The sequence below is a fragment of the Triturus cristatus genome, chromosome 11 (assembly GCF_964204655.1).
Source record: "Triturus cristatus chromosome 11, aTriCri1.1, whole genome shotgun sequence".
NCBI lineage: Eukaryota > Metazoa > Chordata > Amphibia > Caudata > Salamandridae > Triturus > Triturus cristatus.
This window is the reverse complement of record NC_140594.1, coordinates 510,947,440-511,091,618: the sequence shown is the minus strand read 5'-3', so window position 1 is coordinate 511,091,618 and position 144,179 is coordinate 510,947,440.

Sequence of the window (144,179 nt, the reverse complement as noted above, 5' to 3'; positions counted from 1 at the left end):
GTTCAATATTTTTCAATACACATCAACCCTCAAGAGCTGATGAGGAAGGTGAGAAACATCGGGGGTTATTGAGAGTTGAGAAGTTAGCAAAATCCTCCAATTTCCTGATAAAAATCTGATTCTGAATATCCCTGTGGTGGAGGAAAATAAAGTGTTCTCGTGGACAAGCATTAACAGAAATTGGAGGAATTTTTATTAGCATCTACTCCACTCCAGAAGTCAAGGTCCAGAAAGGTTATGAATTGCATCGCATTCTGAGCCTTAATGTGTTTACTCTGCTCCCAAGAAACTAAAATATGCACAATCAATTTAGAATATAACAGAAATCTTCAGAAAATTGAAAGTTTACAAAACTGAAATCTGAGTGTCTGAGAGTAGGCATATAGGTCACAAAAGAAGGGCTGCTGAGTAGCATGTGGGCGCTGTGTGATCTAAGAATCATGATTTACTGAGTGATTTAACCCATGCTCAAAATAAGGTGGAAAATCCCTTTGTGGCAATTATATTTACAATGGGGCCTTCATTTACAGGATTTTGGCATAGGGCAGTGCAGCAAGTCACTATGCTGCACTGCTCTACGCCAAAGTGAAAGGGTAGGAATGCACCACATTTATGCAATACAGTGCATTCCTGTCCTTTTCCCGGGGCTGGTGCAGTTTCAGCAGCCTAGCGCCAACCTAAGAACCCTTGCACCATGGTGCAAGGGTGCCTCTGTTGCATGCAGGATTGTTTTTGTGCAGGAAGGGGACCCTTCCTGCACAGAAACAATCCTAATAGGCATTTTTCCTCTTTCTGCAGCACACGTAGGAAGAGTAAAAAATGAGGGGAAATAAAGATATTTCTCCTTCTTACACCACACCTTGGGAGATGTACGAATTTCATGCTTCCTCAGCTTTACATGATTTTGTAAATCTGGGGCAGCATCAAATTCCTTGGTTGTTGCTTGGAAACACCCACCACAACACCCATGGAATGCCTATCGAGCGCAGCAATTTTGCTGTGTCACCTTACTCAAGATTTATGAGGCCACTCAAAGCCACGCAGGGAGGACTTTGCGTGTCTTCATAAATCTGATTCAGAGCCCTGCTTCACACATGACCTTCTTTATGTGGTGCAAAGGTGTTGCCAGGCTCTCAAAAATAACCTCCTGCGTTTCCTGTGAGTTTTTGCACCCAGTTTATACATAGATCACCGCCAGCAGGATGCCAGAAACCGACACCCGTGGGAAGTACCACAGCCCCACCATTCTGTCCTGGAGACCTCACCCACCTCACACTCTTAAACACAGCGTGGCCCAGGGGTCAGTGTTACCGCCAGAAGGACGCCAGGAACTGCCAGCCGTGGGGAGGACCAGCACCCTCAGCATTCTGTCCTGGAGGCCACGCCCACCTCACGCTCTTAAGAGCAGCGTGGCCCAGGGGTCAGTGTTACCAGCAGCTAGTCACCAGGAACCGGCAGCTGTGGGGCGGACCACGGCCCCCAGCATTCTCTCCTGGAGGCCACGCCTCCTCACGCTCTTCAGCATGCGTGGCCCTGCAGTCAGTGTTACCGCCACCTCCAGCAGGATGCCAGGAACTGGCAGCCATAGGGAGGACCACAGCCCCCAGCATCCTCTCCTTGAGGCCACCTCCACATCTCGCTCCCTGCGGTGCGGGACGTGCCCAGGCCGCGCTCAGGCCAAAGGCTTGCCCATTCACTTCCGTCGGAGTTCAGAGGAGGCTGGGCTGGGCCAACCCCCCTTGGTTTTTGGGCTCAAGATGATGTGATTATAAAGCGGATATCACTTCAACCACCAATCCAGGTACTGTTGTCCTTGACTTTCTTCCTTTAAATAACATAACAGGCAAAACAGCCAAAAAGCAGTAGGACTGACACATTCCATTTGAAGGGATTACTTCTGATAGGCCTGCCTACTGCCTTTCGCAGTTTTGGGTGATACTTCTTACCATTGTAGAAGAGGCAAATGGAAGGCCAAAGACAGTCCAAATGGGGCTTCTAAGCTAGTTAAAAGGTCCGTAGTGAGCGCTGCAGCGAACTGTGTGGTGGATGATATAGATACTCTAATTGATGAAGTTGAATGCCTACTAAGTGGCTGGAATAAGCCATCTAATGTGGGGCCGAAAGTGGCAGACATTTTTTTGCAAAGGATTCCCCTGAAAAGATACCGCTCAAGCTTCCAGCCCCTAGCGATACTGCTATGTCCTCAGTGCATTCCAGCAACACAAGTAACAGGAAGCAGGTGGAGCACATCCCCTCACCTGTACCCTCGGGAACTGGTCACACCAACCCTAAAGCCGAGGAAACAGTAGCCCCGGATATTGCATGCACAAATCGGTTTGACCCTCTTGTTGCTACCACTGATACTACTGTCAGGAGGAAGCTCAGTGAGATTGTAATTGCTCCCACAGCCCATGAGGCAGAGGCCAAGAGGAGGAAGGGGAATAATTTAACAAAAGTAGACACCAGTACTCTTCATAGTGAATTGAGTGAATTTAAAAGAACTGTTAAGGAATTAACTCTAGAGGTACTTGCGCTGAGAACGACTGTGGGGTCTCTCATAGATCATCTTAGCAGGATAAGCTCAAGCACAAATAGCGGGATGGGAAAGGGCAATATTACTCACCAGCAGAGAAAAGATTGGGTGGACAAGGGTGATGAAAATAGTAGCACAGGGATTGTTAAACAATCTATGATCTTAGCTCTCTCGAAAACACCAGAAATTTTCCACATCCGCCAGCAGCATTAAAAAAAAACAAATGCACCAATGCCCTTATCGAGGAGTGGTTGAAGGGAAGAGAACCACATTCTTTAATCCATACGAAGTTTAACGGGACCAGGGTATACTTCGCGATCAATGTGGAGTACAAGGGAAAATCAATTTGGAGGTAGGACTCCCCACTCCAAAGGCTCAGAGAGGGGTGCCAGGTTCGAATCAATTGCACAAAAGTTTGTGCACTGACGGGGAGATTCTCAGGTAGGTCCTGGAAAGGGGACCACTTACTGCAGCCCCCTGGAATTGTCTAGAGGGGGTAGAAATAGAGTTTTCATGACAAATGTACCTAAACTAAGATGTGCTTCAGGAGAAATAAATGAAGCCTTGATTCATAAAACATAGTAACTGTAAAACACTGCTCAATAGATAAGGGATTGGCTCACATCATACTTCATCTGGCTGGCCGGGATATTACGGATGATCTAATCAACCTGAAACCGATCTAAAGCATGGGAGATAAAACAGATAATACCCACAATAAAACCCTCAAGGGTCAGCAAAATCTTGCAAACAAAATCACTTGATATGCTCAGGAACTGCTTCCCGACTGTGTCACAAAGATTTCACCAAATGAAGGCTATTATTTTCTTATACCAACTGAGTTGGTACAGCCAGCTGGGGTCAATATGAATAGTGATGCGAAGGGGCAGTCCCATACCTTAATGATCATATTACCAACTACCACGACTTGTTTGACTAGCCAAGAGGAAAGGCAAACTCCCTCAAACCCTGAGCTTACTAAGAAACTTAGACTATTGTTCTGGAATCTAGCAGGTCACAATCTAAGATTGTCTGTGAAGAGTGGAGGAAGTTTGGGGATATTCATGACATATGCCTTTTTCAGGAGACTTGAGCCACTCATGACGTTCTTAGAGTGGGTTTTATTCATTATAGTGTTGAAGCTGTACCGTCATAGAAGGGTGGTTCACCTGGTGGTATTATCATTTGGACCAAAATTAACCTAAAGGTCCGCATTAAAAAGTATGATGCAAAATCCACTGATTTATTGGCCTTGAGCAGGCAAGGAATCACTCTCAAAAGATCAGTGCTCCTGGTTAACATCTATAACAGATTTCTCTCCCAAAATCATGACTCCCTCGCAATTCTTGTTCTGGATGAGTTCTTGGACCGGGAGGGGGCATCACATAACATCGTTCTTGTGAGGGTAACACAACCTTTGAGCCTCTTAAGGTAAGACCATGAAGGTAGCCTTTCAAGTCACCTCTCTAACCCTTAAATACAGGCTGAGGGCCAGTAATGGGAATTCTAACTCTGACCAAAAGCTCGGCCACACATACAAACGAGCCCATTGCCAAACAAGAATCGACTATATCCTGCTTGATGTACTCCTTTGGTGCAAGCTGGTGGACATAAGGGTAACCAAGCAATTAGATAGTGATCATCATGCCCTAACTTTAGAATTATTTGATGTGTTCAGTTCCTATCAGCTACGCCCAGATAGCATTTTACCCACCCCAACTGCCCTTAGCAATAACACAAGTCGTGTTAAATGGCCAGCGATTGAGAGCAGCGCTGGCACTGTAGCACAAATTTACAACTTTGTAGCCTTCTCTTTGGTTGAACAGGGATCGGAGCTGCAATCTCTGGTGGATACATTTACGAACCTATTAAGTAATCTTAAAAAGGATTTTTTATAATGGAAAAAAATAAAAATTATTTTATAAGGAAGTCAGGGGCAAAAAATGTCCAGAAACAAGAATAAGTGGTTTGACGAGTCCTGTAAGCAAGCTCGACAATCTTTGATGGGGGCCATCAAAACTGGCCTAAGAACTATGGTATCCACAAAAAGGAAAGAATACAAAATTGCCCAAATTGCGGCAAAATGGAACTGGCACAAAGGTTCCGGGAGAGATTTATTAGTTGCGGCGCAAGTCAAAAATTGCAAACAATTCTGCCACTTAATAACCAAAGGTTCAGTTTTTTACTGATCCTATGGAAATATGTCACACTCAAAAAGGATCACTTATATGTGGTGTTTGTTGACCTCCATGCTGCATTTGATCTAGTCCCCCACAAAAAACTTTGGGCAGCCCTAAGCAAAATGGGGATCCCAAGCAATCTATTGCAGATCATCATGAGACTCCACAAGGACGACTACGCACAAGTCAAGTGGGGGATTGAGGGGAGGGTGGGGGGTTTGACCGACCGGATCAGGGTGAGCAGAGGAGTGTGCCAAGGTTGTGTTCTTGTGTCGACTCCGTTTATCCTCTATATCAACGGCCTGATTAAATCACTAGCAAACTGCAGAGATGATCCCCCCAAGCTTGCAGGACAAGCAGTGCCCACACTGTTATTTGCTGATGACACCCTGCTCATTTCCAGAACACCAACGGGAATATAAAATATAGTGGATCGGTTTAGTACAGCCTGCGAGGAATTTGGACTTGAAATCAATACCTTGGAAAACCAATTTTATGGCATTCAATTGACACAAGTCTTTTAGGGGGAGTATACGTGTGGGCTCCACCTTATTAGAGGAGGTGAGTCAATTTGACTACCTGGGGGTAAGGCTGACCAGTACACAATCATGGGCCCCTCAAATTGTAAAAAGTCAACTCTCACTTCAAAATGTAGGCACTGCCCTAGATAAAAGTAAATTTGCAGAGCACTGGCACCAGTAACTCTAGTTTATCAAGCTCAGGGCATCTGAGTAGCACTTTATGAAGCAGAGCTTTGGGGCCACAACAATGTGGGTGCTATAGAAAAAACTGAAAGCTCATTCATGAGATCAGTTCTCGAGTTCCCTCAGAATGCCCATTTAACACTAGTGCGTCTGGACCTGGGACTAAAGAATGTCACTCACGTGATTGCCTTTAGACCCCTTGCTTATTGGATCCGTAACAACACACCACTACCCATGAAAGACTCCCTACTCGATTTACTATCACTTGACAACAGAGGGACCATATGTGGATTTACTTCATTAAGGGCTGGTTGGATAGACTGGGTATGAGTGATCTCTTGTCTAATCCCAGCACTATTCAAAAAAGGATTCTGCCCAGCCTCAAAAAGAGATCCATGTTACTGATTCATGACTAAATAAAAGAACTGTTGGAGTTGACAAGCAGATTTTTGAGTTTCAAAGACAACATGCATCAAGAAGAATTTCTAGATCGCATAAAACCCTGTTAGCTATACCTGAAATTCAGGTATAGCATCCTACCTGTTAACAGTTTTTGCAGTAACTGGAGGAGTGTCAGCTGTCCAGCATGCAAGGGTGAACTTGAAACTGAAGAACATTTCTTATTCTTTCGTCCCAAGTACACACACATTGGATTGAACAAGGTTAATACAGATTTGTCGGATTCTTGCCGCAAATCGAATGATAGAAATCATTAGGATCTTAAAAAACGATTGCACATAGTACTTAACTTTCACTGGGTCTAGATACCTGTTATATGCTTGGAGACTAAGAACTAGGATTCAAAAATCTTTGAGTAACAACGGAATTAAGTATGAAGCATCTCATGTGTCTGTGTTTGATGTTTACCCATTGATCTGGAATCGTTAGAGCAATTCTATTACCTTTCATGTTTGGGGAGTTTCAGGAGATTTCAATCATTGAATGAACTAAATCCATCCTTGTAAGGAAACTCCCATGCAGTAACTAGAATGATACATCATTGCACTCGACACTTTCTTAAGCACATTATTGACATTAATAGCTGTGACATTAATTTTGAACATAGCTCCCAATGAGGATTGCTTGAGGGGACAGGTGTATTATTCTTTTTAACTGAACTGTATGAGGAAGTATTTATGTTTTTAAAACGTTGTTAATACTACCTGCAGATTGGATGCTATTAGAATCATTTGTCGAATTATATCCATCCATGTATTAAAACTTCTACACAGTAATCACAATGATGAAATACTGCATACAACACTTTATGCAGCATTCCAGTGTGTATAATATACCATTGACACTTATAACAGCTGTGATTAAATCCTGGACATAGCCCTATACCAAGCAGAGTCTCAAAAGACAGTTTACATTTTTAATTGAACTGTATGCGGGCGCATTTTTAGAACAGGAATTTGGAATATTCTGAACTGTACTTGTATGATTTGATGTACTTTTATGCTTTTTATAAAATCAAAGATATTTCTACCACTACTACATAGACCAAATATGGGTAAAAATGCAACACTATTTGCACCTGTTTTGAGCACATTTCATGCATATTTATTTAGAGTTTTCTTCACATCAAAGGCGATGGTAAGCGTGAGCGCAAACTGAAAGAACAATTTGTGCATGTCCCAAGTGGCAAAAGGGGAAACAATGCCGTTTGCACCAATTTGTGCACTACCTTTAGGGTCTAATAACTACATTTGTCTTAATCATCATTCAAATGTAATGTAAATGTGAAACAGAGTCAATGATCTTGAGTCCTTGAGCAATGATATATTTGCTGTCCCCCATAAGCCTTGGTTCATGTATGGGTCTAATTAATGGGCCTAATTCAGTGCAGTATGGCACACTGCCGTAATGTAATTGCCACAAATTGGAGGCATAGAAACACCCATTAATTCAAAGATCATTTTAACAGCAACATTGGAAAATGTGGTAAAAGGATTAAAAAAAACAAGTGCAAATAAGCGTCCTGTTCAGTAAATATTGTGGCATTATTCATCCCAATAACTTGTACAGGGATGACATTGAAAAGACTTTCTCTTCCGAATTTCGTGAATGTCTAAGTATCACTTAGCAAATTTCAAAAAGTTTAGCAAGGTTTTTGCTTCTGGACTTCTTCATGAAAATTCCCACTCTTTCTACAATTTTGTCTGTGTTAATCTAGATTTGCTGCTTAATAAATGTTCTGAGGAAGATACAATTTAAAAGAAAAAGTTTGGATGGCATACTCCTCCAAACAATATTTTGCAAAGAAATTTTCTGCAAAACATAAAGTTGTAAAGGAAAAAAATGCATTTTCAGCAGAGTAGATTATCCATTAATGGATGCTTGGGCACGTGCCCTCCATTTTAAATAGTTGTAATTCAGTGCTATAGACACATTCTAAGATGCATGGACATTTATTAGGTGAGGATGTTTATTTTTAGAACTTCGTAAATGCTTTTGAGGCATTGGAGATTACTGAGTAATGTAGGGGGTGTTCCACTTAAAGTAAGTTTAACAAACTTGTGTTGTAAGCATGGCTGTAAGGCTGTTTGACAATATGCCACTCTCAGGAATGTGTGTGTGCTTTATTTTACTAAACATTTTAAGGTCGTTCATAGGGGCCTAGCAAAAGATGTCTTCTCAGTGGCAAATACATACCTGTCTTCCTCTTGACTTAAAATTTCAGGTTATGTTAAATCTTTAAGAGGGTAATCCCATTAAGCGAAGAGAAAGTTGACCACAGATGTATGGCCTCATTCGCAAAGGTAAACTTACACTTTTATGCAAGTTTCCAATTGTTTGCTATTCACAAAGTTCTTTCACGACTAGTATCTTTATGACTGTGCAGTCTCTGCACATAAAAAGATAAAACTGTCCTATGTTTTTGTGTGTGGAGACTCTGCAGTCATAAAGATACTACTTGTAAAATATATTTGTGGCTAGCAATCAATCATAAACCAACACAGAAGTGTAAGTTTAGATTTGTGAATCAGGCCCATAGTGTGTTGAATTGTTTCAGGTCCACAAACCCTACAGGACGCTGTCGCAATAACTGGGTGATGTAGTCAGTCATGCCATTAATGATATTATAAGTGATGTCATTGATTAAGTCATTTAACATGCCATGAGTAATGCAATATGTGAAGTCAGTAGCAGTGCATGGCTGGGGCACAACCCATAGTTAGCTCAGCAAAGTATAACTGGTGAATTCCACATTTAAAAAAAATAAAAATTCATGTGAATTATTGCAGTGGGGGTTCGGTACCGGGCCTGCTTGAAGACCAACCTCTGCTGCGCATTCTGGATGCATGGGTCGGATGCAGGGCTGGGCCAAAGAATAGGCCTGTGGCCAATACCCACTGAGCACAGCCTTGTAGATTGGCTGCATGTGAGGGTTGGGTGTACAGCACTTGTGGCGAAACCTGGCTTCGCACGGCACTTGGCTGTTGCTCATTTTGGGTTGCCTGCATATAAAGGGATGACTGTTGGTCCAATTTAGAATATGATTAACAAACCCTGGAGAGTCACAAAAAAACCTAGGGATTATGTTTTAAGACCTCAAATTTGAATTTTTTTGTATTTTACAGAGTTTTATATAGCGCGAACCTGACCCAAATTGGGTATCGGAGCGCTTTACATAGCACCAGTTGCATTACATGAGGACACATTCATTTTTTTGGTTATGCACGGGGAGATTAAGTGAATTGCCCAAAATCACAGGATGTTTAGCGTCATTGCCCAGACTCAAAACCAGTTCCCCAGATTCGAGGTCGACCGCTCTAGCCCTATTTACTTTTTTTTTTTAAACAGAAATTCACAGAAAAAAACAAAGGTTACATTTATAGTTAGGTATTGAAATGAATATTAAAAAATAAAACCACACAAGTAATAGTATTGTCAAAATACATCATTTTTGCCCCTATCGTGCACTGCTGATAATTTCACATATACGCCACCTAAGACATGTCAAAATAAATAAAAAGACTAGAATGTGTATTGGGAGTTTGCTCGCGGATGGATGCAGGGCTTCGCCAAAGGCTAAACAATGACAGGGCCAAAAGGTATAGTTTTTTGACTAAACTATTATTGGTGTATTTCAGTGCTTTTTGGTTTTCTCAACGTTAACTTATTGCTCATTCCAACACTTAACGAAAACTTTACTTTAACCTTTTTTTAGTGAATGTATGTTTCTTTTTAACATAACTTAAGGTATTAGAACATAATCTAACTATAACATCACATAAACTTTTTTTTTCTTTGGTTAATACATATATACATATGAGTGTGAGTGTGTGTGTGTGTGTGTGTGTATTTTTTACCTCACCAAGGCATCTCTCCTTCTTTCATATATTGGTGGCCTACCAAAAATACTACACGGGAAGCCTAAGGCAGGGAGAAGGCTGATGTGATATTAAGCCTCTTCTTCTAGCATTTACATTTTCAAATTGCTGAAAAATATAAGTCAACAACCATTTAGGAGACATTGTAATTAATGGCGAAAGCATAAAGTATCATTACTGCCTCAAATATTGCCACTGTCAGATGTGATCATTTTAGTTCCTAATTGAAAAACAGAAAATGTAATGAAGCCTATTTATTTTACTTGCCAGCATGCTTATTAACACATTTTTACAATGGGGTACTATAATAGTGTTTCTTTTTTTTCTTCTTACAGACAGCGATAAGCAGCAGGATTAGTCCTAGCAGCCACTCTTGAGGAGGAGGAAGAGAGTGGGACAGTGAAGATGGCACAAGGCTCTCGGCCTGAGAAAGGAGGACTCTGCTAGTCTATGCAGGATTTCAACTTGGCCAGTATCAAGATCCGCCATTGGCAGTTAGTCAACAAGGCCACGGTGCAAACATTTCACCACCAGTGAGCACAGTGAGGGCAGGAGGAGGACCTTACCCTGACAGAAGCATGTCACTGATGCTGCCAAGTGATATATAGAATGCTCCTGGCAATTGTGGACAACCATTTGGAATGGTCTACCAATAAACCCTTGTGTGCTGGATGGATGAGTAGAATGATCTTTTCTTGCAGTAGGAAGTGGTGGCTGGCATCTGCGCAGAGGGGTGCGAGCGTGCGTGTGCAAAAAAATATTAAAATAAATGCAAAGTTATCTAAACGCACCATCCTCCGCTCCGGTCATCTTATCACCACCGAAACTGGATGCAGCAACTCCCTTGATCAATCAGGGTGCTGCTCTCATGCTCTCATGCAGCATGAGAGCAGCACCTTGATTGGAGGGAGCGGCCTCACTCGGCAAGTGCATTAGACAGTCCACCATTCTACCATCCTGATGGATTTGACGTGGGGGTAACCCTCCTCTGCTCCAATGGAGGAGCCACCCCTAACTGTGGGGTAATTAAGTTTCCACCTCTCCTTTTTGGATATTATTTAATTTATTTTGGTACGTCCTCTTTGTTTTTTCCACATTTTCTGTTTTAAATGTATAATCTTTACCCTGTTGTGAAGTACAAAAGTTTTAATGTCCCCCACAGAAACCATCTTATTACATTTTCTGATACATTGCAAAATGTTCTTGTTTCTGATTTGATTCTTTAATGGCCTGGATATTCAAAATTATCAGTCAAATTATCACTTTTTTTCATTTGAATCACAGGACAAGGAATAATAATCTAAAACAAAATCATGCGCACAGAAGTGCAAGAATACTAAATCCCCAGCACATGTCCTGACCAGATGCAGGGTAGGGCAGGCCGAGAACAGAAACGTTTTCTTGATGCCTACCAGACCCAGTACTTCACCGTTCCAATATAAGCCACCACAACGAGCAACAATACAACACATTACACTTACCACGCCTCAGTGATGCATACATTTACCATTAAAATGCACACCACCAGCACACATTACTTTACAACCCCATAACACACATCTATGCACACACACATATATATTCACTGAAAAAACAAAGATTAACACAACCACTGAAATTCACCAGCTATAGTTATCCCAAGTAACTATAGCTTGTACCCCGAAGTAACTGTAACTCACGCTCCTGCCAAGCACAGTCATCAATTGTCATTTGAAATGCTGTAGTGATTTCATAGACATGCCATGAGTAATGTAATATGTGAGGTAACTAGCAGTTATGGCAAGGGCACGAGCCATAGTTACTATAGGGAAAGAGTTATAGTTACTTGAGATGGGGAATTGTAGTGGTTTCATTTGTTTAAAACAGCATGTTTTAACTGACATGTTCATTTAATATAATGTCCCTTTAAACTTTGATATTTTCAGTAAATATCTAAGGTTTTTTTACTGTAAAGTAAGAAAATTTCACAATTTCTTATTATAATGTCACTTTCATCTTGAATTTATAAGTTATTTTTTAAATTAAAGTAAGATATTCATCACTGTGTGTGGCGGAGGGGTGTTGGGTGCACACGGCTGACTTTGTCATTTTAACAACATTAAGGGTGTCATGTTAAGTAAGGCAGACCAACTGGCTTTGTCAAAGGGTCAGAGAACCAAAATATAAAAAGGAGTGGACCTGTTGGCTTTATCAAGGGGTCAGTGCATCAACATATATAAAGCAGAGCAATTGGCTCTGCCAAGAAGTCACCAATAACTATGATCAAATGTATATTTTATAAATTCACATATCACAATGTTTAATAATAATGATTTTCACTAAATAATTTCAGTGAAACATAAAATAAAACACAAAATATGTCCTTGAGTTCTCTTAAACATTCTTCAGGCTACAACTGCAGAAACAGAACTAACCGCAAAGGGTCACTTCACTCCAGTTGAAGAGCATACAGCTCCAGCTTGGAGTGCTATACAAAAGTATTGTAAGCTCTCCTGGGGTCATGGATTCAATGACCTAGAAGGCTTGCTATGCTTTTTTTTAATGTTACTATGGAGATGCCGTCAGTAGCGGCTACTCCTCTATGGCGGAGGAGCATAGCCCCATTGCTTTTAAGCAGTGCAAATAAAGGAAACATAAAATGATAATAACTTTCAGTTATTATCTTTTTATGTTTCTGTGCTGCTTTGCGGGTGGGTGGGGCTGCTCTGCTCTCGGAGCAGGGCAGGAGAGGAGTGGTTTGCCCACTCCTAAGTGCACATGACTGTTTGGCCAGGCCTCTGGGCCCTTAGGGACGCAGTGACACCATCGCTGAAGACTGCTAGAAGTATATGAATGGAAAGGGCAAAAAATATATAGAATTCGTTGTAAAAGCATAAAACTTCCCCTGATCAAACATAGAGAATTCCCATGGTGAAGATGACCTTAAGTGGATTGTAATTGAAGTGGTAGCCAATGACCCAAAAGGACGCAGTAAACAAACCCAAACTGGTCTTCGTTTGTCTGTATTCTGGTTTGGAGAGGTTTTTGCTTGGTACGTCGCTTTACAATATCTATTGGAGCAGCAGCAAGTCTGATCTGCATATGGATGAGTCTAACCTGATGTGCCATAGTGGGCAGAGACACTATAGCTTGGAATGCTAAGCTGAGTGATTGCCAGCGGTAAGACTCTTTGCATGCACTCCTTCCAAATACCCTTGTGTTTCTGATATTTCATGAGCACATTTTTTTAACTGCTTGTAAAGCCTGCAGGTTTGTGGCTGAAGTTTTCCAAATGTGATCTTGCTTGCTTGGTGCCCACATATTTCAAAGTGCAACCACTGCCACTGTGGAGTATTGAAGCTTCTATCGTACTTTTTCCAGCAAAGGTGGCAACCCTGTCTCCCACAGGTGACAAATGATCCGCTCTCTGCTGTTCTCTTCCAAGTCTTCTCATACTCTGCTTACCAGGATTCAGGATCTTTTAGATATGGCAGTTTAATTACCAGTGGTGGGAGGGGGATCATCAGCCTTTCACTATCATTGGTTCCTCTCGTGTTTTCAGCAGTTTCCATAATCATGGTAAAAACAACCCCAAAGGGCAATATTCCTAGGATCTTCTAAGATGGCAGGAGTCCTCTTCCTTTGGATGGAGCTCTCTTTGTCCTGCCTTGGGACGGTCTATTTTCATGCAACCAATTACCTGGCAGTCCCGTGTGGATCTTAACTGAACTGGGTCAGATCCCCTCCTGCATGAAAGAATGCACATTTACTGAACTCGGCTTTCCAGAAAAACCATCTACACCATAGCCTACATTTTCAAAATTGTCACATAACGCAGCACAGCACTCAAAGTTGCTGAACTGCGTTGCGTGACAGGGAATGACCAGAAAAGCTATGGCACTATCCCGCTCTCTCCCTAGCGGTGCTGCACAATTAGCCTGCCGAACTACATGCACACAACTTTGCACCATTGTGCAAAGCTGTCTGTGTAAGTCTACCATAGATTCTGTACTGGAAGTGTACTGATCCAGTGCAAAATACTCAACTGCGGCTCCACCTCTGACGCGTCGGAGTGTCGCCACACTTGGAAAAAGGAAAAATAAATGATAACGCAATATTGTTATAATTTGTTTCTCCGTACTGTGCCAGTTTGGTTTTTAGTACTGGGCAGGGCGAGTCTGGGCTGGGTCATGGGGAGGAGTGGATGATGCATCATAAGTGGCATGACTGTTTTACCGATTGTCTTGGGCTGGGCAAACCATCATGCGCACTCTAGCATTTCTCCACCCGACTGTGTTGTACAGCCGGGTGGAGAACTGTCTCAGGCTCCCAGTACCTGTCTAAGCGGCAAACCAGGCCGTCCAGACCAATCACGACACTGCTGTCATGCTGGTGACAGCAGCGTCATGATAAACTAAGGAAGTCTCGGAACCTGTGTGCTTCCTGCTTTTGTGCGTCCTGGACAGAAGGGCTGCCCCGCTTCAAGACCAAAGAAGCCATAAGAGACCGGCGCCAGTTACAACTTTTTTGTCTCTAGCGGGCAGCACTTTGGCTGTCTCCCTGCAGTGCCTATGAAAAGGGTACCACAATGGGAGCATCAAAGGCAGTTCCTGTGGGGCATGGACTGTTAAGGCCCTATGTCTAGACTAACTATAAAACTTTTCCCATGTCCGATGTGTACTGTAAAGAGCAACACACGTGCAAATTGGGAAAGGTTAGGAGAACTTAAAGCTTTCCTCCTATTTAATGCCTGCTTTCAAGTGGTGTTATTTTTTGGTGCAAAACTATGCTACTATATAGGGTTTTGCAGCAAAAACCATGGGTAGTTGCACAGGTACTCCCATGTATCACCCTTGGAATGCCCCCTTGAAGCATAGTAATGCAAACCGGTGCTTTGTGCTGCTTTGTGTTACTTTCTGAACACTTTCAGCGCAAAACCAGTTTTACCATTGGAAAGTACATTTAAAAAAACATTTTGCACAGGGTCTGCATCAATTTTGCATGGCAACCCCCACTTACAATGTTTGTAAATCCTTCCCTGACCCTCCCCAAACTGTCTAACTAGCCGAAGCATTCTGCCACAGGTACTCCACTATGACGGAGAAGCATTGCCCCCCCAAAAACGTCAGGAAAGGAAAGAAAAATGACACTTGTGTCATTTTATTTCTCCTTTCCTGACGAGTGTTGGGGGCAGGGCCTGGGGGTGCGATGGCACTGAGGGGAGTGGTAGTGCACTCCCTTCACTTCACATAATGGTTTGGCCGCCTGTCTTAGCACCGCTACTGTTGGCGATGCTGGTGCAATCACTTGACGTGCTCTACCCCAGAGCATTACATTTCTGAATGACTGTGATGTTCTAGTTAGTGTGATGACCCTTACGATTACTGAGTGACATACCAAAGTGAGTGTTAGTGTTTCACTTTCTGTGAGCTATATAACATATTATGACGTCTGTGCGTTGAGGATATTAGGATTTTGAGAAGACAGCTACTCTTATGATTTTTTTACATTAATGAACTTTTTGAGAGTGAGAACATCCTTCTGATATGAGGTGCCTGAAGAGAGTAATGCAATCTATAGATGTTCTCTGCAAAGGTTGCTGCCTTTTTTTTATTAGTGGCTGTTTAAACTGCCTCACACAGCTGTGAGTCATGTAAGTTCATGGAGAGGAGTGAAAGGTGCAAATGTAGGAGTACTAGATTAGAAGTTGGCACGGCAGCTGCCAAGTACAGGTAATACAATTACTCAAATAAACTGCTGTAATTATCAAGGGCAAGTCTGAGAGATGTCCGGGGTAGTCAATCATTTACCTGGGCTGATGGTGACAAATGTCTTAGGAACCTGACCAGACTGGTATGGATCAATCTCAATCCAAGGTTTTCAGTGAGTAGGGTATTGAAGCGCTCCTAGACTGGACGGTAATTGGAAGGAGTAGTATTAAAAACTCTCTAGAAAAGGAAGTCTTTTTTCAGTTTTGTTTGACCAGAGAGGTTGTTCCAAAGCCACTATTATTGTGTGTGGAGAAATCTTCCTGGGAGGCATTTGTTAACATGCTGGTTTCACTGTCTTATATTATAAAGAAGGTAAACCTGCATAAGATGAAAGACATGACTCTGGCATATGTGACCATGTGGTCAAGCAATATCTTGGACCTGGTTGTTTTGAGAGCTTAGTTTCAAGGCCCAGACGAGTCGCTAAACTATTTTTTCTGGCATAGTAGGAGGGATGTGAATGTGTTTGCCCCTCCCAAACAGACCAATCACTGCATAGGATGCTGACTGAGGTGAGTGAATTTGAGTGCATGACAGTTAAGAGAGACTTACTGTGATATAAAGGCCTGGTGTCATAAGGGCTTTTTTGGCTTGGCATCACTGAGAATGGGTTAGTTTAAACCAGAGTGATCCAACCAAGCTTTATTTGGAATGAGAAGCACAAGTGGTGTAGTGGTGTCAGGAATCCCCTCCCGCACATGGATTCCCTCCCACGATGCCACTTCCGTGAACCTGGTGCGCTTGGAGGAGAGCGGACTACAACTCCCAGAATGCCCTCCGGCAACAATTGCCTTATGCAACTCAAGAGTTCTGGTTACATAACACCAAGGGTAACGCCTAGTTTTCATGTTATGCAACTCAAGAGTTCTGGTTGCATAACACCAAGGGGAACGCCTAGTTTTCATGTTATGCAACTCAAGAGTTGAGCGGCGGAAGGAACATTCTAAGGAGCGGAGGAGAGGTGCTGGCATGTGCTTCCTGCCCGTGTCCTGTCCCGTTCTGAGAGCCGTATTCAACGTCATTGGGCACAAGTCCCGTTGGTAGAGCCGAAGCTCCCAACGGCCTGACAATTTGGAGAAAACGAGGTTGGTGCGAGCCGAAGCTCCCAACCCTCGTTCCTTGGGTAAACACACGCTTATAGCTAAGACGCTATCCAGGAGGTGTTTTCGCGTCTTAGCCATCGGCACTCGTAGGAGAACTGGGATAGGTAGAGCGGCTGCTCCCATCCATTCTCTGTGCCACCTTGGGTATCATCACTTAAACCCGGATACAAGAGACGCACACTAGGAGGTGTTCCCAGCGTCTTTGTGTTGTGACAGTACTCTGGGGGATACTGGTAGAGCGGCTGTTCCCAGGTGGTAGAGAGCCCGGCGGGGTGACTCCCACGTGCCCCCCCATAGATTCCACAACCTTGGAACTACCCTTCACAGCGGTCGAGTGGCATTGTCGGCCACTGCTTAGCACTGTGCCCTCCGTTGGAGCATACCGGGTCCGGTGTGCATGCGGAGGACGGTTAGACGAGCTGTGAATGGGTATCGTACTTTAACTGGTGATTCCAGTACCGGTATTCTTTGTTGTCTGTAGTTGTTTATCTGTTTATTAAATCATCCTTAAACCTCCATTTCTCTGGTCCGTCGTCTGTTTGTCCCAACCCAGAGAAAGCCAGGACGTTACATAAAATCCGACCTCTTCCATAACTATCTCCTGGTTGGGCGAACGACATGGCCACGATTGAGGATGTGTTGGCCGTCTTAGCCGCGATGCAAATCGAGCTCACCGCTTCCAGACAGGAAACAGCAGACGTTAAGGCTAGAATGGACGCTCTGCGGAACGATCCGCTACAGGCGGGTGCCTCTCACACGGCCACGGCTCCTGCGGTTGTGGTTGAGATGCCCGTAGCCATTCCTTTGGCGACACCAGAGAGGTACAGCAGAGACCCCAACACAGTGCAGGTATTCCTCACTCAAGTAGCACTGCATCTGTCCTGCAAACCAAAGGCCTTTCCTACCAGCCAAGCCAGAGTGGCCTTTCTGATCTCGTATCTTGCTGGGAACGCGGCGCAATGGGCAGTCCCACTGGTGAGCAGGGACGACCCTATCCTATGTGATTGGGGAGCCTTCCGCGAGGAATTCTTGAAGGTGTTTGATCGAAGGGCGGACTCGTATACTGCCGATCGAGAGATGTTGGAGCTGAGGCAAGGCAACAATGATCTGGTGCAGTACCTTGATGCTTTTCGAAGGTTAGTGGCCGAAACCAAGTGGCCCATAGCCAAACAAACCGCGCTGTTTCACCAGGGCTTGAGCGAAGAGCTCAAAGATGTGGTAGCACAAATCGACCCCCAACCCAAGACATGTGAAGGCTTGATCAACCTGGTGCTACGGCTGGACCATAGATTGAACGAAAGAAAGGGCGATCACAGGAGGAAAGGGAAAGCGCTGCCATCGTATGTTTCGATGGGTGTCCCTGAGACCAACTCCTCCACCAGGACGGAACCCATGGACATAGGAGCTATAAGGGCGAGCCTTACAGCCACTGAAAAAGAATCACGCCGCAAGCAAGGCCTCTGCCTTTACTGCGGGAAAAAGGGGCACTATGTACGCGAGTGTCCAGCCAAGCCAAAAACCTCACGATACCGAGCGAACAAAACGGTGACAGCAGTGGTGGAAGCACCGGCGGAAAACTGAGGGACTCCGGGTCTAGGGAAGGGGCATCTTGGAGTCACACCCACATCCCTTCCATGTTGAGCCCGAATCAAAAAGGGCGAAGACATTTGTTTATTACCTTACACGTAGGAGTGCAGGACCAGTGGATACCTGTGGTAGCCATGATTGATTCAGGAGCCACGGGCATGTTCATGGACTACAATGAAGCACGAGACTGGGTCTCACTCTCCTTCCCAAACAGATACCAGAGGAGGTGTATGCAGTGGATGGGAGAAGTCTGGTGACCGGACCTATCGGACAGCACACAGGAGAAATACCGGTGAGGTTCGGAAAACTGCATGACAAACGTATCGATTTTAGCATAATCAGAGCCCCACAGTACGGGGTCTTATTGGGTCTACCCTGGCTCCAAAAACATAACCCAACGGTGGATTGGCCTACGCATCACATTGAGATGACTTCCCCGTTTTGTGAACAATGGTGCGGCATGCGGCAGGACCCCCACGAAGGTGAGGTAGGCGAAGGTCACACGGTCGCCACGGCAGCAGAAAAGGACGTAAAGCTGCCCAGAGTGTATCACAGTTTCGGGGACGTCTTCGATGAAATCCAAGCGGAGGTGCTCCCTCCACATAGACCGTTCGACTGCCAAATCGACCTGGTTCCGGGGGCTAGCGTTCCCAGCGGCAGACTGTATGCGCTCACTGAACCCGAAAACGTACATCTACGGGGATATTTGGATAAGTTACTAGGGCTGGGGTTCATCAGGCCATCGAAATCCCCTGCCGCATCGCCTCTCTTTTTCATTCCAAAAGCGAATGGCGTATTGAGGGCCTGCGTGGACTTTAGGGCCTTGAACGCGATAACCATAAAAAACCGGTACCCCCTGCCTCTCATAAGCGTTCTCCTGGAACAGGTAAAAAAGGCCCAAATATACACAAAGCTTGATCTCAAGGGGGCATACCATCTTGTGCGCATGAGGGACGGCGACGAATGGAAAACCGCCTTTAAGACCAGGTTCGGGCTCTTTGAGTACCTCGTCATGCCGTTTGGACTATGCAATGCCCCTGCCGCCTTCCAATACTTCCTCAATGAGGTGTTCCGGGAGGTATTGGATATCTACGTGGTCGTTTACATAGACGACATACTCATCTACTCCAACTCAGAGGAAGAACACGTACAGCACGTATCCGCGGTTCTCAAAAAACTGAGGGAAAACATGCTATACTGCAAACTCAGCAAATGTGACTTCCACGTCACATCAGTGGAATTCCTTGGGGTGATGCTGAGCCCCAACGGACAGGAGATGGCAGAACGCAAGATTAGAGCGGTGGAGGAGTGGCCGGTGCCCCGAGGAGTAAAGGAAGTCCAGAGCTTCATAGGCTTCGCCAACTTTTATAGGCGTTTTATTTAGGGGTTTTCTGGCTTGGTTGCCCCGATCACGCAACTACTAAGGAAGTCTCAGGAGTTCGTGTGGGGACCGGAAGCACAAAAAGCATTTGTGGCCCTCAAGAAGGCCTTCAGCACCGCCCCGGTGCTAGCTCACTCGAATCCGGAATTACCCTATGTGGTAGAAGTGGACGCCTCTGATGTGGCGCTGGGTGCCATTCTATCTCAGAGGAATGAGGTGTCGGGTTTGCTCCATCCTGTGGCGTACATGTCTCGTAAATTGAACGACGCGGAACGCAATTACCATATTGCGGAGAAGGAACTACTCGCAATAAAGGACGCATTTGCTGAGTGGAGGCATTTGTTAATGGGGACCAGACACGTGGTTACAGTGTATACGGACCACAGAAACCTCCAGTTTCTGACGGCGGCGTGGCATTTGTCTCCCCGTCAAATGAGGTGGATGATCTTTTTCTCCGGTTTCAATTTCCACATCACATACCGACCCGGTACGGAGAACAGGAAAGTGGACGCGCTTTCGAGGCAATCGAATGCCAGGGATCCGCAGCCGGTTGCCGAACATTCCATCATCCCTCCAGGAGTTGTGATAGGGGTGATTCAACCACAGACGTTCCTCAGGGGGGTCCAGAAGGGGACCCATACCTTCATGTGGCGGAGGTGGCTTCGCAGTCACAAGGAGTGGCAGATGAAGGACGGGATTCCGGTGAAAGGACGATGTATGTTGTTACCCACGCCTAGTCTTCGAAAACAGGCCTTCACCTGGTGCCACGTGTCTCCCTGTGCCAGCCATCTGGGTGTCGAAAAGACGGTAGCGAGCCTAGGACGGCAGTTCTGGTGGCCTGCCATGAGAACAGACGTCTGGAATTGGTGTTCATCATGTACCGTTTGCGCATCCATGAAATCGGACCACAGAAGATCGCAAGGACTCCTCCAGCCCCTTCCTACACCGACCAAACCCTGGGAAAACATATCCTTAGACTTCATTGTCGGGCTACCAAAGGATCAAGGAAAGACGGCCATACTGGTGGTGGTGGACTATCTCACAAAGATGGGGCACTTCCTCGCTTGCAAACAGGTACCTTCGGCAGGAGAGCTGGCGTCGTTGTTATTGAAGAATGTAGTGAGACTACATGGCCTACCCAACGTGATCATGTCGGACAGGGGGTCTCAGTTCACGTCGCACTTCTGGAAAACTTGGTGTTCGGTGTTACACGTCAAGTCTGCCATGTCCACGAGTTATCACCCGCAGACGGACGGCCAGACGGAGCGCCTGAACCAGTCGCTCAAACAATATCTACGTTGTTTTGTAGAGCAAGGGAAGGATGAGTGGGTGGATCTACTTTGGATCGCGGAAATCGCGTACTACAACGCCACACATTGTTCCACCAAGGCCTCCCCTTTTTATAGTAACTACGGCCATCATCCCCGGTTCTTGCCGTTTCTGCACCCGGTCAGGGAAGACAGATTGCCGACAACAGCCAAGAGGGTGGCCCGCATCAAGGAGGCCTTGATGAGTTCTTGAGTTGCCCTGGAGGGGGCTAAGGCCACGTATAAAGCCTTTTCTGATAGGTGGAGAAGGCCTGGACTGGTCTACAAACCTGGAGATTACGTCTGGGTCTCTACTCGGCACATGAGATTCAAGAAAAGTAGCGTGTTCCATCCCCGCTTCATGGGCCCATATTGGATCCTTCGGTGCATCAGCCCGGTGAACGTGTAAGTGTGCCTGCCCCAGTCCTTGCGGATCCATCCCGTGTTCCACATTTCTCTCTTGAAACCCACGAACGCGGTGAGGCCTCGTACGCCGGTGTCGGTGACTGTGGATTCGGAGGTGGAGTACGAGGTGGCTGGTATCTTGGATTCCAAGTGGCGCAGGGGCAAACTATGGTATCTGGTGGCATGGAAGGGGTACGGACCCGAGGAGCAGTCATGGGAACCTGCGGCGGGGGTTCACGCTCCTCGTCTGGTATCGTCGTTCCATCGTCGATATCCTTCCTATGCTGGTCCTGAAGGGGGGCGCTGATGGGAGGGGGATGTACTGTCAGGAATCCCCTCCCGCACATGGATTCCCTCCCACGATGCCACTTCTGTGAACCTGGTGCGCTTGGAGGAGAGCGGACTACAACTCCCAGAATGCCCTCCGGCAACAATTGCCTTATGCAACTCAAGAGTTCTGGTTACATAACACCAAGGGTAACGCCTAGTTTTCATGTTATGCAACTCAAGAGTTCTGGTTGCATAACACCAAGGGGAACGCCTAGTTTTCATGTTATGCAACTCAAGAGTTCTGGTTACATAACACCAAGGGTAACGCCTAGTTTTCATGTTATGCAACTCAAGAGTCATGGTTATACAACGCAGAGAGTACTACTTAAGGAGAAGATCACTGGGACTCGGCGTTGGATATTCTGATCTTTGCCGGAGTACCTGGTTGAGGTACATGGACCCGTTGGTGAGTTGAGCGGCGGAAGGAACATTCTAAGGAGCGGAGGAGAGGTGCTGGCGTGTGCTTCCTGCCCGTGTCCTCTCCCGTTCTGAGAGCCGTATTCAACGTCATTGGGCACAAGTCCCGTTGGTAGAGCCGAAGCTCCCAACGGCCTGACAATTTGGAGAAAGCGAGGTTGGTGCGAGCCGAAGCTCCCAACCCTCGTTCCTTGGGTAAACACACGCTTATAGCTAAGACGCTATCCAGGAGGTGTTTCCGCGTCTTAGCCATCGGCACTCGTAGGAGAACTGAGATAGGTAGAGCGGCTGCTCCCATCCATTCTCTGCGCCACCTTGGGTATCATCACTTAAACCCGGATACAAGAGACGCACACTAGGAGGTGTTCCCAGCGTCTTTGTGTTGTGACAGTACTCTGGGGGATACTGGTAGAGCGGCTGTTCCCAGGTGGTAGAGAGCCTGGCGGGGTGACTCCCACGTGCCCCCCCCATAGATTCCACAACCTTGGAACTACCCTTCACAGCGGTCGAGTGGCATTGTCGGCCACTGCTTAGCACTGTGCCCTCCGTTGGAGCATACCGGGTCCGGTGTGCATGCGGAGGACAGTTAGACGAGCTGTGAATGGGTATCGTACTTTAACTGGTGATTCCAGTACTGGTATTCTTTGTTGTCTGTAGTTGTTTATCTGTTTAATAAATCATCCTTAAACCTCCATTTCTCTGGTCCGTCGTCTGTTTGTCCCAACCCCGAGAAAGCCAGGACGTTACAAGTGGAAAACAAAGGGTTCATAATATGTAACTCACACTATGGCCTTTTGATTCATAATTTACATACACCTATCTCCAGAGACCTGCTATAAGGCAACCTTCAAGAGACAAATGGTCTCAGAGCATCCTCGATCAAAGCATGTTGGGTCCTGCGAGCTAGTATTTGTCACAGGTGCCTTTAGTAGTTCTGATAACTTCTGAGCAATGCATGCAAATGCAGACAAGATACCCTCCTCAAAGACTTCATATCCAAGCTAGTGGATATCTCTTGCCAGCACTCAGTAAAGAGCAACACTCCTGTATCCTACCAGAGACCACCGAAATCTTCTACCTAGGTCAGAAAGAGTGGGCCCACCTTGTATCTCAGCCAATGGCCTAACACACCACCCCTTACTCCACCAATGGCTATAGACAAAGTATTGTGGTTACTGAAAGGACTGAGAACTGTATTAAAATGAGAAATAAGCCAAAACATAGGGGCTAATACAAAAATAAAGTATATAATGGACACACACACTTTCCCTATAAACATGGTGCCTTTAGTAGTGCTGACAACTTCTGAGCAATGCATGCAAATGCAGACAAGATACCCTCCTCAAAGACTTCATATCAAAGCTAGTGGATACCTCCTGCCAGCACTCAGTAAAGACCAACACTCCTGTATCCTACCAGAGACCACCGAAATCTTCTACCTAGGTCAGAAAGAGTGTGCCCACCTTATATCTCAGTCAATGGCCTAACACAACCCCTTACTCCACCAATGGCTAAAGACAAAGTATTGTGGTTACTGAAAGGACTGTGAACTGTATTAAAATGAGAAATAAGCAAAAACATAGGGGCTGATAAAAAAATAAAGTATATAATGGACACACACACTCTCCCTATAAACATGGGGAAAATGTGTGGCTTGGCTGAGTTTACTTACTTCTTCAAAGCAAAGACAAGATTGTGAGTGCTTAGAAATGTATTTAGCTCCATACCTTTCTTTGTGTGATCCATATGGAGCCCTTCTACCAACATACATCTGGGCCTGGTGTTATCCAGATCTAAGGGGACGACAAACAAATGGCAATTAAAGTCACCCACTAGTATAAGCTTATCCAGACCAGAACCATGCCTCTCCAAAGATTCAATAATGGAGCATACGCTGGAAAGTTTGGATAACACAGTTGGCCCTGCTTTTTCATCATAAAAAGTAATCAATACTAGCGGTGTGGTCACAGAGAGGACAACTTGAATGTCTGGAACAAATTTGAAACCCACTTAAGAGCCTTAACCTGCCCACATAACTCTACTGACAGAAAAAATATCAGTTCCCCTTTAGCTCTTCCTGCCTCTGACACCAATGCAGGGGAGAAATAGTTTTTTATATCCTTCTAGGAACAAAAGAGGTTATTTACTACCCATGTTTCATGCAAGTAGATGAGCTGATATGTCCTAACAAACTGCACCCAATTACTGTAAATAAACTTGGCAGACAGTCCTGCAATATTCCAGGATAGCAACCTCAGATCGTTCATATTGCCAAATGAGGTATCCAAGGGCTGGGTTGTGGACAAGATACGTTGGAGGGGTAACACAAGGACGGCGAGTTAATCACAGGACGCAAGGTTACTCAAAGGCACAAATCTGTTCCAGAGGCGCAGAGTAGGAGACAGCAGCGGGCCAATATGGGACACTGAGCTGGAATCCACTGAGATTGACAGACAATGTCATGCTTGTAGAAGAAGTCAAGTGGGAGCGCTTGAATGTTGATTGTTCTGGAGGATTTGAGTGAGCCTAGGGTTGTCAGAACAAGTGCTGTGATGGTGGGTTTATTAAAGTTAACCACAACACAGTCCCCCGCCAATGTCTTGACATCATAGCCCAGCCATTTTACCCTCCTGACCATATTAATTGAGCCATAAATCTCCAAGTTAGAGTGCAAGTTAAACCAGTGTATCACTTTGTTTTTTTAGCTCCACAAAGGATGTAGGTGTCAAATTATTGTGAGGGGGTACATTCCTAAGACTATCACTTGGAGTTGCTTCCAGGGCAGGTTGATCACCACCCATGCTTGGAAGAAGGAAGATGAGTTACTACAGGGGGACGGGCCCAGCCAAAGGAACAGAGGGGCCCGGGGGAGCAGGAGAAACATCAGTTGAAACCAGGTCCCCTGAAGGGCTTGAGGTAAGGGTACTAACTCACTGGAATGCACTTACAATCCCTGTGGCAAAGCAGGGCTGGTGTTGATAGGTACCTCCCCAGAGAAGGGACTCAGACCCAATTGTGGGGCAACAGAAGTTTTCAATTGGTCCAAGATCTGAGATACTCAGGCTTCAATCAGTGCTAGCCTTAACATAATTGGGTCTAATCTAGTATTCAGGATGCCATTGAGATTACAGAGGTGAGCATGTAGCAGGTGAACAGGCGGACCTGTTTGCTGGGAGTGGTGTGACTTTGGTTCTGTCTGTATGTCCGCATTAACTGAGATGCTGTTCTGCTTTGGGGCAGCAACATGTCTCCTACGCATACAACTTGGGCTTACTATGGGGCTTGTCTGTGCATTTTCCTCCTGGGTTTGTCCCGCTGAGGTGCATCCACTCAGCAATGAGGTTAAGGCCTCTGGGGCACCGTGTTGGATGGCCTCCGATAGGCTCATTCCAAGCAAATCACAGGGCTCCGGAAATGTAATGGAAACCTCAGAGAGATTAGAGACACAAGACGCAGCAAGGAGAGAACAATCCCTGGTTAGGGTTAGCCTTCTTTCTGACAGCTCAGTCTCCTTTGATACAACACCAACAGTCCAGGACAAAAAACCCTCAATGGTGGTAATTCGAAAGGCAACCTAGGGGGACATTATGTTTCGTGCGGTTGCCTTTCTTTTCCCCCATACTTTTTATATTCTAACTTTATATTTAAAAAAGAAGCCAAGTTAAAATGTATTATGGGTAGCAAAACAGGAAAATATTTCACAGGAATGGATCTAGTTAGTAGTGTATTATTTATGCAGTGTTTTCCAGGTAGGCTGCAGCCCAGAGAAATGAAAATTCTTGTAATTTAGATGACAATCTTTGAGAATTGTTTTAGTTATTTCAGATATTTGAGGCTTCAGTCTACCAGTTAAAGATTGTACTAGTCTAATTTCTTGAAACCTTTGCTCCTTTTCCACAATTTTCAAGTAATGTTACAAATTGGGGTGACTTTTGCCAATTGCATTATTGAAAGAGTTATGCCAACCCTTAGTGGCATTATATATTGTTTTACCTCCTTCCAAACAGGTTGTGTAGCAATTCCACCACTGTATGGGAAAGTGTGGTTTACTTCTATGACTAGACCTGTACAGATACCCAATCCATGATGAAGATTACTTCACTGTTTTTGTCTCTGAATCATCCTTCTTAAATTAGGTATAGCATGCATGCTACTTGCAATGTGCAGAGGGTCATTCTGAGAAAACTCCCTCAGAACGGGGCCACAGGGTTCACTGGAGGTGGCCCCTAGTTCTTTTATGTGTTGTACATTTTCTCTAAGCTCACCTTTCCTTGCAGAATCAGAGTGGCTATGTTCTGTGGTGCTTAGAACAAATTCTCCTACAGTAACCACTCTGCCTTTACAACAGGTTTGAAAGTAATCAACACACCTCCAGTGTCTCCTGGACTCAGTTCCTCTCTCCTTGCAGTATATGTAACCTCTCCATTTTAAAAGTCTGACCCTGCTGTTTGAAAGAACATATGCTGGTTGTCTTATGTTCTCCATTGTCAGAAAAGCTGTTAAAAATGTAAAAAATATGTTTTCATTATTTGATAAACATGATTGTTTTGAAATGTATGTTTGGCTTGCTGAAGATCATTTTTCCATTTTTCAAACAGACAGGAGTTAGAATTGTAAATCTTCCCCTCACTCAATGTCCCTCTTCTTTCCTGGGTTAACTCTTGACTGTTGTTAGAATATTAAAGTAGCCCCCCTCCCACTGTCTAGCACCTTCCATGAAGTCAGCCTTCACTGCATTTAGAACAGTAACTGTGCATCTGCTCTCAGAAACCTTTAACTGTCATTTCAAGATTGTTATTCAATTCTATGAGGGCAAAAATAGTTATTTGCTGAAGATGCTTCCTTTTTGGGAAAACTTGTAAGAGAAAATTACCTTTGGTTTTTGTCTGTCTAGTGGCTTAATGAAATGACTTTGATTCCAGTGCGAGTTGCAGCCTTGGTATCTGTTCTTTGGCAATGTGAGCAATGAGTTTAGCCGCAAATTGAATTTCAAACAATAAGGGTTACTACTATGCTTTATGCTTTAAAACAATTTTGATTGCTAATTTTGTTTTTTCTGTCCAGCTCCTTCTCTGCATTCGACTGGTGTTAGAATTCTAATTGTACTCGCCTGTCCACTGTCCAGCACCTTCCTTGAGTGCATCCCTGACTGGAGGTAGAATAATAAATCTGGCCCCTGCCCCCTGTCCTGCACCTTTGCTGAGGTCAGCCATGACTGGAGTTAAAATAGTAAATGAGCATCTACTCTCAGAAACCATTAAATGTTATTTCAAGGTTGTGATTGAATTTTATTGTAGAAAAAAGATTTTCATTTGCTACAGATGCTTTCTTTTTTAGAAAGTTTGTAAGAGAAGATTACCTTATTTTTTTCTGTCTGATGGCCTGATGAGATTACTTTGATTCTGGTGTTGGCTGGAGCCTTGGTTTCTGTTCTCTGGCAATGTGTATAACTGCAAAGATTACAAGAAATGTTCACATGTTTACTGTTCTTAAGCAATATACCACTTGTCAGTGAATTCCGAACAATGTTGTTAACTTCTGTGCTTTCTGCTTTAAAAACAATGTTGGCCCTAACTTTGTTCTATCTGTCCAGCTCCTTCCCTGTGTTCAGTCCTGACTGGAGTTAGAATGGCAAATCTCCTACCTCACACTGGCCAACACTTTCCCTTTGGACAGTCCTGACTGGTATTTGAATAGTAAATGTACCCCCTGCCGACTTCCAGCACTTTCCTAGAGGTCAGCCCTCTCTAAAAGTACAATAGTAAATCTGCCCCCCTCGCACTGTCCAGCACCTTCCTTGAGGTAAGCCCTGATAGGAATTATAGTAGTAAATCTGCCCAATGTCCAGCACTCCTTGAAGTCAGCCCTGACTGGAGTTAGAATAGTAATCTGCACCCTGCCCACTGTCTAGCACCTGCCCTGAGGACAGTCCTGACCAGAGGTAGGAAAGTAAATCTGCCCCACCCCCCTGCCCCCTTGCCCACTGTCCAGCCCTTTTTTGCGGTCAACCCCGACTGGATATTGAATAGTAAATATGTCACCCATTCAGTGTTTAATCATTTTATATCACAAATAATTGAATTTAAAATAATATCTACCTTATACTTACGTACACTAAGTCATATAAGTAAATACTTGTTTTTGATTTTATTTAAATTAAAAAGTATTTTTAAAGAAAAATACCTAATGCAATGACTCTTGCAGTGAGGTTTTTAAAATGTACTACATTGCCGCTTCCATTTTCTTTAGTTTCCGTTTTTGTTTGAAACCTATCTGTGAATTAAATTGAAATTAGCTCAAACTAAATAATTTTAAGAAACAAAAGCTTCCTACTTTATTCTACTAATTTATTATACTATTGATCTCAGTACTTACTGTTGAAGGTAGATGGCAGTGCTTGGTAACTGATTGCATTGACCCTCCTGTACTTGCAAGCACATCTGGTCACTTCAGAGAGCAGCGTATCACTGTTCACAAAATGGCGGATGGCCCTATTTATAGACTTTGTGAGATTACATCACATTTTTAAATAAATTATGATTCAGATTCCTCTTTTTTATAGGTTCAAAACATGAGTTAACCATTAATTTTAATGTTGGGCATTTATTTTCAATTAGAAGTGTCCTCCTATGTCTGTGCTGTCCAACATTTTGGTGGTGGCACTTTTAATTAATGCAAATCTAATATCTTTTTATCATTAATATCTGTTTAAAAATGTAATGATAGTGTAAGTGGTTGCTTTACTATGTTTTTGACATTTTAGCTATATATTTAAAAATCGCGTAGTAAATGTATTTTTCTTAAAGGCATGCATGATAATGGTTTGCGAGCTAAAGGTGTTTGTAATGATACTCTATGTACTCGTGCGGTACAGGTATGCGTGGTAAAACCTGCGTGGCAATTGCATGTGTTGTAAAGGCACACATGGTCATGTCATACAACAGCTATGTGTTATTGCAACTGGAGTCATAGCACTTTAGTTTGAGTTAAGTCCTTTTGCATTCTGGCATGCAATGTAGCCCTTTTACGTTCCAAATAAAATGTCATGTCTGGGTTAGTACACAGTATTACATCATTCTAGAGTGAGTTCCAAATGCATTCCATCATGCACTGGGTTGGTGCCACTTTTCCTTTGTAGAGTGGGCAGAACAGGGTAGTAATATGGTATGTTTTTGTAGGAAATAGGGATATTAGTTGAGAGGCTCGGGGCACACTGAAATACCAACCACAATCCTTGGCAGGGTGAACCACCAAAGCCACTAGATAAACATGTGCTTAACCCTTTGGTATATTGGCACAAACGTCAGGCTTAACTTAGAGGCAATGTGTAAAGTATTTATGCAGCACTCAAAAATAAATAAACATAAGAAAAATCCCAAATGAATTTAGAAAACTAGAGTAAAATGTATTAAATAAACTGACACCAAAACAGCAAAAATCCACTCAAGAGAACCAGAGGTCTGAATTTTTAAAATTAGCCCCTAAAAGCACAAAGCACCACTCGCCGTTGACTAGGGCAAAGCCACAAGCTCAGGCTGACCGCAGTGGTGCGCAGGTCAGATACAGAGCATAATTTGTCCTGCTGAAGAGTTTACCTTCTTCAGTCAAAGTTCCCACGAGGAGGTGCAGGTGGAGTTTCATGTTGGCTGGGCTGCAGGGAGTTTGCTGTCGTCAGGGAAGTTCTCTGCTTGCGTCCCTGTAGCTCAAACTGGAGGTAAACTACCTGACCATAGACTCACTTCTGGGGAGCGTGGGTTTAAGGCCAGCAGGACCAGTCTTCTTTCATTGGAAAGCAGGGTAGTCCTTCTTATCAATTTTCCACAGGTCCAGGAGTGTTATGATGAGAATTCCTGACGGTGCTATTCCTCTACCCAGTTCCAAGCTGTGGTTGGAGCATGCCCCCTTTATCTAACCTTCCCCTTTTCCTGTTTTTGGTTTCCATCTGTCTTGACTTATAATGGCAAGCAGGTCTAAGGTTTAAGCTGCATTTGTAAGTGGCTGGGGATACAGAACTAGAAGTCAGGAAGTTGGCAGGCATAGCCCTGAGGCTACCCTTTAACCCCTTCGCTGCTGCGGACATTCCGCTGCAGCGCTGGGGGGGGGCAGGGGGGCAGCGCGGTGGGCCTGTGCTCATGACGGAGCCGCTCCGTCATGAGCCACAGTTGAGCTGTGCTCATGACGGAACGGTTCCGTCATGACTCCGCCCATTTGCGTTGTCCCCTCGCACAGGCGGGGAAACAGCGCAGGCGGAGCGGCCGCCAACAGGATTGTCATGACGGAACCGTTCCGTCATGAGCACACGCCAACCGTGGCTCATGACGGAACGGTTCCGTCATGAGCAGGGAAGGGGTTAAAGCACATGAAGGACTGAGAACAACCCCCAGGACGTCATGCTTGGGAGAGAAACACCCTGCCCAACTCCTAAATGCCCTTTTGTCTACATGTCTGTAAGGAATGTACAACATGCCACAAGTGAGCCAGTCAATTGAACCCGGTACTGGCAGAAAGGCACATTTGGTTTAGACAGAAAAACGGCAACTTTCTAGAACTGTAATTTTCAGAAAAGTAACATAAAATCCGACTTTACCATTAAAGAGATTGTTAAATAGCAATCCAAACTGAAGTAGTCACTCATTAAGTGTAATAAGGTTATCCAGTGTTAGTCTATGAGAGAGATATCCTCACAACAATGGAAAATTACTTTATGAATGTTTCACTGTCAGGACATGCATTACTTAAATACACATGTGCTACTTTTTAAATACCATGCACCAAGCCCTGTAAGCCTTCAGGGCCTAAGTTAGGGATGACTTGTAATTATGAAAAAGAATGTGTTTTTGCCAGGTCCAAATGCAGTTTAAAACTGCACTTCAGGAAGCAGTGGCAGGCCTGAAACTTATTTCACAGGGCTACTTTGGTGGGTGGCACAATGAGTGCTGTAGGCTCACTAGCGTCATTTAATTTTCAGGCCGTGAGTGTATGTACTACCGTTTACTAAGGATTTATAAGTAATTTAATGTAACAATCAGGTGTAGGTTAATTTTACCACGTTTAAACGGGACAGTTTAAGCACTTTGCCACTAGCTAAAAGCTGAAAAAGGAAGGTAAAAAACTGGGATGACCCTGCAGAAAGGGCCTGGTTGAAAGGGTTTGATAATGGGCCATGCTATTATTTTGTGGGATCTCTTTGTTTTGGTTTTCAGAATTGATGATGATATGAGGGATGCTGTGATAAGGAAGCTAAGACCAGCTATGTTGGGAGACCAGTTTGTGTTCTAACACTGCCTCTGTCTGTTTTGAAAGCTGAGACATCGATATGGGATGGGTAGACCTGGAACATACTTTATGATCTAATGTGATTTGCTGTCTAGAAGTAGGGCCATTACACTTGCTTGTATATACATTTATGTTATTCTCTGTTAGGTTCCGGCTTTGGTTTTTGTGCAGATTTCATCTTTATATAGAAATGTTCCAGTACGTGGTCTAACCATAAGAGGAGGATAGCCTGGGCTTTGAAGTGCAAGAATCAGTTAAAACATTAATCCAAATCTATGGCCAAGGATGTCTCCTGTTTCTTTCTGAAAGTTCTCATCATCAATAATTCTTTATGCATAGAGGTTGGTCTGTCGAAATCTTAAGTCACATAGGGGCATATCAACAACAAACGGCGATAATTATCTCTAAGCGCACTTAGCGCTAGGATAATTATCGCTGGCTAGCGTGAATTTTTATCGCTGAGATAGCGTGCTATTAGCAACGCTTATCTCAATAGCGATAAAAATCCTCACGCTAACAGGCTAACGTGAGATTATCGCTGGAAACCCAGCGATAATCTCACGTTACCTTGTTGATAGGGACAGGCAAACTTAGCCATGATATCCTCCTTCCATAGGATATCATGGCTAAGTCAGAAAAATACCAGACGTAAAAAAGCAGCGTTAACCGCGGTTAGAGCTGCTTTTTTTGTCTCTAACAGGGTTAGCGACATTCTTGATAATAGGAGAAATGTCGCTTAGCGACATTTCTCCTATTATTTTACTCTGGAACGCCCCCTTTGCATCTCATTAGAGATGCAAGGGGAAGCGTAGAGTAAAAGGGTGCTAACATGCAAATTTGCATGTTAGCACCCTGTTGTTGATAGGGCGCTAGTTTTATCTCTCCTTTTTTGGCTTTTAAAGCCAAAAAAGCAGAGATAAAGCCCTTGTTGATATGCCCCATGGTTTGCATAGTGGTAGAGATGATAGGTTGGGTGAGGTCGAGTAAGACACTATTGAACAAAGCAAGAGCTGGAAATGAGTGCAAAAATGAGGATCAATACGCTACTGTCTAAGCATTTTACTAAAAGATATTCAAATCAGTGATAATAAGGGCCTCCTTGCGGGTAATTGAAGTCTAAGGTTTGACGGCTTCCCAACCCCGTCCCTGCTTTTTTCTAAATATTCTATAATGTCTGGTACAATGTCCATAGTGAACGACATGGATGCATCTGTAAATGCAGTCCCACCGAGGCAGAGGGGTTTGTTTGAAGTCAGCTTGTGGATCATTGTAGAACCTCTTATAAATCCTTTGTGTTTTGGATTGACCCCAGTGGGCCGGCTCTGTAAGTGTGCCAGTGATAACCTGAGCAGGCAATATATTACTATGGAATAGTTTGACTGTAGCACGCATGGCCATAATTGGCTTTGGGGTATTCATGCTCGTTCACTAGCGTCAGTATTAGGTCTTTGCTTGTTGGGATGTAATGTGCAACTGACTCAGAAATTAAGCATATGAAAGGTGAGTTACAGTGAACTGATTAGAGGTTCCATGTTTACCTTAAATCTAGCGGGGGATAGGTGTTACCTCTCATTGATGCCATTAGTTTCAAGCTAAGCCCCTATCACTGTTTTTACAGATAGCCAATGAAATTTTGAGCAAAGGTTCCTGCCCAGGTCGATGTGTCTAATGTGGAGAAAACCAATTCAGTATTCATCCAATAGATGTAGTCACTTTAGCCTCAGTCCACAATCTTTGATTTTTGGCCTCGCACTTAGGATATTCGTCATTAGGTTTGAAGAAATAGGTGGGGACTCCCCGGCATCTCTTCAGAGAAGATGAGGTTCCCACCCTTGTGGATGGGTTGGTGTTGATGTGGTGTGAGCTGCTTGCAATGAAGATGATGCAACATCTGCAATGCTTCATTGGACAGCGATCAGCAGAGGTGTGACTGGATGACAACGTTCTGGAAGAGAGGCTCTTGGTGTTGCTGTCTTCTGGGAAACACAATGCACCACTTTACCACATCAACAGCACCCTCGCTGCAAAACTGCCACATTTCAATAGCTGGATGTTATTCGCTTGCCTTCTTTCTGCTTCCTTGTTTGTTGCCAGAGGTGTGTCACCTCTACCCTGTAGCCACCATATAACCTTGCAGAAGGATTCTTGCAAGGATGAGTGGTACCTTCAAGGATGGTCACAGTTGAGAGGAAAAATCCAATGATACACAAAAAACATCAAAGCAAGTAGGAAATGTAAAGAAGAGAATAGTAGTGGAAACTGGCTCTCACAAATCCCAGATTGGTGCCAATATGGCCAGACCCAGGTGGAGCAGGTGGATGAAGCAAGATTCTAGGAGCAGGATTCTAGGAGATAGTGCAAGATTTAAGGATCTGATGCAGGGTTCCAGGAGATGATATATTCCAGGGGTGAAACAGGATTCTAGCAGTAAATAATCAGGAGAGTGGAGAACAGCCATAGTTACTGAAGCTTGTGTGATAAAGTGAGTGCAGTACCAGGCCCCTTATATAGTGCACACACAGGAAAGAACGACAAAGGAACAGAAAGTGACCAAAGAGACCAAAGTGGAAGAAAGGTAACCAGATGGCTTGGTTAGTCTTAGTACAGCTCACTGGACGGAAGCCCCCCTGGATTGGAAAGCCTACTTCACCGCAGTCAGGTGATCCTTGTAGAAAGGGGAACATCGATATGGAGCAAGCAGAACGAAAGTTCTAGAATACCAGAAAAATAAAGAGAGAAAAGAAAACTTTCTGCTTACTTTTTCTAGAGCTTTTAAGTAATTTACCTTTGATGTGAGTGTTTTATACGTGATACCAAAGGGGATGATGGACGGAGCGTTTGAGCAAATCAAACACTCACCCCCAGTCAACTGATCTGAGTTTAATCCATCATCATTCTTTAGCTCACTCCACCACCCTACTTCAGACATGGCCATATGCAAATCAGTCTGACCCTGTGCCTCATGGGAACAGTCCAGCCCGAACTGCCAAGCCATGTCTTCCCTGGACCGGAAACAAGCATCCTGGGACCAGTTTCAGGTTCATAACCCTCATCAGTCAGGCTAATATTGAATCCAGTGGCAAAGTGAGCAGTGGGACCTACGTCTGGGCATACCCTGCAAACTTAGGGCGAACAAAGCGATACCAAAGGGAATGATGGACGGAGCGTTTGAGCAAATCAAACACTCACCCCCAGTCAACTGATCTGGGTTTAATCCATCATCATTCTTTAGCTCACTCCACCACCCCAGTTCAGACATGGCCATATGCAAATCAGTCTGACCCTGTGCCTCATGGGAACAGTCCAGCCCGAACTGCCAAGCCATGTCTTCCCTGGACCGGAAACAAGCATCCTGGGACCGGTTTCAGGTTCATAACCCTCATCAGTCAGGCTATTATTGAATCCAGTGGCAAAGTGAGCAAGGGACCCACGTCTGGGCATACCCTGCCAACTTAGGGTGAACAAAGCGATACCAAAGGGAATGATGGACGGAGCGTTTGAGCATATCAAACACTCACCCCCAGTCAACTGATCTGGGTTTAATCCATCATCATTCAGATGGCTTGGTTAGTCTTAGTACAGCTCACTGGACAGAAGCCACCCTGGATTGGAAAGCCTACTTCACCCCAGTCAGGTGATCCCAGTAGAAAGGGGAACATCGATATGGAGCAAGCAGAACAAAAGTTCTAGAATACCAGAAAAATAAAGAGAGAAAAGAAAACTTTCTGCTTACTTTGTCTAGGGCCTTTAAGGAATTTACCTTTGATGTGAGTGTTTTAAACGTGCCTGCCATCAGGGGCCGTATTACATAAATTGTGCATTTTCCTTGTTTGCTACAAGCGCAACTTTTAGAATGTGCGAACAATGAAAATGCAGCATATTACGATGAATGTGCTGCCCGCAGGGCAGCCGCAAACTCGCGCTGCTCTGGGGGCAGTGCATTCAGGTGAAAAATGGAGCGGCTGTTTTGAAGCCGCTCTGTTTTTTCACAGTGCAGGCGGCATAGGCCTGCACTTTTAAAGGGGAATGGAGATCCTCTTGCCGGAAAGGTGCAATATGTAACTGCACCCACCTGCAAGGGAATGCCTGGGGATTCCATGGGACCCCTTTACCCCCTCCAGAGGGCTGGTCTCAGGGGGCAGGTGGTGCACTGACAGTGCGTCCCCTGAGTGCTTCTTTGCCTCTGCGCCCATGTCTGTGAATCGGTGCGGGTGCAGAGGCAAAGGGGTTGCCTCATTTGAATAGGGCACGCCCCAATGCAATGAGGGAATGCCCTCTCATGATAGCGCTGGTGCTTTATGTGCTATCGCTATTACCAAAGGGGATGAACAAGTGTCTGCAGCCCCTTCTGTAATACCAAAGTGCCTAGGGCGCATGTATAGCGGGCACAAACGCCCGTTGCACCCCCGGGGCACTTCTATAATACGATCTCAGGTGTGCCTACTTTCAAACCAGGTCAAATGCCAGTAATTCTTCCCTGCTGCGAATCCAGGAGGAACAAAGTAGGAGGCGACCAGAGGGTCCTGTTTCTCTAGAATACTCTGAGCAGAAGTTGAAGTAAGAAGAGGGTGGACGTGCTCGAGTGGGGTATCTTGCACACCACAGTGCTTGGTCTTGACTCTAGATTTGCGCCACCCAGAGCAATCTTAAGTCCATTAACTGGTGACCACTTGCACAAATGTGCATCTTATACAGTCAAAGGAAACCACAGGTCGCAGCAGTGCCTTCCGTCTCCTACATACTGGTATGCATCAATCAAGCCCCTGATCTATTAATATAGTTGAGAGCACAATTCCTCCTTATGACATCATTTTCGTCTTGTTTCAGACTGTAAATGCATATTGTAATTAATGCATTGTTATTGGTGTTTGTGTCCAGTTTTAGCAACAGAAGGTATCTTGCCCACCCAGATGTTTTGTCAACCACCAATCTCTCTTCATATGACAATAAATTAACATGAACTGCTGAACATAGTCGCTAGCCTCCTGGGCACAATCAATTGACCTATTGGTGGCAAATCCAATGAGGTACACACTGCACAAGCGATTATTTATTTTAAATGTTTGAATAATTTACGCTTGTCTCACTGTTCAAATTCTATTAAGACATATTGCTAATTCCTTACTTAAACTTTAATATATTCCCTAACAAAAAGAAAAAACAGAATATCGTTTTACGCTATAGTTGGTGCTTTTAAGACAGCAGGCGGATTCATCTTTCCCCATCTTGAGTATTCTGCTTTTCCTAGCACAAATGTCTGTGTTCAGCTACTGGGAACTCATTAATGGATAGAGTTAATCAATCGTCTAATTACTGAAAGATAATAGAAGTTTGTTCTCGCAGATGAGATTAGCCCTTGTTCCCTGAGGACCAGGCAGTGAAAATGTGCATTACATGTGAGTTTGTGATCAACATTTTTCAAATATGCAATCCGAGCAGCCAGAAGGGACTAGACAAGCTATGTTCTTACCTGTGGCTGCCCTGTGAAGGTGGTGCCAGGCAGAAGGAGAATCAGCAGAGATGACTGTTGTAAATTCGACCAACGCCAGAAGGTAGGTGGTACGTTTTATGATCAACAGCATTCATTTGCCTATCTCGCAGGATGTGCAAGCAATAACTGTCATTCACAACTGTCACAGTTGAGCACCACGAGGTTCCAACGAACATTTTGCTGAGCAGAAAGTAAGGAAAAAGGGGTGGAGGGCAGGAGGGAGAAACCAAAGGAAGCGAAAGGAATAACTAGTACAGGATACAACAATGACCAAAAATCCCAATGCTTTTAGAATTTTTAAAACCAGTACATCGAGCCCTATTGTTTTTGCACTTTCTAAATTTTTGCTAGCTATGTGGTGCAAGAGGCGTAAATTAATCGATATCGACTGCTAGCCCTAATGTTTTTGAAATGAGTGTTTGGAATCTGATGCATATTTAAATATTTTACAGATGAGAGGGTATTTTTGCCTGTACGAAAATATTGCCATGTGTATACAAATGAATTTTAAATGCTACTTGCCTTCCCTTCCCCCTTCTTCCCTTTTCTGTTTTACTCTGCACTCTTTTATGGCCAAACCGGCCGAAATAAAGAATTTTTGAATTGAATTGATATGTAAACTGAAGGGTGCAGGGCCAATGCAGTTAGGGCTTTCATTCCAGCAGGTCGTCCTGTATTGGAGGTGTGCCCAACTCATTTATTAAGAGATATGATGAGAAATATTTTGATCAGGCAGTAAGAGATGTGTAAGAGAAGTGTTGCATCATCATTGGCTAAATTTATTCCATAAGTGTAATACATGAGTAGTATAGGCATGTGCAGGATAACGAGTCAAAAAGTATCCCCTTTGGACAAGCAGGGGAGCAGAGAACACTGTAGGTTGCGGGCCGGGACTCGACCTTTGATGAATGTTTGAGTACGAGTCCTCCCTCTAATGCCCACGTTGGGAGCAGGTGCCTTGTTAATGTGGGTAATTCCTCTTGGAAACAGCGGCAAGTACGTTCCTTGTCTAATTAATTTCTTTCACATGCAAGTTGCATGCTCACATCATTCACGTTTTCGGGGGATGTGACTTCATTGCTACCCACCCTTACGAAAGCCCAGGACCTCATAGACGCCAATAGGGAGGACTGAAAAATGTTGGTGTTTTAGGGTCATAGGACCATCACATCCTCAAGCCCTACATTTGTTTTTAACCTTCCTTCTCACACCGCTAAGGATACTTTAGGAGTGAGAGAGGAATTTTATCTTTAAAGTTATGCCCCCATACACACAGTCTGCATAGGTGCTTCCTGAAACATGGTTGAGCCCACCCCGACCTTTAGGAGTTGGGGTGAACCCAGTGATGAAGCATGTCACTATTAGAGTGAGTGAGGGTTATATTAGGAAAAGGGTCTCTTTCCCTTCTCACCCACAATAAGTGGTCAGCTATCAACTGGCCTGCTGTCCAAAACCATCCCCTGTTTTTGCACTTTACCTCTTCTTTAGGAACCATCTTGGTTCCGGAGGGGATACTTTTTGGTTTGTTGAGTATATGATAGGGAAGACGTATCCCTTCCATCCTCTTCTGTGAGGACCTCTCCACCCTCATAGGGCCCCCACCCAGGATCCCTAATTTTGTTGAATAAGCAAAATAACAAGCAGACATTCATTTACATTTAGCCATTCAGCCACATTGCCTAATTCTCCTATGGAATCTGAATGGACACATTAGGCAAATGGAATAATTGGAGATATCTTAGTTTCTCTGAATTTCACCGACTAGATTGTAGTAGACCTAGTTGTGGTTCTTGCCATGTATTTTCCCTGTTGCCCAGCAAAAGAGTGTCCTTGTTGAGCATTTTATTTCTTTTCTCACAGTCTTGGCTCCTCCAGTCTTGGACACTAGTGATGGGCGGCACAGGTAAGAGCAGCGGGCGGGTTGGGGGGCTGTAAGTCAACAGACAACTGGATAGATAATATTATAATTTTGACTTCCACCCCCCAACCTGCCCTGGCCCTGCATCACTGCTCTTACCTGTGCCGGCCGCCACTGCTTGACACAGCACAAAGCTGGGTCAATGCTATCTTCCGGTGGTGTCACTCATCTTGACACGAAATAAACCTGCACCTCCCTTGCACCCGGCCCGTTTTTCCGAAGATAAGATGACTTTTATCTTCTCTTTGAGCGTTTTAGGTTGTCAGAGGGTTCATGATAATCTGGAATGCATGATGTGTTCATCTTGAAATGTGTACACCACTGTGGTTCTAGGTGCACCTTAGTCATCCAAGCATTATGTTGAGTTCGCCTGAGCAGGTGTGCTGGACCCACTGAGTTTTGGGAAATTAGGCATATTTTGTGACTGAGCAGTAGATAGAGTTCACTGCTTCACTTGACTTAATTAATGAGCATGCTGGTAAATCTAGTGCTAATCTTTCAGATTGTCAATTGGTTTACCAGAAGCCCATCAACAGAGGTTACCTTGAAAATGTTGCTATGCCATCTCATATCAGAATATTCTTTCATCAACTTATTTGACTTTTTATCTGCTCACATTATTGAGTTATGTTTCTATAGTGTCTCAATGCTTGCTTGTAGGAGACATTTCATGTCCAAACTTCAGTTGTGAGTTGCATCTACCTGTTTAGCTGATGGTTCCGCTACACTTGGCAAACTGTCTTAAGTATAGAAAATTTGTTGAAGTTGCTCTTTGGATCATCCTTTTTTACTTTTGACAGAATCATGCAACAGTTCTTCTGGGGTAAACTGTGACTACATTCCACCTTTGGTGATTCATGTGATCCGCAGGCAAATTTCCTGCATGTAAAAATAAATCAGACAGTATTATTTTGCAGTATCCCTACAACGTTTGACTGCAACCACACACATCCCCTTACATCCATTACCTCGACCACCTTCCCTGGAGAATCGAAACATGCAGTAATCAAAATCCTTTTCAAGAAATCATCTGCCAATCCCTGCGAACTCAAGAACTATCATCACATCTCTCTGCTCTCCTTTCCCACCAAAGTCCTTGAAAAGGCCATCAACTCACGGAACACCTGGACTGGGGAGAAACGGCGGCCCTGATCCTTCTCGACCTCTCAGCAGTGTTTGACACCATGTCCCACCATACCCTCAGGAAGCTTCACCCCATTGAAATCCAAGTTGACTCCCTAAAATGGATTGCCTCCTTTCTCACCAGAAGAACCCAGAGAATCTACCTTTCTTCCTTCACTTCAGAATCTATGAACATCATTTGAGGCATCTCTCAAGGCTCATCACTCAGCCCTATATGGTTCAACACCTACAGGACTCCTTTGGCCAACATCGTCAGAACCCATGGACTAAACATCATACCCTACACCGATGACACCCAGTTCATTCTCTCGTTATCAGAAGACCCCTCCACCACGATGGACAACTTCCCTCAAGAGCATGATGACCGTCGCCAACCCCCTCCATCTCTAAATGGCGTAAATCATTGTCATAAATAACTTTCCTTCCCAAATAATACATTTGGTAAATGTAATTCATTTGATTGGTCAGGAAGCAACGTTGTTTTACTTATTTATTTAGGTGTTTATTTTCTTCCATGTTTTAGTAATTTCTTAGGTGCCACCCTCTGCTTGTCAGAGCCTCATGGTGCCAGTTGGTGAAAGGTGGAAGTGGAGAATGAAAAGGAGAACATCACATTGCCAAAGGATGAACAGACCCTTTCAGGATGTGAAAGCAAGAAATGGAGGAGGAATGAATCAGGAATAGGGATAACAGTTTGTTACATAGTTACAATAATGCTGCATTTCAGTTCTGTCTAATACAGAAGGCGTGGCAGAGGAGGACAGTCTTCCTCTGCTTTTTGAATTATCGAGGGCCTATTGATTTATTAGTGCTGCTCTAAGTTTGCCCACTATCTTTGGGCCTATTGTAACCAATGTCATGCCTTTCTAGGTCGATTACAGATGGGGTGATTTTGCCTTCTGGGTTAGTTTGTAGTAAGAACTTATTTTTCTCATGTGTTCCACTGTTCTTTTATTTTCATCCAAATAATTTGAAGCATTTCTTGGTTGACTTTTGCTGAGATTACATTTTTCTATTTTTGTGCAGGGTAATTATTTCAAGGGGTCATTTTTCCAATGTGGAATGTGTTCAGTGGTCATTGGAAAGTGGGAGCACATTAGTTGAAATGTGGGTGGACAAGAGCTGATTTATGTAATGTGTTGGTGGAAAGACAGGCAGACAGACAGACAGATAGATAGATAGATAGATAGATAGATAGATAGATAGATAGATAGATAGATAGATAGATAGATAGATAGATAGATAGATAGATAGATAGATAGATAGATATTTTTTTAGATTTTTTGTAATGCACTGCTAACCACCCAATGTGGCCACAGAGTGTTCGGTGTGTGTGCATTTAAGAGGGAGTGGTAAGTGTCATTATAATCAAAATGGTACAACTTGCTGTGGGGATTCAGGTAATCTTCCAGTAGTGATAAACAGTGTCTGGAGATAATTCTCTGTCAAAATCATCCCTAAATGGTAAACACCCATTACAACGAATCTTTTACCACGACTACCATCACCCCGCATACTATCCCAACGCAGCTACCATTACTTCGCAATGCCATTACAACGCATAGCATTACATTTTATATGCTTTTACCACACATGCTTTTACAACTAAATTCATTGTAAATACATGAATGGTAAAAGCATATGTTTTCTATATGTAAGTAGAAGGTAAGTATATGGTTTCGGTTTTGGGGTGTAGGGGTATATGTTTTGGGGTTCAGGGGTAATTTTAGGGTTAAGGGTATGTTTGGGTTTGGGGTGCTGGGGTATTTTAAGGGTTCAGGTTGTGTTTGGGTTTTGGGGTTAACAGGGTATTTTTAGGGTTCAGGGTGGGTTAGGGGTGCACAGGGTAATTTTAGGGTACAGGCTGGGTTTAGGTTTTGGGGTGCAGGGGTATTTTTAGGGTTCAGGGTGGGTTAGGGTTTTGGGGGTGCACAGGGTAATTTGAGGGTTCAGGGTGGGTTTAGGTTTTGGGGTGCTGGGGTATTTTTAGGGGTCAGGGTGGGTTAGGGTTTTGGGGTGCAGGGGTGATTTTTAGGGTTCAGGGTGGGTTTGGGTTTTGGGTTGCAGAGGGTAATTTTCAGGTACAGGGTGGGTTTAGGTTTTGGGGTGCAGGGGTATTTTTAGGGTTCAGGGTTTGTTTGAGTTTTGGGATGCAGGGGTATTTTATAGGGGTCAGGGTTGGTTAGGGTTTTGGTGTGCACAGGGTAATTTTAGTGTACAGGGTGGTTTTGGGGTGCCAAGGGTAATGTAAGATTTTAGTGGGTATGGGTATTGGGATGGTATGGGTAAATTAACAATTTTGGGGGAGTTTAGTCATTGGGATACAAATGTACATTTATGGGTTTGAGGGGGTATTTAAAAAAAAAAATATATATATATATATATATATATATATATATATATATATATATGTATACATATATATATATATATATATATATATATATATATATATATATATTTAGATTTATATATTTCGCTTAGCCACTTTTACAGAATTTATGCCTTCACCATGCATGCCTTTGCGTTGTAATGGCATGCGTGGTAAAGGCATATGCGGAGTGAAAGTGTGCGGGGTGATTGTATCACGTTGTAACATCACATGTGTTGTAAAAAATGCGGGGGATGGTATGCGGGGTGATGACTTGCGGGAAAACGACATATATTCTCCCTAAATTAATGACAAAGCTTTTGAAAGTAAGTATCTTGGAAGTTTGGGTGGAGAGATTGGCTGATCTTCGGTGTCTGACTGGGATGGGCTTACAAGACAGCTGAAATACGCTCTCATGAACTATAATCCAAGTTCCAGGGTGAGGAGATAAGTCTTTTGGGATCTTTTAAATCTGAGATTGTTTTTTCAGTCTCAGATGATGGGGCACAGTTTTCCACAGGGAGGAGTCCTGGATGAGGAGATCTTGGCATTCATACTTCCTGCACCTGAGGGGTGGGATCCACAATATGCACGGGTTGACAAAGCAGAGGCTTCTAGTCAGTTGTTAAGGGATAGTTTTACAATGCAGTTCAGTGGGAAGCCATGGAATGCTTTGTATCTAAAGAAAAGTGATTTAGTATATGCTCTTCCTTTTACTGGAGACCGGGCAGGAGTATTGAGGTTGTGTCATTTAGGAAAACCCCAAGTCAATCTGCATAGTTTTGTTAAGGATTAGGACCATAGTCTGGGAGCAGAGTAGCACTGGCAGAACTCTTACAGCAGACTAAGGGGTATATTCACAAGAACGTGTGATAACTACCGCAAGAGTAGCTTAACGCAACTCTAAACATCGCAGCTTATCGCGGGAAAATAACCCCGTGTTAACGTGGAATTCACAACACGGCAGTAGCATGAGATAGTCTGCTGAAAACGCGGCCAATTTCCGCGATACAACCATCCCGACGGCGATACAAACACAAACCACAACACCAGAAAATGTGCGATGAGCCCATTCGTGATGAGGAAAGCAGGGATAAGCACCGCCAGGACCGCGAAACATTCGGCAGGCGGGAATAAGCACAACAAAAGCCTGAAAAAGTAAGACAGACCAAAAAACAAATAACAGCCAACCACAATGGAGGCAACCCGAGCCAGCAGACAACCCTACCAAACCCATTGGCAACAAAATATTGTACCTGGCAGGCCAACTTGGACAAGATGAATGCAGCCTGAGAGCAGAGGAGGACAATGGCTGAAAACCAAAACTCCAGCAATGATGCGAAAGGCATACAACAAGCAGAAACACGCCAACAACAAGAAGGCAGCATTGCACACCGGAGGTGGGAGTCCAGCGCCACACCAGGAGCTGGATGACATGGAAGAAATGGTGTCCACCACATCAGTCTGGAGATGGTGGCAGGACTCAGGGACCAGAAACTGCACCAAACAACATACACAACAGCAACAAGGAGAGGAACCAGCAGGGACTGGGGGACGGAGGGGGAGATGGGCACAATGGCACACATGCACAACTAAGCACAGCACAACTGCAGACAAACTATGCCCAAGAGTAACAACACCAACCAGGAGCACAAGTCACACAACCCAGCAATGTCACACCACTGAACAAGCAGAGAAGTGAAGACAACACCACCTGAAAGGGAGAAGGGTGTGCCAAATTAGAGCTGAAGGGACATCTCACACACAATGCAGCACGCACACATAGGAAGCAAGGCACCCCAACATCCAACACAATGTGTTACAAACACAAACTTGTGCACAACCAAACACAGGACACAAGTGCACCCACCTGTGGCCGGTAAACGGCCATACGCATCTGGCAAAGCACGAAACAGGGACATGATAATGCACAAGTACAAACACACAGTCCTGATGGGGTAGCAATGCACGTATGGCAGGGAGCTAGAGAGTCTGTGACACACACATTGGCATACAAATCAAGACATAACACAGTTGGAGACAAGTGAAAGTGCGGAAACTTTATCAACAAGTGCGAGTCAGTACGGCCAAGAGAAGTGCCACGATATGCAGACAAATGCAGCAGCATGTCTGAATGAGAAATGTAGGAAAGCGCCCGTGTCCACTTTGGGGGAGTCCATCACTAACACAAGTCAGTGCCAACCCGCGTTGGTTGTCCACGCCTGGAACATGAGTCCTGGCCAATGCAGCCATGTCCACTGTCTTGGGACATGTGACCATAGCCACAACATGCAACCATATGTTGGAACATGTGCAATGGCTCACATCCAGTTGTGGCTGCAGGTACCTTGTCACTTGTCCATGAACGTAAGTGCAGCTGCGTAGGCCAACATCTCCAAAGAGCGATCATCGTCCACCACATCTGACATGTCGTCGACGTAATCCATGAGCTGACCCGGACAGATGTGCTGACTCCAACCACTGGACCCAATGTGCACCAAAGCCCAATCGGGTAGTGGCTCAATGTGCTCGCTGCACACGATGACTCGTGCAATCTCCCAGGTCCAGTTTCCAGCCTGCATGCCAAACATCCATGCATGCCATAAGCGGTCATCCTGGTGACACTCCTGGTCGTGGGTCAACAGGGGGCGCACACACACTTCGTAATCCAGGTCAGCTACCGTTATGTTGGAGAGGCAGACATCCATGGACCACTCGAATATGCATGAGCGACAATGCAACACAGGCTGCACGCAGGTGACTTGCGCATGGCAGAAGCTCAGCCAGTATCTGATCCGCAGCACTCCCAACGGCAGTGCCCCCAGTACATGCAGCAGACGTGCCGGTACAGCTCCACGTGACTGGAGTCGAGCATGTGTCTGGGATGGTCTGCAATTGTGTCAGTGGCACTGCTTGAAACGGCACTGGCTTGCCCTGAGACAGTCCTGTGGATGAAATGGCACAGCTCGGTGCAATGAGCAGTGTCTGTGTGCAACAGGTGCAGAAAAAATAAATGAGAAAAAACAATAAAGTAAACAAATTACACAATATCTACGACAATAAGAAGACCAAGGAAGACGGAAAAAATATGTTCAAATTTGTTACTATTTTAATAATTTCTTCTCATATTATTTAAACAAATGCTATTCATACAAAACATCTAAAAAATGAAATAATATTTAACACATTACATTTAATCAATATGTATAAATAAAAAGTTAAAAAGTGGCAATTTCTTTATTAACTGCAACAGGTGCAAGCCTTGGGTGGGGTGGGAGTACGTGTGAAGGACATTTCACCCACGCCAAATACGACCAAGGACTACTGCGTGTGGGATGTGTACACGTTGGTCTCACGTCGAGAAGTGTGTTGTGTCGGAGTCGCAAGTAAATGCTATCGTACCTGTAAGGGAGTGCTGGGCACATGCAAGTTCCTGCTCGGAGCTGCAGATGTGCTACCGCCTGATAGTACAGACAAAGGACCTTTCATCCCTACAGTAACTTCACCAGTTGCATGCATACAGGAGAAGTACAGAGGCCGGTCGTGGGAGTGGTGGGACATCTGCGACCCTGGGAATCATGGATGATATGCCCAGCACGATGCACATGAGCGGACTCACTGTGTGTCACGTTACCACATAGCTGCTCCTCCCTGCCACGGGCACCCACACTTGTGTGCGCTGCACAGTTGCATCATGTGCCCTCCTAGGGGACACCATTCTAATTCCCATCCAAGCATGTCCAGCGCCATGCCAACAACACCGCGATGCTGGCCTTCGAAGGTGTGCGCCCACTTGCGTGTAGGCCAATGGTCCGGACAGGGCAGACACAGGTGTCAGCCCATGGCTGGCTGGGATCGCGCTGCGAATGAGGCCAGGCAACAGACCATTGCATCCGCAAGACTGATACACATCACACCTGACATGCATGTGCCAAGACCCCGATCGTTCTTGCGCTCCTACATGTCCTCCTTCCTGCGTGCCCGCCCGCCAGGTCTGGACAACGCCCTGCCCCCCCTGCTGAACCAGCACCCGCAGCCTATGCATGCAGGGGTTAGGTGCGGGGCTACATGTCCAGGGTCACTCCCAATGCTGAGGTGACATGGCAACGTCCACAGAAGACAGCACACTGTGATGTTGCAGGGCCTGTGCCCATCATGCTGACACAATGAACACACGGACACACTTGCTCAGATGGTGTGAATGGCTACGGGCACATGCCCACAGCCACATTTATTATCAGGCACACTTACTGAGTGACACCTGTGTTGGATGTGTGTGGGGTGTGTGTACACCAGCCGACAAGGGCTGCCTGGTGCAGTCAGAAATCGACAACAGTGTACATTGTAAAGGACACAACCATTCAACCTTAAAGGCCCCATGATTTATGCTGCACAGAGTTAGTAGCCCTGGATGCCCAGCGTCCTGCACGGGCCTGCCGGCACAGGCCGCTGACTTGCGGTGCACTGGGGCAGGGTCACGGGTGAAGAGCAGGTTCACAGGATGACAAGGGGCCTTGTCACAGAGTGTCTCGATGGACAGTGGAAGATGTACCCCCAGGGCAGGATGCAGAGGGCAGGCCCAAACTGACACAGTCACTATGGTGGAGATAAATGGAACGGACACATGTCGGACACCAAGTCTGGTCCAGCCAGAAGAAGAAGCAGAAAACCAACAGGCCATGGGCTCTGACACCACCAAGGTCCAACCAGATGTTGCTCATGTCTCATTGCCCACAGAGTTAGTGGCACCAGTGATGTTAGGGGATGCCCCCTGCGATGAGGTGTGTCCAATGGTGTGGATTCCTCCACATCTTACCCAAGACACAGTTCCACATGTGTGACCTACTGGACCGCAGTGTAGGCCTGAGGCAGCGGTCAGCACGGGCCAGTCACCGAGTGTCACCGGCAGAGGTTAGATGGCCCCAACGGCTTGTGTAGTTTAGATTCAGTGGCACCACATGACGCTGACTTGCGATGAACAAGTTTGATGACACCAGGTCAGTTATTGATAGTGTTCGGTCATCTCCGTGGCTGTGACCCGGCTTTCGTCCGGACTGAGCTGCATCTTCCTCTTACTCCTCTCCGTGCGACCACTGGTGTGGACTCTGCCATTCGTGATTCACGACTAGGTGCTGGATGTGGGACCTACTGGTCCGCAGGGTAGTCCTGGTCCCTCATCCACGTGCCGCCGGCTGTCGTTGAACAAGGTTAGTGGCACCACGTGTCGCCGGCTGGCATTGAACAGGGTTAGTGGCACCATGTGTCACCGGCTGTTGTTGAACAGGGTTAGTGGCACCACGTGTCACAAGATTCCCATATGGAACTATGCCTCACTGATCGAGGGTTCTGTTGCTGTGGCCGCAGCCCCGGCTTTGGGGTCACTGCCATTCAGGACTCAGGACACAGTTTCACATATGGGACCTACTGGGCCGAAGAGGGCGCCGGTGTAGTATGTGAATGAGGAAGGAGTTATATGGGCCAGCGTCGTGGGGACAGCAGTGGTCTGCAGAGGCTGCAGAGGTTACGGAACTGGTGCTTGGAGCTTGCACCGGCACATGGTCGGCCCTCCTTGACACAAGCTGGTGTCAGCAGGTGATCAGCGTGGCCTGGCTGTGCAGGGGCGGGCCTGATGGGTTCGGGTTCCAGCGGGCCGGGGCACGGCAGGCGCACGGGATCGCAGGCAACCCCGCTCACGAGGACGGCGTCGGCCTCATGGCATGGTGAGAGGCGCCACTCTGGCAGCGACATTGGGCTTTCCGGAAGAGGACCACGCCCAGGGCTACGTGCTTTTTATTCACACCCCTACCCTGGCCTGGCGTACGCCGGGCCATCCCACTCCACACATGCTTACGGGCGGGACTTAACAGGCAACATTTCCACGAACTCCCCCACTGGCCGGGGTGACATGGTTGCATCCTCTGTCCACTACACTCCATACACCAGAGGTGTATGTCGCAATGGATGTGGGTGTGTTCTGCATACTGCAGTCTGTCCATCACATCTCCGCCACTCTTGGCATTGTGTACTTTTCCAGTCATGGTTCTCCTGCCTCCTTCACACATGTCTGGTTACCACCTCTCCCCACATTCAGCTAGTGTGTGGGTGAGGTGCCATGCCGTTGATGGCTCATGTTCACGGCTTGCCCAAGTTACCATTGTGAGTTGTTCTGTCGTGTCTGGTGGGTTGGCATGTTGTTTTGCATGTTGTATGTGATTTTGTGACGTGTGCATTGCCAGAGTTGTGAGTTGCATGGTTGTGGAGTTGAGGTGAGTGGGGTGTTCATTTGGAACTTGCCAAGGGGCTGTGAATTTACCTTGGTGCCATCCTGGGAACGGTGTTTTCTGATGGACTGTCGGAGGATGGAGGAATCATGCACACTGGCTGGGTATTTGGAGGCGAGATTGGTGGAGGTTCACGGTGTTCAGTTGTTGCCTGCACATTGATGTGAGATGTGTGCTTTCCGTTGTGGTGATTGTGTGCTGTGTCACCAGGGGGAACAGGTATGACGTGTGCTGTGGATTGCCCCCAACATGCGCGTGCATCCAGCTATGGCGTATGGTCCTTGCTTGGTTTTCCAGAGGATCCTGCTCATTGTGTTGGACGTATAGGGACTGGGGTACCATGCTGAAGGTGATGTCCAGGACAGGTGTGAGGGACTTGGATGTGAATGGCTGTGAGACTCCTCCAACTCCGGCGGGTGTTGGTTGGGGGGTACCAGGGACCAACAGGTGCAGCACAGCCAGCAGCTTTGTGTGGGGTGGGTTGTTGGTTGTCTGCTGTGTTGTTGCCATCAGCCTGTTGGGAGTTGTTGGTCAGGATGCGTAGGATGGTTGTCCTTTTGTGCCTCTAGTGTAAATTGACATTGTCAGGTGTTGAGTCTGTGATGCTGTTGCATTTCCTGGGGATCCGCTGTCTTTGTCTGCGCAGCCTCTGTGGTGGTCCGGGGGGGGTTCCGTGTGGGTGTTGGCGGTGGGTGTTGTGGCTCTCTTGGGTGTCTGGGCCGCATGTCCAGTTGCTCCGTGGCATCTGTTGCCCTTCTGATGTGGCTGTTGGCTGGGCTCCCTTTTGTGGTGCAGGCTGTGGTCTGACTTTGCACCAGGTCGGAGCAGGTGTTATTTTCCTGCTGCTAACGTGCCTTATTGCCAGTTTTGTGTTCTTATCGTAGTTCTGGCTTGTCATTGTGAAAGTTGTGGAGTGGTGTTGACGCGGCTTTTTGCAGGGGAACACCTACTCTGCATTTCATTAGCGATAGTTGCGGGGGTCATCTGTGGCGATGATTTTTGCAGCTGCTATCGCGGGTAAACTGGTGCTGTGGGCTGTTAACACCAGCTTGTGATTGGGGTGATAAATGTATCGCAACTTTGGCTACGATAAAGTGCAGTCAACTCGACAATATCTCCTTGTTAATATCCCCCTAAGAGTGAAAAATAACTTTGAGCGCCACATTTATCTGTGGGTGACTTTAAGTGATGTATTTGAGTTAATGGAAAACCAAAAACTGAGAAACCACTTTGGAGGAGACCAGATCTTTGAAAAGCAATTTTAAGGAAAAACAATTGTAAAGAAATACAAATAAATTGAAAATTAAAGGAAACATTTTAAAGGAAAGAAAATGTTAACGTAAAATACAAAATTACTTTGATTGGAGTTTAGGACTAGTGGGTTCAGGGATTGTTAATGTTATGGAATTATGAAGCGCCAGGAATGGGTGGAGTTCGAGCAAAATAACTTTTTTTAGGGTTCAGGCATGTGTGGAATTTATGGGTAGTGAGGGTTTTTTGGGTATCAGGAATGGGTTATTTATTTATTTAGTTGTATATAGCGCAAACTTGACCCAAGGGCTTCAGACTGCTTTACAGCATTGGCACAGTAGCAATTACATGAGGTGCATGTGGTATACATAGAAAAAAGTAGAATACAAAATAAATAGTGACAATTTATAAAACAAGAGTACAGTAGATAGTAGGCTATGTGGATAATATAGTTCAGGGTTATAGTAGCACAGCAGCAATTATATGAGTTACATAAGGGGTAGGTAAAAGATACAAGATACATAGTGACAATATATAAAAGAAAATTACAATAGGCAGTAGGATAAGAGGCGGATCTAGTTCTAGTTTGGAGGTCGATTTGGTAGATTGCTTAAGGAGTCGGGGTGAGGCGTCACAGTTTTTCCTGAGGCATTGGAGTATGGGAGGAGGAGTGTCAGGCATGGTAGTTAATTTAGGGAGGAGGGTTTAGGTATTTGTTGAGAAGAAGTAGTTTGAGTTTTTTTTGAAGTGCACAAATGATTGATTGTCACATAGGTCCTGATGCAGCGAGTTCCAGATTCTTTGAACATTCCCAGAGAACGAACAGGTGCGTGATTTTTCTTTTTTAAATGTAGGCAGAATCAGGTGTAGAGAGTTAGAGCTTTGAAAAGGTCTCTTTTGGCCGGCTTTTGACAGTTTGTTACCGAGGTAGCTTGGTTTTCCAGTGTAGAGAGCTTTGTGGGTTATGTACACAGTTTTGAATACACATCTTGCCTCCATTGGAAGCCAGCTGAGTCTCGAGTATGGGAGTGATGTGGTCAAAGCGACTCTGTCCCAAGACTAGTCTGGCTGCTGCATTGAGTGCAGCTTTCAAAGGGATAAGGTGCGGGTAGTGAGGGTTTTTTAGGGTTCACGGATGAGTGGAGGATAGGGGTGGTGAGGTGTTTTTATAGTTTAGGAATGAGTGTAGTGGGGGATGTTGAGAAGATATTAGGGTTCATGGATAGGCTGTTTACGGCTGGTGAGTGTTTTTAAGTTTTGTTACGGTTCAGTGATGGGTGGAAGTTAGGGGTGGTGAAGAGCTTTTAGTGTTCAGGACTGGGTGGAGATTAGGGTGGTGAGGGGTTTTTAAGGATTCAAGGATGGGTGGAGTTCAGACTAGAAAGGGAGTTTTTAGGGTTCTGGAATTGGTAGAGTTTAGCAGTGAGGTGGGGTTTTAAGAGGTTAGGAATGGGTGGGGTTTTGGCATAGAAAGGGTTTTCTAGGATTCAGTAATGAGTGAAGTTTAGAGGTAGTAAGCAGTTTTAGGGCTCAGGGACGGGTGGAGTATAGGGATAGAAAGGGCTTTTGTGGTTCAGGGGTGGGTGGGGGTGAAGGGTGGGTGATAGGTGGGGTTTAAGTTTAGAAAGGGTGTTTTAAAATTCAAGAATGGGTGTTGATTAGAGATTGTGAGGGATTTTAGGGTTCAGGGATGCGTGGAGTTTAGGGATAGAAAAGGCTTTTAGGGTTCAGGATAGGTGCAGTTTAGGTATCGTGAAGGGTGTTTAGAGGGCAGATATGGGGTTGTGAGGAATCAAGATGGATGGGGTTTGAGTGGTCAGGGAATTAAAAGCATCCACAGTAAGTGTTTCACAATGTAAAAAGATAACAATCTGAAATGGGGTTCCCTGAAGTAAAGCATTGAAATAAGTACCTCCAACAAAAGAGTTTTTGAAAGTAAGACCTGCAACCATTGCATTCACATCTAAAAATGTAAGCATGCAAAAGACAATTTTTTTTTTTTAAATAAATCTTTTTATTGACATTTTTATAATAAACACAATAAAACATATTTGTGCACCAACATGGTCAGAGAATTAGACAGCATCTCAACCAAAAGCCAATGTTGAAGAGAAAGACATTCTATGAATTGGTTTCTATGAAATGGTAAATGCCATTCATTCTGAAGATTTCCATAGAACAGTTTAGGTGAAATGGTTTTTTAGTAATCGTATTCCGTGAAATAGCTTTTCTATGAAATCACATACAACTGAATTTAAGATCACTATTTAAGATCACACTCAGACTGCATGCTTTATTCACTGGGACTTGTGGAGAGAGTACATACAGCCTCTGGGAACAGTGCTGAATTTACGGGTCCTAGGAGGACAATTTCTGTTTTTAACTATTTAGGCATAGACAATTATTGTCCAGACATGGATAACCCTAAGGGAGACAGGGGCATATTTACTGGGAAAGGGGGAAAACGTGTTGTTAAGCCTAGAAGGCTAACAACACGCTCCGTCATTTTAGAAACACTGGGCTGCACCATATTTACAAGAATGTGATGCAGCCCTGCGTTTCCCCCTGTCCTGTTGCTAAATTCAGCTGCCTAGCACCAATGCAGGCACCCTTGCACCACAGTCCAAGGGTGCCTGCATTGAGAGGAGTGACTTTTTATGTGCAGGCCACACATACACGATCTTTAAATGGCGTTTAGTAACTTCTAATTGTGCTGTTTAATGCAGCACTCATAGAAGTTACAAAACGTACATTTTTTTGTAATGATTGTTCATGTGCCTTCCTCCACATAAACAATCATTGGGGTTTTGCTGTTTCCATGTGTGCTGCATGGAAAAAGCAAAAAAGAGGATAAATTTAACATTTCTCCTCGTTGCACCAGAGTAAGACCAGGTTTTCCCTGGTCTTAATTTTGGCGCTGCCCTATGTTTGCGCTACCCTTGTAAATATGGGGCAGCGTCAAAATCAATCGGTGTTTCAGTGGAACGCCGACAGCAACACCCATTGCCCTCCCCGTGAAAAGGTGCCTTATTTACAAGGCAGCGTTAAGCCACATTAAGTGGTTTAACGCTGCCTTGTGAATAAGGTGAAGCCCCTATCGCCAGCGCAACATCCTGAAAAGTGACGTTGTGGTGGCAATAGGGGCTTGTAATTATGCCCCACAGTGAGATAAATTGGGATGGTTGACAGTATCTTCTACAAGCTTGAGATGGAATTCTGGGGTAGATTAGACAGACAGACAGACAGACAGACAGACAGACAGACAGACAGACAGACAGACAGACAGACAGACAGACAGACAGACAGATAGACAGATAGACAGATAGATAGATAGATAGATAGATAGACAGATAGATAGATAGATAGATTTAAACAGTTAGAAACAAACTGTCCCACTGCTTTCCTTTAGCTAAATGTTGTTGATGTTTTTCTTTATTGTTCATTTGAGTAATGCTGGCCCTATTCCAGATCAAATATTGTTTCTTAAACACAATAGAATGTTAGTACAGCACATCACTCTTTCAGGAACAAATTTGCATTTTATTTAGAGGTAAAATGAATAAAAGCCTGAGACAATCCTGTTTGTTGCCAAGCTGTGATATAGAAGCGTAATCAAATGAATAGTTAGCGTGTAACCCCTTTCTTTCCTGGCATACAAGTGGGATGAAGTCTGGAGCGAGCCCCTTCCTTTAATTTCATATATGCTAATGTATTCTGGCATGCAGATCCGTTGCAAGCCTTATGCGGGCATAGCAAGATCTCAGTCGCCAGTATCCTAGAGCACGCGGGCCTTAATTGAGTTATCCGGCAATCTGAAGGCTGGCTGGACGCCAGGGCAACGACAGGGATGCATGCGGCAGCATTACAGCAACTTTGCGGAAGACGTGTGCTGCTCAATCTTGCAAAAAACAGAAGAAATCGTTTCTCCTGTTCTCTTCTCCGGGGGCTGTGCCCGTAGAGCGCTGTGTAATCATGCTGACTCAGTCCTCAGATAAGCAGTGTTCCTCTGGAGCCAGCCATGGATTGAAATCACTGCAGCAGAATACATTCCTCCCATACCTGCCGTGCCCTAGAATGATGGCAGAAAGTGCCAGGGCGGGCAAGCATCGCTTGCTTCAGTCTACCTGTGAGGGACTGTAGGGGGCGCAGGTAGCATATGAAAACAGAGGGGCAGATTTACAAGCCCCTTGTGCCACTTTTGCGTCACTTTTAAAATGGGAAAAGTGACGCAAAAGTGGCGCAAGGGGCTTGTAAATCTGCCCCAGAGAGTGCAGAAACATCCCTTGCAAAACGTAAGGGGTTTGATTCACAAACCCATATGCGTTTGCAAAGTTTTCTCCAACACAGTCACATCCTGAAAATTGGTCGGATGTCATACATAAGTCAAACGTAAATGTATCCCTCAGTTGGGAAGCGAAAGGAGGGACCCCCAAAATTAATGGGGTGCAAGGAAAAAGTGTTTCTCCATGAAAAAAATATTTTTCCAGCTCAGAAACAAATGTAAATAGGCATGATATTGCACTAAATTAATTGTATGTCAAAATCATTTTTTTTTCATTAATCTGCCCCGATATTGTGGCCAGAATTTCAACTACCAACATATTGCCAAGGTAAAAATGTACAGGTAAGTGTACATTTAATATTTTACTTACATTGACAATATACACATGATGTGGAGCTAAAATATTAAATCTACACTTACCTGTTTATATTTACATTGACAAAACAGGGCTAGATAATTTTCTGGATATAATTGTAGTGCAGGTAGATTAAAACTAAAATCCACATGGTAGTTAAATACCGCCACAACTGATTTTTCTCAAAGGTGTCTCAGGAGTATGCCTGGAAACCTGCAACTGTCTCAGATATACTGGGGTAATGTGGAAAACCTTTGTTAATTTCCAAATATAGTTAATCTGCATGCGTTCATGCATGATTGTACACTTCCTGGTATATGTGTGCTTATTTTTTATGACTCCGTTGCAGAAACTCAAAAATTAGATTGACAACCACATAAATAGCTCCCTAAAAATATTCTAGTTACGAATCAAGCAGAGTCAATTTCAAAATGCTCTGCTTTGTCCTCAAGGCCACGCATAGTGGTGCGCTGGTTCACCTGAGAACGTTAATGTCCCTACCACCTGAGCAACTTTTCAAGTTCAGCTTTCCTAGTCAGTTTTACGGCTGCTTCCATCAAGATATACGCAATTCAGGGGAAGGATTCTCCACTCTCAAGGCTACACCCTCTGGAACTTTCTATCCTGACGTTTTGCATTTCCCCATCCGGACCCGGCAGCAAGAGGCTGTGTAGGCTTTTCACGGGTGCAGAGCAGCAAGGGCGGTGTGCCAATTTGCTCCCACCCCCCTCCCGGGATCCATGAGGCATTTAACGGACTGGCCTCTCTAGTAAACTCGTTCCTCTCCCCATAATTAATTACATTATCTGGCGGAGTTTACACTATTCAGTGTTTTTTTGATTTTCACATATCAGCCCACGGTAGGGTGGACCTTAGTGCGTTCACACCACCGGGGCTCCGCACATCCCACTCTGGTCCTGAAGAATGCCCGATTAACACTCTTAGAGGCAGAAACATGTTGACCGCCACGGAGTGAACCAGGTCTTTTATTTTTTTGACCCTCACTCCTTTTTACCCCTTTCCAATTAAGCAAAATCATTAAAGTTCCTTTTTGACTCAATTGGATATTTTAAATTCACTTTCCCCACACAACAAACCCCGCTCCGCAGTAACCTGGCGTCGCAGCACACTGGGATGACATTCGGTCGTCCCAGTGGAAGCCCAATGATGAAGCATGTCACCAACCAGGTTGGCGAGTGAGGGCTTTTTATACCCACCGGGTATTGTTCCATAGTGGCCCACTCTCTTTCCATGAACATAATGGTTCATAGAGAATCTGTGGCTCTGTGCTCTTCTGATTAATGTATTGCATTAATTACAGTGCCCCTTGTTATTATTATTACTGTACACTGGCTTTGTTGATTCTGGTTTTGCATTTGGGGACATGCTACCGAAGATAAAACAAACTCTTGTTGAATCACACCTTCTGCCTATCTTTTGATGAGGTCCCCGGGGCCGAAAATGGCCACGGTAGAGGGGACACGTGGCCCCATTCCCGTATTTAAAAAAAAAAAAAATAAACAAATAGGGGTCAGGCCCTGGGAGAGGGGATCCATAGTGCCCACAAAATAGGAAAAGAAGGGGGCCACACAGCCCCCCGTCTAAAAAATAAAATAAAAAAATAAAAAAGGCTTTGCGCCGGAGGCCGCGCCACCTCCCTGCATCACTCTGCAAATGCGCCCTGTGGTGCGTTGTAAGTTGGGGAATTAATACCTCTTGAATACTGGGGGTCCCTGGGGGCCAACTAGCCCACCAGGTACCTCCTATATGCGCCACAGAGCTGCATTACAGAGAGGTGTAAAAAGGGGCGTGGCCTAAGACCACCTCTCTGCAACACAGCTCTGTGGCGCTTACTGGAGTTACCTGGTGGGCTAGTTGGACCCCAGGGATCCTCAGGATTCAAGGGGACTTAATCCTCCAACTTAAAACGTGCCACGGGGTGCGTTTGCACAGTGGTGAAGGGAGGGGGCATGGCCTGATGTGACATGTGTGCAAAAATATCATGTGGCGTGTTTTAAGTTGGGTGATTAAGTACCCTGGAATCCTGAGGGTCCCTGGGGGCCAACAAGCCCACCAGCTACCTCCAGTAAGCACCACAGAGTTACGCTGCAGAGAGGTGTAAAAAGGGGCTTGGCCTCGGACCACCTCTCTGCAACGCAGCCCTGTGGCACTTACTGGGGGTTCCTGGTGGGCTAGTTGGCCCCCAGGGATCCTCAGGATTCAAGGGGACTTAATCCCCCAACTTACAACATGCTCGGGGGCACATTTGCACAGTGGTGCAGGGAGGGGGCGGGCCTCATATAAGAAGTTAGCAATCCTGCTGTGTGGGACTTACTGGTGGCAATAAAAGGGATAGTTGGCCCCCAAAGTTGATGTTGGGGGCTAACAACTCCTCCTGTTATCTCCAGTAAATCCCACACAGTGGGATTGCTAAGAGATGTTTCGGAGGTCACGCTCACCTTTCTCCACCACTCCGGAAAATCAACTGGTATATTATAGTTAGAAATTAGCATTTAAAAAACCTTTGAAATGCACAGAAAAAAACATAGGTTTCAGGCATGTTATAGTTAGAAATTAGAATGTAAAAAACCTTAGAAATTCACTGAAAAAACATAGGTTTCAGGGACGTTATAGTTAGTGGGACATTTCACTCGTACAAAACCAGAGAAATTCCGCCGTTATAGTTAGTTCAGCTAACATCACTGATGACATCATCCAAGTGAAAAACTGATGCATCTCCTCACACTCTAATATAACCTTTGATACACCCACTGTGAAATACAGAATACCATTTTTAAAACCATCGACACACCAATCCCAGTTACTACATACGCACTCACTGATCCCTAGGTCTACACACACATCCACTCATTCACCCATACAATCACTCATACATGCAGTTACTCATCAATAAAACACTATCATATGCACTCATACACCTATACAGACACTCATACACCACCACTCATCCATGGAGTTACTCACACACCTAGTCAGTCATGCAAAGAATCAATCACACTCCCATTTACTCACATATACAGTTACACACACCACCTCACTTATTCATACAGATACTAACATACTTACTCTCTTATATAATCACTGATACAAGTACACACTTATCCATACAGCCACTCTCACAATCACTGACTCTCACGTATAGTCATTTACTCTCACGTATAGTCATTTATATACTCCAACTCTCACATAGACTGCCTTTTACATATGTAGTTACTTTGACATGTACCACTGAGACATCCATTCACTCACCAACACACCCATACACACACTCACCCACCCATACAGCTGTTTCCACATGCACTCTTGAACCCACACACCCAGTGAATCAACCACTCACACATCTATGAGTCACACACCTCCCACCCACCCACACACTCAGTCTCCCATACAAATACTCAGGCAACCAATCAATAACCCATATAGACACTCATGTAGCTACTGACCAACCTATGCAGCAGCTTACACAACAACAGACAGACTGATACAGACATTCACACAGTTTAGTCACTAAGTCATGCATTCAGTAAGACACATTTAATCACTCACTTATACAGTCAGTCACGCACCTACTAAATCCTCCATCCAGACACTTATACACCCACTCATTCTTCAATACACCTTGGCATATATATAATACATATTTAAACTTTACAGAAACACACAGTCACTGGATGTCGTCATCAGTGGTGTCATCAGTGATGTCACTGACCATGGCATAAATAATGTAATATGTGACATCATCAGCAGTGCATTGCGGGGCCGCAAGTTATAGTTAGCTGAACTAACTATAACGGCGGAATTTCTCTGGTTTTGTTCGAGTGAAATGTCCAACTAACTATAACGTCCTTGAAACCAATGGTTTTTTTCAGTGAATTTCTAAGGTTTTTCAAATGCTAATTTCTAACTATAATGTGCCTGAAACCTATGTTTTTTCTGTGAATATATATATATATATATATATATATATATATATATATATATATATATATATATATATATATATATATATATATCTATATATCAACCAAAGTTGCCCTCAAGCTTAAGGACGCCACTCCACGAGAAACAGATTTTCAAACCAATTTATTCATTAGATCGGCTCCGGCTTTTCAATGATTTTCATCCCGACGAGTTTCAAAGCTCACGCTTCTTCTTCAAAGGGAAACACCATCTGTCAGCCACGGAAACGCGCAGCACACCTTCCATCCTTATTTGCATTTCATTCATTGGTTAATCCCTCCAGTGGGCCTCGCCCTCCCAGGTGAGTAATTCCCAATGCATTGTGGGAATGGAAGTCTTTGTGCTGAACCAATTCTTCCCCTTCCGTGGGGTCCGTTTTGCTGGCAGTTCGATATTTCGAAGTGTTATTAATTATATTGTTTTAGCCCTCAGGTGGGCCTCGAGAAGTCAGGCCTGTCCCCAATGTCAAAGTTTCTCGTGCTGCAAACAGGTTAGGCATAATTCCCACCTTACAGACCCATGTTCCTTTTGTGGCGGTGCAATCCTTCACGGCGGGGCTGCCATGTTCATAAATCAACCAAAGTTGCCCTCAAGCTTAAGGACGCCACTCCACGAGAAACAGATTGTCAAACCAATTTATTCATGAGATCGGCTCCGGCTTTTCGATGATTTTCATCACGACACGTTTCAAAGCTCACGCTTCTTCTTCAAAGGGAAACACCATCTGTCAGCCACGGAAACGCGCAGCACACCTTCCATCCTTATTTGCATTTCATTCATTGGTTAATCCCTCCAGTGGGCCTCGCCCTCCCAGGTGGGTAATTCCCAATGCATTGTGGGAATGGAAGTCTTTGTGCTGAACCAATTCTTACCCTTCCTTGGGGTCCGTTTTGCTGGCAGTTCGATATTTCGAAGTGTTATTAATTATATTGTTTTAGCCCTCAGGTGGGCCTCGAGAAGTCAGACCTGTCCCCAATGTCAAAGTTTCTCGTGCTGCAAACAGGTTAGGCATAATTCCCACCTTACAGACCCATGTTCCTTTTGTGGCGGTGCAATCCTTCACGGCGGGGCTGCCATGTTCATAAATCAACCAAAGTTGCCCTCAAGCTTAAGGACGCCACTCCACGAGAAACAGATTTTCAAACCAATTTATTCATGAGATCGGCTCCGGCTTTTCGATGATTTTCATCCCGACACGTTTCAAAGCTCACGCTTCTTCTTCAAAGGGAAACACCATCTGTCAGCCACGGAAACGCGCAGCACACCTTCTATCCTTATTTGCATTTCATTCATTGGTTAATCCCTCCAGTGGGCCTCGCCCTCCCAGGTGAGTAATTCCCAATGCATTGTGGGAATGGAAGACTTTGTGCTGAACCAATTCTTCGCCTTCAGTGGGGTCCGTTTTGCTGGCAGTTCGATATTTCAAAGTGTTATTAATTATATTGTTTTAGCCCTCAGGTGGGCCTCGAGAAGTCAGGCCGGTCCCCAATGTCAAAGTTTCTCGTGCTGCAAACAGGTTAGGCATAATTCCCACCTTACAGACCCATGTTCCTTTTGTGACGGTGCAATCCTTCACGGCGGGGCTGCCGTGTTCATAAATCAACCAAAGTTGCCCTCAAGCTTAAGGACGCCACTCCACGAAAAACAGATTTTCAAACCAATTTATTCATGAGAGAGGCTCCGGCTTTTCGATGATTTTCATCCCGACCCGTTTCAAAGCTCACGCTTCTTCTTCAAAGGGAAACACCATCTGTCAGCCACGGAAACGCGCAGCACACCTTCCATCCTTATTTGCATTTCATTCATTGGTTAATCCCTCCAGTGGGCCTCGCCCTCCCAGGTGAGTAATTCCCAATGCATTGTGGGAATGGAAGACTTTGTGCTGAACCAATTCTTCCCCTTCAGTGGGGTCCGTTTTGCTGGCAGTTCGATATTTCGAAGTGTTATTAATTATATTGTTTTAGCCCTCAGGTGGGCCTCGAGAAGTCAGGCCGGTCCCCAATGTCAAAGTTTCTCGTGCTGCAAACAGGTTAGGCATAATTCCCACCTTACAGACCCATGTTCCTTTTGTGACGGTGCAATCCTTCACGGCGGGGCTGCCGTGTTCATAAATCAACCAAAGTTGCCCTCAAGCTTAAGGACGCCACTCCACGAGAAACAGATTTTCAAACCAATTTATTCATGAGATCGGCTCCGGCTTTTCGATGATTTTCATCCCGACGCGTTTCAAAGCTCACGCTTCTTCTTCAAAGGGAAACACCATCTGTCAGCCACGGAAACGCGCAGCACACCTTCCATCCTTATTTGCATTTCATTCATTGGTTAATCCCTCCAGTGGGCCTCGCCCTCCCAGGTGAGTAATTCCCAATGCATTGTGGGAATGGAAGTCTTTGTGCTGAACCAATTCTTCCCAATAAGTGGGGTCCGTTTTGCTGGCAGTTCGATATTTCGAAGTGTTATTAATTATATTGTTTTAGCCCTCAGGTGGGCCTCGAGAAGTCAGGCCGGTCCCCAATGTCAAAGTTTCTCGTGCTGCAAACAGGTTAGGCATAATTCCCACCTTACAGACCCATATTCCTTTTGTGGCGGTGCAATCCTTCACGGCGGGGCTGCCGTGTTCATAAATCAACCAAAGTTGCCCTCAAGCTTAAGGACGCCACTCCACGAGAAACAGATTTTCAAACCAATTTATTCATGAGATCGGCTCCGGCTTTTCGATGATTTTCATCCCGACACGTTTCAAAGCTCACGCTTCTTCTTCAAAGGGAAACACCATCTGTCAGCCACGGAAACGCGCAGCACACCTTCCATCCTTATTTGCATTCCATTCATTGGTTAATCCCTCCAGTGGGCCTCGCCCTCCCAGGTGAGTAATTCCCAATGCATTGTGGGAATGGAAGACTTTGTGCTGAACCAATTCTTCCCCTTCAGTGGGGTCCGTTTTGCTGGAAGTTCGATATTTCGAAGTGTTATTAATTATATTGTTTTAGCCCTCAGGTGGGCCTCGAGAAGTCAGGCCGGTCCCCAATGTCAAAGTTTCTCGTGCTGCAAACAGGTTAGGCATAATTCCCACCTTACAGACCCATGTTCCTTTTGTGACGGTGCAATCCTTCACGGCGGGGCTGCCGTGTTCATAAATCAACCAAAGTTGCCCTCAAGCTTAAGGACGCCACTCCACAAGAAACAGATTTTCAAACCAATTTATTCATGAGAGCGGCTCCGGCTTTTTGATGATTTTCATCCCGACCCGTTTCAAAGCTCACGCTTCTTCTTCAAAGGGAAACACCATCTGTCAGCCACGGAAACGCGCAGCACACCTTCCATCCTTATTTGCATTTCATTCATTGGTTAATCCCTCCAGTGGGCCTCGCCCTCCCAGGTGAGTAATTCCCAATGCATTGTGGGAATGGAAGACTTTGTGCTGAACCAATTCTTCCCCTTCAGTGGGGTCCGTTTTGCTGGCAGTTCGATATTTCGAAGTGTTATTAATTATATTGTTTTAGCCCTCAGGTGGGCCTCGAGAAGTCAGGCCGGTCCCCAATGTCAAAGTTTCTCGTGCTGCAAACAGGTTAGGCATAATTCCCACCTTACAGACCCATGTTCCTTTTGTGACGGTGCAATCCTTCACGGCGGGGCTGCCGTGTTCATAAATCAACCAAAGTTGCCCTCAAGCTTAAGGACGCCACTCCACGAGAAACAGATTTTCAAACCAATTTATTCATGAGAGCGGCTCCGGCTTTTCGATGATTTTCATCCCGACGCGTTTCAAAGCTCACGCTTCTTCTTCAAAGGGAAACACCATCTGTCAGCCACGGAAACGCGCAGCACACCTTCCATCCTTATTTGCATTTCATTCATTGGTTAATCCCTCCAGTGGGCCTCGCCCTCCCAGGTGAGTAATTTCCAATGCATTGTGGGAAGGGAAGTCTTTGTGCTGAACCAATTCTTCCCCTTCAGTGGGGTCCGTTTTGCTGGCAGTTCGATATTTCGAAGTGTTAATAATGATATTGTTTTAGCCCTCAGGTGGGCCTCGAGAAGTCAGGCCGGTCCCCAATGTCAAAGTTTCTCGTGCTGCAAACAGGTTAGGCATAATTCCCACCTTACAGACCCATGTTCCTTTTGTGGCGGAGCAATCCTTCACGGCGGGGCTGCCGTGTTCATAAATCAACCAAAGTTGCCCTCAAGCTTAAGGACGCCACTCCACGAGAAACAGATTTTCAAACCAATTTATTCATGAGATCGGCTCTGGCTTTTCGATGATTTTCACCCCGACGCGTTTCAAAGCTCACGCTTCTTCTTCAAAGGGAAACACCATCTGTCAGCCATGGAAAAGCGCAGCACACCTTCCATCCTTATTTGCATTTCATTCATTGGTTAATCCCTCCAGTGGGCCTCGCCCTCCCAGGTGAGTAATTCCCAATGCATTGTGGGAATGGAAGTCTTTGTGCTGAACCAATTCTTCGCCTTCAGTGGGGTCCGTTTTGCTGGCAGTTCGATATTTCGAAGTGTTATTAATTATATTGTTTTAGCCCTCAGGTGGGCCTCGAGAAGTCAGGCCGGTCCCCAATGTCAAAGTTTCTCGTGCTGCAAACAGGTTAGGCATCTGAAGGGGAAGAATTGGTTCAGCACAAAGACTTCCAAGAAGCGTGAGCTTTGAAACGCGTCGGGATGAAAATCATCGAAAAGCCGGAGCCGATCTCATGAATTAATTGGTTTGAAAATCTGTTTCTCGTGGAGTGGCGTCCTTAAGCTTGAGGGCAACTTTGGTTGATTTATGAACACGGCAGCCCCGCCGTGAAGGATTGCGCCGCCACAAAAGGAAGATGGGTCTGTAAGGTGGGAATTATGCCTAACCTGTTTGCAGCACGAGAAACTTTGACATTGGGGACCGGCCTGACTTCTCGAGGCCCACCTGAGGGCTAAAACAATATAATTAATAACACTTCAAAATATCGAACTGCCAGCAAAACGGACCCCACTGAAGGGGAAGAATTGGTTCAGCACAAAGACTTCCATTCCCACAATGCATTGGGAATTACTCACTTGGGAGGGCGAGGCCCACTGGAGGGATTAACCAATGAATGAAATGCAAATAAGGATGGAAGGTGTGCTGCGCGTTTCCGTGGCTGACAGATGGTGTTTCCCTTTGAAGAAGAAGCGTGAGCTTTGAAACGCGTCGGGATGAAAATCATCGAAAAGCCGGAGCCGATCTCATGAATAAATTGGTTTGAAAATCTGTTTCTCGTGGAGTGGCGTCCTTAAGCTTGAGGGCAACTTTGGTTGATATATATTTATATATATATATATATATATATATATATATATATATATATATATATATATATATAATACATTATATTATATATGCATGTAATCATAAAGTATAACAAACAAAAAACAGGTAGTCTCCCATTTGATCTATGTTCATTCACATAAGAGAAATAAGAAAGAGAAATGAGAGGAAAAATGCAAAGACAAAAGAAGCTAAATTGAATTTTAAAAATGTATAGGATCAGAATAATCAATTCCAGTAATAAACAAACCATTTGTTATCTACCCATGATTTATATTATCCTCTTGGAACATAATCACGATGCCCAAAAAAAAGGAGTAAAACATTCTTGAATAAAAAGAAATTTAATTAAGATAAGAATATGGACTTTTTGTGAAGTGCCTCCTTTTGATGTTTTGCTCTTTGAAACAACATCGCAGCTTTATGTATTAACATAAAGACATGAATATTGAATATGGTGACATAGAATAAAGATTTCTTAACTTTCAACCAGCGATATCTCTTGTTCACGTCGAGCTTCAAGAGCATCTGGGTGGGCACCCTTGAGATGGTGCACTATGTTTTGAACTCAAGGATCTAGGTTATGCTTTTCCTGTATAGCAAGGGTGGTTTGTTGGCATGCCAACACGGATTTGCGTCTTCCCACCCTACTGTATATTGGACACAGGGAGACTTGGGGAGACCCATGGCAATGGTCCTGTCATGGGATCAATTATGTCATGCTGTAGGATGACACAAATTTCACTTTTGACTTACTTGCTTTTGGTTGTTGAAAGACATTTTCCTGAAGTTCTGCATTAGAGGCTCACCAGTGTCTTTTTGTACAATCTGACCTGGCTATCTTTCAGCTCACCAAGACATCGGAAACGTTTCATGAAGAATTTGATAATATTAAGTATCCCAGATATGTTTATTTTTATGATGATCTGGCAGATAATCCAATAGACTATCTGCAGCAGTACGAATCACTGCTAATTGGAAGCTTAGCTGTCACCCTCTGCCAAAAATACCATCAATGAAGTTCTCTTGATGGCCGCATGGGAGAACAGGTCACAAAAAGTAACCGTTGTAAAGTAGCTGCTGGTGGGCAACATATGCATACTTGTTGACAATTGTGGGTTGAAGCATGATGTCACCCTGTAGTCTGGTCAAATACATGTCAGCCATAACATTTATAGCAGCTCCAGTGCCAACCTGATGTAGATTTCTAAGGCACACATTCTGATGTGCAGCACAAGCTTAGTGATCTCATTAGTTTCAGCCAGCACAGTAATTCAAATGTACTACTCAGAGCCTACTCTGGTCTTTGCACGCTTCGTGGTTAGAATGGAATCACTGGATACTGTTGCCTCAGCAGTGACTTCCTCACTCTGTAACATGATTGACATGAACGAGCAGTGGTTCTCGTCCGTCATTTTGGAGAGCAAACAGGCAAGTAGCAAATTCTGACCCCCGTCATGCCTCGTGGATCTATAGGCCTTCTTGAATGACTCCTTGCCCATGTGCTTTGAATTCACCCATGAGTGCGTTATCTTGAACTATTTGAGGCAGACGGTGTCGATGTCATGGGCCTTATGAGCAGAGGAACCTGGGTCTTTTTTATGTGATAGAGTTTACCATGAGCAGCTTCAGTCAGTAGGTGATGATCCAGCGCCGCCACGCTTATCAGCAGAAATGACTGTGTGAGACATTGTCAATATACCCTTCAGTGGTCAGGGCTGCTGCAACAGTTTCTTTCTAAATGAAGAAGATTGAGAGCTGGCAATGATTTATCAATGAGCTGGCAATGATCCTTCAATGATCCAACAATGAACCAGAGATAAGCTTTTAGTGAGTCATCAATGATTCAGCAATGAGCTGGCAATGAGCTTCTAATGAGCCAAAAATGAACCAGTGATAAGCCTGTAGTGAGTAATCAATTCAGTAATGAGCTGGAAATGAGCCTCCAATAATCCAACAATGAACCAGAGATAAGCCGTTAGTGAGTAATCAATTCAGCAATGAGCTGGTAATGAGTATCCAATGATCCAACAATGTTCCAGCGAAGAGCCAGCAACGAGTCAGCAATGAGCCAAGAATCACCTAACAATAAGCCCCCAATGAGCCAACAGTGAGCCAGCGATGATGTATAACTTCAGTGGGTCCACAAAACTACGTGTGTGAAGAACTATAAGAAGTCTTCCAAAAACGTGAAAAAATATCGATCAACTCACAAGGTTTCTGGCACACGGAGGGAAATTTTAATTTAGCCCCTGGCCATGTGAGTCATGAAATGCTAGTATTTCCTCGGAAAAGAGAAGAAATATACGGACAAACCCAGGAGTTTTCGTTTTGCTACGATATATTTTTCTTAATTTTTTTTATTTAAGTAAGAAACACGCCACGAGGGTAATCATTATCACTGTCACTATGAATGTGAATGACTTCAGCTTCTGGAAAGAGTTAACTCTGCTCGCAGTATGGAGCCTCTGAACAGGGACGCCCTATTAAAGCGTTCTCTGGGTGCTACATAGTGGGACTGGAATACTATGTTGGATTTGGAACACTTTTCTGTCAGAAAAATGCGGGGGAGACATTCTGTAAAAATTTGGACAGACAGCGCAGTAACTGAGCGGTGCTTTCTGCCAGAATGATAGTGCAGTGATACTCAAGGTAAGGCGCGGGGGCCGCATGCGGCCCTCCTCACCTTTACTTGAGGCCCCACAGTTAACAGCCGCACTGGGCTGTTGTTTATTCCAATAAACCCCAACATTAAAAATGTTTTAATAAACGTGCAAACATTTATTTATTTAAAGGTTAATTGAAGTTTAAGAATTGAAGTTACTAGGTTGTCTTACACTCCTTAACTTTAGGAACACCTGTCATTTTTAAAGACACCTTGCAACAGACCTGTAAATCAAAAGGTGTATTTCATTAACATGCAGAACCGTTTCACCTTAGTACATCAGATTTAATAAGTGCTCTGAGAAGTATTTTTTTAAGTTATAGTTTTCAAACATAAATTTAGAAGCATTCATGCTTTCCCACACCCTGACAACAATGCCAATAGTGAGCTAGGAGGCAAGTCAGTTGTCATGTGCTTCCTCTGGGTGGCCTAGATTGCTAATGTACATGGACAACATTATAGTTTAGTAAATCAAACACTGGAGAAGGTTTTGTACAGCTCACATCCTGAAATCATGTATTTCAAGGTCCTCTTGTATGTGATAATGAAGAAAACGGAGGGGAAGTAAAATAAAACAATTGCCTTGCATAGCACAGTTTGGTAAAGTGGTGAGTCTGGGACTGATCCCAGGTTTTCTGGTTGTACATTGTGCAATTCAGCTAGTAGATGTACATGCTTTCCTTCTCCTATACATACCCTAACCACCCACCCTCTAACCACTAGTGGCTTAGCAATGGGGGGGGGGGGCAGGCATCTGCCCCAGGCAGCACGAGCTTTGGGGCCTGCGGCCTTCCCCGCTCTTATTTACCGCCATCGCAGGGGAATCGGCAGCATCCCCCCCCCCCTAAATTCAGCTGACAGGGTGTGGGGGGAGCCAACTTGCTCCACTGCTAACCACCACCCAGCATGTCACACCACTTATCGATCTTATTTTCCCCAGGGAAAATGCTTGCGAGTACCCATGGTCCAATGGGAGAGGAAGAGTCCATCCCATTCAGGAGCTCGGGGGGTTCATAAAGCCTTGCAACATCGGCTGGAGGTGTTGCAATGAGCAATCTTGACCTGCGAGCCCCCAGGTATGATCGCAGGAGATGCAATTCCATATAGGTTGACGCATATGAATTTGTTTATCCGTGTTAACAGCCTGTTGAATTAACATGGCAGGAACAACAGGAAAGCAGACACCGCCTATGCTGCCGGTCAAAGCCACTTAAAGTAGCTCCTCTTTGAAAGCTCCACTAAACTGGTAGTATGTGCTATAAAATTGTGCACATGAGATCTGAATGTTTTTAAGCTGAGATCTGAGGCTAACGTGCTTCTGCAGTGTGCAGACTGAGCTCTGTCCATTGAAAGCATCTAACCGGAGGCCAATACTTATGGCGTATCCTTCCGCACAGGCCACGATTCATGCGCCAGGACGCTGAAATGTAATGTGGGAGGAGCTGTGTGTGGTTATCATTGGCCTTTACTCTGTGCAGTTCTACTGTAATGTATGTATGTGAATAGTGTTGGAAGCTGAACGCAGTTACCTCATTTTAGTAGGTACTCATGTTTTCTGATTATATGATTACATATGATGTTTGAGGGTGTTATCATTAATGACGTATTGCAAAGGTGTGTGCTTTGGGTCAAGCATAGGCATGCTAAACATCCTGCCATATGCAAACAGAGTTTTATAGGACTGGTATTCTAATTCAATCTGCATTGGACTACATGTCCCAGCATGCAAGTGCTAGCAGCTGAAATGGAGGACTGGCTTATGGTTTCAAGCCTGACATGGGAGCACTTGGCACTCAATGCTTTTACTCTGAAAAAATGACCTATAACATACTTGACATTCTAGTTGGTGAGCCCTAACACAGTGTAAGTAGAGGCACTGGATTTCAGCAGTAGTCTACAGTAGAAAATAAACATTCTAACTCACCCCCCCCCCACCCCCCAAAAATGTGGTACTACCTTACTCGCTCTAGCCTCTAAATTGTGTTAGTGAACTTTATCACACGGACCGCGAGTTGAACTCCAATAAAATGAGCCGAATAACCTCAACAACAGACTGATCTCAAGTATATTCAACAATCACAGACTTGATGCGCCCTGGTCGATGCTTGTCAGTATGATACATCTGGCAGGCTGGAAGAACACTGGATCTCGAGGGCTGGCAGGTCAATCCAATTCAATGTTAGTGCAAGTAAATAATGTGCAGAAATGCAGTGTTATGGAAAGTGCACAGTGTTGCCACCACTCTCTTCCTTCCACTTGTACAGTTGCCCGTCAGGCGTTAGCCGCAGGGGAGCTGCGTGGGAGGCACAGGGGGACATCTATTTTCTAACGCACACGGATGGTTATGCAATCACGGCTTTCCCTCGTACTCATATGTCTCTCTTCCTAATTGACCGCCAGAGGCAGCAGCCGCATTGACAGCCGAGATTTATCAGGTGTCCTTTAGAAAGAAATCTACCGCTGTATGAGAAGAAGAGCTGGCTATTCAAATTAATGTTCCCAGCTGGCTTCTCGGTGACCTCCATAAATTAAATAAGAGACTGTAATCCTCGGGGTAGCCCGGGCTTCTGTACCAAGACGCGAGGTTGAATGCCATTTTCATAGTGGCATTTTCAATGCTTGAGAAAATCCGTAGGGCCTCATGTACAAGAAAAGGGCGCGGCACCGCAAGCCATTTTGTTGCGCCAAGCTGTGTTATTTTCAAAGCTCAGGGATGCGTCTTATTAGCAACAATACAACGCATCCCTGTGCTTTCCCCTGCGCTGGCGCATAATTGGCTGCCATGTGCCTGGGCAGGCAACCTTGTGTCATTTTGCAAGGGTGCCTGCATGGCGGGGATGATTGTTTTTGTGCAGGAAGGGATACCTACAGTGGCGACCAGTAAGGTGGCGGGGCGGGGGGGAGGGTTTGAATAAAAAAAAAAATCACTTACCTGATTTCACCCTGTTTCTCCTCCGTCTCTCCCTCCAAGTGAGTCTCTTCTGGCTCCCCACAGTCAATCACAATGCTGTGATTAGTATGCAACCAGGCTCCCCTGAGCCAATCACAATGCTGGAATGTAGTCTTGTGATTGGTCTGAGCACCGTGGTTCGGTTCTCAACCAGGGAATGAGGACCTGGGCATGTTCTCCATGCAGGCTGTAATGCAGAACATGGAGAACATGCGAAGTGCGCATGACTGTTTGGCTGGCCGAGAGGGTGTTCCCACGCAACATCCATGGAACCAGATGCGTTCCCAGATTTACAACATTTTGTAAAGCTGGGAATGTGTCAGAATCCTATGCTTCCCCAAATGGTGCAATGAGGAGAAATACTTTTATTTCTCCTTGTTTTTTTCCAGCACGCATAGAAAGTGAAAAATGCCATTAATGATTGTTTTTGTGCAGGAAGGTGTGCCTTTCTGCACAAAATAATTATCCCTGCAGTGAAGGCACCCTTGCAAAATGACGCAAGTGTGCTTGTGCTGGCGCATGGCAGCCAATTGTGCGCCAGCACAGGGGAAATCACAGAGATGCATCTATTAATGTTAATACAATGCATCCCTGTGCTTTGAAAATGATGCAGCGTGGTACAGCTACTTGGCTGGAGGCACCGCGCTGCATCATTTTCTTGTGGATGAGGCCCTATGTGTTGCATAAACCAATACATTTAAAATGTCACTAATAATTCATGCAGGGCATTTATCCAGATAATTTGATCACAGATTTTTTTTTTTGGGGGGGGGGGGTTGTATGCAAACTATACCCGAAGGTACCAGAGCGATTTACATGAGCACCAGTTGCGTTGCAGACGTACACATTCATTTTTTTGTTAGGCACTGGCAGATTAAGTGATTTGGCAAGAATCACAGGATGTTGAGCGTCCCTGGAGAGACCCGAATCCTGTTTCCCAGCTTCGAGGTCCATATATAATAACCCTCTGAGCTCCGTAGAGCCATTTACATTTTTTAAATTTATTATTGCGTTTTAATGTAGCGCTTTTGAAGTGATCATAACAGTCAGCATTGAGAATAACCTCAAAAGTCCCAGTCATGTCATAAAACCTATTAGAAACTATGCTGAAAAGAAGAGTCTCTATCTTCATGTGGATAACTTCACCTCGAGAAAGTTGAATATAGAATAACAGCTATTACCAGGATTGCTTCTAAGAAATTTGTTTGGGCTTTTCATTTTAATTCTGTGCCCAAACCTCTCCAATGTCCCTGTATCTGTCTGAGATCCTTGGACCTCTCTCCAGTCCAGCCACATTCCTGATGTCACAACATGTGATTTACCCTAGCAGGGTAGGGTAGGGTAAGTGGACAGAGACTTCAGTGGCCCAAATTATGAGTCCCGCCTGGAATTCTGTTATGTGTGGTAATTCATGATACTGCACCTATTTGGATTGCAGAGAAGTACACATACAGAATTTACTGGATTTATTGAACCTCGCACCCACGCAATTTTCTTAAGGTAAATTGTGGCAAGTCAGAGCTGCTGGAACTTAAATATGAAAAGTGCCTGTAAGATGTGGGTACCTGAGGATTTTGATGTGGAAAGCACCAAAATATGCACATAATTTCAAATTTTTGCCTGCAGAGGCTTGTAATAGGTGACATTAGTTACACTCATTAAATTTCAAATCCTTGGGTATCAGATTTTCCAGGTTTTATAAAAACTGATTTGTGTAAGTTTAGTTTTTTTGGTATTCACAAAACTGCATTTAAACAGTAATTTTTAAGTGAGGAGACTCTGCAGATGGGGCGGAGAACTCTGCACATTAAAAGATAAGACAGGCATATTTTTTATGTGTGGAGTTCACCGCCCGAGCACTCTTGGAGGGATATTCACAAGGACTTATCTCTGATTTATCTCCACCTTAATGCATTACAAGTGGAGATAGATTTAACACCCCATTGACAAGCTGGTGCAAACTGCAGACATCGCCAGTATTCCCGCGATAACTGCCCCAAAATTTATCTCCACGGTGGACACCACCAACTAACCCTAATGAGATGCAGAGTAGGCGTTCCCGTGCAAAAACACATGAAAAAACCACAACACCACTTTCACTACGAACTGCCAGATCTGCGATGCGAACCAAAAACAGGCGATAAGCCGTGGTAGCAGCAGGGAATTAACAACTACCTTTTTCTGGTGTTAAGCAGGACGACTACCTGCAGCATAAAAGGGAGCCCTGCCAAGAGCCACACCGGTAGACCCACAGATGCCATGGAGACAATGATCATGCAACGCAGATACACATGCAGGCCACAACACCCACTGCAACCACCCCAGGCCCGCCAACACCCCCAGGACCCGTCCTGCCCCCCCCCCAGAACACCACAGAGGCAGCGTACACAAAGACAGCGGACCCACCTGAAACGCACCTGCCGCCCAGACCCAATGCCAGAGGAGGACATTGCCCACCACAGGCCCAAAAGGACAACCATCCCCCGCATCCTGACCCACATCCCCCACCTGCTGACGGTACAAAACCAGATGACAACCAACATCCCTCTGCAGACAAAGCTGCTGGCTGCGCAGGTCATGCTGGGCTCTGGTACCATCCAACCCACAACTGCCAGAGTTGGAGGAGTCACACAGCCAGCCCCATCCAAGGTCATCACACCTGTCCTGGATGCCAACATCAGCCTGGTACCCCAGCACCCCCATGTCACCCACACTGCGCAGGAGCAGCTGGAGACCAAGCAAGGCCCCCACACCATAGCTGGATTCCCTCACATGTCAGGGACAATCAACTGCACACATGTACTCCTCGTGATCCCTGCCCACACTGCACACAACTACCATAACAGAAAGCACACGCATACCATGAATGTGCAGGCAATAGTGGACTGCCTGGGACTCCTCAACAATGTCATGGTCAACTCCCCAGGCAGAGTGCATGAAACTCACATCTCCCAACAGTCCATCATCATCCAGCGTTTCCAGGATGGCACACATGGAAATGCAGTGCCCGTTTGTAAGTCCATAATAAACACACACACACCTCCAGCCCACATTCATGCAACTCACGACACTGCCAAAGGACACGCAGCTCAACTACATTCAATATGACACAAAATATGCCAAATGACCAGACACGACAACACATGCCATGCCCACAACCCAGCCACGGCATGGCACCACAGACACACAATAGCAGGATGTGAGGAGAAGCATGGAGCAGGCATGTGCAAGAGCAGCAAGTGACTAAGGAATGTGAACCTACCCAATGCCAGGTGTGGCGTGGAGGTGCTGGACAGACCACAGAGTGCAAACCACGGAAATGGCCATGTGGAGATCAACTGCTGGTGCATGGATGTAGTGGCCAGTGGACGCTACCATGTCCCCACAGGCTGTGGGGCAGAACACGGAAATGTTGCACGTTACGTCCGCCCCTGCATGGGTGTGCCTAGTGGGTTGGACCTGCGTACGCCAGGCCTGCGTAGGGGTGTGAACATAAAGCCCATCGCACTGGTCGTGGTTCTCATTCAGAATGGACAACGCGTCTGCCAGGGCGGCGCCTCTCAGCCCATCATGAGTCCTGTGCCGAGCACGGTGGGGCCTTTGTCCCTGTGTGCCTGCTGCACCCCAGGCCGCTGGTACCCAGACCCATCATGCCTGCCCCAGCGCACCAACGAGGCTCCGCTCACCTGCCTAAACTGGCGTGAGTCAAAGAGGGCCCACCATGTGCCGGTGCAAGCTCCAAGCACCAGTCCAGCGACCTCTGCAGCCTCTGCAGACCATCACTGCCCCCCCCCGCCCCCCACGCTGGCCCACATTACTCATTGACATACTCCACCGGCGTCCCCTTTCGCCGAGTAGGTCCCACATGTGGAACTGTGTCCTGAGTCCTGAATGGCAGGTGACCCCAATTCCGTGGCAGTGGCCACAGCACCAGACTCCCTTTGATCAGTGAGGCTTAATTCCATATCGCAGGCCTGCGACACGTGGTGCCACTAACCCTGTTCAACGCAAGCCGGCGACACGTGGATGAGGGCTCAGGCCTACCCTGCAGACCAGTAGGTCCCACATTTAGCACATAGTCACGAATCATGAATGGCAGAGTCCACACCAGTGAACACACGGAGAGGATTAAGAGGAAGATGTGGCTCAGTCTGGACGAAAGCCGGATCTGAGTCACGGAGGTGATCGAACACTATCAACAACTGACCTGGTGCTATCAACCCTTTTCACCGCAAGTCCGCATCCGTGGTGCCACTGAACCTGAACTTCGCAGGCTGGTGGAGCCATCAAACCTAAGCCGGCGACACTCGGTGAATGGCCCATGCTGACCGCTGCCTCAGGCCTACACTGCGGTCCAGTAGGTCACATATGTGGAACTGTGTCTTGGGTAAGATGTGGAGGAGTCCACACCATTGGACACGCCTCATCACACGTGGCATCCCCCAACAACAATGGTGCCACTAACTCTGTGCGCAAAGAGTCACGGGCACTATCTGGTTGGACCTTGATGGCGTCTGAGTCAATGGCATGGTGGTTTTCTCCATCTTCATCTGGCTGGACCGGACTTGTTGTCCGTCATGTGTCTGTTCCATTCATCTCCACCTTAGTGACTGTTTCAGCGTGGTCCTGCCCTTTGCCTCATGCCCTGGGGGTACACCTGCCACTGTCCACTGAGAAACTGCATGACAAGCCCCTTTGTCATCTACTGAAACCTGCTCTGCACTCATGACCCTGCCCCAGTGCCCCGCAAGTCAGCGGCCCGTGGCGGTAGGCCTGTGCAGAACGCTGTGCATCCGGAGCCACTAAATCTGTGCAGCACAATTCATGGGGCCTTTATGGTTGAATGGTTGTGTCCTTTATGATGTACACTGTTGTTGATTTCTGACTGCACCAGGCAGCCCTTGCCGGCTGGTGTGCACACACTTCACACACATCCAACACAGGTGTCACTCGGTATGTGAGCCTGCTAATAAATGTGGCCGTGTGCACGTGCCCGTAGCCATTCACACCATCTGAGCAAGTGTGTCCGTGTGGTCATTGTGTCAGCATGATGGGCACGGGCTCTGCAACATCACAGTGTGCTGTTATCAGCGGACATTACCATGTCACCTCAGCGTTGGCAGTGACCATGGACATGTGGCTTCGCACGCACCCCCCTGCAAGCACAAGCGGCGTGTGCTGGTCTGGCGTACATCAGGTCAGAGCAGGGGTGTGTTGATTTGGCAGGGGGAGCAGTGCGTGGCTCAGACCTGGCCTTGGGCAGGAAGTGTGGTAAGTGTGTCTTTGTGTTGGGGTGTTGTCACCACCAGGGTCACAGTAGTCAATGTTGCAATATGGCATGCACCAGGAGGGCGGGCCCGCACGTACGGGGAAATGTAGGAGCGCAAAACCGCTTGGGGTCTTGGCGCATGCATTCCAAGTGTTATGTGTATCAGTTTTGCAGATGCATGAGTCAGTTGCCTGGCCTCATTTGCAGCGCGATCACAGCCAGCCATGGGCTGTACACCTGTGTCCGCCCTGTCCGGACCATTGGCCTACACTCACATGGCCACACACCTTAAAAGGCCAGCGTCACTGTGTTGTTGGCATGCCGCTGGAAATGCGCGGACAGGCATTACAATGGTGTGCCGTAGGAGTGCACGTGATGCAACCGCGCAGCGCACACAAGTGTGGGGGCTCGTGGGGGTGAAGCAGCTGTGTGGCATCATAACACACAGTGAGGCCGCTCATGTGCCCCGTGCTGGGCATATCATCCATGATTCCCAGGGTCGCATACATCCCACCACACCCGCGACAGTCCTCTGTACATCTCCTGTATGCATGCAGATGGTGAAGTTACTGTAGGGATGAAAGGTCCTTTGTCTGAAATATCAGGCGGTAGCACATCTGCAGCTCCAAACAGGAACTTGCATGGGGCCAGCACCCCCTTACAGATACAATAGCATTCGCTTGCGACTCCCACACTACGCACTGCCTGACGTGAGACCAATGTGTACACATCTCACACGCAGAAGTCCTTGGTCGTAGTTAGCGTGTGTGAAATGGCCTTCACACGTACTCCCACCCCAGGCCTGAATCCCTTGCACACAGACACTGCTCATTGCACCGAGCTGTGCCATTTTATCCACAGGACTGGCTCAGGGCAAGCGAGTGCCGCTTTAAGCAGAGCCACTGACGCAATGGCAGACCATCCCGGACACATGCTCGACTCCAGTCATGTGGACCTGTACCGTGCACGTCTGCTGCATGTACTGGGGGCACTGCCTTTGGCAGTGCTGCGGATCAGTTACAGGCTGAGCTGCCGCCTTGCGGACATCACCTGCATTCAGCCTGTATTGCATTGTTGTTCGTGCATATTCAAGTGGTCCATGGATGTCTGCCTCTCCAACGTAACGGTAGCTGACCTGGATTATGACGTGTGTGTGCGCCCCCTGTTGGCCCACGACCAGGAGTGTCACCGTGATGCCCGTTTATGGCATGCATGGATGTTTTGCATGCAAGCTGGAAACTGGACCTGGGAGATTGCACGAGTCGTCGTGTGGAGTGAGCACATTGAGCCACTACCCGATTGGGCTTTGGTGCACATTGGGTCCAGTGGTTGGAGTCAGCACATCTGTCCGGGTCAGCTGATGGATTATGTTGACAACTTGTCAGATGTGGTGGACAATGATCGCTCATTGGAGATGTTGGCCTATGCAGCTGCACTCGCGTTCATGGACGAGTGACAAGGTACCTGCAGCCACAACTGGATGTGACCCATTGCACGTGCCCCGACGCTTGGTTGCATGTTGAGAATCTGGTCACATGTCCCAAGACGACAGTGGACATTGCTGCATTGGCCTGGACTCATGATCCAGGCGCGGACAACCAAGTTGGCACTGACTTGTGTTGATGATGGACTCCCACGAGGTGGACCAGGGGCGCTTTGCTACGTTCCTCAATCAGACATGCTGCTGCATTGGTCTGCATATCATGGCATTTCTCTTGGCCGTACTGGCACACACTTGTTGATAACGTTTCTGCACTTTCACTTGTCTCCAACTGTGCTGTGTCTTGATTTGTATGCCAATGTGTGTGTCACGGACTCACTGGCTCCCTGCCATACGTGCATTGCTACTCCATCAGGACTGTGGGTTTGCACTTGTGCATTATCATGTCCCTGTTTCATGCTTAGCCAAATGCGTATGGCCGTTTACCGCCTCAGGCGGGTGCACTTGTGTCCTGTGTTCGGTTGTGCAAATGTTGGTGTTAGTACCACATTGTGTTTGATGTTGGGGTGCTCTGCTTCCTTTGTGTGTGCGCTGCATTGTGTGTGAGATGTCCCTTAAGCTCTGATTTGGCTCACCTTTCTCCCTTTCAGGCAGTGTGGTTTTCACTTCTGTGCTTGTTAGGTGGTATGATATTGCCGTGTTGTGTCACTAGTGCTCCTGGTTGGTGTTGTTACTCTTGGGCATGGTTTGTCTGCAGTTGTGCTGTGCTTAATTGTGCATGTGTGCCATTGTGCCCATCTCCCCCCGTCCCCCAGTCCCTGCTGGTTCCTCTCCCTGTTGCTGTTACGTCTATTGTTTTGGGCAGTTTCCGGTCCCCGAGTCCTGCCACCCTCTCCAGACTGATGTGGTGGACTCCATTTCCTCCATGTCATCCAGCTCCTGCTGTGGCGCTGGACTCCCACATCCAGTGTGCATTGCTGCCTTCTTGTTGTTGGCGTGTTTCTGCTTGTTTGTTATTTTGCATCATTCCGAATGTTCTGGTTTTCTTCCATTATCCTCCTCCGCTCTCAGGCTGCATTCACCTTGTTCAAGATAGCCTGCCATGTACAATGTTTTGTTGCCAATGGGGCTGTCTACTGGCTCGGGTTGCCTCCATTGTGCTTGGCTGTTATTTTCAGGCTTTTGTTGTGCTTATTCCCGCCTGCCGTGTGTGTCACGGGCCTGGCGGTGCTTATCCCTGCTTTCCTTATCGCGAATGGGCTCATCGCACATTTTCTTGTGTTGTGGTTTGTGTTTTTATATCCCTCGGGGTGGTTGTATCGCGGGCCTTGGCCGCGGTTTCGGCAGACTATCACATGCTACCGCCTTTTTGTGAATTCCACGTTGACACAGGGTTATTTTCCCGCGATAGGCTGCGATGTGTAAAGTTACGTTAGCATTTTTTGGTGATGTTTAGCACACGTTCTTGTGAATATACCCCTTAAACTTACTATTAAAATGTAGTTTTGTGAATACTGACAAACGCGTATACTTATACATGCGTGCACGTTTACCTTTGTGAATCAGACCCATGGATCTTTGCTTAGTGGTGTTTAGTTTTGATAACAGTTTTGTTTATTTCATTGATAGGTTGCCTACTAGAGTGTCAGCAGTCTTCAGAATTCCTTGGACATCGACTTAAAATGTATTATGGCAAACTTGAACATCATTTAAATAACCGCAGTTAGTAGACTATACTAGTCTGAGCCAGTACTATCCTGTTGGTGCTCAATAGGTGCCTATCACCCAGCCAGCCTGTCTCTCTGATCCCCGCCAAGGAAATACCAGGCCTAACACCCACATTTTTGGAATCTCTTCACAAAGAGAAATTAGACTACTTCCCTCTGTTTTTAGAAACTATAAAAAAAGTTTGAAGTCTGATTGCAGGCGATTTTCTTCTGGCCTCAAAATATCCAAGGAGGTGTTCCGCTTTGTCAAAGACCTGTTGACCATCCAGAGCTTAAATCTGAATTCACTGCTTAACCCCAACCCTCTGAAAACACTCCTTAATAAAAGACCCTGTCAATCACATTCGTATTATATGCAAGGTAAGGGCTGTTCATTATTATAGGCAATAAAAATTAATAAAAATCCTAAAATTTGTGACAAGTTCTTGACTTCCCAAATAATGAACACCATGGGGCAGATTTACAGATTTCCCTGCGGCAGCCTGAGAAACCCTTGCCCATCATGGATGTGCTGTATTCACAATACGGCGCACCATGGCGCAAGTATTGACAGATGCGTCAGAAATTCTGACGCATCTGTTGGGGCAAAAGTCACGCATTGCTGGAGTTGTGTCGCAAGAATGACGCAACTCCAGCAATGCATTTTGATGCCTATTCCCACTACACTGCATCACTCCTTACGCCTGCTTCAAGCAGACGTAAGGTTTTGACGCAGTTGCTACCTAGAAGTGATGCAGTGAAATCTTGTAGATTTTACTGCATCCCTTTTATGAGGCTTTCCTGCGTGGGAATGTTCACCCTGCTTAAATTATAACTGACGCAGGTATAATGTGATGCAGGGCTTTACAAAGTGACGCATCTCCCTAGATGCGTCACGTTGTAAATTGGCCGTATTTTTTACGCTGCCGCTGCTTCACACGGCGGCTCAAAAGTGTCACAAGGAGCTTGTAAATCTGCCCCCTAGTTGCTTTAACCTCGGATTCATTTCTGCTGCCAAAACCAATCAAATCACTAGGCCTATGGTCTGTTTCCAGACTCATGTGAAATCTTGTGCAATTTGGAATAAGCGGCAAAGCATGCGCACAGACAGGGCCCTGATTCCTCCCTTCTAGACATAATATCAACAATGTTTACTATGGTTGCTACATTTTCTGAACCCATCATTTTTTTTTTTTTACTACTCTGCACACTTATTGAACCTAGCACTTTTTAACCTCCTTCAGGAGGAATTTTGATGTTACATGACAATACTCAATGTATTCATATGCAAGCAAATAAGTAAACACAATTTAAAAGAAAGAAATACGCACAGTGTACCAATTACACAGTGCACAATTATGCAAACAAAAAATGCTAATCTAACCCCGACTTTTCAATAGACTTCTCTTGCTCAACCAGCAGTGACAGTAGCAAACACACTGATAAAAATAAGCGGCTACAGCAGGAAACAATAAGTAACTTTATTGCTTTCAGTTCATAGGGTTACAAAAGTGATGCAGGGGAAGTAATTGATGGTCATCGGTAATATGTAGCTTGCAAAACTGAAAAATCAATTTTTTATTGTTACCCCATGAGATTTCCTTACAGACAATCTCCTGTACGTAATATGTAGCTGCTTCCACCTGTGCCCATCTTGAGGGAAATATCAGTGACTCGTGTTCACCCACAATTGCTTTTCTAATATCTAAGTGAAGGTCTTAACTTATTTATTTATAGTTTCTATAAAATACTACCTACCACATATTGTTGTCTCAGAGCTCTTGGGATTGAGTGAAGAGCAATAGTGAGACATAGTGAGACAGAAGGGGGCAGTAGTTGCAAGTTTGTTGTAAATATTTTTGTCTACTAAATCCTAAAATGCACACCATATGGCAACATCATCATCAAAATAAGGTTATTCGATTTGACATAGCAAATCACAAAAGTAGCAGATCACAAAAGTACAATCAAAAGGAACAGAAACATCTTTAACAACATTTCATAAAAAATGTAAGCAATCACATTCAAGAAAGAGCATGAAACCGCTTTGATAAAAACCGTGGCAAATAGCAGCATATATTAAGATTCTATAAAAGCTTCAAATAAAATAAAGCTTAATGTTCAGAGGCAAAAGAAGAGGCCATATATACTTATATCGTAATTTTGCCCGCCTAGGGCAGTAAAATGTAACGTTAAGTTATTTGTGCAATAGTCCTATCACATGATCAAATCGGAGGATCAGAAGGCTTGCGTCAACCTGCTAATAACTGTGAAAACAAATTCAAATGGAAATAGGATAAAAGTCTTCAAATCTGAACCCGCATATCCAGTGTAAATATAGTTCTATATTACTCTAGATTTTCACCAATGCATAATGCGCACATATGTTTTTAGACACTGAGGGGCATATTTACAATGCCGTGACGGAGTGCAGCGTAAGCCTTCATGGCTTAACGTTGTACTCCGCCACTTCAGAAACGCAGGGCTGCACCATATTTACAACAACATGTTGCAGCCCTGCGTTTCTTCCTGCGCTGGTGCTAAACTTAGCAGCCTAGTGCCAACGCAGGCACACTTGCATCATAGTGCAAGGGTGTCTGCATTGAGGGGAAGATAGTATATGTGCAGGAAGGTGTCCCTTCCTGCATATTAACAATCTTTACATGTCGTTTTGTAACTTTTATGTGTGCTGCTTAATGCAGCACACATTGGAGTTGCAAAATGTAATTTCTCTTTTTTATTGTTTATGTGCAGGAAGGGACACCTTCCTGCACAGAAACGATCAATGCTGTTTCTATGTGTGCTGGAAATAAAGCATTTCTCCTCATTTTGCCTGTTTAAGACCAGGTTCTCCCTGGTCTCAATTTTGGCACTGCCTCCTATTTACACTGCCCTTGTAAATAGGGGGCAGCGTCAAAATCAATGGGTGTTGCGGTGGAACGCCTACTGCAACATCCACTGCCCTCCCCTTTCAAGCTAAGTGCAGCTTGAAAGGGTGCCTTATTTACAAGGCAGTGTTAAGCCACTACAAGTGGCTTGACGCTGCCTTGTAAATAAGGTGAAGTCCCTTTCGCCATCACAACATCACTGAAAGTGAAGTTGTGTTGGTGATAGGGGCTTGTAAATATGTCCCTGAAATTGTAGCCCTTTCCACTTGCCTGAGTGCCAAATAGGCCCCCTTAGCACAGCAATATCTGCTTTAGAGGTCAACTCAGGATCGCAAAAAAATTATGGTTTACCAAGTTCTCCCAAAGTGGTTTTCATAACCTGCAGTCAAGTTATAATTACATTATATTCTACGCTCAAGCAATCCCTTAAGATCTTTCTATTCAGCTCGAGATCTCCTTTATCCAGACTGAAAACCACAAAGTACAGGGCGGATTCAAATAAAATTTTCGTAAAACCCACGCCCAATTCATCGTGGGCGATCTCAAGGGGACACTCTGGGGTAACCGTAATATTCTCCTAAAAAATTTATTTTCAGCAATTTATACCTGGGAACAAAGTTTATACCTCCAGATCTCTGCCACATTTGTCACTGTAGGTAAACATTTTCATTTATGAATTTATAACATAGACTTCAATTAATATCTGACCTAAACCTCTAGCAAAAGCATCAATGCTGTGGGCTGCTCTGTTATAAGATTGGACATGTGTTCTTATCGGTGGTGCCGAAAGCAATTTATAGTCTATCAGAATGCCAAGGTAACAAAATGTATCCACTTTAGCGATGAGATGGTCCTTGATATGATGTGCCTAAGTTTTTGCATTTTTAGGGCCAATAATCATTGAGAAAGATTTGGTGTAGTTGATGTTTAAACCCAGAGAGTTCATAAAATCATAAAATCTATCTAATACAAACTGTAAACTGTTAGCTGTATACACGATTATGACAGAATCATCCATGCACAGCACAGCCGGAACCAGTTTGTAGCCTACCTTCAGCACATCCAAACAGGAGCCTTTTAATAAAAACTGTCCTAGATGATTAACATACAGAATAAAAAACATTGGGGCCAGTATACAGCCCTGCCACACCCCTCTCTCTAACTGAAAGTGCATGGTACATTCACCCGAAGGACCGTATCTAAGGTAGAACTCTAACTCCACATGCAAATTATGCAAAAAGGCAATGAGAGCCTGATCCACCCCCATGTCCCTCAGCACAGCCCGCAGTTTTGATCTAACCATTGTATCAAAAGCTGTGATGAGGTCCATAAAGGCCAGATGTATGCCCTCTCCTTTAACAGCTGTGTATATAGTTATTAATAGGTACAGATTTAAGTTTTGTTTCACTGTTCCTAGGCCATCTCTAAAATCGTATTGAATTACAGACAGTATTTTATTACTATATGCCCAGTCCGCTAGCCGATTGAGCAAAACCCAGCCCAATATTTTCACTTCTGCATCTATCAATGAAATTGGTTAGTAGCATGTTGGGTCCGCTCAATTCCCTTTTTTGAAAACAAGAATAATTACTGATTGCTTCCACGAGTTTGGAATAAAACCTCATGGCATGGTAATAAGATGCAAAGGCATTATTGTGGCCCACTGGTCAATACATGATTTAAAGAGATCCCCAGGCACCCCAACCAGGCCGGGCGCTTTACCGACTGAAAGGCCCATTATTCCTGCTCTCACCTCTGCCAAATTAAATTGTAATTTAGGCTCAGATTCCTAAAATTCAATATGCGGTGGATCACCGGGACTTATATAAATGAATGAGAAATGATCTATCCATTTTGGGGCTGGGCTCTTCTGGCCCATATCTGGGGCCGCTAACTCATTGAAAGGTGGCAGGGTGACAACTTGCCAAAAAGCTGAGCTATCTCTTGCGTAGAATGTGTCTTAAGCTCTTCCCATGCTTCTCTTTTAAGTGTAGTTAGTCTGTCCCTACGTGCCAGCCTGTAGATCCTTCTAGCCTACTTAACAGATACTTTGACCTTGGTTTCTGGTGAAGGGCTAACTTTAGAGCTTTGTGTATCTTGGTGCAGTTCTTGTCAAACCATTTAGGGCCACAGCTGACTGACTTGTTTACTCTTCATAATAAGGGCATTCACCTCTTTACATATATTTGAAAAAGATTCCACTATAACTCGATCAGGGGCATCAACTTGTAGGCACACTTCAAAATCTGAACTATACCTCATTACTACATTCTTCAAAAAGTCATCAGGAATGATCTTACCCCATCCTATTCGTCTACCATAATCCTTAATTAAAAGAGTTTATAATTTAGGGTTCATCTTCTCCTTAAAATCATACCAGCCGAAATCGGCTATAAGATGGTTATGATCACTAATAATGTTCCATACGGCCCTAAATTTAATGAGGGAGAAGCCAAGGCAGGCAGACACAAAGCTACAATCAAAAGTCGAGTTACTACCTCTACCCTTAAATGTGGGGACTAAGTCTGAGGAAACATAGTCTTCTTTAGTTAAGAGATTAATAAAATCGAATTCAGATAACATTTCATTTAAACTATCTCCCTGATGAGTATGGGAAAAGTGAACCTGTTCAGACACCATTAATTTAGTATCTGCTCTCCACTAAGAACTACATGAAGCTCAAGGATGCATATTAAAGTCTCCTGCTACTGTAATAAAAGGGGAAAATGTCGAGGCTAAAAGGGTTTAATCTAATGATGGAAACCATGTATACCTGAGTTAGTTGTGCATTCAGACACGCAAAAATATAGCAATACTTATAATTCCGGTTTCGGCCATAAACTCCTGGATCATTCCACATCGGGAATTCTGAGTATATTGGAAAGAGGGCATGACAAGAAGAGATAGTTTTTCAGGTCTGTTTTGCAACTCAGGAAGTCTGTTCCAGTCTCAGACAAGCAGAAGGGTGTTTCAGATGGTGGATCCTTGGGCATAGTGACCCTATATTCTTTTCCATCGAAAATGAACACTGAATTGACGTCACTCCCGGTTTCCTTAGTAGTGACATCACATGATAAGAAAGTGCTGGAAAACATCTGTTTTTCTAAATCTTTAGCTAAGCCACCCAGACTGCAGGGATAACACTCTTTAGCCTCCACTGTGAAAACAACGTTCTTGCTCAATTGTCCAAAGCTCCAGTGTGCGGTCGCATTGTAATTGCGGTGTTGGGTCTGTCAACCGGAGGTCGGAATACTGAGACCGCGACAGTGCCTCCGACCGACATCGTAATGAGGCCCTTAATTAACTTACAATGCTGTCTTACCATGTTGTGGAATCATAATATTTCTGCTCCTTCTGCAGGTAGAATAAAATGTTTCCCTGAGGTAGTTGGACTAAAGGGACATCTTTGTGAGTATGGCTTGAAGAATGTCCCAAACACTCAAAGATCCCATTCGCCACTGTCACTTCATTCGCAGAGTGTACTAAGGGTCTCCAGTTTAACGCTCGCCAATTTTGCCTGGTTACTGGTTTCTCACCTATTCAAAATTATTTTCTTCAGTGTTTTTACTTTTTTTGCAGTCTGTTTCGCTAAAAAAAATAATGTTTCCTAGTGTCACTCCTTCATGTTCCTTATGCTTTCATAATATTCATTCTTTTAATCCCATTACTCCATCTCACAACATGCCTTTACTTTTCAAACTTCCAATATAAATGGCCCACCTGAGTATTCTCGTCTAAAGAGTTATGACTGAAGATGTTACCTATGTAGTTACTTTCCTAGCTGTCTGTTGTCACTTTAACACCAACCTCCTCCACCAGTATTGCTGCATTTATTCACGCCCTCCCACTACTTACAGAAATGTTGTGAATAAAGTGTGAACAAGCATCAGATAAACAATATGCTGCTAGCTGCCTCGGTGAGGTGTGTTTGTGTGTCACTTCTGTGGCTCTGCAAACTTGAACAAATACTAACCTTTCTGCACTTGACTAACAGGTCAAGAGTCAATAAACAATTGTGGAGAGGTTGTGGAAGATCTCCTGGTGTGGCTGGAGGCTGTTTCTGCTTCCTAGAACTAGGCAATTTCTGAAGCTCTTTCTTTTTTTTTTTATTCCTTGCCAAACAAACAAAGAACTAACAAAGAACATTAGCTGGCTCCTCTCTTTGCTTCAGCCAGTTTCATCGCCTGCTGTATGGGTGGAAAAATAAAAATTTGATGGAGAAGGCTGGATACTTGCCCTGATTTCACCGCGGCTTCCTGTTTGAGAGACCTGCCTGGACTATATCATTGAGGTTGATCAGTAGACCTTTATGGTGTTTTTTTCCTATTCCTGGTAAACTAGAGGAATTCTAGGTGCTTTTGGAGGGTGAACCAGGTTTCATACCAGGGGGTGCCATTTGGGGTGCTATAAGGGTCCCCAGGTATTGAGTCACTGGGTGTCTGCTTCCCCTGTTTTTGTTGTTGTTTGAACCAATGAACTCTACTTACTTCACCTACACAATTAAAGAACTGTCTATCATGGGAAAGCATCTGAAGTTTTCACATTTAGTGAATATACATACTGCCGCTCCCAAAATCAAATCACATACTGCGCAAATGAAGTCTGCATCAGCAGCAGCAAGGGCTGAACGTAGCTTGAAATCACGTTGTGGATCGACAGCAGCAGCTATTACCCCCTTAAGATCAGAGGAAGATATGGGGGAGGCCATCAGACAATGGGAGGGGTTAGCCAGATGACTTTGCCGCATAATCCCAAGGACCTTGTCAAAAATGAGTTATCTATGTCCTCCAACGAAGGCAGGGTACTTGGGGAGGATAAGATCTCACCATCAAAGCCAGCATCCGCAGGGGGATTAAAAGAGAAAGATATCCTATCCAGATATGGGCAAAAGAACTTGATAAATGTATGATTGCAGAAAAGGAAGTATTTATAACAAGGGGGTGCCCAAAGAAGTGGGATTAGAAATGGGGCAAATGGAACGTATATCGTGGGAATATCTGTATCTCCCCGATGGAGGAACTTGAAATGAGACAAAGTGGAGATCGAGAAGAAGATATTGTGTAGATGTGATTTTTCTTCCCCCTGATATTGTAATGATGTAATAAGTGATTGTCAACAATACTGATTGCTAATGTATGCGTAACTACGAATGAAACTAATAAAAAGAAGTAAAAAAAAAAAAAAAGAGAAAGATATCTCTTCTGAGCTACTCTCCGACCACCTCACAATTGCCACACATGGGAAGCTGAAAGAATACTCTCTTTATTAAAAATTGAAAGCTTTCGCATTTATCCTTTTTGGAGCCTAGCATAATCGATCAGAATATTCAGCCCCTGAATGTGGGAGTTATACCCTCTCCCTTCATACAGGCTGCTCTACAAGATCCAGTTACCTTCCAACATAATACCATAGCGGCTATACAGTTGCTAGTCCAGCCTCTGGTAGTGGATCTGAGGATGGTTGCAAACCCAGAAGTGCAATCCCAGGCTGCTATAGAAAACAATCTTAAGATCTAGCTCCCTGCTCAAATTATCCTGGTACTGCAGCCTGTGTCTCTACCTGTTCTAGCCGATGTAACCTCGATTCAACTCCAGGCTGCAACGGACAGCAACTCCCAGTCACAGCTGCCTATCGTAACATCCGACATCCAGCAGATCCAGCAATGGAAATTAAAAACCATGTTAAACATTATACTGAATGAAATAAGATATCTAAAATCATCTCAGGCAATTGAGAAAGCATCCCTCCACCTTCGTTTGACCAAAATTGAGAAAGCAGTTGCCACCTTCCCAAGCAAGGATACAGAAGGCTGAGTCCAGGATATCACAGCATGAGGATATAATGGTGACCTTGCAGCAGCAGAAGTCTCTAGCAAGGAAATACAAATTGTCACTGGAAAACAAGATTGATGAACTGGAAAACCATTAGTGACTTTCCAAACTACGGCTGGTGGGGTCCCAGAAGGCTGCGAAGGGGCCCAAATGGTTCAATGGGTGGGACTTTTATAAAGAATCATGGCCTAACCAGAAATCTCAGGTGACTTGACAATTACAAGAGCTCATAGCGTACCGGCCCACCCATTTCCCAATTCAAATTTGCCCAGGACAATTATGGTTAATTTTGCAGACTATCGTATCAAGGAATGGATACTTTCGAGAGCCATCCAAAGAAATCAATTTTCGACTAATGTAGCACCATGCTGTCGCATTTTCTCAGATATATCCGCTGTAGCAGTACGACATCAAAAGGAATTCGTGAAACTTCTTTATCTATTTAAGGCCCAGGGTGCTCAGGTGGCAATAGCCCAACAGTCTAAACTTAGGGTTTTAGTAAAGGGCAAATTTCACAGGTTAACAAATCTTGAAGAAGCTCAAGAAATGCTGCAAAATATCTCCACCCGCGAGTTTAGGAAAGTGTGACACCAGAAGAAAGGGTTGGAGAGAGAGGAAGGAGGGTAAGAGAGAGTGAGGATTCCAATATAGCTAGAGAAATTCCCTAGTATCGCACGGTGTGGTGGGGTGGGTTTCTCACTCAAGGTGCTTCATCATGACACCCAGCTAGGGTGTCTATTCAGGCGCTCGGGCAGGGGGGATTGAGAGGGGTATTGTGGGCTATTCCCCTCCTTCCAGGGGTGGGATCACAGTATGAGGTTGGTGGTGGGGGGCATGTATATTAGAAAACAGCGGGATCATAGACAGGACAGTATAATAGTAGGAAGAAATAGGAACCGAAAAGTGTTTTTTTTGTTAGCCTTTCCGAAATGGGGGCTGAGATACGTATAATATTGGTTAATGTGCATGGTATTTCCAATAGCAAAAAGGCTTACTCCTTTTGCACAACAAATACTTTTTCTGCAAGAGACTCCTCTAAAGTCCAATTTCCCGAAACTACATATTCCCAAGAATTACGCAAGGGCATATTTTGCTTCTTCCAGGCTGGCTCTGAGGGGTGTTGCAATATATCTCTGGCGAGGGCTAGATTGGGGCATTATACAGGTGCAGTGGGACACTTTCGACTGGTGGATATGGATTATTGACGGGGTAAATGGTTCTGTATGTCATCTCATAAATTATTATGCCCCAACAGTAGACGATCCTAAATATATTATAAAAATTAATGACTTGATGAGAGGAGTGGTGGGTCCAATAATACTTGGGAGGATTTTTATTATATTCAGGATCTAGCTAGGAACACCTTGAATAAAACAAAAAAACAATTGAAGCCTATAACTAAAATGGTATTGGATACTGTGATCCAAGATTATCAATTAATTGATCCTTGGCGTAGAGCCCATTAGGAAATGTCACAGTATACCTACTATTCCCGCCAATTTCAGTCGGCCTCATATATTGACTACTTTCATATCTCTCGCTCTCTCAAGTATCTTGATTCACAAATATTGGCAAATTCTTTTTCCGACTATTCCGCCATTACTGTTAAGATAGAATTAGATGCAAGGCAACGGTAGAGATCCAGGTGGCAGATGGATCGTCTCTTTCTTTCCAACCAGGAATAGCTGGATATTCTGAAAATATGGATTCAAGAACTTCTCCAGATGAACAAGGGCACTGCTGCCCTCTTCTCTGTTTGGGGTGCCTTTAAGGTGGCCTATCACAGGCAGATGATGACTTTCACTGCTGTTCAATCTCAGAGGCGGAGGGCTCGTATTCTAGAACTCCAACTTGCAGTTGATACTGCAACTCAATCTAGGGCAAATTCCTTTGCTGAGAGTATTGTTATCTATCATCAACAGGATATTGCTAAACAATCAGGGAATTCCTTGTGTTTGCGAAGCGATATATGATAATTCCCAATCTTACCAACAGTGAGACTATAAAGAAATTCAGATAGTTGGAAAATTGCTAGCCTGGTCATCCAGAGTGAAGCAGGAAGCTGCTGTAGTCACTGAACTACAGGTACCTAGGTTGGGGGCTTTGACAACTGATAAGGAGGAGGTTCCAAAAATATTCCTTGCTCACTAAAATAAACCTTATGTCACAAATTATACAGTTCCACAAGAAGCCATAGATCAGTATTTCGCTGACATCAATCGACTAGAAATGTCAAGTTGTCAGACTGAAGCATTAGTAGCCGATATTAAAGTACTAGAAATTTGTCAGGTGATTGCGGCAATGCCATCAGGAAAGGCCTGCGGGAATGATGGGTTTCCAATCGAGCTTTATAAAGTCTTTCAGGAAGAAATAATATCATTTTTAGTGGAGCTTTTTAATGCAGTCAAAAATGGCAAAGAGGTTCCCTAGATATTTAAGGAATCAGTTATTGTTGGTTTTGTTAAAAAAGGGAAAGCTCCCCATGATGTCAACTCATATAGAGCAATTATTCTCCTTAATTCTGATTATAACATTTGAATGAAAGTCTGGGCTAACAGAATTTCACCTGTCACCCAGAAAGTAATCCACAATGACCAGGCTGCCTTTTTACCTGAGCAGCAAATGTCGGCGGCAACCACCTTTCTAAAATATGCCATTGATTTATTTAATACCAATATGATACCCGCATATATAATGATGGTTGATGCTGAAAAAGCATTCACCCTTCTTAACTGGGATACCCTTTTTTGCACTTAAAAGGGTTGGATTTCCCAGTATAATCATCAATAAACTATTTAATACATACGAGGGCGCAAAGGCAAAAAACATTTGAATTCCAGCATGCTTGGAACTATAGATATAAATTGGGGTACTCTGCAGGGCTGTCCTTTATCTCCTGTACTTCTTACCTTCTTTATCGAACCATTGGCAGCCTGGATAAGGGCGTATCGGGCAATTAAAGTTCCAATGGAAGGGATTGTCAAGCTCAAATTATTTGCTGATTATATAATTCTCTATCTCAGGCCTGATGAGGTAAAGGACAACACAATTTGGAGTGAGTTTCAGCACTTTCAATCTATTGGCGGGTACAAAATCAATCATGGTAAAACAGAAACCCTGGTTTTTAACACCTCAGCTGATAATTTCCCTCGTAGTTTTCATCATCCAGTGGTTTCGACCAATCCAATTCGATATCTGGGAGTTTATGTAACTAATTCCTATGTGGAAATTTGCAGGCTGAACTACGAGGCAACTTTAATAAAAATTAGGGATCTGCTTGATTGATGGTCTCTTCTCCCTCTTACGCTTATCGCCATGTTGCCCTCATCAAAATGTCAATTTTGCCTTTATTAGTTTTTTTATTTATGAATGTTCCGATAAAAATTAATTTGGCTTATTTTAAAGAGATGGACGCTTCTTTTCGTCTGTTTGGAATGAAAAAGCACCTAGAGTCAAATATCCAGTTCTACAATTACAAGTAAATTAGGGCAGGTTGGCACTGCCCCAGATATGTCTATACTATGAAGCTTCCCTCCTTGATATTTTGGTTCATATATCGAATTCAAGGGAGTTGTTAGAGGATTTTTTTTTTATTAGATTGGTAAAGGAAGCGGGACCACAGCTTCCGTTTTTTATCAAATCGGCCAAACTCCCAAAGAAAACGAAGACCTCCGTGTTAGAATCCAGTCTCTCTATACTACTCATGCACCAGAGGCCAGGTATGGATATCTCCAAATAAAGGAATGCAAAGTTTTAGGTCTACAAATCCAGTCCACCCAATTAAGGTTCTGGAATTCTAATGGCTTCAGAGAGATGGGCAATTTTCTTTTAGGAGGAAGGTGTATCACTTGACACAACAATTTAGCAAGATATGAAGATTTAGTAAGCCCTTTTTGGATTTATCCAAATTTTCCATTTTGCGGAAAAAATATTTTTCCTTTTCGTATCATTCCTTCACCATTATTGACCGCTCTTTTTAAAACCAGGTTGAACGGGTGGGTAACTGGTGTAGACTTCTGCAGAGTCAAGTGGATAACCATCTAATACATTTCTTGGCAAAACTTTCTGTGACAACACATTTTATTTTTCAAAGGTTGAGTGGCAGACAATCTTGCAACTCTGTAATAAAGCCTTAAGGGCTGCAAATTTTAAGCGTATGTCTTTCCTCTCCTGATGGATGCCGTACTACTCGCCAAAAATTTTACATAGAATGTACCCAGAATTGGAAGATAGATGTTTCACGTGCCAGCAACCAGATGGTTGATATTGGCTTCTTACTTTCTTTATTTGTCCATCGGTGGCTCAATTCTGGGCAAAAATATTTGGCGCCCTAAGTAAAGGCTCACAGAGCCAACTCATCCTGGAGCCCGCTGTGGCACTTTTTGGTTGGTCAAAACAGAAGCTAACAGCAACTAATATTAAAGCCAAGCAAGCCTTTATTTCAATTACTTCACTGGTGGATCGATCCTTGATTCTGCAGAATTGGAGGACAAGTAGACCTCCCACATATATAGAATGGCATAAGTAAATGACCTACTACAACAAAAGAGGGATATGGGGCGCTTGTAGGTCCATCATACGAGCCCCAGAGAACAAAGTTTACAGGAAGAGGTGAGGAGTTCCTATGGGGGAAGGAGGTGGAGGCTGGGTCAGTCAGCACCCTTATCCTAAGGTGGAGACAGGGTGTCTCCTAATTTGGGAAGTGGGGCCCTCATACACCCGGTTGGGTGTCATGCTTCATCATAGGGATTGCTCCTAGTCAGGCCGGCACTGCAATGCCTGATGGGCACCCTATGAGGGGCACTTTGTCGGAGATCTTTTTCCTAAGCTGTCAAGTGAGGTGTGAGTGTGGAGCCTCATGGTGCAGATGTGAACAGGGTGTGTGGTGACATGGTGTATGAAGGGATAAAATGAGGTGCAGTGGTGCTCCAAAATTAATTTAATATGCGAACCCACTGGTCCCAATTAAAAAAATCAATGATGTCACCGCTGATATAATGGTCAGAGGCGGCTACAAGTGAGTGGTCAACATGTTTCTCGCCTGTTGTGTAAGAAATAACGTGGCGATTTGTATGGACAAGAATGGGGTCATCTACACTATATAGTCAGTGGTTGGTTCGGTGATGCTCTCAGAGGTGAACCAAGCACTCTGCAACCTAACATTGAGGTACCTTTTTCTTATATCTGAGATGGAACGACCTTTTCAAATAAAATAAAAGGACAAGAAAAGACGATAACAAAGATCATAATTAATCAACAAGAAAATGGACAAAGCAGCCTTCAAAAATTAAAACATGTCAAATCACATGCATGGGTGGTTAGTGCAACTAAAGAGTGTTTAACCGGATAAAATCAAAGAAGCAAAACGTGACAAACGTGACACACATCAAGGCACTGAGGTGAGGGTCATGTAAACCAACCACCGTCAAATAATTGCCACTTAAGACTCACCCGATTTGGGAGGTGGCCAGACTCTGTTGAGTTACAGGCAGAGGGTGTGCGTTACAAAAGCTAACGTCCTACTGGTTAAAAACACATAAAGGTTTTGTCAAAGTTATGAGAAACAAGAGAGGCGAGCTAAAATAGGTGCACACCTCACAGGTGTTGAGCGGTGCCCCCAGGGAAGGGATCATACTCACAGTTAAACCAGAATCCAGTGCCAAGAACGTACACCTCACTCCACCTACTAGGAAGAGTGAGGGGGGTGTGTGCAGGACTGGCTTATGTATCCAATGAGATGCTGAACTCAGCGCAAGGGCCTGAAGCAGCCTGGTGATGTGTGCTGTGCGACACAGGAATGCTCACATGTGCACGGCTCCCTTGGGCAGAGGCGGTGGCCATCTTACGTGAGGAATCTCAAAGATTTCAGTAGCTGCACAATTGAAAAAGGAGGCTCAGCAACAACGAAAGATGGACAGTCACTCCCGGCACAGAGAAGTAATGCCGGATGTACTGGCACGCATTGCAAGGAGTCAATTACCTTGGTAAATGAAACTGGTACCAAAACGCAACCAGTCATAAGTAAATGTGCAGAAGTAATAGTGGGCAACTGAAGGTAGAGTCGAGTGCCAGCATACACTTAGGATTAAAAATCACACTGGGCAGTCCACCACTAACGCCAATAAAGTGTTGGGGGTCTGAGAGAACTTGTTAACCCTAGTGAAAGATAGAAAGCCACGTCGAGATGATGTAGAGAGGAGGCCACGGGGCTGTCAAAATAAGGAGACGTCCAGAAAGGCTTTTGGCGAATATGGAAAAAGAGAGACTGTAAACTAGAGGCAGTTGGAACATGCCAATGATTTGCCAATCAAAATGATCGAGTTGAAGCACCGATGATAGGTGCCTGGGCTAGCCTGAATGACTACATATCGTAGGGAGCGTTCAGTGAAGGAGTGGGCAGATGTGAGGTCCTGTGGTAAATCTGAGAGACTACATATCGCAGGGAGTGCTCAGTGGGGGGATTGGACAGGTGTAAGGTCCATGTCCATCAGCTGCGGGGGGTCCTGAGAGGGGTGATTGGACCCTAGATTATGCAGAGCAATGGAGAAGCATAGCTTTGGAACTGTGTGGGTGGCAGGTTATCTATTGACCTCGCTTCATGGGATATCTTCGCTGAGTCCATTCCTTTCACAGGACATGCGGAAAATCCTATGCTGTTTTTTTCTAAAGTGTGCCTGCTTGTTCCGATGTGGGTGTGCCTCTATGATGGTTCATCTCAGATTATCTGGAGAGTGACCTTTTCCGCAAAGTGCTGACAGAGTTTGGTCTGACGTTTGTGGCAACGGATGTTACTGTGGTGTTCCATAATTCTAGTTTTAGCCAGTCTCGTGGTCATGCTAATGTAACCCAAGTCACAAGGGCAAGTGATGGTGCAAATGCGGTTGCTTATGTTACAGTTGCTGTGCCTCTTTTGGACCCATTTGAAGGTAGGTGATAGTTGGATTTCCTTTGTAGTTTCAGTGAGGGGGCACACGGAGCATAACACGCAAGGGAAGTGGCCTGTGACTGGAGGAAGGCTCCACAGAGAAGGTTGGTTGGTCCGAGTGTCAGGTGATGGTCTGGTGTGGATGAGGCAGTCTTTGAGATTGCTAGTGCGTTCGAATGCAGATCTGGGAGGTGGAAATGTGAGACCCCCCTGTCTGTAGGATGCCCCAGTGTTTAACTGATCTTTAAGTCTAGAAAGGGGATGTATGTGTCAGATATAGTGCTAGTGAAGCACAAGTATGGGTTGAGAGTGTTGATCCACCCACAGAATCCCTCACATATCATCATGTCTCCTTTCCAAAACATCAAGATGTCATCAATGTACCTGCGCCACTGGAGTATGTTCCTAGAGTACGGATTGAAGGTGCCAAAAATGCATCTGACCTCAAAAGCAGCCATATAGAGGCATACCAGGTTTGGGGCAAAGGTGCTCCCCATTGAAGTACTCTAGGTCTGTTATAATGTTGCTTTTTGAACTGGAAAAAGTTCTCAGTCAAGGCCAGAGTGGCGCTTTCCATAATGAAGTGGATAGATATAGGAGACACCCAGTCTCCTGCTAGGAGTGCGGTCTCTACTACCTCTAGGGTACCTCCTTCTGGGATGTTGGTGTTGAGGGCCTCCACATCCAGCGTCATTAGTAGGTCAATCTCAGGAGTAGTGTCAATGGTATTGATCAGGCGATCAGTTCTCTTTATTTTCTTTTTTGATTCCGTAGTAAAATACATTACTATATCCATGTCCTTTCTTGCGATAGGGACACTACGAAGAATTATAAAAACGTGAATTCTATCCGGGGCTGCTGTGTATCCGGATATGGACGAAATGGAAATATCATTGAGACTCCAATAAGAGACACTATACAAAGGTATTATAGTCTGCCTATTTTCCATTTTGGAGAGAGAGTATGATAGGGATGTCATTTATAGTGTAATATGGGAGGTAATGCTGAAAATATACTCTCTCTCATACAGGTATACGGAGAATTTTTAAATAAATATCGTATGGATCGGGGCTTTTTCCAACAACAAGAAGAAATAGAAGGTGTTGTTTGCTGGTAAGTAAGTACTGTGTCTAAATACAAGAAAGGCCCATAAAGATTAGAGTACAGTACAGTAAAATGAGAGCCAGTACATAATCGCAACTACCCTTATGTTTTCTTTTTGTTTTGACTCTGTCAGGGTATCGTTACACAGGATATATCTGTGGTTATTGCCTGTTGTAACATCAGGAAGTATTGCACCCCAGTATCAGATTCGTATATAGTAAGTATCTATTTATAAAATTATGGCAGGACTAGACTAGAATACTCAATTTGTACTTTAGAAATATTCTCTCTCATGTAATATAGCTTCACATTGATAAAGTCCCTCCTTAGATCTATTAGATCACTTCCCTTTATTTGTTTTCCTTATAGAGGATGTAAGGTATCACTAAGCGTATTGTCACATGTGTTGGGGTCACCAATAATTGTACCGCTGTAAGAGACAAAAACAATACCTGTGTATTGTATTATTTGTTATACATTGTAAATGTGGGTTATCTGGTCCAATCAGTGTCTTTTAAATTTTAGATAGTTTCTGGGCTAGTAATTGATTTAATTTTATATATTTCTTTAGGAAACCCCAGGGTTTGAGAACCTGTGATATGAGAAGTAGCGGGTCCTGATGAAGGTGGCTCCACGTTTCCTTATGCCACCGAAACGCGTTGACCAAGTCCTTTTCAAATCCTACTAATGTTTTAGTAGTTCCCTTTTAGGGTTATAAAGACTGTAATCAACCTATAAGCGCCAACTGGGATAGCTATTGAGACTTACATATGGGATGTGTATGGTATGTGGATGTATGAATGAGTAGTATGAGTGTTTTGTGTTCTCTACCTGGGTATGGTTTGGAATAATAATTTTGTATTAGGGAATTGATGTAAATAATGGAAATGTATAATTGTGATAATGTCATAAATGAAGACTGACTTATATATTAAAAAAAGGACAATCTAAAAACAAAATAAATAAGAGTAAAGAAATAAACTAAAGTGGTAAATTGGTTTTGTTTGTTTAAAAGCCTATGTTGCTTTATATGTCTCAATAACAGTTTGATAAATACAAGAAATTATATATAGGTTGTGAGGGAGCTTTACTTGTTAGATTGATCAGGCGAAGTACATACCTGGTGTCCTGTAACAACAAGGGTGTCTTCTGGACAACTGGTTGAAGTTGTCCAGAAATGTGATAGTGGTTCAAGTAGTGAGTCTATCCCGGAGGCAATGGGACGCCCGGGTGGAGGGGTTTGGTTCTTATGGATCTTGGGGAAGATATAAAAGTATAGGTCTTGGGTTCCTTCTTGACCAAAAAGTCAGCCTCCTTTTGACATGATCCAACCTTCTGTTTCAGCGGTGAGCACCATGGAGAGGATGCGAGTCGTCAAGACACCCATGGGGTCCTGGTCAATGGGAGTATAGAAATGGCGATTCACCAGTTGTCAGTGGCATTCATTGTCATAATCATTTGAAGATATAATTACGATAGCATCCCCTTGTCTGCTGGTTTGATGGTGATGGAGGTGTAATTAGCCAAGGTAGTGATGGCTGTTGTCTCATTGGAAGATAGGTTGTGAAAATGCAGTTTGCTGTCACCCTTTGCTACCTCCTTAAGGACAGCTAGAATCTCGTTTTGGACTTGGCCAGCATTTGGGGTGAATCTCAATGGATTATGTAAACCTGAGTCTTCTTGTGGCTGTTTGGGTTTACCATGGAAAAATGCCTTGAGGTGTATTTTCTTGAAGAAGTTGAATCATTCACAAGTTTCCAGAAAAGTGTCCTGCTTGGGAGTGGGAACAAACCTGAGGCCCTCTTTGAGGACCTGTGTTTCCGTGGTGATCAGAAGTTTATGGGACAAGTTTGCTATCAGTTTTCCTTGCCTGTCTGGCTCTGGGTCTGCACTGGTTGTTGTGGTGGAGCTTGCCACTGCACCTGTTTGTTTCCTCTTCCGCGTTATCTTCCTCTGCCCCAATCTCTGTCTAAAAAAGGAGGAGGTGTGGAGGAATGGGGATAGAATTGTTGAGGTCCATGTGGTAACAAGGGGTACTGCCAGAATGGGGGACCCTGGAAATGGGGTCCCTCATAACAAAAAAACAGGGGATGTGGGCAGCACCTCCTGCCGCTTATATCCCAGCTATCAGTGCAAGAGTTGCTGTTGGAGGAATTTCTCCTCTGATATGTCTTGCTCTCATCTGATGAGGTGTATCCCCCTGCAAGTGTGTAGTCATCCTTGAGGTAAGAATTAACATTCTCTTTGTCGAGCTTCTTTATATCCTTTTGCAATTTGGTAATTTTCTGTCTCATCAGATATTCTTTATGCTCAGATATGTCGTTTTTGATTTCAGCCAGTTTGGTTTTGTAGGCCGTGATCAGACTTCCTGTTTTTAAGGCTCCTTCAGCAATCTGGATCTTAAATAGCAGAGCGTCTGCCAGGCGTTTGGTGGTATTAATTATTAGGATCAGCCATTCCCTGGTGCATTTTCATGCTAGCAGGGACCATTCCTTCTTGAATGTGGCATCTCCCAAAACCAGCCTGGAAAAGTTGCTCACTATCAGACCATTCGGTGCAATGTTTGCCCTTAGGTATTCGGTCCTGATTGCTCCATGGAGGGTGATCTTTACCCATTCTTCCTTCATGGCAGTTAATGATAACCAATCGCCTGCCTGAGTGCCTGACGAAGCACCGCCGTCAGCTCCTAGTAGTGAGGGAGTCCTAAGGATATTCACCACCATGTCATCTCCGAAGCTCAGTCCTTGATTGTCTTCCGTAGTGAGAGAGGGGGAAAACGAGGAAAGAAGGGTCACGGTACTCAAGGGCAGTTATGTCCTGAGAGGCAGGAAAGTAAGATGACCACTTCTTGTTAGTGCACCGCGCTGGAATACTATAACAAAGGAAACTGACCCGCAAAAGTAAATTCGAAGAGGCTTACGTAAAATGGGTTTGCACAATCAAAAGGTTTACGAAAGTTTGGAAAATTATGGAACAAATTTTGAATTGATCTATGTTGTTTATTCTTCTATTGGTCTTGTACAATATATACTGTTTTTTCCACTCAATTCTTGTTTACGAGGCAATGAACTATAATATTACTCAATTCTGGTTTACGAGGCAATGAACTATAATATTATTCTATGTCAAAGGAGAATTTTACTTTTTGCTAATGTTTTATTATGACTGAAATGTGTTGCTGCTAGATTATACTTTGATTGATCTCTTTTTATCATTTACCGACTATATATTGTGTATTTACCGAGACATGGTGAATTTCATTCTATGTTTCTATTTTGTTGCTCAATAAAAAAAAGAATAGATAAGTAAACAATTTAATAAATGAATGTGCAGCCCAGTGTTACTCTTTACATGAAAGAAAGTACTTTGTTGCACACTAAATCCACATACTGCATACTGCCAGCAACAGAATACCGGAAATGTTTCTGAGCCTTATTAGGCTTTGTGCCGCTCCTCCTGCTTCTTCCCATCTTCCATCCCTTTCGATGCATTCTTACTGTTCTGAGTGGTCCCCCACTCTATGGATAATGCAGAAGTAGTGTTACTCTAGCTCAGGGGCAGATTAGTCATCCAAAATATATGTGTGCACAGTCCCAGTTCAGTGTCTTACCACTCTAGAGTGGAATCAGTCTTCACTGGATTTCCTTGCCTGCCTGGGACTTCAAGCACACCCACACACTCCCATTGATGGCGCGTCTGCCAGCTGCTATTTTTCTCTCCTGCCTTCAGTGCTGGGGCAGCACACAGTTGAGCACCTGCTGTGGGTATTCCAGAGACAGGAGCAGGAGATTGCAGTCCTGTTTTGGCACAGCCCCCACTGCACTGATAGGTGCCTCTGTCTTTTGGGGCTTCGCTCAGGTCCCTCACAGGGGCCGATAGGTCGTCAATGGAGCTCCAATAGGGACTGGTGTCATTCTGGGCAGATGCAAGTCCCCCCCTGGGTTAGTCACAACTTTGTTTGCTGCAGTCCCTATTGTGGCGGGTACAACTGCAGTAGTCTCAGCCCCTACACAAGCGGATCACCACTGGGGTAGTTGCAGCCCTGCACTTGCCAGTCTGTGACTTGGCAGGTGCGGCCATGCACAGGCTGAGCACATCTTGTCCAGGCATGGCCATGCACCACTGGTCTTTCACTTGAGAGTGTGGCCACACTAAGGCCAATCACAATGTGCAATCACAGCCCCAAGACTACCTCAGCAATTGTGGTTGCAGAGTTGCAGTTCCTGGCTCGAGTCAACCCGATCACTCTCCAGCAGTCCTCTCTTCTGGACAGTCCACAGTCACTAGAAATGTGCTGCACCTTGCTCCTTTGTGAGCAGACACTCATATGGTTGGCAGGATCCTTCCATCTCTCCACAGTCAGGCTGGTTTCTAGGCACTTCAGGAGAAGTATACAGCTACTCCGGCAATAGGTCTAGACTTCAGGGTTTACCCCCTCACCTTCTGGAGACTGGCTGTCAGCTAGACACTGGTCCTGGTTCCAGAGCAGTCCTCTGTGTTAATTTGGAACACTCTCTTCCTTGGCCATAAAGGACTTGAAACTGGAGCAATAAGTGGGGTAGTGGTATCTCACTTATATACACAACTGGCAGACAAGAGATGTGAATCCACTGTCTGAAAGTTTAGAAATGACTTAGGGTGGCACTCCATTCAAGTGCCCTTTCCAGGCTTTTTCCGGTCACAGCCGTTGTGCTGACTGATGCTTCTAACAGCAGGCTGATCTCCAAACTGGAGCAACCACAAGAGTCACAATGAGGTGTGAGATCTCTGCACCTGGCAGTCTTCAGCCTACTGAAGGAGTAATCATGGAAAGAGATAGGAGCAGAGCTCACCTAATTGTTTCCTCAACTTCCTCAACAGAGTCTGAAGTCACATCCCTCACCCCCACGATTCACCAAATAGCTGTCTTTAGCAGTTCCTGGCTAAGCAAAAGGCCTAGTGGAATTTCATATGTTCATTCCCGTCATTTTAGTGTCTAGGTCCCCATACTCCAGCTTAACGGATGTGAGAAATGTGTTTCCACTGTCTGAAAACACAACCTTTGCCTCCGTCTTGTTCAAACCAAGCCACGCATATAAAAACAGGGCTCTAAATCCTCTGGCTCACTCACAGACTACAAATGCACAATACAGGCTACACACATCAACATGCTAACATACACTCTGGATGTTAGCACTAGAAACTAGGTAAAACCATAGAAATTGAACTTTTCACAAGTGGGCCATTAAACCTCTAATCCACTGACTCAGTAAAAAGGTCTGATTACACTACAGATTTTATAAACATGTTATGCACCACCACTCTTTATGTGCTAAAACCATAACAGGGATGTTTGCACACTTCCAGTAAATGAGGGCACACTTGGCGCTGGATTAGCATGACACCAGGGGCAAAAATCAAAATTCCAGATAGCAGGTGCATGCAGTCTGACACTCAGGGCAAGGAAGCACACCTTTCACCATGCAGGGGACATTTCTGTCCCAACACCAAGACCAGGGCCAGTGGAATTTTGTGATTGTGTGGCTGTGGTGAGTTTTGCATAGTTGTAAATTTGCCACATTTGCCACATAATCCATCATCTGATGCATAATCTGCAGATTTTAACAAAAAATATTCTGTTTCTACCTCAAACAACTCAACAGTTAGTAAAAATGCAGTGACACATGTTGGAGCGCAGTGGAATGTCCTTTGCAAAAGTTGAATGGTCACCTTTCTGTTGTTTATTGCTATATTTGCCTGTTAAACTGGTACTACTAATGCCCAGACAGTGTTAACAAATTACTAATGACAAAAAATGAAGTAATGCTATCACAAAATGTGCCACATAATGCTGCATAATTTGCTTTTTTTCTTGCTGAGTAATTTACTCAACCCTGCTGCATAATTTGACCCTTCCCTGCTGCATAATTTTAGTGGCCTGACCAAGCCATTCTGAAAACACTGAAATAGGACTACAATTGCCCATCTATCGAGCAGCAAAGAAAACGTAATTGATAGAGCCTATCAACATAGAAACACAGACAATTAGACAATTAGACAGTAAGGGTAATTAAATGCTACTTTGACACATAGTATCATTTGTGTTAATTCAATTGCTTTCTGCTAGGGGCTGCTAACTAGTCCTGCTTGGGAACACATGAACTTGTCTCCTTCAGTATTCAAATGACCCACTGTGAAACTGGGACATGCCCTAATTGTGTTCAAATCTCCTTTGCCAGTTTATGAAAAACCAGCATTGTTGTGGAAAATCTTGAACATCATTGGTTTCTCTCAGTATTTTTATCAAACTTCTACCCTCCAGACTGTGCTTAGTTTTAATTTGTTTTGTTTCATATCATATATATAGGGCTTTTAATCAACTTTCTACTGTTTTGAAGTGCTGTAAACTAACAGTAACACAAAATAAACCCACAATAAAGGCCAGATCTATTGACTTTGCCAATACTTTTTGGTGATAAATCTTAAAAGTTGCATATTTATTATTGAAACATGTCATTTAGTCTGAAAAGTTGGATTGGTTTTGAGTCCCAGCTTATAGGACATTAAAAGATTTGCACTTGTTGCTGTAAAGTATTGATGTGGTTAAGCCCGAGAGTGCACTTATATGGCTTTCAAGTTTTGGGGTTAACTCAGGAGCCAGAGACGTTGGAGTTGTTTATACTACAGGGCGAGATTTGGATGAAAATGTTAAGCTCTTATTTGAGGCTACTATCGAAGTTGTCCATAGATTACAATTGTCCTAGTACATTCTTGTTTCTTACTCCGGTCTATCACCCAAGAGGTATCTGGTGACCACCTTGGACCATATGATGTCGCAACACTTTGTTTCAGATGCATGCATTTACCTATATATTAAGCTATCGCCATTTGGAAAGTCGGGGCAGTGGTTCACATGCAGCCGGTTTTGTCATCTTGTTGATGAAACACCGTCAAAGTTAGCATGTCAAGCCTAGTTTCTGCTCAGGAGGAGAATTCTATTGCACTCCAGCACTTCCTTAAGATTTGAAATCTTGTTAAATAATGGGGCAAACTTGTAAAAATGTCTTTTAACAGAAGGCCCTTTTTGAAAGGCAGATACAGATCCTAGGATGAACTATCTAAACTGTTAGACCTGACATCCTTGGTATGGTCTTACCCAACGTTTTGCCTTCCATCCTCCTGTTTTTGCTGACTACGTTTCTGCTGGCCTTAGGACCCTACACACTTTACCACTGCTAATCAGTGCTAAAATGATGGTGCTCTCTCCTCTAAACATAGTAACATTGGCGTCCACCCAAGTAGCATATTTAATTTGCTTGTAAATCCCCAGTAAATTGGTCCTATCTGTACCCAGGGCTTGTAAACTAAATGCAACTAGTGGGCCTGTAACACTAATTGTCCATCTACTTAAGTAGCCTTTTAAACGTCTGAGGCCTGCCATTTCAGCCTCCGTGTACAAATGTAATCTTTCATTTTGACCTGGCAAAATAAACCTTTCGCCAGGCCTAAACCTTCCTTTTTTAATACATGTAAGTCACCTATAAGGTAGGCCCTAAACAGCCCATAGGGCAGGGTGCAATGTATTAAAGAACTGGCAATGCACTTTTAACTTTTACATGTCCTGGTAATAAAATCTTAAGTTCATTTTTCACTACTGCAAGGCCTGCTTCTCCCGCAGGATAACTTTGGGCTGCCTTATAACATTTAAAAACTGATACATCCCAATTGGTAGTAGCAAGATGGCTAAGTTTGTTCTCTAAAGAATTGTAATTTAAAACTCTCTTTAACGGTAAAGTTGATTTTAAGTCACAATTCTGAAAATACCACTTTTTGAAAGTTGGCATTTTCCTTTCTAAACCATTTGGTGCCTGCAGCCTATTTCCTGGATCAGAGGACTAGGCGGAGCTGGCAGTTGATCTTTGTGTATTACTCCTAGACAGTGAGACAAAGGGGGATACGTGTTGACTGGATGGGCCTTCTTAGACTTGAAATGTGGGCACAGCTGTCACCTATCACCCTTCCACATCACAAAAACTCTGCCTCAGCACACTCACAAAGGGATTCACACTAGTCTTTTGTGTACCCAGACAAGCTCAGGTGAGGGCAGGAAGAAGGGAAAATCCAAACACCTTTGGGGATGGAACCCTCCAGAAACATCTCCTACTTCAAAGCTGGCACCAAGGATAAATAGTGGACCCTCAGACTCAACTCTTCAGTACACCTCTGGACCTGTGGGAGACTCAAATGGACTGCTGTGCTGCTCTGCTGCAAGATGGTCTGCTACCCCGCTGTCCTGCTACTCTGCTACCCTGCTGCCATACTGCTTGAGTGAGAAGGACTGGACTTGCATCTTGAACCCAGGACCACCAGAGTGACTCGGAGGGCTGGCTGGCTGGCCTCCTGATCAGAGCCTCAGGGACAGAACACTGCACCTGGACTCTGCCTGCTGTGAGTTCTGCACCTCAATCGGTGCCACATCATTCACCAATCTCCTACCGTGACCTTGCAATTTGCTAGTGATTTTAATTAATTCCTACAGGATAGATACTGATTGAGTTTGGTCTTTAATGTTGGGTCGTATGGTATTTTGGGATCTTTACTTTGTAAATACTGGTTGTTAGTGGCCTTTATTCTTTCAACATAGTTTTAATCTCCCAGTATTAACCAGTTTATTACTTTCTCTGTTTGAAATCTGGCTGCATTATGAAAGGTTGTTGTTTACTAAAGCGAAAGGGAGCACAATGCCATGCATGCCAGCGCACAATTCACGCAGATGCATTGTGGTGAATGCAGTGCATGATAACATTCACTTTTAGTTGAAAGTATTTGGTATTCTCTGGTGTACTCCTTACCCACTCAAGCAAACATATCAGGGTCAGTGTTGCACACTGAATTGTATTTGAGTCTTTATAAAGTGGTAAGGATTTCCTATCCCTGTGTGTGTCTGTGCATTACAAATTACCATCTACACCTAAAGAAGCTGGGCCAGCAACATATCTGACTCTTGGGCACCCACAGCAGAATCAAGGCAACATGTGACTACATTTAGAGACAACGGTAAACCCACACCTTACCCCCAACACTGATCTAACAAATTACATTAATCTAATGAGATTAGCTTTACAGCTCTTTTCTGTGCTTGTAATCACAGCTTTAAACAGTTGCAATGACTGCAGCAAATTGGAAGATTTTTCTATCCGTCTTTTTAGGTTTCGCCTGCGCAACACTGGTGCTGTGATTGCAAAATCTCTTGTAAAATATATGTATATCTCAAAATGGGCTTATAGCCCACCCATTACTAACCATTACCTACTATTGGTTGGCTCCATGTCACCCCTTTTTCAGTGGCACCTGCTCTCAGGAAGCAGCAGTGGGATGGGAGGGGAAAAAGGGGGAGGAGAGCTAAAAAATATTTTTGTAATCACTTACCTGCCAGCCGGCTGCCGCAGCTTCTCCTCCATCCTCTTGCTGGCTTCTTCTGTGGAAACCGGAAGCAGGAAGCACCCGGGTTCCCCATTGCCAATCACAATGCTACAATGCAGCATTGTGATTTGCCTGAGCGCCGTGGTTCGGTGCTTAGCCAGGGACTGGGAGGCTGGGTATGTTGTCCACACAGGCTGTTAAGCATCCTGCATGGAGAACATGAAAAATGAGCATGAATGTTTGGCCGAGCCGAGAGGGCCGGTCAAACATTCATGTGCACTTACATAGGGCTCATCACTCATCCCCATGCTCTGAGACGAGAGCAGATCCACCCGTCCCACCAAGACACCGTAGCAGGAACAAATAAAATGTTAATAATGCAAGTTCTTATCATTTTATTTTTCCTTTATTTCCACTGCTAAAGGCAGTGGGGCAATGCTCCTTCGCCTTAGCGGAGGAGCCACCGCTGCCCATTTTTCCTTCCTGCTTCATGGTCAGGGCCACTTTCTCACCTCAGCTTCCTCCTGGGCTTTGAGGCTTCATCGCTATCATGGAGCATGGCCCAAGTACAGCTTCCAATTTGCAGCTAGTGTCCTTCCACTCACTGCAGGTTCTTCCAGGTACTCTTTTTTTACTTTTGGACATGCACTCTTATTAATCTTACCATCTTTTCATGTCTCTGCAGTCTCTCTTCTTCACCCCCACGCATCTCCCACTGTTGTTCGGTTTCCCCACAACATCCCATCCGTTCTATTAAACCCACCCCTCCTCCCACCATCGATTCTTTTTAAACCACCCCGCCACCCTCCTCCTCCTCCTGCCATCTGTTTTTTTTAAAACATCCCCCACCTCCTACCATCCATTATTTTTAACTCACCTTATACGTGGCCTTTTCAGCGTTCCAACCTTTAATTGCAAAATGTTTTTGGTTCTTACAGAACCTTCGGATTACTTGGTCCTACCCTGTATGGATTCCATAACATGCCTTCTTAATTTAGCAATCTTCCTTATAAAGTACATGATTACCATATAAGCACTGACTTAAGATTCATGCAAAAAATGTCTAGTGTGCTGGAGTGTGAAACATGTACACTTATTTGGACGTGTGTACATCCCACCTTTCTTGCATGGTATGTGTGTAGTGTTTGAAAATCCTACAATATGTCCAAGAGATGTGTGGAGTCTTAGTCTGGTCTCACTACAGGTAATTTGTGAATCAAAACACCTCCCACAACATCGTGCCAATATCCACAGCAGAGAGGGGAAACCTTGCAGTCACTGCCAGACCTCAACAGCGCACCCATCCAACAAAATGTGATCCATTTAGCGAAATTTTCGAAACAGCTCAGAATAAAATCACAAAAAAAGAAAAACATGCACATATGGAAAGGCACCTCAAGCCTTCACCAGATATCGAGGCATGCATCAGTTCACTACAAAGTGTGCGTAGTGTGCAGCTTTTTCCACATACTGTGGCATGCAACCACCCTCTGCCTACTGTGTGCATTGTGCAGCCTTACACCAGTTAGGGGCATATTATCTAGACAGGCGATAAAATTATCGCCGCTTTGGAGGCACAAAACTGACGCTAAAACGGCGATAATGGGCTTGATAAAATATACTCTATGGAATTTCAATTGAAGCCCATGTTAAATGTGAAGGACATCTAACCTGAGCTTCAATTGGAATTCCATACAGCATATTATCAAGCCCATTATCGCCGTTTTAGCGGCAGTTTTCTGCCGCTAAAGCGGCGATAATTGTATTGCCTGTCGTGATAATATGCCCCTACGTGTCTTATTCATGCGTCCTTATGATAGTTTGGGAGCCATGAAGCCTTTTCCCACAAGGTATGCCAACCCTGTAGTAATCCAACACAGAGGGAGTGATCTCTGCTTGATACTAACAGGCAATATGTGCGCTTTGCAGGCACTCACTACATAATGCTTGAAACATTCCTCTTTACCATAAGACAGCATGCATCTTGCATCGTTCCACTCTATTGTGCATGAGCCACGAATCCTACCAACACTAAAAGCATGCACCATGAAACCCACCACCCCATAAAGTGTGAGCCACGCTTTCTACCAACACATAGGCCCTGATTACGAGCATAGTCACACATGATAAATAACTACACCACGGAGTACATTATTTATCAAGTGTGATACATACTATTTCAAGTTGGCGAGGAATAACATGCCGATTTCAAGATCCACATGATACCGTAAATACCGTATGGTTTTTCCCCGTCATATTTCTGCAGGTTTGACCTGTTCAAATCTAATGAAGGTCGAGTTGTTTAACGCATCTGATAATTATGGGCTGCGATGAATACCTAACAACTCATAATTTCAACGTGTGCATAAACAGAGATTTACGCATGGGATGGAAATTAACGAGCAACTCATAATCAAGCCAATAATATATGCGTCCATTCTTTTTAAACTACCACCGTCTGTTCTTTTTAATGGACCCCCAGTCATGCCTTTTATTCTTTTTGATACACCCCTGTTGTCCTTCTTTCGTCGTTCTCTTCATCCTCCCACTGCGCATTCTTTGTTCCCCACCCTCCTCCTTTGTGTTGCTTGCCAAACCGAAACCCTCACTTGTTTTTAAGTCATACAGCACAGAAGTGTGGGCTGCTGTGCAACATGGCTTAAAGTGAAAAAAAGCGCTATGATGTGGTCAATGCAGGCCTTTACATTGCACTTTTTAAAACCTTTAAGCCATGTTGCACAGCAGATTGCACTGATGTGCAACATGTAAAGAAAAACAGTGACAAAGCCAATAGATCTTGAATAGGTGAAACCTATTGGCTTTCCCAATGCTTGTTATAATTATTTTGTTCTAAAAAGTAAGCTTGATCACTAGCCGTTCAAATACCAGCACCTCCACTTGATCAAAACTGTGTGATGCTGAGCACATCGCATCATCCCTTTATGTCTTGATATTCAAATTTGCAAAATACCAGTAGTGCTTAGAATCTGCCTGACCACTTGTGCCAGGTGCTTTTTGAAAGTTGCCCTCGTGCTGAAGTACCGAGTGGGGATTTAGGAGTCTCACTGTGTGTGTATGTCTCCTCACTCGCATTCTCAAAGAAAGAGTATTTCTGAGATGTTACTATCTAAGAGGCTTGCTCGGAGAATTGAGTTTCTCAAAGGAGGGAGGGATATACTGTGTGACCCTTCATAGATTGCTCCAGTGCCTGCATTCTGAAATAGAAACACTTTGCAAACTGTAGGTGTTGGACCTGGCCCTATTTCTAGGGTTATCCCCAAACGTTTTGCCTTCTTCCTCCTATTTTTTCTGACTTGTTCTGTTGGCTTCATGACTCTGTGCACTTTACCATTGCTAACCACTGCTAAAGTGCATATGCTCTCTGTCTAAAATGTATTGGTAATTGGTTTATCCATGATTGGTATATTTGATTCCCTAGTAAGGTGCACCAGGGGTGCCCAGGGCTTGTAAATCAAATGCTACTAGTGGGCTTGCAGCACTGATTGTGCACCCACATGGGTAGACCTGCAAACATGTCTCGGACCTGCCACTGCACTCTCTGCGTTTGCAGTTTTAAACTGCACTTTCGACCTGGCAAGTGCACCCACTTGCCAGGTCTAAATCTTACCTTTTACTACATGTCAGTCACCACTAATTTAGGGTCCAAGGCAGCCCCATGGGCAAGGTGCAGTGTATTTTAAAGGCAGGACATGCACTGATGTGTTTTGCATGCCCTAATAGTGAAATATTGCTCATTTTGTTTTTCACTATTGCAAGGACTTTTCCTACCATAGGGTAACATGGCGACTGAATTGAAATATATATTCAGTGTAATTTTCCATTAGGAGCAGATAGAGACCTAGAGTTTGGGGTCTCTGAGCTCACAATTTAAAAACACATCTTTTTGTGAAATTGTTTTTTAAATTGTGTGTGAAAATGCCACTTTTAGCATTTTCTTGCTGAACTATTCTGTGCCTCTGCCTGTCTGTAGAATACACATCTGGGTTGGCTGACAGTTGGTCATCGCAGCCACGGACGACATCCGAGCCCTACTCGATAACGGGGAAACAGCGGCCCTCATCCTCCTGGACCTCTCCGCAGCGTTCGATACTGTCTGCCACCGCACCCTAGTACAGCGCCTCAGCAACATCGGAATCCAAGAGAAAGCTCTAGAGTGGATCATCTCGTTCCTCGCCGGGAGAACCCAGAGAGTCCGCCTCCCCCCCTTCAGATCCAAGGCCACCGAAGTCATCTGCGGCGTACCACAAGGATCTTCACTCAGCCCCACCCTCTTCAACGTCTACATGAGCCCCCTCGCAGCCATCGCACGCCAACACATCCTCAACATCATCTCCTACGCCAACGACACCCAGCTGATCCTCTCCCTCACCAACGACCCAGCCACCGCCAGAACCAACCTACACAAAGGGATGAAAGACGTAGCCGAGTGGATGATGAACAGCCGCCTGAAACTGAACTCAGACAAGACGGAAGTCCTCATCCTTGGATCATCGCCTTCTGCCTGGGACGACTCCTGGTGGCCCCCTGCCCTGGACAGCGCACCCAAACCAACGGACCACGCACGCAACCTAGGCTTCATCCTGGACTCCTCCCTCTCGATGACCAGACAAGTCAACGACGTCTCATCATCATGTTTCAACATCCTACGCATGCTCCGAAAGATCTTCAGATTGATCCCCACCGAAACCAGGAAGACGGTCAACCAGGCACTCGTCACCAGCCGACTGGACTACGGTAACACCCTCTACACCGGAACCACAGCCAAACTACAGAAAAGACTCCAACGCATCCAGAACGCCTCCGCACGTCTCATCCTGGACATCCCCCGACACAGCCACATCTCCGGACACCTGAGAGACCTGCACTGGCTCCCCGTCAGCAAGAGAATCACGTTCTGACTCCTCATCCACGCACACAAGGCCCTCCACGACCTGGGCCCCAGGTACCTCAACAACCGCCTGACCTTTTACACTCCCACCCGCCAGCTACGATCGTCCAGCCACGCCCTCGCCGCCGTTCCACGCATTTGAAGAGCCACCGTGGGAGGAAGATCCTTCTCCTACCTGGCAGCCAAGACTTGGAACTCCCTCCCCATCCACCTCCGTCTGACCCAAGACGACCTCTCCTTCAGGAAGCAACTCAAGACCTGGCTGTTCGAGCAGTAGCAGACCCCCCCTACCAGTAGCGCCTTGAGACCCTCCGGGTGAGTAGCGCGCTTTACAAATTTCTTGATTGATTGATTGACTCTAGACAGTCACAAAAAGGGAGCTCAGGTGGGTCATCACCAGGCGGTTGTATGACGTTACAACGCATTCCGTTGCAACGCATGCCTTCACCACGCATGCGTTACAACGCGAATGCCATCACCACGCATATCCTTTACCACAAAAATGCCTTTAACACGCATACTTTTACAACGATTTTCATTGTTAAACTATGCATGTTAATGGCATTTTCATGTTAAAGGATATCTCCGATCCCTACAAATTAACCCTAAAAATGTACCCTTAAAATGTACCCCTGCGCGACACCACCCCCTCATTCCACCTTACCTCTCCACTCCAAGCACTTACGCATTTGTGTTTTACGTCATTAAGAGGAAGCGGAAGTGTCTTTCCGTTTCCTCTTACAACGCTGATTGCCTCCACATCTTTTTTCTTCTTTAACTGAAAACGATGGAAACAGGTGCGTTTTTTTTCTTTTTTGGAGGTGGGAGACCCCCCAAGCCTCCTTTTTTAAACCCACGCATTTTTTGGGGGGGGAGATCCCCCCAAATCCCCCCTTTTTTTTTTTTACCTTTATCACACATGCCTTTACTACGTATCTCGTAGTAAAGGTATGCGTGATAAAGGCTATTCGTGGTAACCGCGCATGCTTGGTTATAATTATGTGTGGAAACAGCTGCGGTGTAGTGGTCCTTTCCCTCACCAGGCTGATGGGCCTTCCTGAGATAGAGTGGTGGGAGGAGTTGTCACTGACACCTGAATAGGACTGTGCCTGTCCTAACACAAAGCTCTCTCCACCCCCCTGAATTGTGTCTGAAGCCAGGTCAGGGAAAGGCAGGGTCTTGTGCACTACCAAGACTTTCCTTTGAAGTTTGCCTACTTCAAAGCCAGAATTGGTATGCGTTTTTGGCCTGTGACACCCCAAAATCAGAAAATATCTGGACTGAGGACATTCTGACAGGAAGAAGAGCTGAATGCTGTAGGATGGATTGCTACTCTGCCAGTTGCTTTGTTGTACTGGCTTGCTGCTTCGGTCCTGATAAAGAAAGGACTGGACTTTGCTTTCTGTATCCTGCTTCTAAGGTTCTCCAAGAGCTTGTGTGTACTTGCCTCCTGTTAAAAAGTCTCAGGGCCATCAAAGACTTTAACTGCCAGTGCTTGGGCTCTTCTGCTGAGAGTCCTGACTTGCTAAGTGGTGCCAAATCAAGTTCCTGGGCCTTGAAAGTGTAACTAGGTGATCTTCAGGAGAAAATCCATGCATCGACTCCCAGCATCTGTTTTCTCAACTCAATGCTGCAAAAGATCGATGCAGCACAGCTGCCTGCACCAAAGTGTGGTTCCCGCTCGACGCACCAACCAGGGCTTTCACTGCAGGTCCCAGCGTGCCATCGCAGTGCATCAGACAAATTGCTGCCGCATGACTCCTGGCACTGTGTCACAGACGCCTGTGGCGTCTGCTCCGATGCAGCACCTGCTTCACAGCTGAGGAATTTACTCAGCGACTGCATCGCCACTTTAGCATCGATACAGCGCATCTGGATTTTCAACGCATCATCCCTGAATGCCCATTCTTCATCGACATCATGCCGCAATAAAGAACCGAGGCCATGTGTCCGGAAACTGACAAATCACCTCACCTACCAGTAAGGAATCAACGCATCACCTCCCTTCCCAGTAAGGAACTGACGCATCACCTCCCCTGTTCAGTAAGGAACCAACATATCGCTTTGCTTTTCCTGTGCCTCACCTCCCCTGCACCTTTCACTGACTTTTAATTTTTGACTCATCAAAGGTACTTTGTGCTAAAACAAACACATCCATTGATTTCTATGGACTAAACTTGCTAAATCTTTTAAAAGTGATATTTTGACTTGTGTATGATGGACTTTTGTCGCTTTGGTCTTGTTTTATTCAGATAAATATTGGCTATTTTCTAAAACTTGTGTGGACTCCTTTTGTAGTGTTTTCACTATGTTACTGTGTGTGTCTGTACAAATACTTTACACATTACCTCGGAGATAAGCCTGACTGCTTGTGCCAAGTGACTAAGGGGCTAAGCAGAGGTTATCTTAGCTGTGTGACTCCCTTACCCTGACTAGAGTTTTCTGGGTCCCTTCATGGACTGGGTGCAAACCACTGCTGTTAGACCTGGCACCTTGGCGTGAGTTTCCCTTCCACTTTTTGATGGTGTGCCTCGATTGTTTTGCTGGTGTTGTCCGCTCAGGGCACTGCGCCACGGCTAATCCGTGCCGCAGTGCAAGTGCTCCCGAGGTAAAGTGTACCTGTAATTGATGTCCATGATTGGTTTATTGGATTCACTGTCAGTCCCCAGTAAAGTGCACCAGAGGTGCCAGGGCTTGTGAATGCCGATGCTGCTGGTGGGCTTGCAGCGCTGGTTGCGCCACCCACGGAAGCGGCCTTGTAAAGTGTGTCTAGGGTCTGCCACCGCAGACCCTGTGCGTGGTCCGGGACCGTCGCGCTGACTGCGCAAGTGCCCCCACTTGCCAGTCCCTAAACCTTCCCTTACCTACATATTAGCCACCCCTCTGGTAGGCCCAAGGGCAGGGTGCATTGTAGGCATAAGGTAGGACATGCCCTGATGTGTGTGGCATGTCTTAGTAGTGAATTACAGCCATTTCCGTTCTTCACTATTGAAGGCTACCTGCTCTCCATAGGCCAGAATGGGCTGCCGGGATCACGCCAACGCTGTGACCCCAGTGGACTCAGAGAGCATGGTAGAAGTGTCAAGTTTAGTATGCCTGAACTCAGGATAATAAAATACTTCTTGTAGTCAAGTTTATTTTAGTATCCTGGGTTTGTAAATGCTACTTTTAGAAAGTTAGTATTTACTGACCTGACCATCTCAGTCCGCCTCTGCTGTGTGTATGTGTTCTGCCTGGCAACAGTAAGGAGCAGGGTTGGGGAATCCCCAGAGACAGGTTGGCTGCCAGGTGGTGGGTAGAGAGGTGACACTGGGATGGGTGGGAGGAGTACACCTTGACTCTTGAATAGCCCTGTGCTCTGCCACCACAAAGCCGGCGCCGCCCCCTGTGGGGCGGCTGATGTCTCTGCCCTGCATCCCTGTCACCGCCTGCTACTGGAGCGCGCTGACCGCGCTATCACCCCTCCCGCCGGAAGCCGTCCGACGACTGTGATCTACGCCGGGTCATCCAGCTGCACTGACCGTGCCCTGCGACCCCGCTTCGCTATCCCCGGACATCTCAGGCCGCGCCGCCCCCGCTGTGGAGACCCTCCTGCACCGCCGTGCTAAAGGGTCGCTGGCCGCGCCTGCCTACGTGCCCACACCTGCTGATTGAGGACCCAAGAACACGTCTGAAGCCGAGAGTTGCACCGACCTGTGCTGACTCTCCACATCACGAAAGAAGTTCCAGCATCGGGCTCGGGGCCCGCAACGCCTTATTTCCCCGTTCGCAGGAGTCGATCTCTGTGAGTACTGGAACCACAAGTAACATTTGCAAGAGAACTACAAAGTATCCATTTGAAGCTACGAACAACGAACATTTGCCCACTTTTACAACCTGGTGGCATAGCGAAAACGTTATTGGTCTTGTGATAAGTCTGCTGAGATATATATACCTTATTTTTACATAAAGAATCGTATTTTTATATATATCCAAGTCTGGTGTCCGTTTCTGGGGGGATTGATGTATTTACTGTGTGTATGGTTGTAAGTGCTTAACCAACAACGCCTGAGGAATCGCCTTGGCTGCTCACGCCACGCACCTAGAGGGTGAGCAAGGGTCATTCGCGAGGGGTTATCCTGCGCCCTGACGTGGAGGAGAGGGTTCCTGCTTGACACAAGGGCAACCTTGCGCCAACCAGAGATCCCCGACTCTAACATTGTTGGCAGCGGGTGGGATTTCGGATTTGCACTTGTAATTTGCATACAGTGAATTATTAATCACCAGACAGTGAGAGCAGACCAAATAACGCAGCCACAGGTTTTTAATTGTTGAACTTTGTTGAGACATCTGCCATTACTGCAACCATGCCTGGCTCGCTCTCTGCTGGAAGAGCGCTCTCTGTGATTTCTGGAATAGATGAGGTGGATTGGGAGAGACTGGAAGGTTACACAACGGAGCAATTGAAAGGCTACAGTGTAAAATTCAGAGTTCCCCATGCTGGATTCAGGAAGAAGAACCAGTACCTCAAGGCGCTGAGAGCCTGGAAGGAGTCACGAGACCCACGGAATGCGGGGGACATCGTTCCACCCGACAATCTTGAGGAGCCCAGCAGAGTCCGGTCGCCAGAGGAGCTGGCAGACAGGGCAGCCGACAGGGCGCATGCAATGGAGATGGCAAAGTTGGCCGGACAAATGGAAATGGAAAAGCAGAAGTTGGCCCTGGAGGCACAACAACGCCAAATGGATCATGATATAAGATTGAAGGAGTTGGAGCTGAAGGCGAAAAGTTTGGACACCGCTCCTTCTGGTGGCAGCGCTCCACCAGCGCAGGTAGAGTCCAAGGTGTACATCCCCAAAGATGTAGTAAAGGAGTATTTTAGAAAGGATGACATAGGGCAGTGGTTTAGAGCCTACGAGGTGGCCATGTCCTCACACCGGGTCCCTGAGAAAGACTGGGGAGCGGGGTTGTGGGGAAGGTTCCTTGCGGAAGGGCGGGACACACTGTTAGATTTGCCCTTAGAAGTCCAGACCTCATACCCCCATATGAAGGAAGCTTTAATGACCAGGTATGGGTTAACTCCTGAGCTATATAGACAGAGGTTCAGGGAGACCAAGAAGATCCCTGAGAGTACGTATGTGGAATATGTGACCTTTTTCTGCAGAGCGCTGGATGGTTGGGTGAAGGGTAGCAAAGTGAATGATTATCAAGGGCTGCTTGATTTAATTGCATGGGAGCACTTGTCCAGTCAATGTTTTCCTGAGCTACGCCAGCACCTGATAGATAGCAAGCTGTCCAACCCGAGGAAGCTTGCTGAGGAGGCGGACCGCTGGCTCAGCACCAGGGTCCACAAGGGTCAAGTGGGAGACTCCGCCAAAGGTGGGCAGGGTCCCCAGCAGAAGAGTGGGGGGGACAAGGGTAAACAGAAGGGGTTCCAAAAAGGCCCCCAAAGTAGTTCCCAAGGGAACCAGCAGAAGGGTTCTCAGCCTCCCCCACCCCCGCAGCAGAACGGGGCCCCGACAGGTAGACCTGTTCCAAAGGGGCCCTTCAATTGTTATAGGTGTGGTGACCCGGGTCACATTGCCTCTGATCCTAAGTGTCGCCTGTTTGGTAAGACCGCACCCACTGGTGCTCCACCCCGGCAAGTAGCTAGTGTTAACTTTGGGGAGGAGGTAGCAGTCCAGGAGGGTGGGGGTCCCGGGCAGATGACCCTAGTCTCGCTAGGAGACAGTGAGATGGTCCCTGTAACCTACCTGCCCTCTAACACTAAGAAATATGGGCAAGTAGTGACCATCAATGGAAAGAAGGTTGAGGCTCTTAGAGATACAGGAGCCAGCGTGACCTCGGTGAGGCAACACCTGGTGTCTCAAGAGCAAATTGTACCCAATGCCTACTGTAGGGTTGTCAATGCTGACAACGTAGAGAGTCGTTGTCCAATGGCTCAAGTTCCCTTTGAGTGGGGGGAGGTCTCTGGTACTCTACAAGTCGCTGTGAGAACTGACATGCCTGTAGACTGTCTGCTAGGGAACGACCTGGAGAGTTCCCCTTGGGAAAAGGTGGAGAAGACCACGCATCTGAGGATGGTGGGTCTACCCGACTGGGCGTGCGTGACCACCCGGTCCATGGCAGCCAGTAGGGGTGTTGAGAGGGTCCTGGAGCCTGAGGGAGAGGTCCAGGAACCGGCCTTAGGGAGAAGGCGCAGGAGGCGCGGGAAACCGGCCCCCGAAGTTCCCACGGCCCAGGAGGAAGTAGACCCTGAGGGGGATGCTCTGGAGCCTACCGGGGAACAGATTGCCGAACTGGGAGATCTGCCTGAGCTGACCCATTGGCAGCAAGAAGGAGGTCCCTCCAGGGAGGAATTCTGCAGGGAGCAGAAAGAATGCCCTTCTCTCGTAGGTATGCGGCAGCAGGCTGCAGACCAGGCCAACGGTGTTCAGGCCAAAACACACTACGTGTACTGGGAGAGTGACCTCCTGTATTCCGAGCCTAAGGCTGCTGAACCTGGGTCAGCCCGTGTGCTGGTGGTACCCCAGAAGTTCAGAACCTTCCTACTGGGGCTGGCTCACGATGTTCCTTTAGCAGGACATTTGGGGATGGACAAGACCTATGACAGGCTTGTCACCCACTTTTACTGGCCCCAAATGCATAAGAATTCAGATTCCTACTGCAGAACCTGTCAGACTTGCCAGGCAAGTGGTAAGAGCGGAGGGAAGCACAAGGCTCCTCTGCAACCTTTCCCTGTGGTCGGTACGCCATTCCAACGAGTGGGTATTGATATTGTGGGGCCTCTGGATCCCAAGACAGCCCTGGGCAACAGGTTCATCCTGGTCTTGGTGGACCATGCCACCCGGTACCCTGAAGCCATCCCTCTGAGGACAGTGACGGCCCCGTGGTGGGACGGGCACTGATGGGAATTTTCTCCCGAGTGGGATTCCCTCTAGAGGTGGTGAGCGACAGGGGGACCAATTTCATATCCACATATATGAAATCCCTGTGGAAGGAGTGTGGGGTAACTTACAAGTTCACCACTCCTTACCATCCCCAAGGAAATGGGTTGGTTGAGAGATTCAACCGAACCCTCAAAGGCATGATCATGGGCCTGGACGGTCCAATGAGGCGTAAGTGGGACGTCCTCTTGCCATGCCTGCTCTTCGCTTACCGAGAGGTGCCGCAGAAGTCTCTAGGGTTCAGCCCCTTTGAGCTTCTGTATGGTCACCCGGTAAGAGGACCTCTGAGTTTGGTAAAGGAAGGCTGGGAGCAATCTCCCAGGAAACCTCCCCAGAATATATATAGTTACATGCTGGCCTTCCGAAACCAGACTCGGCGTTTCAGGCAACTTGCTGAGGCAAATCTGGAAGCCAGCCAGGAGGAGATGAAGCGGTGGTACGACCGGAATGCCACTCTGGTAGAGCTTCAACCTGGACAAAAGGTGTGGGTCTTGGCCCCAGTGGAGCCTTGTGCACTTCAGGATAAGTGGACAGGTCCATTTGAGGTTGTGGAGCGCAAAAGTCCTATCACCTACTTGGTGGACATGCAGACTCCCAGGAACCCTTTGAGGGTCCTACATGTTAACTGCCTTAAGCCCCACTTAGAGAGGACCGAAGTGGGCATGCTGCTGGCCACTGATGATGGAATGGAAGAGGAGACCGAGCCTCTTCCTGACCTCTTAGTGGCCTCTGAGAAAGATGGGTCAGTGGATGGAGTTAACCTCTCACCCACCCTGACGCCCGAACAACAGGAAGATTGCCGCCACTTGCTGGGACAGTTTTCCGACCGATTCTCCCTGGTTCCTGGTGTCACAGATTGGTGCGTCCATGATGTGGACACAGGAGACAGCTTACCTGTAAAGCACAAGGCTTACAGGGTAACTGACAGGGTCAGAGCTTGCATTAAGGAGGAGGTCTCCAAAATGCTTGCGCTAGGGGTGGTTGAGTCCTCCAGCAGTCCTTGGTCCAGCCCCGTGGTCTTGGTCCCCAAAGCTGCTGCGCCGGGAGCCACACCTGAACTCCGGTTCTGTGTGGACTACAGAGGACTCAATTCAGTAACGAAGACTGACGCGCACCCCATCCCCAGAGCTGATGAGCTCATTGATCGGCTGGGGGCTGCCCGGTTCCTCAGCACGTTTGATTTAACGTCTGGGTACTGGCAGATCGCCTTGACCGATGGGGCCAAAGAGAGGTCCGCATTCTCTACACCAGATGGGCACTTCCAGTTCCGAGTCATGCCATTTGGGATGAAGAATGCCCCTGCCACCTTTCAGAGGTTGGTCAACCAGGTACTGGTTGGGCTGGATGCATTCAGTGCCGCCTACCTGGATGACATCGCAGTGTTCAGTGCCACCTGGCCCGAACACCTGCGCCACCTTTGGGAAGTGTTGATGGCTCTGCGCCGAGCAGGCCTCACGATCAAGGCAAGCAAGTGCCAGATTGGGCAGGGTTCCGTGGTGTACTTGGGACACCAAGTGGGGAGTGGCAAGGTGGCACCCTTGCAACCCAAAATCGAGACCATCCTGGCTTGGGAACCCCCCAAGACGCAGACCGCAGTGAGGGCCTTCCTGGGGCTCACTGGGTACTACAGGAGGTTTGTCAAGGGCTATGGAACGATCGTTGCCCCCTTGACAGAGCTGACTTCCAAGAAGCAGCCCAGGAACGTGATTTGGACTGACACCTGTCAGAAAGCTTTCGACACCCTGAAGACTGCCATGTGCACGGCGCCCGTGCTCTTGGCCCCTGACTTCTCCAAGGAATTCCTAGTACAGACAGACGCTTCAGAGCATGGTGTAGGGGCTGTTCTCTCACAGATGACTGAGGAGGGCTGGGACCAACCCGTAGCCTTCATCAGTAGGAGGTTACTTCCACGGGAAAGTAGGTGGAGTGCAATTGAGCGAGAAGCATTTGCTGTGGTCTGGGCGCTGAAGAAGCTAAGACCCTACTTGTTTGGGTCTCACTTCCGGGTTCAGACAGACCACAGGCCCCTCAGATGGTTGATGCAAATGAGGGGTGAAAACCCGAAGCTGTTGAGGTGGTCCATCTCCCTACAGGGTATGGACTTTACGGTGGAACACCGTCCTGGTACAGATCACGCCAACGCTGACGGTCTGTCCAGGTATTTCCGCCTTAGTGACGAGGAACCCCCTGGGCAAGGGTAGTTCTCCCCACATTTCAGCTGGAGGGGACACGTGTTAGACCTGGCACCTTGGCGTGAGTTTCCCTTCCACTTTTTGATGGTGTGCCTCGATTGTTTTGCTGGTGTTGTCCGCTCAGGGCACTGCGCCACGGCTAATCCGTGCCGCAGTGCAAGTGCTCCCGAGGTAAAGTGTACCTGTAATTGATGTCCATGATTGGTTTATTGGATTCACTGTCAGTCCCCAGTAAAGTGCACCAGAGGTGCCAGGGCTTGTGAATGCCGATGCTGCTGGTGGGCTTGCAGCGCTGGTTGCGCCACCCACGGAAGCGGCCTTGTAAAGTGTGTCTAGGGTCTGCCACCGCAGACCCTGTGCGCGGTCCGGGACCGTCGCGCTGACTGCGCAAGCGCCCCCACTTGCCAGTCCCTAAACCTTCCCTTACCTACATATTAGCCACCCCTCTGGTAGGCCCAAGGGCAGGGTGCATTGTAGGCATAAGGTAGGACATGCCCTGATGTGTGTGGCATGTCTTAGTAGTGAATTACAGCCATTTCCGTTCTTCACTATTGAAGGCTACCTGCTCTCCATAGGCCAGAATGGGCTGCCGGGATCACGCCAACGCTGTGACCCCAGTGGACTCAGAGAGCATGGTAGAAGTGTCAAGTTTAGTATGCCTGAACTCAGGATAATAAAATACTTCTTGTAGTCAAGTTTATTTTAGTATCCTGGGTTTGTAAATGCTACTTTTAGAAAGTTAGTATTTACTGACCTGACCATCTCAGTCCGCCTCTGCTGTGTGTATGTGTTCTGCCTGGCAACAGTAAGGAGCAGGGTTGGGGAATCCCCAGAGACAGGTTGGCTGCCAGGTGGTGGGTAGAGAGGTGACACCGGGATGGGTGGGAGGAGTACACCTTGACTCTTGAATAGCCCTGTGCTCTGCCACCACAAAGCCGGCGCCGCCCCCTGTGGGGCGGCTGATGTCTCTGCCCTGCTGCTGAAAGGAAAGAGCAGAGTCACCATAACAAAGTGCTCCAGAACTGGACTGAGCCAGGCCTAGGCCCCCTGGCGCTAAAGAACAAAAGAATCATGGTATAAAAGTAGGAGCCTGGCTCCTAAGAAAGCAGAATCCTGTTTACCACAAAGAACCTCTGCCCGACTAGAAGGAGAAGAAGACGCTGGAGGAGCTGGCCTGCTGCTTGCCTTGCTGAGAAAGGAGAGGAAGAGACTTACTGAAAAGACTTTGCTACTTTGTGCTTGAACATTCTCCAAGGGCTTGATCTGAGCTTGCCCCCTGAACTGAACCCCAGGACCAGTGGGTTCTCTGTGCTTCTTGCTCATCCTCCAATTCGAGCCGTGTGTGCATCCCGCTGGAAAAGAGACTGCGCCCCTCATCGCCCCTCCTAGGGCCGTGACACTCAGAAGCTCGCCTGCCTCAAACCCGTGAGAGCCCCGCTCCGTCCCGAGCCGCTCTCTGTTCCCGGGCCAGGCCGCCTGCATCCCTGTCACCGCCTGCTACTGGAGCGCGCTGACCGCGCTATCACCCCTCCCGCCGGAAGCCGTCCGACGACTGTGATCTACGCCGGGTCATCCAGCTGCACTGACCGTGCCCTGCGACCCCGCTTCGCTATCCCCGGACATCTCAGGCCGCGCCGCCCCCGCTGTGGAGACCCTCCTGCACCGCCGTGCTAAAGGGTCGCTGGCCGCACCTGCCTACGTGCCCACACCTGCTGATTGAGGACCCAAGAACACGTCTGAAGCCGAGAGTCGCACCGACCTGTGCTGACTCTCCACATCACGAAAGAAGTTCCAGCATCGGGCTCGGGGCCCGCAACGCCTTATTTCCCCGTTCGCAGGAGTCGATCTCTGTGAGTACTGGAACCACAAGTAACATTTGCAAGAGAACTACAAAGTATCCATTTGAAGCTACGAACAACGAACATTTGCCCACTTTTACAACCTGGTGGCATAGCGAAAACGTTATTGGTCTTGTGATAAGTCTGCTGAGATATATATACCTTATTTTTACATAAAGAATCGTATTTTTATATATATCCAAGTCTGGTGTCCGTTTCTGGGGGGATTGATGTATTTACTGTGTGTATGGTTGTAAGTGCTTAACCAACAACGCCTGAGGAATCACCTTGGCTGCTCACGCCACGCACCTAGAGGGTGAGCAAGGGTCATTCGCGAGGGGTTATCCTGCGCCCTGACGTGGAGGAGAGGGTTCCTGCTTGACACAAGGGCAACCTTGCGCCAACCAGAGATCCCCGACTCCAACATTGTTGGCAGCGGGTGGGATTTCGGATTTGCACTTGTAATTTGCATACAGTGAATTATTAATCACCAGATAGTGAGAGCAGACCAAATAACGCAGCCACAGGTTTTTAATTGTTGAACTTTGTTGAGACATCTGCCATTACTGCAACCATGCCTGGCTCGCTCTCTGCTGGAAGAGCGCTCTCTGTGATTTCTGGAATAGATGAGGTGGATTGGGAGAGACTGGAAGGTTACACAACGGAGCAATTGAAAGGCTACAGTGTAAAATTCAGAGTTCCCCATGCTGGATTCAGGAAGAAGAACCAGTACCTCAAGGCGCTGAGAGCCTGGAAGGAGTCACGAGACCCACGGAATGCGGGGGACATCGTTCCACCCGACAATCTTGAGGAGCCCAGCAGAGTCCGGTCGCCAGAGGAGCTGGCAGACAGGGCAGCCGACAGGGCGCATGCAATGGAGATGGCAAAGTTGGCCGGACAAATGGAAATGGAAAAGCAGAAGTTGGCCCTGGAGGCACAACAACGCCAAATGGATCATGATATAAGATTGAAGGAGTTGGAGCTGAAGGCGAAAAGTTTGGACACCGCTCCTTCTGGTGGCAGCGCTCCACCAGCGCAGGTAGAGTCCAAGGTGTACATCCCCAAAGATGTAGTAAAGGAGTATTTTAGAAAGGATGACATAGGGCAGTGGTTTAGAGCCTACGAGGTGGCCATGTCCTCACACCGGGTCCCTGAGAAAGACTGGGGAGCGGGGTTGTGGGGAAGGTTCCTTGCGGAAGGGCGGGACACACTGTTAGATTTGCCCTTAGAAGTCCAGACCTCATACCCCCATATGAAGGAAGCTTTAATGACCAGGTATGGGTTAACTCCTGAGCTATATAGACAGAGGTTCAGGGAGACCAAGAAGATCCCTGAGAGTACGTATGTGGAATATGTGACCTTTTTCTGCAGAGCGCTGGATGGTTGGGTGAAGGGTAGCAAAGTGAATGATTATCAAGGGCTGCTTGATTTAATTGCATGGGAGCACTTGTCCAGTCAATGTTTTCCTGAGCTACGCCAGCACCTGATAGATAGCAAGCTGTCCAACCCGAGGAAGCTTGCTGAGGAGGCGGACCGCTGGCTCAGCACCAGGGTCCACAAGGGTCAAGTGGGAGACTCCGCCAAAGGTGGGCAGGGTCCCCAGCAGAAGAGTGGGGGGGACAAGGGTAAACAGAAGGGGTTCCAAAAAGGCCCCCAAAGTAGTTCCCAAGGGAACCAGCAGAAGGGTTCTCAGCCTCCCCCACCCCCGCAGCAGAACGGGGCCCCGACAGGTAGACCTGTTCCAAAGGGGCCCTTCAATTGTTATAGGTGTGGTGACCCGGGTCACATTGCCTCTGATCCTAAGTGTCGCCTGTTTGGTAAGACCGCACCCACTGGTGCTCCACCCCGGCAAGTAGCTAGTGTTAACTTTGGGGAGGAGGTAGCAGTCCAGGAGGGTGGGGGTCCCGGGCAGATGACCCTAGTCTCGCTAGGAGACAGTGAGATGGTCCCTGTAACCTACCTGCCCTCTAACACTAAGAAATATGGGCAAGTAGTGACCATCAATGGAAAGAAGGTTGAGGCTCTTAGAGATACAGGAGCCAGCGTGACCTCGGTGAGGCAACACCTGGTGTCTCAAGAGCAAATTGTACCCAATGCCTACTGTAGGGTTGTCAATGCTGACAACGTAGAGAGTCGTTGTCCAATGGCTCAAGTTCCCTTTGAGTGGGGGGAGGTCTCTGGTACTCTACAAGTCGCTGTGAGAACTGACATGCCTGTAGACTGTCTGCTAGGGAACGACCTGGAGAGTTCCCCTTGGGAAAAGGTGGAGAAGACCACGCATCTGAGGATGGTGGGTCTACCCGACTGGGCGTGCGTGACCACCCGGTCCATGGCAGCCAGTAGGGGTGTTGAGAGGGTCCTGGAGCCTGAGGGAGAGGTCCAGGAACCGGCCTTAGGGAGAAGGCGCAGGAGGCGCGGGAAACCGGCCCCCGAAGTTCCCACGGCCCAGGAGGAAGTAGACCCTGAGGGGGATGCTCTGGAGCCTACCGGGGAACAGATTGCCGAACTGGGAGATCTGCCTGAGCTGACCCATTGGCAGCAAGAAGGAGGTCCCTCCAGGGAGGAATTCTGCAGGGAGCAGAAAGAATGCCCTTCTCTCGTAGGTATGCGGCAGCAGGCTGCAGACCAGGCCAACGGTGTTCAGGCCAAAACACACTACGTGTACTGGGAGAGTGACCTCCTGTATTCCGAGCCTAAGGCTGCTGAACCTGGGTCAGCCCGTGTGCTGGTGGTACCCCAGAAGTTCAGAACCTTCCTACTGGGGCTGGCTCACGATGTGCCTTTAGCAGGACATTTGGGGATGGACAAGACCTATGACAGGCTTGTCACCCACTTTTACTGGCCCCAAATGCATAAGAATTCAGATTCCTACTGCAGAACCTGTCAGACTTGCCAGGCAAGTGGTAAGAGCGGAGGGAAGCACAAGGCTCCTCTGCAACCTTTCCCTGTGGTCGGTACGCCATTCCAACGAGTGGGTATTGATATTGTGGGGCCTCTGGATCCCAAGACAGCCCTGGGCAACAGGTTCATCCTGGTCTTGGTGGACCATGCCACCCGGTACCCTGAAGCCATCCCTCTGAGGACAGTGACGGCCCCCGTGGTGGGACGGGCACTGATGGGAATTTTCTCCCGAGTGGGATTCCCTCTAGAGGTGGTGAGCGACAGGGGGACCAATTTCATATCCACATATATGAAATCCCTGTGGAAGGAGTGTGGGGTAACTTACAAGTTCACCACTCCTTACCATCCCCAAGGAAATGGGTTGGTTGAGAGATTCAACCGAACCCTCAAAGGCATGATCATGGGCCTGGACGGTCCAATGAGGCGTAAGTGGGACGTCCTCTTGCCATGCCTGCTCTTCGCTTACCGAGAGGTGCCGCAGAAGTCTCTAGGGTTCAGCCCCTTTGAGCTTCTGTATGGTCACCCGGTAAGAGGACCTCTGAGTTTGGTAAAGGAAGGCTGGGAGCAATCTCCCAGGAAACCTCCCCAGAATGTATATAGTTACATGCTGGCCTTCCGAAACCAGACTCGGCGTTTCAGGCAACTTGCTGAGGCAAATCTGGAAGCCAGCCAGGAGGAGATGAAGCGGTGGTACGACCGGAATGCCACTCTGGTAGAGCTTCAACCTGGACAAAAGGTGTGGGTCTTGGCCCCAGTGGAGCCTTGTGCACTTCAGGATAAGTGGACAGGTCCATTTGAGGTTGTGGAGCGCAAAAGTCCTATCACCTACTTGGTGGACATGCAGACTCCCAGGAACCCTTTGAGGGTCCTACATGTTAACCGCCTTAAGCCCCACTTAGAGAGGACCGAAGTGGGCATGCTGCTGGCCACTGATGATGGAATGGAAGAGGAGACCGAGCCTCTTCCTGACCTCTTAGTGGCCTCTGAGAAAGATGGGTCAGTGGATGGAGTTAACCTCTCACCCACCCTGACGCCCGAACAACAGGAAGATTGCCGCCACTTGCTGGGACAGTTTTCCGACCGATTCTCCCTGGTTCCTGGTGTCACAGATTGGTGCGTCCATGATGTGGACACAGGAGACAGCTTACCTGTAAAGCACAAGGCTTACAGGGTAACTGACAGGGTCAGAGCTTGCATTAAGGAGGAGGTCTCCAAAATGCTTGCGCTAGGGGTGGTTGAGTCCTCCAGCAGTCCTTGGTCCAGCCCCGTGGTCTTGGTCCCCAAAGCTGCTGCGCCGGGAGCCACACCTGAACTCCAGTTCTGTGTGGACTACAGAGGACTCAATTCAGTAACGAAGACTGACGCGCACCCCATCCCCAGAGCTGATGAGCTCATTGATCGGCTGGGGGCTGCCCGGTTCCTCAGCACGTTTGATTTAACGTCTGGGTACTGGCAGATCGCCTTGACCGATGGGGCCAAAGAGAGGTCCGCATTCTCTACACCAGATGGGCACTTCCAGTTCCGAGTCATGCCATTTGGGATGAAGAATGCCCCTGCCACCTTTCAGAGGTTGGTCAACCAGGTACTGGTTGGGCTGGATGCGTTCAGTGCCGCCTACCTGGATGACATCGCAGTGTTCAGTGCCACCTGGCCCGACCACCTGCGCCACCTTTGGGAAGTGTTGATGGCTCTGCGCCGAGCAGGCCTCACGATCAAGGCAAGCAAGTGCCAGATTGGGCAGGGTTCCGTGGTGTACTTGGGACACCAAGTGGGGAGTGGCAAGGTGGCACCCTTGCAACCCAAAATCGAGACCATCCTGGCTTGGGAACCCCCCAAGACGCAGACCGCAGTGAGGGCCTTCCTGGGGCTCACTGGGTACTACAGGAGGTTTGTCAAGGGCTATGGAACGATCGTTGCCCCCTTGACAGAGCTGACTTCCAAGAAGCAGCCCAGGAACGTGATTTGGACTGACACCTGTCAGAAAGCTTTCGACACCCTGAAGACTGCCATGTGCACGGCGCCCGTGCTCTTGGCCCCTGACTTCTCCAAGGAATTCCTAGTACAGACAGACGCTTCAGAGCATGGTGTAGGGGCTGTTCTCTCACAGATGACTGAGGAGGGCTGGGACCAACCCGTAGCCTTCATCAGTAGGAGGTTACTTCCACGGGAAAGTAGGTGGAGTGCAATTGAGCGAGAAGCATTTGCTGTGGTCTGGGCGCTGAAGAAGCTAAGACCCTACTTGTTTGGGTCTCACTTCCGGGTTCAGACAGACCACAGGCCCCTCAGATGGTTGATGCAAATGAGGGGTGAAAACCCGAAGCTGTTGAGGTGGTCCATCTCCCTACAGGGTATGGACTTTACGGTGGAACACCGTCCTGGTACAGATCACGCCAACGCTGACGGTCTGTCCAGGTATTTCCGCCTTAGTGACGAGGAACCCCCTGGGCAAGGGTAGTTCTCCCCACATTTCAGCTGGAGGGGACACGTGTTAGACCTGGCACCTTGGCGTGAGTTTCCCTTCCACTTTTTGATGGTGTGCCTCGATTGTTTTGCTGGTGTTGTCCGCTCAGGGCACTGCGCCACGGCTAATCCGTGCCGCAGTGCAAGTGCTCCCGAGGTAAAGTGTACCTGTAATTGATGTCCATGATTGGTTTATTGGATTCACTGTCAGTCCCCAGTAAAGTGCACCAGAGGTGCCAGGGCTTGTGAATGCCGATGCTGCTGGTGGGCTTGCAGCGCTGGTTGCGCCACCCACGGAAGCGGCCTTGTAAAGTGTGTCTAGGGTCTGCCACCGCAGACCCTGTGCGCGGTCCGGGACCGTCGCGCTGACTGCGCAAGTGCCCCCACTTGCCAGTCCCTAAACCTTCCCTTACCTACATATTAGCCACCCCTCTGGTAGGCCCAAGGGCAGGGTGCATTGTAGGCATAAGGTAGGACATGCCCTGATGTGTGTGGCATGTCTTAGTAGTGAATTACAGCCATTTCCGTTCTTCACTATTGAAGGCTACCTGCTCTCCATAGGCCAGAATGGGCTGCCGGGATCACGCCAACGCTGTGACCCCAGTGGACTCAGAGAGCATGGTAGAAGTGTCAAGTTTAGTATGCCTGAACTCAGGATAATAAAATACTTCTTGTAGTCAAGTTTATTTTAGTATCCTGGGTTTGTAAATGCTACTTTTAGAAAGTTAGTATTTACTGACCTGACCATCTCAGTCCGCCTCTGCTGTGTGTATGTGTTCTGCCTGGCAACAGTAAGGAGCAGGGTTGGGGAATCCCCAGAGACAGGTTGGCTGCCAGGTGGTGGGTAGAGAGGTGACACCGGGATGGGTGGGAGGAGTACACCTTGACTCTTGAATAGCCCTGTGCTCTGCCACCACAAAGCCGGCGCCGCCCCCTGTGGGGCGGCTGATGTCTCTGCCCTGCTGCTGAAAGGAAAGAGCAGAGTCACCATAACAAAGTGCTCCAGAACTGGACTGAGCCAGGCCTAGGCCCCCTGGCGCTAAAGAACAAAAGAATCATGGTATAAAAGTAGGAGCCTGGCTCCTAAGAAAGCAGAATCCTGTTTACCACAAAGAACCTCTGCCCGACTAGAAGGAGAAGAAGACGCTGGAGGAGCTGGCCTGCTGCTTGCCTTGCTGAGAAAGGAGAGGAAGAGACTTACTGAAAAGACTTTGCTACTTTGTGCTTGAACATTCTCCAAGGGCTTGATCTGAGCTTGCCCCCTGAACTGAACCCCAGGACCAGTGGGTTCTCTGTGCTTCTTGCTCATCCTCCAATTCGAGCCGTGTGTGCATCCCGCTGGAAAAGAGACTGCGCCCCTCATCGCCCCTCCTAGGGCCGTGACACTCAGAAGCTCGCCTGCCTCAAACCCGTGAGAGCCCCGCTCCGTCCCGAGCCGCTCTCTGTTCCCGGGCCAGGCCGCCTGCATCCCTGTCACCGCCTGCTACTGGAGCGCGCTGACCGCGCTATCACCCCTCCCGCCGGAAGCCGTCCGACGACTGTGATCTACGCCGGGTCATCCAGCTGCACTGACCGTGCCCTGCGACCCCGCTTCGCTATCCCCGGACATCTCAGGCCGCGCCGCCCCCGCTGTGGAGACCCTCCTGCACCGCCGTGCTAAAGGGTCGCTGGCCGCGCCTGCCTACGTGCCCACACCTGCTGATTGAGGACCCAAGAACACGTCTGAAGCCGAGAGTCGCACCGACCTGTGCTGACTCTCCACATCACGAAAGAAGTTCCAGCATCGGGCTCGGGGCCCGCAACGCCTTATTTCCCCGTTCGCAGGAGTCGATCTCTGTGAGTACTGGAACCACAAGTAACATTTGCAAGAGAACTACAAAGTATCCATTTGAAGCTACGAACAACGAACATTTGCCCGCTTTTACAACCTGGTGGCATAGCGAAAACGTTATTGGTCTTGTGATAAGTCTGCTGAGATATATATACCTTATTTTTACATAAAGAATCGTATTTTTATATATATCCAAGTCTGGTGTCCGTTTCTGGGGGGATTGATGTATTTACTGTGTGTATGGTTGTAAGTGCTTAACCAACAACGCCTGAGGAATCGCCTTGGCTGCTCACGCCACGCACCTAGAGGGTGAGCAAGGGTCATTCGCGAGGGGTTATCCTGCGCCCTGACGTGGAGGAGAGGGTTCCTGCTTGACACAAGGGCAACCTTGCGCCAACCAGAGATCCCCGACTCGAACAACTGCCAATTAGATACCTGATTTATAACAGTAGGCATCTCACATGATTGTATTTTTCAACGTATGGGGATTTCTTAGAAGCATATTACTCAAGGGATCATTCCAGAGCTTGCATTTCTCAATAAACTATCCCTTTCCCAACAGAACCATTCCCTTTTTTAGCACTCCCTTCTACATGTGATGACCTAATTCAACCACCCTCCTCTTTTCTGTTGCATTTTCTCCAGGTATTCACCTTCCAGACTCTCCAGCTGTCAAAACCAAAGGTAAAACATTTTAAATGCAATTATTAACAGTGAGGCTTTGATACAATTATCATGCGCCTCCTGCTCATCTGAACACATGGAGCCTCATTTATGAGGAATTGGCATAGGGCAGGGCCGCAAGTCCTCTAACGGTGCTGCCCTCTGCCAATGTGAAAGGGCAGGAATGCACCATATTTATAAAATACAGGGATTTCCTGTTCTGGTGTACATTTTGTTGCCTAGCGCCAATGTAGGTACCAAGGTGCAAGGGTGCCCCCGTTGCAGGCAGGATTGCTTTTGTGCATAAACAATCCAGAGAGGCATATTCCTCTCTCTATGTGTGCTGCAGAATGCAGCACACATGGAAAGAGGAAAAAACAAGGAGAAATAAAAATATTTCTCCTTGTTATGCCTGCTGTGGGGAGGCGTAAGATTTTGGCGGTGCCTCAGGTTTATGTGATTAAGTAAATCCAGGGCAGCAACAAAATCCATGGGTGCTGCATGGTAAAACTCACTGAAATGCCTATAGAACGCCTCCTTGACACAGAGCAAGGCAGAGCAGCAACTTGCACTGCTTTATCTTACTCCATATAGTTGAGGTCATGCAAAGCCATGCAAAGTGGCTTTGCATTGCTTCATATATATGACTGAGAGGCTTATGCTGCTGCAGCGTCAAAAAATGTGACGCTCTGACATCGCAAAGCAAACACAAGGAGATGATGGACGGAGCGCTGAAACTTTTCAGAGACTCACCCCCAGTCACAGACCTGGGTTGATTCCATCATCATTCTTTAGCTCACTTAGCCACCTCAGTTCAGACCTAGCCATATGCAAATCAGTCTGACCCTGTGCCTCATGGGAACAGTGCAGCTCAAACTGCCAAGCCAGGTCTTCCTTGAACTGGAAACAAGCATCCTGGGACCGGTTTTGGGGTAACATCCCTCATCAGCCAGGCAAGCTTGAATCCACTGGCAAAGTGAGCAAGGGACCCACGTGTGCTATGCCTACAACCCACTGCCTATGTCATAGGTCAGACACCCCTGACGCTGGATGCAATATGCCACTGGTGAGGGTACAGGTGCATGAGCCCTGTACCCCTACAGTATCTAAGTCAATTATTTGTAAGTGCAATAAAGCCATAAAGAGTATTTGGTCTAGGAGTTTGTCATTATGAACTCCACAGCACCACAATGGCTTTACTGCACACTGGGATGTTTGATATCAATGTTCTCAGCACATTAAACCCACACTGATGCCAGTGTGGGATTTAATGCAAAATACACTCAGAGGGCATCTTAGAGATCCCCCCTGAAAAACGACCTGACTCTAGTTTCCTGGCTGACTGGCTGCTCACCAGCTGACACCCCCAGACATGTTTCTGGACCCCTGGGTCGAGAGCCTATCGCTCTTGGGGTCCTGAAACAAAGCACATCCTGGGAAGAGGTGGCAAGCCTCCTCTCCCAGGATGGGCAGGCTCCACGAATGGGAAGCTTCAAAGGCTTGCCGCCTTTGTGAGATGACTCAGCCATTTGCTGCTCTAAGCAACTGGCCCCCTCTGGTTCTTACCCCCACTTTGGGTGGGAGAATCTGTGGGAAAACCAAGCTAGGAGGAGCAGTGTGCCCACCTTTGCTAACTGTCCATGAATGGGAAGCTTCAAAGGCTTGCCGCCTTTGTGAGATGACGCAGCCATTTACTGCTCCAAGCAACTGGCCCCCTTTGGTTCTTACCCCACTTTGGGTGGGAAAATCTGTGAGTAAACCAAGCTAGGAGGAGTGGTGTGCCCACCTTTGCTAACTACACCCCTCAGGTGAGGGAGGCGAGGTGAAACACAACTCTCAGTCCCTGCCATCTGGAAGATGGGGAGACCCAGCCAACCAGAGTAAGGCTTATGCCCGCCCCCACTGGAGGGTGGCATAATGGGGGGTGTATCCACTCCGAGGAAGGGACCTATTGGTCCCAACCTGTGCCTATCTGAAACGCCATGAACCACGAACCTTGCCTCCTCAAACAAGAAGAAAGAAGTTGAAGAAGGACCGAAGAGTCTTGCTGAAGGAAGAAGAGGAGCACACCAACTGACTTGGCCCCAGCTCTACCGGCCTGGCCGACTACGATCTGCTCCAATGAAATCCCAGTTTGTCCTGTAGCCAGCAGCCCCCCAGAACCCAGAGGACCTGCCCTGCCTTCCCTAACAATACTTTGTCTCCCGCGAGAACCGGATTTGCTCACCAACAGACTCTGGCTCTGGCCAAATCAGCGAGTCTGCACCACTCAGCACCTCCTGCCCATGGCAGGAGGTTGAGTGGCCCAACACTACGAGGTGGTCTTCCCGGCAATCCTGACCTGGGATCTGGTGATCCCTGGCCTACATCAAGTTTCCCAATGACGCCTGCAGCCCCTATCTGGAGGATCCTCCCAACCACGACCGGAGCAGGTCAGAAAAACCCGACTCCAATATACATCACTGCACGTGATGCCCCACGGCCTTGGGTGGCCCAACTGACAGTGTCCCAGCATCCCACAGCATCCCAACTTACCTCTCTAACTGGGAGTCGCCTTCAGAAGATCTTCATGCCCGAGCCTGCAGTGTTTGTTCTGACCAGAGCTGAAACCAACACTACTGTGGGTGCACCATGTGTGCTATCTTGGATATCCCTTTGTCCTGAGCTAAACCCCAGGAGCTTTGCTCCCATGTCCAAGTGGGGTGCCCGTATGCAGCCATCCAACCAAAAGCTCCCTAGACCTATTTGGATAACATTGGGCCACAGCACACTGCACCCGGCCACCCTAGCGCCGCTGAGGGTGTTCGGTGAGTGCTTCCTTGATCCTGGGGGAAAACTGGTGCTAACCCCAGAAACCCAACTCCCACAACTAATTACTTACCTTTAAACTGATAACTTAATTTCCTCCTGTAGGATTGCATTGACTGCTTTTCTGTGAAAAAGTTTTTAAGTGTGGAGTTGGAAATGGTATGATAACTTAAGAAACTGTGTGTTTATAAAAACTTACTTACTTACCTTTTATTTAGGAAATGTCCCAGTGTGATAGCTAGGCCTATCACACTGAGTAGAAAAAGTAATCTAAAAAGTAATGACAAAGTAATTGCAAAGTAACTGAAAAGTAATTCCAACTGTTTCTGAACATTTGACCCACCTGTATCTACATTCAGCTGCCTTCAACTGTATCATCAGAAAAGTACTATTTTTACTTACCTGCCCAAGTCTGGCTTGGTTCTAAAAATAAAATACAGCAAAGAAATATTTTTTATACAGAACAATTGGACAGAGTTCAGTCTTTGAGTGTGTGAAATCATTTCTTGCCTGAGTGTGTATAATAAATGCTTAAGACTACCCTTGGATAAATCCTTACTGCTCGCCCATACTACCACAAATAGAGAATAAGGTATTATCTACTTTTACCTCTGTAAGCCTGTGGTGATCCACTGGACTCTGTGCACACTATCCCTTACTTTGCTATAGTATATACAGAGCCAGCTTACTATAGCATACAAAGACAAATTTCCCACTAAAAAGAGAAAAAAACACAATTTGAACAGCAGCCTCTACCTTCACTTATGCTGACCGCAAATGTCACATAATTATGCAATGTGGCTTAATAGTGTAAATTCAAGAATTTCAAGTAACAAGCACAACACAAAATTACTGGAATGTTGTGCGATTACCCTGGGACAATGGACATATCACCCAGGTCTCAGTGTAGAGGCCAAAGTGTTCCCCAGTCACTCTCTGCAGTAACAGGGTGAGGAAAGGAATATACTTAACAAGGTAAAGCGGAAGCAAGTTAATAAGAACACACTTGATTTACAATCAAGGTATGAAACTGGCAAAAGGAAGTTGAAAACATGAACACTATGTGCACGTGTCAGTGTTTTTCTGTTCGCTACTGTCAAAAATCACTAAGAAATCTTTATTCTGCAGTGAAATTAACAAATCGTTTGAAAAACAGAATCATTTACAAAAAGTAGCGAAATGCAGTAGTTGTGCGCTTAACGCTGGCAAGTGTTATAAACCATATAGATCATATAATCTGAAAGGGGAAATACATTATTAATTGGATTTATCTGTGCATGCTTACAGTTATTCAGTCTCTGAGAAGCGGAGCTGATTAAAGACCCGTGGCACTGATGCCTGTGGAAGGAAAGCTGTATTATCTCTCTTTCCCACTTCCCTTTCTACCAGGGTCATGTTTAAGCCTCAACGAGCCGTGTACTTGGTGTGAGTAAAGTAGGAGTGTCAGGACCAGCAGCGAAGTCAGTGTCATGGCCCCTAATGCAAGGAAGGAACTGCAGTTCAAATTATGAAATATAACAGTTATCGGGGTTCAGTGGGCCCTTCAGACCTCTGGGCCCCCGTGCCACTGCACCCAGGCCCGGACAGGGAACAAGTAACAGCAACCAGCCCTGGGTGGGGGGTGGGGGGGAGGTTTGTTGCTGGCAAGATGCACAGCTCCCGCTTTTGTTACGGGGGGGGGGCGATATTGCTGTAAAACCGGCCCCCAGGGGCACAAAACCGGCCCGACCCCTCCGGCCCAATGGGGAATTGCCCAGTGTCGCTACGGCCAGTCCGGCCTTGACTGCATTTGTTGCACCAATGGAATCTACACCGCTGCGGGGATGTCACCGGAACATTGCTTCCAATGGAAATCAGAAATGAGAAATTTAAGGTCTTGCATTGTAGCTTAATGGGCCAAAAACATCTCCTTTTGTGGTAGCCTGCCACAGTGCAGGCATCTCGTCCTTAAATGTAGAAAGTTTGCCGTCCTGATTAACACTTTGATAGTTAACTTTCCTTCAGTCTCACAAGCGAGGCGAGGCATGGCAGGAGACTCATTTTCCCATTTTGTCTATCTTTACTTTGCATAGCTCCTATTTTCTGATGCTTGGCTTCTCGTGGTGGTGTTGTGGTCAGACATAGTTTTTGAGCAAAATATTGTTGTTTGTTAGGCTGGGTGTGTCTGAGTGATGTCATTGTGCTTACACTGGTCAGTGATGGAATAAAACAAGTAACTGCATAGAGAATGCACTGAGGGGGTTGTGACGGGGGTGGGGATTCTGACAGACCTGCGAGGAGCATGCAACCTCTGTCAATATATGGGAGGTCAAGAGATTGCACTGAGAAAACAAGGCTTGTGTTGCAAGGCAGCACCTAATCCTATGGAAGAGAGTTGTCTGGTTGAAAGGTGTCAGGTCTTCCTTCTTCGTGGTCTTTTTGAATGAAAGGCAGGGATCGATGAAGAAGACCTGGGACTTTCAGTTGATGAAAAGGGAGGTGATGAACCAAGTCAGTTGCATCTTACTAGGCTCGTCTTCTACTAGGGGTTGGACTTTGCTGTTGATTCTGAAGTTTAACTTGGGGTTGGGCAGATTAATTTGGTGTGAGTCTGCTGACATCCAGAATTGGGTAGGTTGATGTGTGCTTCATGGTGCTTTAAATTATGGATGTGTGTCATTAGAGTGTTTAAGAAAAGATGATTTAATTTATTTTTGGATTCTGGAACCCAGAGACGTTCTATGTAAAGAGAGACAGATTGAAGTCATTGGAGAAAGGATGATACACAAGGCAACATTGTATGTAATGGAGACGGTGGTAAATTAGATGAGTTCATCTACGTCTATGGTTTGTCAGCCAGGAAGAGTGCAAGTGCTATTTGAGGTATGCCTATGTGGAGGGGAAGAGAGTTGAGAGGCATCTGGAGATAAACACTTTTGATGATTGTTGAGAGATCAAGGATCCCAGGAGTCAGTGCCACATGTCTGTGACGTTCCTGGGCCAATAATAATTTGAATTATGTCAGTTTCTGTAATGCATCACAGATTAAACCTAGATTGGTATTAGGGTTGAGTAGGACAGAAAGTAGGCCCGGGCACCAAAGTAAAAGTGCCCCCCATTAGTGAATAATAAAGCAAAACATGTGGCACATGTTTGCAAATTGGGACAGTTGTTAACTTCTAAAGACCGACTCTGTAAGTGTTGTGCAAGGTAAAGAAGATGGACATGAGGTTGTTATAGGCAATGTTTGTTTCAATACTAGGGAAATCATCAGTAAAAGCAAGCCCACCAGATCATAAAACAGGCACACAACTAGCCCCAAAAATGGTCCACACACTGCCTAGGGGCGGGCGAAAACATTGCGCTCTGCTGGCGGAATTTTGCCCACTCCCAGTTTCTCTTGGAGTGCGAAGTTCCCGCAAAACTCCTCCAACAGTCTTGTTGCTGCATTTTTTCTAGTGTGCAGCTAACCAATGTTAAGTTGGTGAGTGCAAGCAAAAATATGCATTCCCTAGCACATTTTTCAGACACTAGAAAGTTTCCTAATGAGATTTCCTAATGCTGGGGGTTCCTGCAGGTCGCGACCGTTTGTGTTGAGAAAGCTGCCACTTCAGTAGACAATCTACTCCAGTGGCAAAATGAAGCACAGTCTTCTGGATGCCGCTTAATGCAGTTTGCACTTATTTTACAGTGGTGAACAAGCTCCTGGTGCTAAAAATCAGCATGAGCAGCGTGACATGACTAATTCCGCCCTCTCGTGGAACTCTGTGGAATATTGAAGAGTTTTGATGTAACTCTGCAGAATTCCACGGAGTGAAACTCTGCGAGTTCCACCCACCCCAACACTGACTTGTCAGACCAGCCTGTCCGCACTGCCTGATTCCCTACAGGGCAGCCTGACCCTGATTGGTAAGCCTGAAGGAAACTGTGGTGCGTGATGTTGCTCGGAATGAGAGGTCCACTGTTTTTTCCACAAATTTTCCAAGGCAAAGGATGCATCAATGATGGTAGTTCGTGAGGTCCTCGGGGTCTTAGTAAAACACAGAGGCTAGTTCAATTGGGGTACTGATGATGCCAGGAGGATAATTAGACATTTTTGACGAGAGTGTTGGATAGAGAGAGTGGAGTATGACAGTATGTGATATTGCATTGAGGAATAACACGTTGCAATTTGAATCTTTAATGGATACTCTGGGGGTGTTGTCGGGAGGATGCAATAGGTCAGTTTTGTAGTGTATAGTCGAACTTTTGTTGACTGAGAAGTGGTAAGGTTAGTTTTTTGTGGAATGCATAACTGCTGGTTGTTGGATACATTTTTGTTAGCTTTTAACAATGCTTTCATTCCATTAATAGGAATGGAGCTGGTATTGATATAATAGCCTTATTTTGCTTTTCAGATGTGGAATTTGTGGGTGGAGCATACAGTTTCATGAGCTAGCAGGTCCTTTAGAGAATCCTTGTTCCACCATGTTTTCCACAGTATCATTACTGTGAATTTGTTGGTATTCAGGTTTGTACCAGGGACCGTGGGATTTGGTTTGACCTTCCTTGTGCTGATGTGTGTGTGGAAGTGAGCGAAGGATTGTGAACTAGAGTTAATGTCATTGTGAAGCTTATCAGCATGTTGAGCTTCATCCAAGGTCTGCAGCAGAGTAGTCAGATGATGTTATAGTAGGACCATGAGGTGATTATTTTGATGTTGGAATGTCCTTCAGGTGGCATTTTAAGTGGTTGGTTGAGCCTAAAGGTGGATGCATGTGACAGTGGGAAAGCTGATGAGTTAAGGTTGTTTCCATGTGCTTAGACAATGTGTTCACGCGGTGGCTGTGGTAAAGTTATGGAGCACTTCTCATTGATAAAGGGGCACTAGGTTAGGGTGAGATCTGAGGTCATAAATTGGGTTGCACGACATTTGCCTAATTTGCTTTCATGTAAATATGTGAAATTGTGGGAAAGTTATGCAGACTTACTTGAAATGCAAATCTGTCATTTTGTGCAATATTTTGGCCCAAAAGGCATCCTTTTATCAGTTTTGGCATGAGGATGCATTTTGCGGCTGCTTGCGTTTGGTTGACCTGTGCATTTGCTGTAAATGGTCTAGTGGCTGACACGAGGCTATTTAGCCCGCAGCAGACGCGGATGCGCGCAGCGGGAGCGCCACTGGCGTGCCAAAGGCACGCCTAAGGCAAGCCCGCCTGCGCCCGTCTGCGCTCGTCCGCGCACCGGTCGGGCACAGGGCCTGTCCCCCTGGTCATTTTCCTACAGCAGCTAGGAAACACACCAAAGAAATGCTGCACAGCTTAAATCCGGGTAAGGGCAGGTTTTGTTTTTCCTTCATGCCACACCCTGCAGTCAACAATGGGTTGGAGAGCACTTTTTGCAATAGCTGACTACAACAACTCCCTCTATTCCTTAACCTGCCAGCAGTTCGTCCTAGCGGTATGATAGACAAAATGATTGATACCAGTAATACTGGTCCTTTAAAATGCCTTTTACTTAACGCCAGATCTTTAATTAAGCATAGCACGGAATGTGCATTATTGCTGGAGCAATTTGATATAAAGCTGTCTTTTATCACTGAATCGTGGACAGATAATGCTTCGGGACCAGATTTAGTAAAGGTCGCCCCCACTGGGTTTCACTGCTATACTCTAAACCGGCCACTTAAAAAAGGGGGAGGACTTGCAGTCATTTATCATGAGTCAGTGAAACCTAATTTTCTCCCTGTCTCTAACATGGCATGTGAGGCACTAGCCTTCAATATTCATTCAGCCACTTATAGAACGTTTAAAGGCATATTACTGTATTGCCCACCGGAACCTAAAAGCGGATTTTCGGACACAGTGGGTACCCTACTAGAAGAAGGGCTATGTCTGGAGTCATATACGGTATTGGGTGATTTCAACTTTTACTTAGAAAGCATTTCTGATCCTGATACGGATCGGTTAAAGCAAATCATGGTTGCTGGAGGCCTCAAACAATTGGTGAAGACCCCAACTCACAAAAAAGGACATACCCTGGATGGTATATATTCCAACAATGGCGATTTAGTTAGCACCTCAGTCCTCCCAATCACATGATCGGACCACTGCGCCATTCAATTTGAATTAAATAGCTACAGGGGCCACTTAGCCAGTAATAAATTGACCCAGGAGATTGCAACCAGAGCCTGGGGAAAACTGGATATTAAGAAATTTGAAAACTCCCTTAGGAGCTCACTGCGTCACTTTCCACTGGATGTGGACGAGGCTACGACTGCCTACAATCAATGGCTAACTACTACTTGCAATAATTTAGCTCCTAGTAAAAAGTGGACTCCAAAACCAGCTTTACCCACAGCTCCTTTGTTTTCTGATGAGCTTAGAGCCAAAAAACTGGCTTGTAAGCAATTAGAGAGGGCATGGCGAAAAAAGTATGCTGAAGCATATAAGGAAAGATATAAAATTTCCATCACTACCTATAATCAGTCGCTTCTAGAAGCAAAAAAAAGTTCTTTTCAATTCAAATAACATTAGCCAAATCCAATTCAAAGGAACTTTTCAAAATTATTAAAAAACTGTCTACCCCGAATACTCCCAAGAGCCAAGGAAATGTCGAGTTCTGCAATAAAATTGCAGATTTTTTTAGACATAAAGTTGAAATTATCTTCTCGACATTTACCAACACGAATAAAAGGGCTCAGAATAGCCCTTCAACGAAGAAAGTGGACAAACATGGCTCCTCAGCGATATTTGACCAATTTTCACCCCTGGAGACATCGGACACAATTAAGGTTTTGAATTTGATTCGATCAGGGGCTCCAAAGGACCCTTTTCCTGTTTGGGTTATTAAACAAATTCCTGAAGTAATAGGAATGGCCTTGACCCCCTTGCTGAACGCCGTTTTTATTTCTGGCATATTTCCTAAAATCTGGAAGAAAGCTTCTGTTCTTCCTTTGTTGAAGAAGCAGACTTTGGACCCCAAAGATTCCAACAACTACAGGCCGATTTCGAGGCTGCCTTTTCCTGCTAAAATCCTGGAAAAGGTAATGAACAACCAGCTCAGTGCTTTTCTTTATCTAAACAACTCTCTGGACCCATCACAATATGGATTCAGAGCTTATCATAGCACTGAGTTAGCCCTGTTGAAATCTACACAGGAAATTAGAGAGGCTGTCGACAAGGTTGGAAATACCGTACTGATTTTACTGGACTTGTCCGCGGCCTTCGACACGGTCCATCATAAAGTATTGATGGGCCGGGTGTCTGAAATTGGTGTTGAAGGTTTCGCGGAGAAACCTTTACAATCTTTCCTATCAGACAGGTCACAAACTGTGGACCTGGATGGCCATTCATCTAAACCTTTCTCACTCCCTTGTGGAGTGCCACAGGGCTCATCTCTTAGCCCAACACTTTTTAACATATATGTGGCACCATTGGCTGCAGTCATCAGGTCATTTGGCTTCCAGCTCACCTCCTACGCTGACGACACACAAATTGTGTTGTCACTGCTGGAGGGAGCTGAAAAGGAATCTGGGGAATGCTTCCATGACTGTATGAGTGCTATTTCAGTCTGGATGTCCTCCAATTGTCTAAAACTCAACTCCAGCAAGACCGAGGTCATAAAATTTGGAAACAATCCTCGGGTGTGGACTCCGGAATGGTGGCCGGAGAACCTTGGTTCATGTCCAGCACCCACAAGAAAAGCTAAAAACCTTGGAGTATTGGTGGACAACAAACTTACCATGGGGGATCAAGTAAGTATGGTGACTTCAGCCTGCTTTATGATCCTCAGAATCATAAAGAAAATTAAGATCTTCCTTACTGATAGTAATCACAAGACAGTGGTGTTGGCCCTCATAATGTCACGTTTGGACTATTGTAATGGTTTATATCTCAATGTCCAAAAACAGCATATAAGTAGGCTTCAACTTGTCCAGAATGTAGCTGCCAGACTGATATCGGGAACACCTAAGTTTGTCTCTGTGAAGGGAGAACTCAGGAAATTGCACTGGCTCCCTGTAAAGCAAAGAACACGTTTCAAAGCATTATGCGCCGTTTTGAAGTCCATTAATGGAACTGGTCCTGAGTTCCTGAGATGTAAGTTCCAATGGTATGTTCCAGGCAGAATACTACGATCTACAGGCACTAAACAAGTGCAAGTCCCCAAATTTAAAAAAAACAATTGGGGAGGCAGAAGCTTCATTCCATGTGCCTCTAGAGCTTGGAACGAGCTTCCTTTTTATCTTAGGAATGCCCCGGATCTCCTTTCTTTTCGAAAGAGTTTAAAGACATGGCTCTTCACTCAGTAGCATTGACCCGTCTTCCCCAGTAACCAGTGCTTAGCGCCAGGACACCCTAGGGTAACTGTGCGCCCTATAAGTTCAAATAACATAACATAACAATGTTTATCACAAATTGCACAATTCCCGGTAAACTTTTGCCATTAATGGCACATGATTATGGAAAGTGGCATAATGGCATAATTTTATGAATTTTGTTTAACAAGCATAACTATAAATTCTTGAAATTACATGAATTATGCTGGCATAATTAAAAATTTGGCCAGGCCTAATCACCAATTCCATAAACATGTTAAGGTATTAACATGTTAACAATGTTTGAGAATGGGTTGGTTCGTTGTATGTGACTGCGTTATAGATGGATAATGTTTATTTATGAGGCGCATAAGTGTAGTCATGTTTGATTTTGTGTAGCTGGTTAGCGTTGGGATCTTAGGAGTGGTGGAAGAGTAGCATACACAGTTTCTTACATATTAGGTGAATTGTAATGACGTTGGCTCACTGCGTTTTCCTGGCCCTCTTGCACCAAAAGAAAGTATCAACTACAGAGTCACAATAGCTGATTTGGCTCATTGTTGATAGGCCAAAGCTGGACACACTGACTGTGTGTAAGAGCCAGCAGCCATTATTAACCATTAGCAGGTGCCATTTTGGTTTGCGCTCTAGCTCTTCATTCCGGCCTCGGTATCTAATGAGGACCGGTGTGCTGACACCTCGGTTATTAGACTCGTGCTTTTTTTTATCATTTTGAACAAATGCACTTTGTTTTAGGTTTAAATCTTTTATTAAAGGTTTTCATCAAAGAACCAATAGCGTCAAGCCATTACACTTTCCCGGCCCAGGCGGGAGCAGCTGCAGCTGAGGTCCCCCCCCACCACATGCGCTTTGTTTTAGTTGTTTTTGAACATTGTCTTTGCTATATTTCACATTTTATTGCCACAACTGAAGGTGTTTGGGTGGGCAGAAACCGGGGGACTGTTATATCACTCTACACTTTAATGCCGGTGTCTAAGAGCCAGCAGACATTATTAGGCCATTAAGGGGCGCCATTTTAGTTTGCGCTCTAGCTCTTCATTCTGCCCTCTGCATTTAATGAGTGCTGGCACCAAGACGCAAATGGGCCAAAGGCAAACTCATTTGCGTCTGTCCACGTCTGGCTAGGGCCAAAACCTCTGCCCTTTCAATCACAGGGAGGATCAGCTACACGGTGGAAACTTTGAAACGTTTCACTCCACCAGTGGGTAAGAAGCCACCGCACTACGGACTATATTCCAGGGTGTGAAAGTCCATTTTTGTGATTGAACTATCCCACACCTAAACGCTCTCTAGGCTGCTTGTCTGTCGACCCCCTGGCCAACCACTGAGTTCTTACAGGAGTTGCCCCAAGTTTTAGCTTCACAAAGCTAACAGAAAGCTAATTGCATGCTGTTGAGGGACTTAAATATGCACCCCGAAGGCAAAGGCTGTGTACACACAGCAAGTGTCATACACAACCTCTCAGCTGTACAGCTTTTTCAAGTGGTTACATTACCCATGCACAATAAAAGACATTTGCTTAATCCAGTTTTTACAACTATTCCAAGCACAACAGTGAAAATGACTTTGCCTGTCTATTGGCCGAATCATTTTAGTATTCCCTTTTAACCTTCCAATAGCAGGAAATAAAGCCCCCAGAGCATGGCATTCAAGGATTGCCTCACAGTGATCTAAACGAGACACAGCAAGTTGGGAAAGTACCTTACATGATACAGTCATTAGAATTGGTAGAATGCACACCATCCTCTGATACTGTTCGATGTTACTTTTATGCTCAAGGCAATGATAGGTGCGTGCTATCCTGGAATGCGCTCCGTCTGTGTGCGTTAAAGTATACCCCAAAGCAGCAGGAGCCTTGTCAGACACCCCAGCCCAGGATGCACAGAATAATGCCTGTAAACATGTCCAATGAAGTTCAAACACTTTTATCCATTTTTAAGCCCAATTTATCTCATCAGTGATCTCAAAGTAATCCAGGTTTTGTAAATTTTTCTATGTCCATCTCTTCGCTACAGTTTAACCAGTGCCTGCCAGTCTTTGCTCCTATGACACCCCATTTTATAAATGCACACTACTTTCACACTTTGAAAAACTATTGCCCCATAATGCAATACTTTAATATGTGTCACCTATGCAGGGAAAACAATCATAATTCCAAAAACAATTTAACCCAAAAACATAACCAGTACTCAATGGGGCACATTCTCAAGAACGTGTGATAACTACCACAAAAGTAGCATAACGCAACTCTCCACATCGCAGTCCATGGCGGGAAAATAACTCTGTGTCAACGTGGTATTCCCAAGCCTGCGGCAACATGCAATAGTCCCACGACAACGCGTCAAACCAACACGTTAAAATCAACGCAAAGCCACAAAAATGCGAAACACTAAAGCGAAAAAAGCGGCGATGATGCCAATCGCGAAACAAAAATCTGCGAAAACCAGCCACAGGCCAGCAATCCCCACGCAACATGCGGGAAAATGCACTACAAAAGGTGGGAAAAAAACACATACAAAATCAAAACAACAGCGAAACACAATGGAGTCAACTGGATCAAGTGCAGATGAGAACCAGAACCACACAAGCCCCACAGAGGACCAGCCTGGGACTTCGGGGTCAGGGTAGGGCAAGGAGATGAAGAGTATGAAGAAAAGATTCAGTCCGCAGGAAAACAGGATCCTGATAACGGAGGTGATAGAACACCATCAGCTACTGTTTGTCACCTCCACTGTGTCACTGGCAACTAAAAATGGAATATGGCACCATCGTGGACAAGGTGAATGCAGTCGGAGTGCTGAAGAGGACAATGGAAGAGGTCAAGAGGTGCTGGAATGATGTCAAGCGCAAAACCAAGCACAAATTCGCAAACAACCGGAAGGAAGCAATGCAGACTGGAGGTGACAGTCCAGCGTCACAGGAGGAGCTGGACAAGATGGAGAAAATGGTGTCCACAGTCATCAGTGGGGAGACGGTGGCAAGAGTTGGGGGACTGGACACGGCTCAACAGGACCGGACACAACAGCAACAGAGTTAGTAATGACCAGGGACTGGGGGAAGGGGGGAGATGTCCACAAGTAAGCACAGTGCTTCATCAGACAAACCATGCCCCAGACCCCTAACTCCCACCATGATACCAATGCACCCACGAATGCAACACCCTAGCACTGTAGAAGCACAGAAGGCAGAGGCACACCGCATGTAAGGGATCAGAGGCAGCCAACTCAGAGCTGCAGGGGTGACTCCCCCAAAAAGCGGCACACACATCACATGCAGAGCATAACAACATTGACAACGATGTGGCACAATCCGCAACACGTCACAACAGAACAGGGGACACAACAGGTCCTGCTATTGTGCAGTAACTGGCCAATAACATATGGCATCGCAGGGAAATGTGAGTTGACAATGTACAAGTACAAATACACATCCGTGAAGTGGTCGAAATGTCCACTGTCCCACATCACATAAGCAGCTCCCCGCAAACAGTCAGAATGTACACTGTCATTCAGTCTGCATGTAAACATGTTCAATGCGTCAACATACATGTGAACACAATGTTAAACTGCATCTCCCCTTCACATTGCAGAGGGAAATTCAACACCTCCTGCAGAGCAGTCCGAACCTTTCTTCTCTGATGACGAAGAGGACAACCAGACCCTCGACTCCGATGCCTTCCAACAGCTCGAGGAGAGCCTCCAGGGCCCACTTCCAGGAGCAGGTCAGCCCAGCTGCTATGAGGAGAACCCACCCCCTGCACAGTACACACAGCAGGCAGCACCCACCACCACGGCTGCCTCCCAGGACCCCCACGACCAACACATGGCCTTCCAACTCTGTGTTTTGGGGTACCAGGAGAAGCTGGTCGAACAGGTGCAGGTGGGGTTCTACCACATGGCAGATAAACTAGACACCATACGTGGGTGTCTAAGTCCCATCAGCGACCACTCACAGTCCTTAACGGACACCAACAGTCTGCTCCATGCTCTCCAATGAACCTTGGCTGACATCGCCAGGGTCCTGACTAAGAGGCAAGAATGACTGTCCAGTCATTGTGGCTCCAGCGAGCTCGCCCGGGAGTTGGGACTCATGTGGAGGCTCATGGAGGACAGGGAGCATAAGCGTGTGGAAATAGCGTCTGACACAGTTGCACACCAGTGAGAGGTAGCTGGGTCCCTCAATGCCATAAAGACCATCCTCATGGCATTGCTGCCACAAGGCCTGGCGCCGATGCATGATGCTGCTACCACTTCATCCATATCTCCGGCCCCTGATGTGTCAGTGCCACACAGTGCGGTAGACATTCCACCTCCGGCCCCTGAGGTGTCACTGCCACACAGTGCTGGAGACAGAACACCACCACCCACATGTGAGGCACCTGAAACAGCAGAGGATGAAGATGCGGATGAATCTGGCCTTGTGGTCATAAGGAAACAGTAGCATCCATGTCCGCCATGTGGCCTGTTACTGCTTGGTTCTGCCCTCAGCATCATCCCCTTCCACTGTCCCCCGATGCATTCTGCGACACTCACCTTGGACCTCGACATGGACTGCCATATTCTGTTTGGTCACCCATGACACAGATATCAAACTGCGGACTGAACTCCTTCACTATGGAGGAACATGTCATTCACAGAAGGACTCTGGCTGGCAAGCCAGGGGCTGATGCTGCAAGGTGGGCTTTGCATGGCCCTGTACTGCTCCGCATAAAATGCTCCACTGAATGTGCATTAAACATTTATTTTCACAACGATCTGTCATCTCTATGATCTTGCCAGTGTGGAGGCATGAATGCATGTAGGGTCATTGCACATGTTGTGGGATTTGGGTCACAGCGTGACACATTACCGATTGCGTTCCGGGTGGCGCCTACACTAGAACGGGGAAACACACATTCGTTACTTCCTTGTCCAGGCCAGAACAGACGCACGCACACAGCCCCGAGGTCATTGTTCACACACTTACGCTGGCCTGGAATACGCCAGGCCAGCCCACTCCGCTCACATTCACAGGGGGGGTCGGCATCTGCTGCTCACAGGTCTAGTTGTCCCCATGCCACAGCCACTCCCTCACGGCTGGTTCACACCCACACCACACCCATTCGGCACCGGCGTCACAGGACATGTGACCCTGCCAATAAAAAGGGCTTGACGCACGTGCTGGATGCCATTTCCACTCTCCAAATGGGTGTTCTCCAGGTGGGTATCCATTATGCAAGAAGGCCTAGGGCCCTAGCACATCACATTGCCCAGTGCCGGTGGTGACATGATGGCATCCGCATCACGGGACTCAATCATAAAGGGCCCATGGCTAGCAGTGCACAGACTTGGTGGCACCGGATGCACTGCGGCAGGCACAGGCACACCTCCACGGGACGGTGTCTTTCGGTGCACTGAGATAGTGGCACCTTCACTGCTGAGCGGGTATGCAGCCTGTGATGACGTGCCGTCTGGGCGTTCCGGAATGGTGGCATTGGTGTGAGCCCTGCTGGACCACAG